Source organism: Epinephelus fuscoguttatus, linkage group LG6, assembly GCF_011397635.1.
Source record: "Epinephelus fuscoguttatus linkage group LG6, E.fuscoguttatus.final_Chr_v1".
NCBI classification, from domain to species: Eukaryota; Metazoa; Chordata; class Actinopteri; order Perciformes; family Serranidae; genus Epinephelus; species Epinephelus fuscoguttatus.
In genome coordinates this window covers 13,239,231-13,383,409 of record NC_064757.1, presented here as the reverse complement: position 1 = coordinate 13,383,409, position 144,179 = coordinate 13,239,231, and the positions used below count along the sequence as shown (strand labels likewise).

Here is a 144,179-nt window from a genome sequence, read left to right as displayed (position 1 = left end):
GCTTATGTAAAACTTAATGTACTGGCCTTGTGTTATGCACAAAGTAATTTGTTTAGCTTAGCATAATGCACAATTGTAGCCAATTCATATTAACTGTATAAGTATGTGAGCTTTATGACATATTGAATTGCAACTAAGGAGTGTAACACCTAATCAGTGGGTGTAACGCATTTTATGGTGCTTAATTGGTCGTATAACTTCATAGAATAGTGCGCTCAGTGAGCTAGCTAGCTTGCTGTTTTGCAAAAAAATAAAAAACAAAAAACTGATATACTTGATATTTTATAGCGTGCTAGGTCTGAGCCAACAATGGCAAGCCCAGTGCGGCTTCCTGTCCATTAGCCAAGCCAATCATCATAGTGGCCAAACAGTGGAATTACAACTCCCGTGTCTATCATGTGATGCCAGTAGGCCACAAAAGACTTTTTCCATAGACTTACATAGGGAAAGTGATATCTGTAAATTGTTTTTTTAAGCATCACAACCCCCACAAAAGGATTCATTTTACAATCAGGATTTAATGCATCAGGTCTGTTAACATGTGGAAAGTCAAGAAGAGACGCAAAATTAAAACATTTTATCCGTATTCACATTAGTGGAGTGCTAAACTGAAAGTAGCCAGCTCAGCCAGCAGAAGTCTCTAGTACGCTTGCTTTATGGGCTCAATGATGTGGAAGCAACACCAATCATCCAGATAATTTCATACTGCAAAAACAGAGCTTTTTTTGGCTTCATGTGCTACCGAGCAACTTTCATACAAATGAACTGGGTCCAACACTCTGTCCAGGTCTCTTAATACATCCATGGTCTCAACACAATGCAGAGTCAAGTGGTTGCTTAACAAGCAGTTACAATGTTGTGAGGCTAAACTCAACTACACTTGTGTCACTGTACGCAGAGCATCACAGATTAACCACATGGCAGGCTTTACAAATCTACTCTTGTCTCTGAATTATATACGTAAGAAAGTAATGGAATGGAAATAGGGTGAAGGGTGATGGGAAAATGGCAGGAAGCACAAGGCAACACAGCAGAAAAATATTTGCAAATAATGAGAAGCAGGAACCACTGGCAATCAAATAAAGTAAAGAGGCTAAATGTGTCAAGTGATTCCCCCCTCACCACTCAAATATTCAAAGCACTGCCCAAACTTGCAACTCTGTTTTGATCTGGAAAATTCGTATTGAGGGAGGACCAGGGGCCGCTGGACTTGTGGCCCTGTGCGTGCTTGTAGGCGGCTATGCTGGATCGGCTGGAGGTTCGGACCTATCAATGGGACAGTGTTGCCCCAGTTTCCCCAGGACCTCGATCCCTTTCCCAGCTGAATACATCCAAAAGGAGTACAAGAGGGGTTCCTACCTTGTATTGGCACTCTGAATGACAATCCAGTGCTCCAAAGTAGCAGGTGGGGAAGAAAACCCTTTCTTGGGTTTTGTGCCAAGCCTTGTCTGGGGATCTTTGTCATGAATTAATCTGACAATCTGCAGCAAGAGGGACCAAGCCAAGGAAGGGTGTTGTTGGAGGGGATGTGGAAGGCTTATGCAGCCAGGGAGTCAAAGAGTTGCTCATCTTCTTGGATTTGGTGAAACCTGGAGATCTGATCTCAGGTTAGCCAAAAGCAACCAGTGGTGGTGAAGTAAATGGAGGCATTGATACAAAAATGTAACTGCAGGTTTAGCCATAGCACTAGGGTTGCTATCAATGGGCCAAATACAACTGAAAAACTCTGTGATAGCAGGTGTTGGATCTATTCCTTAGACAAGACCCAATATGGAATAATAAAGGCTCAGGTCAAATCAGACTAACCAGCCAACCAGTTAAAAAAGAGCAGTAAAAGCTTAAACTTCTTAAAAGTGACTGATTACCAGCAAAGTATAGAAGTGAATCTATTTGCAGTTAAGAAAAAACAGGACATGCACTTACCTAACATGTAAAAGCAAAGCTAATAGAAAAGTGCATAACACTGTGAGAGTTTGGTCTCAAATGACTAATTGTATATTCATAATAGACTTTGAATCCTAAAGAGTAATGTGCCTCTCTATGTGTCAGTACATAAAGACACCACAATGCCAGGGGCAGGGCTTCCATTTCATACAGTATGAAGCTCAGTGGTACGGATGCATGGCTGTCACATTGCTAAAGCTACATGTGTTCTTCCCCGACTTTACCAAATCCTGTATGTCTCATGCTTCTGTGAGGCACTTTTAACAATTTATTTCTGTCACTTTGTTGTTAATGCAGGACTAATCTTTTGAAAGGCAATACATCCATCGGTCGTCGCCATTATTCATGCTTATTTCCAGTATGATGCTGGCCAAATTACAAAGGACAAATGATACAGCACAAGGACCTGATTATCCAAATGCAGTTACCAAGGCATCCATATAAGCACAACTTGTCATGCTCTGAGTGTTTCATCTGACTTGATTTATTATGCCTCATTTACATTCCAGCTTCTCTCACAGCTAATGGTCCATAAATCCTGTGTAGATAATGTCCATGGATTAAAGTGAAATAACAGGCAGTATAAATCAATCCCAGAACAGAGTGATCTGTTGTTTCAATAATGTGCACCATTAGTTTGAAAACCAGACCCCTGACATACAGGCATACACAGCACTTTATTCTTCTCTGGCAGTCTCCTTTTGTTCCTATAACTCTTTCCACAGGAGGTAGAGTGGTCGTCTACCAAATGGAAGGTCGGTGGTTCGATCCCTGGCTCTTGCAGTGAACACGTTTTGTGCCACTAGTGTGTGAGTGAATGTGAATGTTTATCTGATGCTAATGTGCCACCTTGTATGATAGCCTAAGGTATAAATGTGTTTGTGAATGGGTGAATGGTGTTTGTCTTGTAGAGTGCTTGGAGTGGTTGCTAAAACTAGGAAAACAGAACAGCTGTATCCGTGCAGTCCATTACCAAAGATGGTACACTGCTTAAACTTGTTGAATTTCTACGTAAGTGCTTTTTGGCATTCACACTTCGGTCTCCCATATGGAACAATCCCATGTCAGCTCTTTCCACACAAGACATAACCATTCTGTATAGACTTCTGTTTCCTGTTCAGTGTTCTCTCTTCTTACACAAACTCCCTAAGTGATGAATTTTAAACTTCATTTGCAGTTGACTGAATGTTTATCCCCCTGGCCTGACTGCCAAAGCCACTTTGGTGGATTTTGGAAATGCTACTGGGAGCTCAATGGAGAGATTGGCAGGGCAGATTTTACAGAAAAATGACTTGGGGTCTTTCGCAAACATGATGGTGAAATTGTGCAGAGAATTCATGGAGTTAAAGGGACTTTTTTGCTGTCGACCCTTCAGGAACTACTGTGTGGCAACCAGAGCTTACGTAGGGCCCTGGCAGACAAAGCCGACGGTCGGTTCTTGGTCATTGTCAGGCCGTCATTGATTGTCTGTCACCCTAGTTTTTCAGTGTGTCAGCCCTTGTCGAGACTAACAGTGCCTGCTGATATGGAGAGTTACTCTCTCATGCAGAGAACATACATGCTGGTTGGCCATCGGGTGTAGTCTTTGCGGTGCATTCAAGTGCAACTTTTTGGCAAAAACACAGATGAAGTGGAGCAACACAACAGTCTGTCTTTGTTTCCATTACTTCTTTGATGTCAGTTTGGTGTGTCTGGGTCTTTACTATGTGAATGAATGTTGAGCACAAGTTGTAGAAGCTTGAGGTTCATTTTCGTGTCACCACAGTAAACTGCACTCCGCTAGTTGCGGCAGTAGCTCAGTCCATAGGGACTTGGCTTGGGAACCGGAGGGTCGCCGGTTAAAGTCCCATTACAGACCAAGTATGGAGTGTGGACTGGTAGCTGAAGAGGTGCTAGTTTGTCTCCTGGACACTTCGAGCAAGTTACCAAATCCCTAACTGCTGGGAGTGCATGTCCACAGGCAGCCAGCTTGCTCTCATCTCTCCATTTTCTGCACGTGTATAAGTCCTGTTTGTGCGTGTATTTCAGGCCTGTGTGTATGTGACACTTGCTTTTCAATCAGTCAATGATTTATTTGTCACATGGAATTATACAAAGTACAACTCCAGTGAAATGTGATCCCATCAGCTCCTTTTACTTGTGTACTGTCATTTAGTCCTGTTATGCTTCTTCCTACATCGTTGACTGCTGCTTTATAATTTGTCCATGTTTGCGGGTGGTTCTGGTAATCCATGGTTTCTGGCTGTGGAATGATTCAACCATCCACACATCCCGACCTCAACAAGATGGCCGCATGGTCACTTTTCCTGAACATAACCAATGCCACATTGCAGCCGCCTCTGAATGCAGTGATCCACAGCGGGACCAGGACAGGACCTCTCATTTGCACATCACACCAGTTCTTATTCATCATGGGTCCTCTGTTCTGTCAGATTGGCATATAGAAGAAGACTCACCTTGCTGAATGGTGCTGTCCAGGAATTAGCCAAGTTTTCGGTGAATCAAATGGTATTACAGTTCCTCACAATCCAGTAGTGACTGATGCGTTATAAAGTTTATTCAGTTTATTCTCCAACATCTGTACAATGGCTAGCTGGATGCCAACTCAGCTGTGTCTATCTTCTTCATCTGTTCCTTGATGTTTACTGATGTTTACATTTGAAAACCTTGACCTGGCTACCCAGCAGCTAGGTAGCAGAAGTCAGCAAAAAGAGAGTTTACAGACTGGTGAGTTGCTTTCCTCTTCCCGATGAGTTACTTGCAGCCACACGCAAACACCATCTCAAAGCCAACCACAAAAAGCATCACGTGATTTATACATGATTTATTTAGCACAAATTTAGTGAAGCTGACAGAGAGATGGCTGCATTGTCCGCACCACGTGAGATTCTACATCAGATGCTTCGCTTGGGGGCCACTTTTGCAAAATGACAGGAGGCCAGGGGCCAGTTAATAAATGAACATTTATAACATTTATCAGCATACTGTATATGACAAATGAATTGCCTGTCTCCAACCTTTTGACAGTTGGTGTGTAATCATTGCTGCTTAAAGGTAAATCCAGTGCTGCACAAGTAAGGTGTAAGGGGTGTTTACAGGATTTGAGAACATTCTTTGAGGAGGTTTTTTTTTTTTTTAATAAACAAGCTCTACTTTGATGGTTTTTATGCACTCTGGCACCTTATTTACATTGAAAGTACGAAAATTAAATACCCAGGTAAATTAATTTATTTTCATTATGAATCAGAAAATGGAAGGCAGGCCACCCTGTACACTATCATAAGTTGAGTATTACTGACGTAAATAACAACAGAGTGAAAGTACATTTCCTTCTCCTAGTTCCCGGGCCCTCGAAAAGGACAACCCCCAGAGCATGGATGTATTTTTAGCGTGGAACTTGACACAGAGGTATATATAGCTCCATTAACAATAGATTTCATTGTTCACTTACTGTGTTAATGAATGTTAAGCACATGTTTTAGCAGGCTGAGGTCCGTGTTGTGCAGCTCATTGACGTCCAGTATTACAAATACTGATAGATCCTGGGTCTTTGCTGAGGGATATTCTGGGTGTCCCGGAACTATAGTGCTGGAAATAAAGCCAGACCCCACATTTTCCAGTAGGAATACAGGTTAAGTTCTTGGGTTCCTAACAAGGTTCCTTGGGTCTGAGAAAGGTTCCTGTGGTGGAAAAGAGTTTTATGTCTCTTTCCCTCACACACACAACATATTTAAACCTATTCAATCCAATATTGAAGGTGGGAGTGAAAAAACAACATGCAGGCTGCTTTATGAACACACTCAGCAGTCCCCGGCACAAGTACAGGTTTAATATTTTATGAGCAAGCCAAAGTTATGGACTCTAATAAATATGCACACATGTGCTACTTGTGCAGAGTTATTGGCACTGGCAGGCCACATTAATATGTCACATTAAAGTCGACCGCCTGTTGACAAGCCCTGTTTGACCCTGTCAATGTGCAAGCTCCACACACACTTGTATTATTACACACTCAGTGCCACCACTTGCCTTCCCTGATCTGTATTTTACAGAATTGTTATGCACTTGCATCCTCAAACTCGAAGCAGAATACATTATGTCTCCTGTGGTTCAAACTGCATAATGCAATGCAGATCTTGATATGTGTCAACCGCCAATGAGAGGAAGTAGCAGCACTGAGAGACAGAGAGAAAATAAGAGTAAGAAAGAAATTTAGAGAAAGAGGGAGAGAGACATGAAAGGCCAAGTGTTTTCCATACAAGAGGGCGAGCGGGGCTTTAGATCAGACAAGCTCTTCTGTAAACAGCTTCCTCAGATCCTGCCAGCAGGAGGTTCCCCTTCAGCATGCTGCTTTGTCTATCAAAGTAGTCCCATAGTATTGAGGGGGCACTGGAGCAGTGCTCCTTGCCACTTCCCTCCCTCCCTACTCATAAAGAAAGCCGGGTCGCTGCACCCCCCGGCACTGAATCACAAAATAAAGGTGATTATCTCCTCCCACCCCCACCAGCACTTCCACCTCTTCTTCCCTTTTCCTCCCTCCAGCTCCTTCAAGTGTTTCAAAGGTTCCTCTGTCAAAACTTCCTCTTTCACCTCATCTCCTCCTGCTTCTCCTCCCCTCCTCCTCTTCCCTCCTCTGCCACCCTTCAAACAGCTGTTTTGTTCTTAAGAAAACACTTTTTACTAAAGGGTATACTTTTACTAAATTTTGTCTTTTGTCCATGGCATACTTATCTAAGAAAGGAAAGAAAGGAGGCAGAGCACCAGTAAATAAAGTGTGCCATGAAGGCCAAAAGAGTCCGTATTGTTAATGAGAATACTGTTTCTCCACTGAACCTGAGTGGAAAGTAATTGTGGGGCTGATTTTCTTCTTCTTCTTCTCTCCACTCTTTTCAATGGGCTTCAGGAGCCAGCTTTACAAGCTCTTCCCTGCTCTCATCCTCCACTGATCAAAGCCCGCTCACACAGATATATTTCCCCTCACAGACAATGCCTCTTCTCAAGGTGCTGTCAGGTTCCCTTCTTTGCTTTAATTTCATCTCTTAAACTTTTTTTTAATCCCCGTACCCCCTGCCTCCCTTCCCTCTCCTTCTTTTGTGAGGGCTGTCAGCCGTGACAGTTTGTTGCCGGGAGGGACTTGTGGGAAGAGAAGGTAGGTGCACTTTTACAAAGAGCCGCCGCCTGGCTGCACCTCACTCACACTGTCACTCAAAACAGCCCGACTCACGCTTGCACACACACACTCAGGCAAGGTGACACGCCCGGCTTTCACACCGGCAACAGCGCGGCGCTCCCACATTTACACTCAAACCCACACAGTGAAACATGACAGACACCTTGACCTTGTGTTTGTTGTGTCACGTAAGGTATCAGCGCTGAAGAGAGGGGGCCAGAGGAGGGGTGGTTAGTTGGGCTGTGAAGCCAGTTGCACTGTCTGGGTGTCTCAGATCATAAGCCAGGAGGAAACTCGGAGCGACAGAGCCGTGATGGAGCGCTAGCAGAGCCGGCGCTGACAGGGCTTAGATGACAGACAGAGGCTGACAGACGCTGACATCTCGCTGTCGCCTCAGGGAGACACGCGGCCCTAAATGAAACCTGAGGAGTCCTCCCTGCAGCCATAACTACCAGCCAGCCCTCGCAAGCCTAATCCCTTAAAGTTCACACAAAGACGCATGGGTGACAGAAGGGCAGGAGCAAAAAGGAAGACAAGAGCAGTATCATTTAATTTTCTGAAAGAGAAAGATGATGAGGAGAGAGTTCGCCTTGAGGGAAAGGATTGAGTTTGTGAAACATTAATTACCCCCCCCACCCCCTCCCCACACATCCTCACTCCCTGCCTGTCTGTCTTCATTTTGCCGGTGCTGGGGCTGCTCAGAGCAGGTGAATAGCTTCATCTGTTCTTGTGAAGGCAGTTGTAGGCAAGCTGAGGAATTATTGTGATGTTTTGTCAAAAGTCAAAGTTCTTTTGTCTAGGCTTCAACCTATATAATATTACAAGAAGATGCCAATAGCCAATATTCCAGCATTTCACCCAGATAGGCTCTGAACCAGCTTTTGATATTAAATGTTGAATGTTGGATAACAACTGCCGTGAGATCTTCTTTTTAGGCCCTCCTCACACTTTTTAAGATTTAATAATCTCCACTCTCTGCAACCTTTCTGCTGATGTTTAGTCTGCTGCCCATGGTTTAGCTGTCACTTGTGATTGTGACCTTTCCTTTGATGGTCATGTAACAAATGTTGTGTAATCATGTTCACTAAAGCAGGAAATTTGCCTTTGCATAAGAAAAAAGCTTCACTTTATTTCAGTTTATCTAAAAGTTGTCAGTCACCACCAAAGCACAAAACCCCCCAGAAAAACAGTTTAGCACCTTCCTCATTTGTAAAGATACACCACTAATATACTGTGTGTATTACAGCCATCATCAGGTAAGGAGTGACATACACAACCCAGTTACTTGAATGTGTCATGTTTAAACTTTGTTCCAGTTGCCTCTGTCTTAGTTAGATTCTTTCAGTACAATTATCATTGACATGTTTTTTGTCTCTGCTGTCAGACAATTAAAGGAGCATCAAAGGGTGATTTAATTGTAGCTCATAAACCTGTTAACCAAGGTGAAGAGGAATTCCTCCACATCAAAACCGAGACATCAATCAAAACCCGTCTGACGACATAAACCAGTGTTTCCTTGACAGGGAGCCACTTAAAAGTTTAACCCTCGCATCCGTGTATGCCCATTACTGCTTTGTGTAATAAGCATACATCAGAAACAACAACAACAATGGCAGACTACCAGTTTGCTAATGTTTTGTCAGCATTGCTTTGACCAATGACTATTTTTTAATAGGGCTGCCCCTTTAAATTCTGAAACTCTAATCGTCAGTAGGAGACCCCTCAGTCGACTGAGATTGCTTCAAGTCACGCAGTCAGGGTGTTTTTTGTTTGTTTTGTTTTGTTTTTGCTAGTCATTGTGCTATGCAGTGTACTTCTGGGAGTGTTGTGTTGGTGATTTTGCCGCAGATTGAGGGCTCTTGACTTTCTCGCTCCACTTTGGTAGAGACAGCTGATGATGCAGCAGCACAGAGGAGGAGAAACTTTCCACCATAAGACACTGAGGTAACATTATCTCCTCTCTTCTGCTTGGAAGTGGTGAATTTACAGCTCACAGCAACTTAATGTGACACAGCGTCAGGCTTTTGTTTGATATCTAGTGTCGGGAAAAAATGTTCACATTTCTGAACTGTCATCAGCGCTGTTAGCTTGTTTACTACATGAATCCTGATGTCACACTGACCTGAAACTTTATATGGAGAAGAAAAAACAGAATTGTCGAATATTTGTATTAAACGTCTGCATCTGATTCGACTGACATAATTCTGAGTCGGCTCAAGCCCTACTTTTGGAACTTGCTTTTGCTGCACCACTTCATTGAAGAACAGAGACATCTGCTGCACCCAGTGTTTGTGCTCCACCTCAGCATCCATGGTTTAAAGTTGGCCAGAAATGATGGTTTTTGATCAGCCAAACCAGCAGGTGGTGGGTCACTTTCCAGAGTGGGATTGTCGTCGATGAGGAGTGGAAGGAAAACTTTTGCATGTCCAGAGCATCACTCCAATGTTTTAATTGAGTTCCTTCATCCTTAACATGTCTTTTAATAATCAAATTGACATTGTACCATCTGTAACTACAGTTTTAATGTTCATATCAGTCACAGACATGAAAAAATACACATATTTTTAACTCAACATGTCCTATTTCTGTTTCAAAATAAAAGCCCTCTAACAATGTTTCTGTGGACAGAATCCCTTCATTTGTGACTCAAGGTTTTTCATTGTGAAATATTTGCAGGACAGTGTTGTTGACAATGCAGTGGCCTGTACAGCTCCATGAATTAGTGGAGTACCAGTTTTTAATTGTTGAAATACAGAGCTCATAGCTGCAGACAGCTCTGCAGCAGCAACACTGTCTCTGTGAACACAGATGCGTTTGGAGTCATTTTTGCATTGTAGTGTGGACAGAGATATTTTGTCAAAGGAATGCCGTGTGGACAGAATCAATTTTTGAACTGGAGGTGAAAAGTATTCGCTTTCATAAATACCTGTGTACACGTAGATGGGGCCTATGACATCATACTGTCGCCAGAGCAGAAAAACCTGTTGGAGATGGAGTGTTTGGTACACCAGGAAACCAGAGGTTTTATGCTCACAGGGGAAACTTTTACATATGTTTACCTCATTATTTTAAACTTTGGCACGTTTATTATGGACATCCTTTAACATTATATATAAAACACGAAATACAGTAAAGCCCAGTGTGTCCCCTTTAAATTCTAAGCAGTCTCAGAGATTTTCATCTGGATTATTTATATCATGATGTATGGATAACTGTGCAAAAGCTACTTCATACATTTTTGGCCGTAGGATGATGAATGTTACAATTCAGGTCACTGTAAGGGTAATTTTAAAAGCTCACAAAGGCTTTCAGAAAATGATCTGAATGTGCATAGATGTAACACTCTCTGCACATTTGAAAATTTATTGCCATTAGTGTAGATTAATTTTCATTCCACATAAATTCTGTGTTTGTTGGGGGACTCCTCACCTCCTGGACCCCCTCTGTCACTCCTATTGAATAGGCAACCAACTGGGTGCTGTAAAATCACCTGGAGCACTCACTAACCTTCAGTGTTGAGTGTCATGGCTTAAGAGATGATTGCATTGGCTTTGATGAGCAAAGGTGCCTCATCTCACACCTCTCTTAAAAACTTCAAGAGACGACCACTCAGCTCCCAGGAATGAGGATATTAGCTTGTCAGCGGGGTGACAGGTTTAGCACAATAGGGGCGTTTGGCTGGAGTGGATATATTGAGCGGGTCAAAGGGTCGGGGGAAGCAGTCACATGCTATTAGGCTCATGCTGGTTAATTTTTTTGTGGGTTCAAAGCATTTAAGCATTCCTCACCAAACTCACTTAGTCTTGCCATCTGTAATGAAACTATTTGAGAACTTAAACGCCACGTTTTGTCTTCACATCCAGTTGGTTTTTTGCAGTTCCAGTTTGGTTATATCAGGACAAAACTTGTTCAAAAACCAAACTACGTCTCTACATGCTTACAGAGAGTCTGCATCACACTTGTTTTTTTTTTTTTTTCAACTTTTCCCGTAGGCATGTAACACAGGTTAAAGCTGAACTGCAAGTGCCTCAGATCATATGTGTGATGTTTGAGTCAAGGGAAGGCTTGCACACCCGAGCATCTGTTTTGCCACCTTCAAAGTTATCATTTGTGATCTCAGGCGTGACTGTTGAGCGAGTATCTATAAGATATAATGTATTCTCCACAGTTACAACTCTCTCTTCCTTCCCATACCTCTGTCTTTCTCCCAGTTCCTCCAGTGGCAAACAGCACATTACTTTGACTGACAGCTCCAATCACTCTACTGTGTTTGCCTGGCAAGTTCAAAATGTGAGTGACACTCAGCTCATTGGATGGTGGGGGTAGGGGGGTGTCAGGAAGGGAGGGGAAAGGGGCAAGAAATTAAACAGAAAACAAAATCCTCCCTGCACGACAACTCCCCCCTCCTTCTGCCATCTTCAATCCCCCCCGCCTCCACTCCTTCTCTTCTCCATCCTTTTCCATCATCTTTCCATTCCTGTCATTCCTTTTTTCCGCAAAATCCATTTTGATAGCAAATCACCACGGGCCCGCCAAATGACAGATAATCCTTCACAGTTTTATCACTAAACCCTCTTCTTCTTATTTTGTCTCGCAGCATGTACAGTACGTACAGCTGCCGTGTTTGCTGATACAATCTGCCAGCCAACGCACGCCGTGGCAGATCACACCGAAGAATGGAGGAAGCTCGCCTCCACAGCCACAGATAAATCATATTAATATTCCTTATTTTTTTATTTAACACAGAGGAAGCATTTACATGTGTTTAAAAACTGATAGTCACAGTCTTCCAGTTTTCCACATTTATTCCACTTCCCCCCTATCCTGACCTCTACTGAAATAAATAAATACACAAAAAGATCTATACAGGATATGTAGGATATGTTAAAATGATAAATGAATCAGTTTTAAGTTATGTTGTACATCTTCCAAATGTCTCATGCCAACGTCATCTTGACTTAAAGTAATGACAATTAGTTGTAAAGTATTGGGCACAAAACAAAACATCTGCAAATTGTCATAATGTTGTCGCCCATACAACGTCAAATTCTAACATTGTTAGACATTTAAAACATCATCAGCTCAGTTTTTATTCCAACCAAAATTCAACGTCCAGTGTAGCAGTCCAACGTCTTTGTGACGTCCAGTGCCAGCTGGGTGGTTTTAATTAGTAATTCAGTGATACAAAGGGGGTGTGTCAGGATGACTGACAGCTGTGTGTGTCGGTCAGTGTGCTCGGGATCAATGGCGCTACTTGCATTTCACTTGGGTCAATGGCACTGAGTCAGGCAGGTATATGGGCACAACCTTGACTCCACAGCTCCACCTCTGTTTACTACTGTGCAGACTCTGGTTCCGAACGACATCACTGGCGCAATATGGCAGTGCTCATATTTGTGATATTTTGGCTTCTTTTTTGTTCAGTGGGAGGAAGTGCAGATGTCATCCATCTTTATATAAAGTCTACGGTCAGGACCAAAAATCCGCCCCACTGAAGAGCACTGAAGAACTAAATGAAATTTGTCGGTAAATACAGTCATGGCTAAATAAGTACACAAATCCAAACAAACACATTTCTCAGCAAAAGTTTATTTTAATTTCAGGTTGACTTACAATTACTAATATGAAACTACATTTCAAATAAGTGATTTTCTTCCAACCCACTGGCAGTTTTCTTTCATCTTAAGAAAAGTAAGCTCAGCATTATGTCTAAATAAAAGATTTAATGCCTCCTTAAAAGATGGTGCTAATATGAGTCACAACAAAAACACAATAGAAGCTCCTTTGAAAAGGCATTGACAGCTATGTCAGCGTGTGAACTGCCCCTGTAATTTACCTGTTACAAGTCAATTGTCTCTATTAAAAACAGGGAAAATGTTTTATATCATATCTACATAATAACTGATCATAAGCAACTGTAATTTATTGTTGTCAGTCTCACAGCAAATGGCATGACAAGCCGGCCTGGCTGGATCATCAAAGAGAGCAACGCCTCAAAGCAGCACTGATGACAAATACAGGCGGTGAGAAAGTAAGGCGAGGAATTAACCAGATGATTTACTCCGGAAAGCTCTGCCTCCAATAATGGGTTGGCCTGAGGGATGACTGTGATCTAGCGGAGAGAAAGAAAGAACGAGAATAAAGACAGTAGAGAGCCTCGATTCCTCTTCATTGTTTAGAACATTTACCCTCCGATGTTAAAATCCTCATCTGATGAAGAGGTAAATCCTGCCAGTCTTTTATTCAGCGCTCAATATAAAGAAGGGTGAGCCTGAGAAATCATTCATACACCTGCATAGGGTGTAATGCCCCCATCTTTCTCCCTTAGGGTCAAACAGGCAGTAAATCTCTTTGCAAAATAACTTCCTTTCAGCGGCCTTATAGCAGATCCACTTCTATACTTCTTATACAGATGATGTCCTTGGAGACAGGAGGGATGTCTAGAAGCACAAAACAATAAAGGAAAAGAAAGAGAAGCAAAGTGGAGGTGCAGAGAGGATCGATGTAGAGAAATGAAAAGGCAGAGGAGGTGGAAGCAAAGTTGAGAACACGTTTGCTGGTACGGAGAACAAAGTGATCGGTTGTGTAATATGTAAAGTACATATATGAGAAATAAAGATTATTGGTTAATCATTTTTAGTTAATCATAACACTCTGACACACTGAATTCTCATCGTCATAGAGGTATTGCATAATGATCTTTTCCCCCAAGCACAGCTAGAGGGATATTTGTGTACACCTGTGTTTGATCTATGTGGCATTGTGAGTGTAAGTACAGTATGTGGACGCTTTCCAGAGTGTGTGTTGTGCCACATGTGCTAGTGTGTGCTGCCATGAGAAAAAAAAGAGCAGTGCGTTGTGTTGGATTTGCAGGGAAATGTGATTTATGTTGTGGAACTTTGATCTTCTAAATAGCTTTGGGATTTTACACAACAATAATTCATCTCAGTCTCAGCTTAAATAAATGATGTGCCTGTGAGCGTCCAGAATAGGATTTAATAGACTGATCAGTGTCGGACACAGAAACAGGGCTGTGGCTGCACTTTACATTTCCTCATGTCTTTGGAGATCTAACTCCAAAGATGTGAGATCATGCTTATGTCAAAACAGGGCCTATAAATGGAGGTTCTAGTTCTTCTGAGGGATGGGCTATATGTGCAATATGGCAGATGACCTTATCATTATCCTAAGACATTCCTTGTGCATTTTAGTCATTGGCAGTCATGACAACTTTGCAACTTGTTTTCTGGTTGGTACTTCTGTCTGTGGGCAGATTTTTGTCAACCCAACTGTGCAAGATGCAGTCATGAAATATTACAGGTGTGTGTTTGTTTGAAGATGGTATGATCTGAGTGAGGGTGCTGGAAGTAGGGGGGTAGGAAGCGAAGAAGGGGTTGCTGCCCCTGCACTTTACGCCCCATTCACTTTAGGTTGCTGGGAGCTGCATCGTGACTGGAGTGATCCAAGTGCAAGATAGTCTCTCTTACATGCAGGAAATTTGCTCTCCCTCCACCACACATACATACTCATTTTCCACCAAAATTAGCACATATATGAGGGTGTTTCAAACAAGGGAAATCCCGCTAAAAATAAGCAATAGACTGCTTTTCTATTATCAGTGGATCAGAGCTGTGTACATGAGTCTACAGTAGATGAGCATGCCTTTCTGTTTTTTTGTTTATTTTTACTGGTGTGTCGCATTCAACATCATAGAAGTGCCAGAAAACAGGGTTAGCAAACAGTAACAGCATGGAGCTCAGTGAAGATGTCACGGTGGTTACTTCTTTATGTCTTCTACTTTTAAAGTCTGTCTTCAAACACAGTGCCGACTAATTTTAATAGTGTTCAAGTGCTACTTTGATGGAGATGGACGGTATTTTGTGGTGGCACGTCACTGAATTGTGCTGGAAAAGGAATGAAAATTAGCGTGTCCACTCAGGTGTCATGCATCCATCACTGCCAATCCGACCTGGAACCAATAAATACCTGTGATACTGTAGAATCACTCCTGGGAATGAATACCAATTATAACCTTTCCCACTGAAGATAAAAGCCAAAAGGTAGTGGGTTTTTTATCTGGTGGGAAGGCGGCTACAGTCACCCCAAACTGCTCAACAACACCCACCACCAATTTACAATCATTCATTGTCAATCATTGTCCTGACTTCACATCAATACAAAATGGAGGACAATCCTGAAGCAAGCACAAAAGAATTAAATCGGGGGGAAAAATAACAGCAAGTCTATCATCTGGAGGTTGTTTGGTTTCGGGAGAGCAGATGTGGAACAGACTAATATCCTCAGCAAAATATGCCAAAGACTATTGCTGCTAAAGGTAGCAGTACGACAAATCCATTCCATCACTTCAAAGACCACCCAGAGCAGAGCAGAGTGCATAAAACTTCTTGGGGCCACTTCTTCCTCTACTGATGCCAAGAGCTTCCCCAGCTGTCCCTAATCCAAATATATTGACAGCTTTGTTTTTCAGGCTACATGACAAGAAAAGTTCTAAATGGAAAGAGATAACAGCAGCCGTGACTTATCACAAAGCAAAAGACATGGTCTCAATCAGCATACAGAGAAAGCAGTATTTAAAGGGGAACTTCACCCTTTTTCAAATTCAAACATTTTATTCATGTGGTCTGCGGCAGTCCAAAAATAGAGTGCTAAAACCCAAACTTGAGATGCCATGGAGTTTCTCCATATACAATTGGGAAAGATATTCCAGATGAAACTGAGAGCACCCAGGGAAATGTTTTGAGTATATACGTACATTTTCTTTTTCAGAACTGTGAACACTACAGTAGAATAAAGCTCATTTGGGAATAAAAAAGAAAACAAACATTTTGCGTGTGTTTGCCAGACGAATAAACAGAAAATCTACTGCAGTACTGGACAAGGTGCAGTCTGTCCACAAGGCTCTAAGCCCCTTCCAGAAATTTACAGATGTGTGCATCAGGTGATTTACTGTGTTTTTGTCAAATTAGTCTGGCATCTGTTCAGCTCCAGCTCTCTGGATTACCTGAACATAGCTCCTTTCACACCTGCACTGCAAACCTCAAATGATCTAGAGGTTACCAACAGGAGCTGTACTTGAAAACATAAATGTCCAAATCAGGTGGATCAGATATTCAACGGACTTAAACCCTGCCAGTTCCCTAAGTCCGTGCTAAGTTAGCATTACCACTGTAAGTAGCAAGATAATTTCATAGGACATGCTAATGTTTGCTGCTTACACCAGAGGAGACAAACCCAGCTTGCACCAAAGGTCAGTATGACGTCAGAAAGATACATCTCGCAGATGTTAAATTTTGGTTGGAACGAAAATTGGTTGATGATATTTTAAATGTCTAACGCTGTTATAATTTCATATTGTGTGGACATTTACATTTTGATGAATGTTTGGCTTTGGCTTCCATACCTCACGACTAAATGTCATTATTCTATGTCAAGATCATGTTGGCATGAGACATTTGGAAGACATTGGGTTCTGGTTACTTAACAACACGACTTAACCAACGAAATATTAAAGTCATCTGTCATTAGTATGCTATGTCTAATTGACCTGGGCATTAGACATTGTCCTGACATTGGTTGCCAGCTGGGAGCATGCAGTTTAATCCATTCCTTACATTTTGTGATTGTTTTTAGGTTTTGGAAAGGATGAAGAGAATACCAAATTCTTTGTATACAGTGATATTGCTCTTACAACAGCCCTCACATATATGCTTGATGGATTGAATTGAACAATCACTGATGAGGGAGAGGTTTAGTGAATGATCAGTTATGAAGCAAAGTGATGGGAAAATCAGAAAAATAAAAATACATCAAACATACCCATCTGGTCACTGAAGAGAAATGTTTCTTTTCTATTTGTTTACCCACTGTACTAAAAAGGTCAGAGGTCATTTTCAGCCACAGTGCTGCAGCCCTGGAGCTGGGGGGGACTGTGTGCCTTTGCTCAGGGGCACCTCAGCAGAGCGTATGTTTGTTGACTCCCAGGCCTTGATCTTGGGTCCTCCTGTTGAAGGGCAGATTCTCCCTACTCACAGCAGATAAACAGAAACAATACACCAATTCACAACCACAAAATGTGACACACAATGCAAGGCCTTGTCTCAATTGGACAGGGAAGAGTTTTTAAAAAAAAATGCCTTAAATGATTTCCAGAGAAGTGGGATTCCTGTTTGTGTGTGTGTGGCGTCTGTGTTTCTCATTATGTTTTGTGTAATAAGCAATGATGAAATTGCTGCTGCCTGCCTGTTCCCCAGGTGTGTGTATGTACATACACACACACACACACACACACACACACATTTTTACAGCTGTGTTATAGGATGAGGTCACCTAAAAATGAGCACACATTCTCATAGCGTACCTTATAAGGTCAAGACTGCTGATGAACATTAAAGTCACCTAAATTCAGTTCACTTAGAGGGAATGTTGAAGAGACATATGTGCAAAAACACTAAGGCAAACATGGTATCCTTTTCATAAACAAACATGCTTACATACACTGAATGTATACTGTAAAAGTAGACACATACATGCACAACATGGCGTCTGAAGTAACAGATTCTCCTCAGAAGAAGGTACACAGGTAGCTGAAGTTAGGATGGGTCTACATTTCACTCCCTCACAGCTTTGACTACTGTCTGAGCTCCATGAGATCTACCTCCTGTTTCATTTTAGGTTATCATGTACAATTAGGCTACATTACTTTCTACAAGCACAACTATAAATCTAATGTAAGGACAGGTTGATATACATACATGTATACACTTTAATTTCCTCCTGTCTGTCATTTTCTCCTTTACTGAAAAGACAGGCGGCCTGTCAGGAGAAGAATTCCTCCCTGCAGGCCCGCTGAAATGAATGACCTTGGCCAGGCCATGGATTTGGTTTTAATAGCAGCTCACACAAACACTGTAAATTTACAGCTGGGAACTGCTCACTGAAAAGAACCTCAAATTTGCCAAAGCCATAAGTCCAGTCAGCAGTCTCTCACTCTAAATGTGTCTCCATCCTCTTCTTTCACAATACTTGAATGGAAAAATGACTCTCTTTTTCTCGCTCACAGAAGTGTTCAACCTGCACATGACCATCCATGCAGACTGGTCTGGTAATTACTGAGGTTGTTCACACAAGACGAGTGTCTTTAACATGGCTGAATGTTGTCACTAAAAAACTGTTTTTAGCCATGCTAGTGGCTTCGTTCCAGTGAGGCATTGTCTACCACTTTGGTCCAGACTAAAATATCTCAACTGTTGGATGGTCAGCCATTAAATTATGTTCATTCAACATTTATGATCTCCAGAGGATGAATCATACTCACCACCAAGTTTTTCTTATCCCTGCATGAGGACTTGTAATAGCTTTGCTGATCCCTAGACCTTTAATCTAGCGCATCATCACATCAAAACTCCAAATTGTCCAATATTTACACTTGTGGCAAAATACTTGCAAAACAGTTTAAGCTGTAGTTTGTTTAGTGCTAATTAGCATATAATCGTATGCGAGCACAGTAAACTAAAGAGGTGATAATAGGAAACATTATGCTGAATGTCAGCATGTTAGCATGTTATTGTGAGAATTACATGCTACATGCTACATGAGTACAGCTTGACAGAGCCGCTTGCATGGCAGTGGTCTTCCGTGCATAACTTACCATACTGTTTTTTATCTTTATTTCGTCTCTTCATGAAAGGTTCAAACAAAAACTCATGTTGACATTTTTTATGGTTGAATGTTGAAAAATAGAAACAATACATTTTAGTCAAAGAACAAAAATTTAGCGCAGTACTTGCAGGTTCTATGATGGTAGAGTTAATGTAGTTATAGTAAATCTGGAATAATCCCTCTTTAACATCAACAGCTTAGTACCTCATGTCCACTTTTGTATCAAAAGTCAGCCTTCCAATAACCAGTCCAATAACTGAGAAGAACCAACGTGATCTCATTGACATACGTGAAATGACCACAACACCCTACTGTGATGGTGGCACGCTTTGTTTTAAATATATGAGGCAGTATGGTCTGGTTGAGGCACCAAAACTACTTTGTAAGGTTTAGGGAAAAAAATGTGTTTTTGGTTAAAATAACTATGTTTGTTACATACTTTTTGTATGGAAAAATCTCAGCACACCCAAAAACAGCAGGTGCGTAGGAGAGAGGCTGCAACCTCACAATATATAAAAATCAAAAAAAGCTGTCTCACTCTTTTATTTTCATTTTATTTAAGCAACGTTTTGGTTGGTGTAACCTTCATCAGGCCATGTTACATACTTTTTAAATTTACGTTAGTATATCATGTAACTTGACATACATAAAGGACATAAGTACAGAAAGTTAAAAGAAATCAAACAACTGTCTCCTGGGTGAAAGTCCAACACATTCTCACTCCAACCTCATCACATATCAACATCTGGTCATGGACTTTCCACATTCTCAGGTAAGATTGCAAGGTACCCTCGGTGCATTGGCTGTTGACGTTCTGGGACACTGTGTAAAGTTCTGCCTGTTATACGCAAAATGTCATTTTTTTTCCTTCAACAACAAAAGAGCATGGTTGGTTTAGGAAAAAAGAACAGGGTTTGGTTTTACAATCTCGCACGACGCAAACACCACACCCCCGGGTGAAAGTCTGTGTTTGCTGGTACCATCCACCACCCCTCCCACCTACCATACTCAAGACTTTTCAACCATCTGAACTTTCATTCTTGTCCCACCGTGTTTCCCCCTGAGGCTACCGGCTGCCATTAAATAGCCACCAGCTATGTATCATGCTGACGTTAAAAGATGTTTTTTTTCGTCAGTGTCTGACGCCAAAAGTCACTGGCCAATCGCCGGATTTTGACCACTTCGGAGTGAGACTGGGTTGGAAAGTCTGGTGTGCCACCTTCTTCCACCACCCCAACCCTGATGTGGACTTTCTCGCTATTTATGCCACCAGGATCCTCACATTAACCGCCGTTCATTGCACAATGTCGTTAAACCAGGGAATTCATGTGTCAACCACAGCAAATGATCCTAATTGACTTTCCATTAGCATTGTTTCCATGATGCCGGCACGTAATTTAGACAGTTCGTGGCCATTTTACAAATTTCTTGGAGACCAGAGTTTAGAAGACCACTTTGAATCTCCCCTGACTAGCTAACCAATGGGATAAAAAGAAATCCAACTGGAGAATAAATGTTTAACTCCATCATCATCTGAATAGCCTAAGTGAGAGATGAATGTTCTTCCTTTGTCCTTTTCCACAACTTATCACTGTTCTCCTACTTTATGACCACCCATGGTGAATATTTAAAAAACACCTAATCTCTCTCAAAAACACTCGTATTTTGTGATAAAAGACTCAAATCAGAGTTTTTCCAGATTGAAAACCTATGTGTGAACCGCAGAAACCACGACTTTATTCAGCAGGGCCAGGCAATGGTTTGGGCTCCATGTGTTAAAGGAGTTTCTCTGTCTTTCCTCGTTGCTGGCAGCTGGAGGTACTCAGCACTGACTCTTACATGGAGCTTTGAAATAGCAATCAATGCCTTTATACTGCAGGGAGGGCTCGTAAAAGTGTCGTTGGGAGGAATATATGATGTCGTATTTCACCCTCCCCTCCCTATTTTTAAACACTGAGTTATGGCTGCAGAAATGTGTACCCATTAAAGGTGATATGATGTATTTTCTGCCTTGTTCAGAAACCCATTCATCACCGTGGACCAAAAAGAAAACTGCACTTACTCTTTCACCCTTTCCTCTCCCATCTTCCCTCTGCTCCTCACCCCGACACCCCCCTACTCCGTTCTTGTACGCTGTCTTGAGTAATTTACGATACACCGGTAGTGCAACCTTCTGGCAGGAACTGCAAGAGCAGCTTGCTCTCTCTCCTGGCAACTAAATAACCTTTTTATAAAAGACCGAACTTGGCCAAGTCATCTGCTGCTGCACATTTAGGCAGGACAGAGTTGGACATGTGGATACAATCCTTCACACTCTTCTTTTTCTGGGTTAGAGTGCAGAGATATAGAAGCAAAGAAAGGACGTAATATTTTGAATTTAATTTAAAAAAATATATATATATGTTTATGAAATTCAAAATATTATGATCTTTCTTTGCTTTCTGTGAATCCAATTTGGAAAAAAAAAAAACACTTTTTCATATTTAAACTTCTCTTTCTTGGATTACATGACTGACTGATAGCATGTAGCCTGGTGGAGCAGAGGTCTGATTGAGTCCACAGAATTGATTGATTATTCCTGTTTCCCTACAGGTACAACTTTGAATTTTCATTTTGAACTTTGGTGTCTGAATTTTTCTTTCTTTCTTTCTTTCTTTCTTTTTTTTATTTGACATGACATTTTAGATGAGGCTAAAAATGACTATATATGACCATTTGACCAACTTTTGAATATTGTACATTCAAATTTTCTGTCTGAGTTGTGAACCATACAAATAACCAAACCTTTTTTTTCATTTGCAAAAACTTGCAAAATTCAGATCACATAAAATCACTTATTTGCCTCCATACTGAGAGTGCTGAAAAATGTAGGACGTTGCATTGAATATTAAATTACACAGAAGCTGCTGTATTCCTGTAGCGTCTGCTCATTATTCATTTGGGTGTGTTAGCAATACTTGCTGTATGATTGTGGTTCATAACTTTCATTGCATGCCATCTAACTCTTCCCACCTTCCCTGTAACTGGCACACCATCAAGTGCAGCTGAAATAAATCAACAGAAGCTGTAATTATTACCACTGTAACAGAACAGAGTTGTTCCTGGTGCTGTTGCTACTGCTGTGTGTTGTAGTCACCAGAAGTATAGTGTGTGTGTGTGTGTGTGTGTGTGTGTGTGTGTGTGTGGGTTTGTATGCATGTGTGCGTGCTGTTGTTGCAGTCTGCTCCCAGTGTCTGCCGACGGAGGATTAATCTCCCCAGCTGAGGCAGTAGCTAAGGTCAGCAAGGGAAATATTTCATAAGTGTCAGCTTGGCCTGTAGCCCTCAACACAGAGTTCGAAATGAGAATGCACGGTCGCATAACAAACGGCCGTGTGTGACTTTGCGAGGCTCACACGGAGCACATGGGGCGGGAGGCGTGATATATGGCAGTGCTTCACTTTCATGTATTCATCTGAGCTGGTGAATTATTGCCACGGACAAGCACGGTGCTTTGTCACCACAAGGACCCAGTTGAGACAAATATTTTGGCCACACGAGGTCTGTGTCTGGAATGCGTTTTCCATTACTGCCTGTTCTCAGACTCCTGTTTTTTTTATTTGAGGAGAATTCATAAAAGTAATCCCCAATTTCTGCTTCACCACGTTTATTTCAATTCAATAAAACAGTTCGTTTACAAAAAACACAGCATATGTTGTTTTCCATTAGGCCTGAAAATGGTCTTATAAAGTGACTTTGTCATTTCCCCAACATTTAATACTCTCAGTGTTGCAGGTTTTTCTGCTCCTGCGGTGACCCAGGGTTGGCAAGCACATGCAGAGAGATTAATGGCATGGGCGGGCCACTTCAATAACCGTTTGTTTGATGTGTCAAGCCTGAAAGGCGCTGATTTACTTACACATTGATAGGCTTTTAATTGAGCAATGCCATCCCTTGTCACATCAAAGCCGTGGCAGCTGACATGACTCGCCTCACTGCGGGCTGTGATGATTGACACGTACCGCTGAGCCCCGCCCGTCCCATCCCTCATCATCTTCCTCGGTTATGTTTGGCAGGAACTTTGTGGCTACTGCAACCTCCAGAAACTTCTGTTGTTTGTCAGATCATGAATGCCAGAGAGTCATTCGTTTAAATAGGCCAGTGGGGCCGCGTTTGAGAAGCTAGATTGAGAAACTCTCTTTCTTGAAACTCAACTCAATTTTCCTGATGAGAAAATGTGTTGTGGTATTGATTTTATGACAAAAGTGGTTTCAAAGACAGAAAGAAAGACGGAATGTGTATGTTCCCAGCAGCCTCCCTCTCAACAAAGGTTGGTGATGAAGACACAGAGGCGGTGACTCTGACCATGAGCGGAGGAAGCAGCATTGACTTTAACAAGCGTGAGGAATGTGCTGGGAAGATTTTCTTTGCATGGCCTGTTGTTGTTCCTTTTACCAGACCTGTCACGGCTCCAGCTTGTGAATACCTTGATTGTGCTTCTATCAAAATGACCCCCCTCCGTCATCAGGCCAATGGAGAAAAAACATCTTTTGATGTCATCTGAAATTTCACACAACAATGTAGGACGATCTGATTTGAGGCAGACGCTGTCTGGCGGCACAGGCCCCGTTCTCCCTCCACCTACTCCCCTTGTCTCCTCCTCCTCCTCCTCCTCTCTTCACGCTCTTGATAACTTCTCCGTGTGGAGGACAATAGCGGCTTTTGTTTCTGAGTGTGGAGAGAAGACTTGAGGTTGCACGGGTGTGGGCGGTGTGCAGCCTATGTGCCTGTCTGCGAATGTGTTTCAGGTGTAGCAAGTACGACAAGGCGGAACCCTGCGTGGTGTAGGTTTCGGAAATAAAAGTGCCAATCTGCGAACAGAGAGGGAAGCCTATTATCCCGCTGTGATTATAATGCAGACAGATAGACGACAGGTAGGCAGAGTGGATAAGAGCGTTAGCTTGCGAGACGTGATGAGCTGACAAGAGAGACAATCTCCCTCCTAAACTGGAGAGATAAGGTTGTCAGCCACAGCTCTGACTCTGACACACACGCACACACACATACACACACACACACAGATATAATACATAGACAGTCAGATAGATGATACTGTGTAAGAACTACCAAAACACACTGTTTTAAGATGGCATCTTGCACAGCATGGCCTGTCTGTTTGTGTTTGTGTGCACAGGATGCATTTTCTCGTGTGAGCGCGTGCACATTCAACTGTGAAAGGATTAGTATGTGTATGTCAAAGACAGAGGGAGAGGCAACCGCAGAAAGATAAACGAGGAAGTGTGAATACATTAAGTACACTGTGTAGATATTGTTTGTGGACCTTTCAGCTCAAGGAAATCCTTGTTTCAACATTCTGTCCTGGCTGGAATGTTGCCTGCGAGGCTCTTTTTAAGTGTTTGGGTCTAAATGCCATGTCTGCTACACCCCATGAAACTGTCTTAATCCACTTTTTTTTTCACCCTTGGTTTTATTACTGCTGGAGAAAACACTAGGGGTAGAGCAGAGCCCCAGCCTCAGGCCTCTATTCCCATTCCACACACCCCATAAGTCAGTCACAGATAATTAAATAGGAGTTATTTACACTCGTTTTCCCTCCTCTGCCTCTCTGGCGCTTTTATCATTTCTCTCTCCTTCTCTTTGTACAGTACTACACGCTGCCAGACCTTGTCAAAGTCTGGCTGACACCAGTGAGGGCCTGTAGAAGTATAATAACTTGAAAAGAAAAAAGAAACAAGACTCTTATGAGCTCACATCACTGTCAGCCCCTCATTAAACAATCACACAGAGCATCTACACAACGCTAATCCCCGTGTGTGCCACAAAACACCTCAGCACTTCCAAACACGGAGCAATTGACAAACGAGCAGATGAGGATTTGCTTGAGCCAGGTTTGAAGAATTCAGCTGCCTAATGTCAGCATTATATATTTACTCTGGAGTCAGGCAAACAGCAGCTTTTCAACACGGGGATGAATTAGGCCCCGCCACGGAGCTATGGCGTCCATTACAGGCCTCAGCGGCTCTATAAATCACAGGATCACAGGGACATGTGGGGTCCGCTCCTCCTCACTCCTCCTCAGCCCCTATCAGCCCCATCCTGAGGGTTTTGTTTGGCTGTTGTTCCAGCCAAACCCACTGCTTTGATACAGCCATGGAAAGGCATGGAAATGCCCCTAGGGCCAGCGGGACCTGGACATGCTGAGAAGCCTCTTTAACGGGAAAGCTGTCCTCTTAAAATATCCACAACAGGAAACAGCCATCAGTCATCAACACGCCAAAACAGCTGTTACCAGCCTACATCAAGGGGCACATGAAAGGAGTTGCTCCCTGTTGTTTGAGCCCTCCCTTGTTTCATTCTCTCGCTGCCTTTGTCTGGCTTTTCCCAATGCCCTCCTCTTTGGTCTCCTTTTAAACGCCCCCCTTCCTTATGCAACTCCACCCACACTGCAGCAAGTCACCCACTCACCCTTTTAACAAGTGTGTGACTGTGCGATAAACAAGAGCACTATCGGAAACCCTCACAACTTAACTAGCAGTCTGCGTTGTAAAGAAATGTTTGAAATCCCCTTTAAGCTCTCGGCGTAACCTTTAAATCTCACAGTGAGAAAGCAGTTGTTATGCGTCACCTGTTTATGTGTCTCGGCCCGAGGTGGTGACAGACAGTTTTAAACAAACAGGCGGATTCAAAAGAAGACTGTACCGCACTTAGCCCGGCGGCGTGCACGTCTGCACTCATGTATCCTTGGATCTCTGTAGGTCATTGAAGCGTGAGTGTCAGTGCGTGGGTGATGAGTGACGACTGAGCCTAATGATGACAGGTCAAACAGTGACGCTGTTGAGTGATGCTGAAGTGACTTCATGCCTTTCCTCTCAGCTGCAGATAAATGGCAGCAGCCATTACAGTCAGGCTGATGGCAGTATGTTTGATAAGACCAGCCTGTTGTGAAATGTCAAACAACTTTACCTATTAAACCTCAGGAGAAAGGCTTGTTCGGGTTTTTGTCGAGCTAATAATCAATGATCCATGACACTACTTTGGATAAACTGAACACAACAGCACTGTAATATCTTAGATTATGGATCGGATAGTTCATGTCAAGCCATCTGATTAGCTGAAGAGGCACTCCAGCCAGGATGGAAATCCCCATGATGTTCTCTATGGAAAATTAAATTAAGTTTCTGGGCTCACTAATGTGGCAACCGACTCCATTGTCTTTTTGTTTTCTATGTTTTAAGCCTTAGTACAAGCTGGAGAAAAAGTTTAAAGTAATGTTGATGCATCCGTAAAATTAACCACAGCTTGTTTCTGGAGTGTGTGACTGTCAACACAAAGAATGTAGACAGTGGTGGAATGTAACAAAGTGCATTTACTACAGCACTGTAGGTAAATACAAATTTAAGGTATTTTACTTCAGTATTTCCATTTCCTGCTATATGTTAAGAAAATTCTCCTATGTTTTCGTTTAAAATCCCTCTGGGATCAGCTCGATAATGCATCGTCACAAATCTGAAAACAGGGCTATTTTTCTGACACCACCAAGTTGATTTTTTTTTGAGATACGTAATACAATGGTGTAAACTAACCACCAGTACATAAAAGAGCTAAAATGAGCACAAACTACTACATCTACAGCAGAAAAATGCAACATACACATTAATGCAGCAGTAATATTAATCCAAGAACAGCACTATGAACTAAAGTTTTATAATACTTTTATACTTTCACCGAAGTTAGGTTTTGAATGCAGGGCTTTTACTTGTAGTGTAGTTTTTTTTTTACAGTGTAATGTTAGTACTTTTATGTAAGTGAAGATGACACTGACTGAAGATGTCATTCACCGTCACAGCAAGATACATGAAAATCAAATCATATCATTTAGCTTTAATCTGGAAAAACTGAATCAAGCCCAGCAGCAGTTGCAGTTTCGTTGGTTTAATCTAATAAAGTCATGAAATGTTCATATGGACAGTAGGTTATTATTCTGCACATATTTACAAGAACAGGGTGGACACAGAAAGTTCGTTCTCCATAGCTGACCCTTACTGGGGATATTTGTGTTTTGTCACACAGTGCATAATGTTAAAACTGTGATACAGTATTTATATTTGGCACGTTTAGTTTGCATGTGGCTTATGGAGGTCACTGACACAGATTTCCAGCCATGTTTTACAGCCTGGGTATGAGGGTGAGGCCAGAAGACAAACCGCGCCCCCTCCCATTGCCCCGCCCCTCCTCATGAATGCGGGCACTTGTGATTGGACGGCGGCTCGTTGCTTTGAAATCCCTCCCATCACGTCGTTAGTATGTGGAAGAAGTAAGGTACTGTGAGACTGCTGCAGAGGGACAGAGATACACACACCGGAGGACTGTCACACTAACCTCTGCGGGGATATTCCTTCCTCTTGCACTCCGTATTTTGACGAGCAGTGACTACTTCTGGTGTTTTGTTTTTTTTTCTCTTTTTCATCACTGGATAAAGGATTATTTAGGAAGAATTAGCGGGTGGTGTTGAAGAGCCCGATAGTGGATGACATTTGGGCAATTTGTTCCCTGTTAGAGACAGCTTGGGTCCGACACGGAGGACGCGCACTGCGTACATGCCCTTCCGGATTACCGCACTCTCTTCTGTTTAATTTATCATCATGAAATGTGCTGGTGAATGAATTTCAATCCTGCGTCCGCTCGTTACATGCCATCGTCCCTCCTCGAGCCCCGATCCAGATGAGAGATCCCCCCGGTGGACCTGAACCGCTTTTACGCAGACAGTCCACGGAGCGCAGTGCCGCCGACGCCAGCGGCGATCGACACCGAACAGGAGCGGAGAGACAGTCCGTTTTCATCTCCACTTCTTGTCCCTCTCCGACGGATCCTTTGCGGCAGGCTAAAAGGCTTCCTATCCGGATCGTAAAGATGTTGACGGCGCACAGCGGCCACTTGCTGCACCCGGAGTATCTCCAGCCCCTCACGTCCGCGCCAGTCAGCATTGAAGTAAGTAAATAAAAAGAAAATAGATTTTCTCCAAGATCTGTTGCTATTATCTGATGTTGTCTTTCTTTCTGGTATTATTCAGATAATATTAAAACCATGGCGGCGATTGCTGTGAATGTTATTTTAATAAATATGCCATCACATGCGCCATTTTACGCACAGCGATTTGTTGGCAAGTTCACAAGGAAACAGAGTTCAGAAATGTAAAATAACTAAATAGTACACTGTTTTAAATATACTATAACCCGTTCATTTTATTTATTTTATAATTAAATATTCCTTCAAATTCTTTATGGAAGCCCCTTTTCTTTCTTTCTTTCTTTTGGTCTTTCTTTTTCTTACTTTCTTTTTTTTTAAACTTTGTTTTTCTAGCAATATGTGACTTCCTTTTTTCACACCAGACATAAATACACAACCCCGGGCTGATATGGACTTTGCTGGATTTGTTTCTCTGTCCTCAGTGTGTTGTTTGTGTAGTGAAATATATTAGTAGAATATTAATTTAGAGATGGCTCAATGTGATTATTACTGTTATACCGTGGACATGTCTGATGATGTTAAAATTCAACAAATTTAAAAACAAACAGTTTGTTAACCTTCTCACTCTCTTTTTTCCTCTCAGCTGGATGCCAAGAAGAGTCCTTTGGCTCTGCTGGCCCAGACCTGCTCTCAAATTGGCAAACCTGACCCCCCCTCCTCTTCCAAGCTGGCTTCCCTCTCCTCAGGCAGTCTGGGAGACAAGGAATCATCTGGTCGATCTTCCAAGTCTGGAGAGCAGCACCAGTCCCTGGAAGACAAGTCCAGCTTCAAGCCTTACTCCAAATCATCAGGCGACTGTCGTAAGGATGTTCTGGTGACAAAGGGGCCTTCAGATAAAGCAGCTTTCAGGGTGCCAAATGGAAGCTCCAGCAGTGGCACTGCTTCATGTCCATCCTTCCCTCCCCATTCCCAGTCACCCAGCTCCAGCCCTCCTCCCCTGCACTCTCAGAGTCAGCCCCACAGACAAAGCCATTCCCCCTCCACACGGCCCCCGTCACACTCCCAGGCCCTGCATATAGACAACAAACCTGGGAGCTCAGAGCAGTCCAGCTCGGACAGTAATAACAACAGCGCTGGCAAGAAAGACTCAGATGCAGCTAAGTCAGGGATGGATGGGGCTCAGTTAGCCAACTCCAGCCACATTCGGGCCAGCGCCAACTCCAGCAATGCCAGCTCTGCCAGCAGCCCGCGGCCGGAGAGCAAGGCCGACCCACAGGCCTCCTCACAGCCTGGCTTGAGCTCTGGGCACATCGCCCCCGTCTCCCCTTTTAAACCAGGACATTCTGTCTTCCCCTTGCCTCCTGCTACCATGGGCTACCATGGCTCCATTGTGGGGGCCTATGCTGGCTATCCCTCCCAGTTTGTTCCCGGCTTGGATCCCACCAAGTCAAGTTTGGGGTTAGGACTTCCGGGGAAGCACCCCAGCTCCAGTCCGCTCACTGGAGCTTCACCTCCATCCCTGATGCAGGGCTTATGTCGGGACCCCTATTGTCTGACTTACCCCAGTGCACCCCACCTAGGAGGAAGTAACTGCTCCACCTGCGTCCATGATCCGTCCAGCCTCAAGTCTGGTTTCCCCCTGGTTTACCCCTCACACCACCTCCATTCCCTGCACCCCAGCTCCTTGTCTTCCAGCACCACCCCCTCCCTGTCCCATCCCCTCTACACCTACGGTTTTATGCTTCCCAATGAACCTCTGCCTCACGCCTGTAACTGGGTGTCTGTCGGAGGTCCCTGTGACAAGAGATTTGCCACGTCAGAGGAGCTGCTAGCCCACTTGCGAACCCACACAGCCCTGCCTGGGATGGTGGACAGTAAGCTGTTGTCGGCCTACCCGTCATCGGTTTCATCAACAGCCTCTTGCCACCTTCACCTGCCCCCACCCAGTAGCCCGGGTACCCTGCCCAGCTCCTTCTCCCTCAGAGGCTCTCCTGGCTTGGGCCTGGCTCGCTACCACCCCTACAGCAAATCCCACCTGCCCGGAGCACCAGGACTTCCTATGACATCCCTCCCCTCCTCCTCAGCCTATTACTCCCCCTTTGCCCTCTACAGTCAGAGACTGGGCTCGGCCTCAGCCCTTGGATACCAGTGATATCAGAAATAGTGTTGAAGCCCAAAGACTGCAGGCACCAGCTTGGACTCTCCAGAGCAGCCCTGAAGATGGATTGTTGAGACTGGGGTCATCACCAGTACAGGGCATCGTGCCTGATGGCCTGCCTGCCAGGAATACCACCTGTTAGCCTCAGGATTGTGACTGGCGCCCCAAAGGCAGAAGACCCTGTGATGGATTGTCTGCAGAACCAACAGACTGTAGTGATGAAAGACAGCAGGACACAGAGCTCGGAAATGATGGAATTGTGGGATTATTACAACAGTCTTGATTTTGGTTTTTGTTTTGTTTTTCTCTATATCTGTCTCCCAGAACTGAAAGTCTGTATTTATTTTTCACTCAAGCGCTTGGTATTCAACTCTGGGGGGGGGGGGGGGATTTTGCTGTCCAAATAAATTGTCCTGAAATATTCTAACTGAAAAAGAATGATTTAAGTATAGTACCATTATGCCTATCATACACTCTAAAAATAAAAACCTTGCACCACGATGAAGATGGACTGTGAAGCTTTATTCTGGGGAACTCTTTTAATCTCGTTTCCTCTCTGCTGTTGTTTTTTTTTTTTGTTTTGTTTTGGGTTTTTTTGCATCTTATTCAGACCCTGGGAAATTGCATGTCCATGAGAATTATCTTGAACAATGCCATTATTTTTATTTGTAAATATGCAAAGATGTAATATTTTTTCAAGCTTACTTGGGGTCAGCAGGTTGGGGTCACCGACGCAAATGGTACAGAGATAAGAAAAGATAAATAAAAACAATTGATGATGGCTGTGCTATCAAACCAACAGGAAAAGGTCTTATTTTGTTTAATAAATGAGACATGATTGCATTTCATCTTGTTTTTTTCCTTATTGTTTCTAAGTATAGTACCAAAAAGTGGCTATTTGTCAAAAGTGTCAGAGGATGGAGGAAATCTTGCCAGACTGCTGCACTGCACTTATCTAGGTCTATCTATCATTACGGATGTTACAGCCATGCTATATGTGTCCATGTGTAATTATTCATGGCTCATATCAGTTGACAGGGCTGTCCCAAGGAGGGCAGGCCAGGTCACATTAGCCCTGTTAGCTAGTCTCTGAGGACTTCCATCTCTCCTCCTCTCTCCATCATCCACATTGCTTTTGTTGTTGCGAGTGCAGCTTTTAATTGCTGATTCGTGTTTGTGAGGCCTGAAAACAGCCTCCTCAGCAGAGTGGATGGCTGTGTGTGGAGTGGCCGCTGGGTCACTGGGACTTCAATAATGACCTGAGGGAGGTGTCGACCCAGGATCTCCTCACGGTCTGACGGATTGGTCTGCAACACAAAGGCCAGAGCTGACAATGGGAGGCGGTTAATAGAGAAATATTCATCAAAGTCTTGGCATCTCCCCTGAGGAGAGCGGGCTCTCTTACAGGAACCACAAACATGGAGGCCTCTGTCCTGATGCGAAGAGCCATTTTCTTGCCGCTCTCTGCTGCGCTGTGGTTTAACTGAAGTCAGAGTTCTCAGCTCAGAGCTGTTAGATACTAATTGGAGGGGAAGGAGTCGGTCTATCTTAAAGCCGCACCACTGCCATTAGAGTGTTTTGGCCCTGATAATGTGTCTGTGTCTCCACTCTATTTGGCTGACAGGGTGTAGGTGGCACAGAGCAAAGAGGCTGCAGTCTCCGAGGCAGCTATTGACCCCCGACTCCCAGACTCCTCTACTCTCGCGGTTCATTAGCACTCCAGACAGGGGAAAGGCGAGCACAGGTGTCACTTGACAGGACCATTAACAAAATGGATGACCCTCCCAAACGACATCCAGCCCCTGCCACACCAGCAAGGTCACGGCGCCCCGATCACCGCTCTGGGAAGCTCTATGGGACACTACGCTTATTTTTCTTCTTTAGAAACTGGAGCCATGCACTGCTTTGGAACGGGACGGTCTTACTTTCTTGTTGCTGCTTATTTTGATGGAGTTTTTAGAGTAGTCTAGACAAAATAGGTCAAGGATATTGTGGCTTTAATGCTGCATCTGTACAGTATTTAGTGCGACATATTTCTTTGTAACTTGCAGAGTTATGCCACTAGAGATACACTGGATTGTGTTGCCCCCTAAAGTTATGTTAGTGAAGTACAGGTGAAATCTGTGTTAGAAGGGCAGGTACCTCGCTAAGACCCTTGGTGAAATATACTCTATATCTGCGGTGCTGGTATTCAGCTTTTTTGATGCATGAATGTGGATTTTTGGATGCTGTTCTGTAGATAGAGAATCTGTTATATTGGCTTGAATGTGAAGATGATTCACACTGGAGGTCATGCAGAGGGGAGAACTTTCAATCTTGTCGGGGAGGTGGAATTAATTCCACTGTTGCCAGTTTACACTCGTTCATCAAATGCCTCACTATTCTCCCTATCCCCGCGCTCATCAATCTCCTCCATCCATCTTACCCCCACACACACACTCTTGCAGCTGAGTCAACACCCACACACTCCATTTCTGTCGCCTCTGTGAGGCTGTGTGTGTGTGTGTGTAAGTATGTGTATTCAGCCTCAGTCCTTTGTCCACAGATGGTGACACATGTAAGGCTGAATTCTTAGTCTGTGAGTTAAATTATTTATTTATTTTTGTCCAGAAAAAAGCAGATGTTTCGTTAAAGCAATGTGTGAAACCTTCCAGTTTTAATATTTAATGGTCCAGTAACTGTCTTCAAAAAACAGCACCAAACCTCAGGGACATTTGTGGGGACTTAAACCTCAAAACTGACATAAATTTGCTAAGAAGAAGGAGTTAATATTGTTAAATCGTGAAAATACACTGCAAAAATAGCAGTTTCCAAAGTAATATTGGAATTATATATTTTTTTCACCCCATAATTATTTAACAAAAAGTTAAACATTTGAGGAAGTAACTGTATCTGCCTTCTTGTCTAAAGCTCTTATGGAATCTTATGTTCTTCTCAACTAACACACGACATGTCAGGTTGGCATTGGCAACAACATGCTGTTCTATCTGAACTCCTCTGCACTTATTTTCCTTTTTGTTCCAAACCTCAAGTACATCAAGCAGCTAGCAGTTACAGAAGATACAGGAAAAATATGATTCTCTTTTAAACTATTAAATCTATTAAACTGAGAGTTAGATGAGAGGATCAGTACCTCTTTCATGTAGGATTTGGTAGCAGATATGGAATATTATATAATAAATATGCTTTCTTAGTGTATAATCACCTGAAAATAAGAATAGTTGTGTTTATGAGCGGTTTATATCCAGATGGGGAGTGGGTCCTCTTCTATAGAGTCCGCCATGTTGCACCACCACGTTTCTATAGTAGCCCAGAGTGGTCACTGGTTCTCAATAGGGCCATTTGCGTTTTCATATCGGCCACCATAATTAGCATGATGTGCCAAACAGCAGCAGAAAAACACAGGTCTGTTTGTTTTGGAAACTGGCTAATGGCTAATTCAGTTTCCGTTAAAAACGTCTTGAACATCAGGTTCTTAAGTTGTGAGAGAAAAAAGAAAGCACACATTAGCATATACTGGGGTAGCGGCTCGCCTGCAGCATGACAATTGGTGTCTGAGAAACACTGATCCATAATGTAAAACTGACTTATTCAGTGCTTTTATGGTGTTAATCACCTGGTCCATTTGCTTTGGAGAGGAAGAGACCTCTGCGGATAATTTGACTCTCAGTAAAAACCTCCTGAACAATGAACACTGAAGAAATCCTAACCTTGAGTTCACGCTTGGCACATGGGAGAAGTTGGTTGCAATCTGCAATCCTCACCACTAAGTGGCACTAAATAGTGCACACTGCTACTTTAAAGATAAAGCTATACATAAACTGGGGAAAAAACAGGGAAACAGCAAGTGTGGCTCCATCCAGAGCTAACAAAATACATCCAGCACCTTTAAAAACTCACTAATTAACACATTATATCTCACTTGTTTACTCGTACAATAACGTACATATAAACGTAAATATAATATACATTAAAGGTATTCCCAAAATACTGGATTATTCCTTTTAGTAGTTGTAGACGTATTTATGGTGGTAGGTGTGTAGAAGTCAGTCAGAGTAATGGTGGTGGCAATAGTAACAACAGCAACAGTACGAGAATGATAGTAGTAATCAAAGAAGTAGTAGCAGTATCAGTAGAGATAGTGATGGTGATGGAGGGGACTAATATTTTCCCCTCTGTGCGTCAGTGCAGAGTGCCACTGTGAGGTCCTGAGCAGCCGGCTGACAGGCCTGGTGATTAATGACGACAGGGTGTGGAACTGCTCTTCAATTAGACGCCAGCTCTACCCCGGCTCACCATCCCTGCTGACAGCTAGGACAGAGAGAGAGAGAGAGAGAGAGAGAGAGACAGAGAGAGAGGTAGAAAGGAGGGTTTCTGTCTCTCTCCCTCTCGCTCTCTGTGTCTCCAGAACAAAACATTAACCTCAACTCCATGACTACCACCTCTGTGTTTAACATCAGGACACAATACAGAGCCTTCGGCATCCAACAGTGACCGCAGTGTTAAAGTAACCCAGATGGTGTGAACACATCCCTCATCAGGGCCTGTCACACAATCTCTGCTTTATTTCTCCACATAAACCCTGTGACTGACTAGGGTCTGCTTCAACTCCTCTTCTCATTCACGTCTGCAGTCATGCTGTAACGCTCGCTGTGAAAACAATAACAGCCGCATTACTGTAAGGACTTCCAGGTTTAGCATGTCGTGTGCTGGTTTGGAGCAGCTTCCTTCCACAATTCCAAGTACAATAATGTTCTCTTGATCAGATAATTATGTATAATAATAAATGATAATAATAAGATCTTAACCTTCCTTTCAGTAGTGCGCAAACTTGTTCCAGGATTTGGTTCTGCAAGCTTGCACACGTCACTTTAAAATGCTGGTTACTGCTTTCTGTCAGGGGTGGAATTAAATGAATGTGGACAATATGCTATGGTCTTCCAAGTCATCAGTCTCAACCCCATTGAACTTCTGTGGGAGATTTTGGACCATTGTGAGTTAGACAGCGCTCTCCACCACGATCATCAAAACACCAAATCTTCAATCTAACTAACAAACTAACTAACTAAAATAATGGTGAATTTAATAAAGCAAACTAGAAGGCACTAGATTTGATGAACAATTTTACAAACTCTAAACTAGTTCAGAAATAGCATGTAAAGAGGAGCCAAGTTGGATGTACCAGGCTTGACATTTTTCTACTAGTACCTGAATGCATCATAGTTGTAGCAGTATAAAAAGGCTTTGATCTTTAAACTTACCACATCAGTTATCTTTTTGTAAGCATTATTGTGCGATCATGAAAAGTTACAGTAATTTGAAGAGCAAAGGTGCTCAGTGTCTATGGGCTAACAGAGGCAAACACGCAGCCTGTTCTCATAGAAATTCATGAAATGACCACGACCTCTTAAAGGACAACTTCGGTATTTTTCAACCTGGGCTCTATTTCCCCACGTGTATGTGTGCGTATGATTCATGGGTACAACTCGTACTAAAATTGGTTCAGTATTGAGGGAGGCAGATGCAACTGGAGCCGCGAAACAAGCTAAAACGGTAACGGGGGCAAATGCGTCCTGTATAAGTCTACGCATTAAAAGTGCTTTTTTCACCACTGACAGGTTCCGATCGCCAGTGCTATGAGTGCTATGAGTGGAGTCAGCTGTCAGTCAGTGTTGGAGCAGAGAGGGGGAGGGCTGCCCCTCTGGGTACTGTAAGTGAGTATGTGTGTATGAAATGTGTGTTTTTGTCGCCACTGACTGGTTCAGATCGCCAGTGCTATCTCTGTAAATAGCATATTAACTTAGCCTTTCCTGGGCTGTGTGTGACGTCATCTTGCGAGAGCTTTGCTCTACTGTGTCTCTAGCTCTCTCTACTCGTGGGACAGCCGTTTTCTTGAGGAAGAGGTGTTTCGGGATTGGATGTCTTCTCTTCTTCGGCTGGCAGTAGTCATCTTGGGAGAAGTGAGCTCTGCAGACCCGATGGTCTGCAAGGCGCAGTGTCTGGACAGGAGTGTTAGCATCCATTTGTAGCACAACTAGCCACAACTTCAGCATCTCGCAGTCCGACAAAGGCAGCCTATGAAAACTGTACGGGGTGTTGCGCAACATCCTGTTCTTGCATTCGGGAAAAATGCCCGTTTATTTGAGCACTCCAAAAACTCCAGTAACACTCCAGGGGGTAGCACATAAAAGACTCCATCCTCTGAATCTGACTCTTCTGGCGTAACACACACACTTCATACACACATACTCACTTACAGTACCCAGCGGGGCAGCCCTCCCCCTCTCTGCTCCAACACTGACTGACAGCTGACTCCACTCATAGCACTCATAACACTGGCGATCTGAACCGGTCAGTGGCGAAAAAAAGCACTTTTAATGCGCAAACTTATACAGGACGCATTTGCCCCCGTTACCGTTTCAGCTCGTTTCGCGGCTCCCGGTTGCATCCACCTCCCTCAATACTGAACCAATTTTAGAACAAGTTGTACCCATGAATCATATGCACACATGCACATGGGGAAATAGGGCCCAGGTTGAAAAATACCGAAATTGTCCTTTAAAGCCACATTCCATGGTGGTAGAACATGATGTGTTAAAATAAGGGGCTGGCACCACAGAAACAATGCCAATGGAAACTCAGTTGTCATGGTGAATACATGAATACCCTGGTTCTACGGCATCACGCAATGGACAGGGGTTAATGTTAGGACCCCATGCAGTACCCCATACAGAATAAAAAGTGACAGAGTCACAAAACAACACACACAGGACTTTCACTCTGGAGACCGCTGTTCGTGTCCCACGTGAAACCAAAAGTCAACAGTGAGTTATTTAATTTTACATACCTATGTACAGTATGGAGTTTACATACTTAGGTGAGGTGATGTCACATAGCATGATGTACTTATGGGACAATACATGTCACAGGCCTACTAAACAAACCACAATCTTTTTCTAAGCCTACCCAGGTAGATTTAGCGCCTTTCAGTCGAAACTGCGTCTGTTGCACAATATTTACCATGTGTCTGAAACTGCAACCGCTGTGGCACATGCTTTTTACACATTACGTGTCACCACTAGGTAATGCAGTGTTAGGAACAGTGTTAGGCTCGTTACTTTAAAAATGTAAAATATTACTCATTAGCTGTTACTCTTTTCAAAAATAATAATGATACTTTACTTATTGATTCCTTACAATACTCGTTAGGTTGCTTTTCTGTTTTACCCCATAAAATCGGTAATTGAATTCAAATGTGTGCCTCTGTGTGAATGTCAGGGTAATACCCGGTAAGTGTAGCTCAGGCTAGATAGCCTTTTTTTTTTCACCTTACCTTTTCTGTCACCTGTGACTGGTACTTATCCAAGGCTCTGCCCGAAAGATGGAGAGTCACTCATGGAGCATCATTTCATCCACCACATATCCAGCCACAAGCTTCATTACTCCTTTGTAGTCTGCAGTTGTCCACAATTAAAACCCAGTTTTGGTTTTTAAGCCAGTGAAGGTCTACAGCCAGTTCACCTTGGTAGGTCATCTTTCCTTCCGACAAAATCAAAGTGCTAAAAGCTGCTAAGGTAAGCATTTCCAACTAGCTTGCTGCTTTATGACGTGCCTGCACAGCGTGACGATTATAAAAATAAGCCAACTGATTGTTATATTCCAAGTCAGTGGTAATGTGATAACAAAAGCAACGTTGTAACAAGTCGTTTGGTTTGGGGGTAGCTGTAATATTATTGCTGAAACATTTTATTATCAATTTTATTTATAAAGCCCAATATCACAAATCACAATTTGCCACAGAGGGCTTTACAGCATACAACATCCCTCTGTCCTTTGGACCCTCGCAGCGGATAAGGAAAAACTCCCCCCCAAAAAACTTTAACGGGGGAAAAAATGGTAGAAACCTCAGGAAGAGCAACTGAGGAGGGATCCCTCTTCCAGGACGGACAGACGTGCAATAGATGTCATACAGAACAGATCAGCATAATAAATAAATTAACAGTAATCTGCATGACACAATGAGACAGAAAGAGAGAGAGAGAGAGAGAGAGAGAGAGAGAGAGAGAGAGAGAGATGCAGGACAGACAGTAATGACAGTAGCTTACAACAACATTAATGAAAGTAATAATATTATAATTATAATTATAATTATAATTATTACGGCTATTGTGGTACAATATGTTGAAAGTATATATTAATATCTGATAGTATACATATGTGCCAAATAATCATATGTGTATAATAACAGTAGAAGTATGACTAATGATAACAGCAGCAGCAGGAGGCATCTGGCAGGACCGCGGCAGCAGCACAACCACACACGTCATACTATGCAGGCATCGCTGCGATATAAGTGAGACAGTGGAGCAAAAAGGTTCGGAGAAGAAGCCGAATTAGTGACATGCAGTAACAGGACACGAGTATTAGCAAAGGAGAGAGAGAGAGAGAGAGAGAGAGAAGGAGAGAAGGTGCTCAGTGTATTATAGGAGGTCCCCAGGCAGACTAGGCCTAAGTCAGCCTAACTAGGGGCTGGTACAAGGCAAGCCTGAGCCAGCCCTAACTATAAGCTTTATCAAAAAGGAAAGTCTTAAGTCTAGTCTTAAATGTGGAGACATTGTCTGCCTCCCGTACCACAACAGGAAGATGATTCCACAGGAAAAGAGCCTGACAGCTGAAGGCTCTGGCTCCTGATCTACTTTTCGGTAACTTTGGTAACCACGAGTTACCCTGCATTCTCAGAGCGCAGTGTTCTGGTGGAATAATAGGGCACTATGAGCTCTCTAAGATATGACAGAGCCTGACCATTTAGAGCTTTATAAGTTGACTGGAAGTAGGAGGTAACAGCAGGAGGTAAAACAAACTGTTGTCTTAAGCTAAGCTATCTATTTCTTGGCAGTAGCTTTGTATTGAAAGGATCAATATGAGTGGTATCAATCTTATCATCTCTCAGCAAGAAAGCCAGTGAGCACATTTCCCAAAATGTTTAACTGTTTTTTAAATCCTCCTTCAAACTCCATTTCTGTGGTTATTTTAGAAATTATTGGAGCCAACAATTACAACCCTGACTGCTCTGTCCTGTCTTGTTAAAGGCCCACACACACCAAACTAACTTCAGAGAACTAGCAGCAACGAAAGTAGACTGCATACCAGCAGGTGGCAGTAGTCTGTATTCATCATTATAAGGAAATCTGGAAGACTGTCATGATTCTAGTTAGCCAGTTAGCACATTACTAACACAATCCAATGCTGAAGGAATTGAGCATATTTTTAGTGCACTATAGAACAGTAACACAAACCATCAAAAACATTACTGCTAATGACCTCAGTGGCTAACGAAAAACAACCTTGAACTTCTAGCTCTGCCATCCCTGGCAACAATTCAACATGCTGGTTTGGCCACAAAAATACACACAAGGTGCTGCTAGTGTTTGGCCTCCTATTAATTGGACCTTGAGCTGGTTCATAACAATACTTATTGACAACTCATTGATTCTGATACTAAAATAGATTTACATATTTTGTTTTTATTTCGGGCTACAAATCAGTAAAAGTAACCTACACATTTCATACATGCTCATACGCAGCTAAACAAATCAAATACTGGTTTCAGTTATTATAGGTGGAAAAATATTTAAATTCTCACATTATAGTGCAGCTAAAAATGTCCATAAAATCTAAATGTTGGTATAATTCCTGCTTTAGGGTTGATTCATTTATTGATTAGTAACAAAGAGGAGCTGTCAGTTCGGCTGCAGTTTCAGATAGAGAAATAGTGCTTTTGATTTAATTTTCAGCCAGCCCTGACCTTGGCAAACCTTACTTGGCCTCGACATGGAAAGCTGCCCAGAGCTGCTGTGGTCTCTCCAAAGTTCCAGTGGTGTGAGCGAGCACCGTTAATAGACATACCACCCCTAACCACTGGTGGAGAAATGAATGTTTCAATTACAGTACGGTGCACTGCTAATAGCACTTGGACCACATGTCCAGCTGGATTCCATTTGTTGCTGCGCCGGGAGATCGCCGGTGAAGATGTCATGAGCGTTCAGCAATGAACGTGCCTTGGCGGGGAACGAGGAGCAGCTCTGACGGTCGTGATTCATGCTGTGATTGACAACTTGTTTTTTTTCTTCCACTTTGGGACTGCTTGTGGTCATAATGTACTCACTTTAAGCATCATGGGCCTTATGTCTGTTTTATGTCTCCTCTGGATGGGCATCCAGACTCAGAGGCTGCCATTATGATGATTATACTCATCTTATCCACTGCACTGTAGGCCAGGATACACAGTTTGTACCCACTCATATATCAGCTGCCTCACTTTTCTTACAGCATTATTGCAGCTGCAATATACTGAAAATAAATGCATTAGCATAGGCTGGATAATAAACAATTCAGAGAAACAGAAAAGATGAAAAAATCACAGATGCTACACTCCCTCTTTTAACACCATTTTTTTTTATAGGGGTGGCCAAATGGGGCCACTGAAAACCTCGGGGTGGCACAACAAAACCAAAAGAATCTAGGAAATAAGATATGCTGTTAAAGTAAATGGGTTAGCTGAAAACTATGTCAGTATGGAGGCTTAAGGAATCACATAATGATATACCCTGGTTTCTTACAATTAATATTGCTAATTTAACCTTTGCTAGGTCCCACTCCTTAAACGCAGACTGGCCAATCATAACGTAGCATCTGCCAGCACCGACAAGAGTCCAACAACTACACAGCTGTGCTTCACAGACTGTCATGCAATCTTTTCAGACTTTCTTCATCTTCAAGCTGTTTTTTTTATAATAATACTCATTATCTGGAAAGGTTTGAAGGAGATATATGTTTTCTTCAATTGAGCCAGCAGCCGCCACAGCAAGGACACCGCCCCTGCACGTGGGATGCCCGACCCACCCACTAAGCCAAAGGGTACACCACTGCTTTTGCTTTTTAATGATTAGAACACTGAATGAAGACCAACCCTGCTTTACAGGAACAGTGGAGGGAAAGGGGAAACTTTGCCAAAATTTAGCCAGCTCTGTGTCATGGTAGTGTGCGCAAATGAACGGTGTTTGGCTTCCCCCAGAGCTCCCTGTCTGTCCACCAGCGGATATCCGGGCACTGATGTCAGGGGCAGGGAGCTTGAAGGAATACATACTGGAAACAAATCCTCTTAAGTTTAGGGAGACTCATGGGTAGCCCTTAGAACCCATTTTTATTCAGATATTTTGAGGTGAGACATCAAGGGACCCCTTTGAAAATGGCCATGCTGGTTGTTCCCTCGCCAAACTTTAGCCTAAATTTGGAGCATTATTTAGTCTCCAACCCGACAAGCTACGCCGACAAACATACATGTTGGCCTCCACTTATTTTTACTGGGGCGGGTGGGGGTGCCCACTGCTTGACACACATGATACGTTGGTGGCAGAGTGACAGTTGAGTGTGACTTCAGCTGACAAACAGTCCTCAGTGTGTCTATGTGCCAACATCACTCAGCAGTGTGGTATTCAGACATAGCTGTCTCACAACTGTTCAAACAGATACATTATTCCACATGTCAACACGTTGTAGGAGCCCAGCCCATACACACACTTGCTGTATACCTTACACGTGTGCATACATTACACATTCACTCAATAATACATGGGAGCTGTGTTTCTCAGCCTGTGTAACGGTGCATTAAAGCTATAAATTATTGGGTATACTGGATGTGTACAACAACAGTGGCTATTTACACTTGGGCTGAGCAGTGACTTGAGATTTTTTTGAGGTAAACCACCCAAATACACTTAAATATCAGGCTGTTTAGGTATTGTTAATGTCAGAGTTATATTTATTTAATCTTTTTCCCCTTTTTGAAAAAAAAAAAATCAGCACTTCAACCATTTTACACTTTTCACAGCAGATATTTTTACCTGTCATAGTTGGAAACTTGCAAGTGCAGTTAATAAAATAAATAGTGACTCAGTTCCACTTAGTGTCAGTACCTCTCTTTCTGCTTCCCTTGTCTCCCTGAGGAGCTGCACCGACAGCTCCAGAGTCCGTGCACACTGCTGGTCCAGTGTGACACAGTGGCCTTATTTCTTCAGTGTAATAAGGTGTTCTGAGTTTCTGCCTTCCAGACCAATGGACAGATAGAATGGGAAATCATTTCACCCACGTTGTCAGTGCAGTATGATTTTGACTACTTCCTGCAACAGCCTTTTCACTGGACCTTGAGTTGGAGTTCAGCTCTCAGTTGCTTAAAGGTCCCATGTTGTGCTTATTTTCAGGTACATACTTGTATCTTAGGTTTCTGCTAAAACATGCTAACATGCTTTAATGTGTAAAAAACACATTATTTTTCTCATACTGTCTGCCTGAATATATCTGTATTCACCCTCTGTCTGAGACGCTCTGATTTAGCGCCTGTTTCTTTAAACCCCCATCCGGAAAAAGCCCAGTCTGCTCTGACTGGTCAGTGCTTCCAGGTCATCCAGATCTGTGCTCTAAGCATCTCTGCGCTGCCGTTCCAGCCAGGGGTCGACTGTAATAGCACTGTAGCTGCACATCTTTTCATAGTTGTGACATCACAACTTCAAGGAAGTCCTGACAGCTTATTTACAGAGGTTTCTTAATACAAACTGTGTGCATTTCTCTTTGGGGTTGAGCATTTTAATACTACTTACATAGCACCTACATCTGCTTTATAATAAAAGAGACATGGACATCTGACTTTTCAACAACATGGGACCTTTAAACTGAGCAGTAAAACACAACATGTTTTGTAATATCATCCTTTAAAATATATGTTTTTGGAAATGGCACTGCGGCTTTACAAATATAGGTGAGTCTGTTGATTGCAACATGTAGCTGGTGGTCACATTAGCTATACTCACAACACAGATTTGGTATCCCATTTTCACATGGCAGGGTTGGTTTATGTTTTTAATATCCTGACAGCCTTTACACATTAAGACGTTCATGGTTAATGTTTGCAGCTCTGCACGATCCATGAGTTCTCTGTGTTTAATTTAGCAGGACTGTGTCAGTCTGAGAGCGTGCACTCACATACACAAGTTTATATTAGCAGAGGCCTTGCGGTTTGTTGAGTGAGGGTGAAAAAAAAAAACTTTTTTTCCACAGGCAGCGTGATTATTTTTGCTTTTTCGGAGAAACATTTTAGACATTGAAAAACCCCTCCCTCACTTCCACAGTCCCTCCTCCACCTTCTCCTCCCCTAATAGTGAGTTAGTCTGCATGAATGTGACGGCGCTTGGGGCAAAAAAAAAAAAAAAAAAAAAGAGAGAGAGAAAATGGGGAGGGGATAGGAGGGAGAGCCAGGGAGAGGGCGGGAAGGGAAACTGAGCTGATTATCCAAATACAGTCATTAAAGGGGAAATGTGTTTTTCAAGCTGTCAAGATGATTAATGGGTGAGAGCAAATCCTCACAAATGCTCTTGTTTAGTCTAACTGGCAGACACGATCCTGCCCATTGATTTATGGCAGGCCTGCTGTGTGAGACCATAGTGAGGTTAGAGGGTGTGTGTTTGTGTGTGTACGCAAGTGTGCGCGTGAGTTTGGGTGTGCGTGCATTCACGCTAGATTGTGTGGACGCCTGCTTGTGCGAGTGCAAGTTGGTGTTCATGTTAAACTGTGGGCTTGTGTGCATGTATATACGCATATGTGTGGCGGCGTATTCATTCACATGACCAGAGGAGCTGAGGAGGGATCAGGCAACAGAGGAGAGCAGTGAGTAAATTCTCCCCATCGGCTTTCACCCCCCTGCTCTGACAAATCAGCGACACAAACCAGAGAAGGTTAGCTGAGCCCTTTTTTTATTTTATGGCTCCATGATTGGACATCAACAACAGGATCAATGTTACGTCCAGAATGAATCAAACAGCTGTCCAGAGGTACTTACACTTTCATCTGTCACTTGTCAATTTCCCTTCTCACGGATGAGATGGGAACAGAATAAGCAATATTTCTCTCATTGCTCAACTGTTAACTGATGTTTATCTGGCGTGTGTTGTAGATATCATCACCTAACAACACCTTTATGTAAGGCAAGGCAATAGTCAGTTACAATTAAATAAACAGCACGGTGTCGTGACATGTTGGTGAGCACGGTGTCTTAAAGGAATATTCTGCATTTTATTTGTATTTGCTTTCTCACAGGGAGGTAAATGAGAAGACTGACATCACTCACATTTTGTATCTGTGTGCTAAATATGTAGCTACAGTGGGCAGCCAGTTAGCTTAGTTTAGCATAAAGACTCAAAAATTGTCAGTTAGGGCAAGTGAAAATATTTCTGTTGAGGTTAGAGTAAATGTGTTTGCTTTTCATTAAAGGAACAGCGTGTAAAATTTAAGGAGATTTAGTGGCATCTAGTGGAGAGGATTGCAGACTGCAACCGCTGAAAAATTCTTGGGTTAGAATTCCCTCAGTGTTCATTGTTCAGAAGGTTTTTACCAGGAACTAAGGTCTCTTCCTTTCTGTAAAACAGAACGTATATTTAAAACCGATTAAAACACTGCAGTTTCACATTGCAAATCAATGTTTCTCCTATGCTGTTTGCCCAGAACCTGATAATGTGTGCTCACCTTTTTTATCTGATAACTTAATGTGTGCTCACCTTTCTGATCCAGACATTTCGGAGGTTTTACTATGAGCTCAATAATCCGCAGAGGTCTCCTCCTCTCCAAAACAAATGGACCCAGTGATTTAAACCAGTAAAAACTGGAGCTGTACCCACCTATCCGCCATTTAATACAATTTTTTTTTTTCATATAAAATTTTTAAGTTTGAACGGGGCTCAGGGGAATGTTCAGTGTGACAGCTGCATTCACGTAATATAGTAAACAAGCTAACGGCGCTAACGACAGATCGTAAATGTATGACAACTTTTTTACCGATACTATGTGTCAAACAATATCTAACTAAAAATACGACTGTGTTGTATTAAGTAGCTGTGAGCTGTAAATTCACCACTGTCAAGCAGAAGAGAGAAGATAATGTTATTTCAGAGCCTTACGTTGGAAAGTTTCTCCTCTGTGCCACTGCATCAGAACTGCAGCTGTCTGTGCCAAAGAGTAGAATGAAAGTCAAGAGCAAAATCTGGGGACTAGGACTTCCCTAAAAGCACATTGCACAGTACATTGACTAGCAAAAAAAAACAAAAAAACAAAAAGCGACTGCTCGACTTGAAGCAATTTCAGCCAACTGAGTCTCAGTCGTCTTCAACTTTCCTGGGACAGCTGGGAACTGCCCATTGGTTCGACATCCCATTGTTCCAACCATATTAAACTCATTGTTCCGAAGTCCGTTCTGAAATCATCATGATGCCCTGTGGTTAAGGTCTGGTTAGGTTTAGGCACAAAAACCACTTGGTTAGGGTCAGGAAAAGATCATGGTGAGGGTTAAAATGAAAAGGAAAGTGACAAACACATAAGCCGTGAGCCTGCTCCGCCTCAAGCCGGTCGCGGCGCACCATACGCCCGCCGTGAGCCGTTCAGCACCGCGGACAGTCGGACTAATGGGATGTCGAACCAATGGGCTGTCGAACCAATGACATGGACCCGGGACAGCTCACGTAAAAACATTAAATAAAGCAGTTTCAAATTGAAGTATCAATGTTTTAGTGATGCTCTTGTCGTAGGGGGGCTGTGAACTACAGTGTCTGACATGAAAACGCAAAAACACAAATGGATGTATCTAGAGTCAGTGTTTGGTTTGTCCATTCTGGGCTACTGTAGAAACATGGCGGTGCAACACAGCAATCTCCGTAGATGAGGACCTGCTCCCTATATAAAAATAAATGGCTCATTCAAAGGTAACGAAAAAACAAATAATTCTTATTTTCATGTGATTATACACTAAAGAAACACACAAAAAATACTGTGTTCCATTTCTGCAAACATACTCCCCTAAATCCTACACACTGGACCTTTAAAGAACAGGAATTTCCTGTTCAGTCTAAACTATAAGCTGAAAACTACGCCCATAAATCTGTGGTGTTGCTTTTGAAACTAACTACTGCCTTTTGCTCCTTTCAAGGTGGGAAAAGTTTTCCTACATGGGGCAAGTTACTCACAATTTAAAGAATCTAACATTTCTGCAGAGTTAGACCAGAAGATTGACACAACTGTCATATCTGTCCGGTATACGAAGCTACAGTTAGCTTAGCTTGACAGATTTTACTTGTACAGTACTTGCATTCATATAAAGTATATTGTCTGTGCTGGATACTCGTTTAAGTATTCAGCTCAACCCTACGCACTACTTCAAAGAAATATAACTATACTTTGATGGTTCCTGAAATAAACAGTTGTTACGTTTCACCAAATTATGATCTGTACAGGAATAGTGTAGTTGGTCTTTTAAATAAATTGTAACTGATAGTTGTGCACATTTACAAAATCCGTATGTTGGTTTTATTTTGTTTTTCCTTTTCTTATCTTCTTGCTATTAACTGCTACAACAATCCAAAATTCTCCACAGCCATAACTGAAGTTTTGACTTATTGCATCTGAATAAATTGGCCCTTCAAGGGATTTTAAAACAAACTCCATGAATTTATTGCAAATACTTATTGACCTTGCTCTGATGGAAAGTCCCAGTGCGCTCGTCCCCAGAAGGCGAATACGTCACTGTGGAGCGTTCTAGTCCAGCTCTCCAGGCTGGTCCAGATAGATGGCTAGCAGCTGTTGGCCCTACAACCTCTTCCCTCAGCACAACCATTAGGCCTATCTGTCTGCAATTTCCTCATTCTTCCTCAGCTCCCTCTGAAGTCCACTCTGATCGCTTTCCCACACCCCCACAGCTCAGCACAGCACCACACTGTACGTACACTGCAGCCTCGTTTGGCCTGAGTAGACTCGAGCACATTCACTGTACCAATTACCCTGTCCGCCCACATATGCACGCACACACAGACATGCATGTAGATAATCACACACACACACACACACACACACACACACACACACATCCTCTAATAAATTTCACCATGAAGCAAAGCAGGTGGACACCCATGAGGAAGATGTTAGAGGAAGATCTCTGCAACCAGGGGAAGATTAATGTCACGCCACAGAGAGAGGCCAGTTGTGTAACTTTGTGCCGGGACCTCCTCTGGGACTCGGCAGCAGCGTGAAGAGCAGAACATCCTAAACTCTCAAACAGTTATGGTTACAGATTATACTGAGAGGAGAGCATGAGAGGAGAGGTGAATGTGAGTGGGCATCCAAACCTTTAAAGTTAATCAGGACTTATTGGTGTCATGACCTTCATGTTTGGCTCTAACAGGATGCATCCAACATCCTCACTCTACTGTCTTTCTAAGGTTCTGTATGTGACATGCAGAGCACTAATATAGCAGCAAATAACTATTTGCTATATAAAGATATAATGGAGTAATGGCGTCCTGAGCAGAGAATGAAGTGACACTCCCTCTGTGTGCTGTAATCAGAGCTTATTTTTGTGGTAGATGGTCCAGTTGCACATACATGTTAGTATGTGTATCCCACGGGCTAGCTAATCGCCTCTACTCTTCACTATGCTCACAAAGCAGTTACAGCTGATAATGTCGTCACAACACATGGGGCTCTAGTTTCGCAGACCAGGTGAGGTGGAGGCGCAGCGCACCTGCGCTTCTCCAACTGGGTGTGGCCAGGCGGATTTTGCAAGTTTGGCACACTGTGCACCTGGCGCAGCTACTCCTTTGTCCAACCTCCGTCCCTCCTACCTGCGCAAGTCGGAAAGAGGGAGGAGAGAAGGCGTGGAGTGGGTTTTACACACATCACACCAATCAAATGAGCCCCTCTCCTCGCCCTTAGATGCGCTGCGTGAAGGCGTAATGAGAGTTTACTCAGTTCGCCATGGCAGAAGAGAGCAGCAGCGTCAGACAGCCAAACTTCTCCCAGGAGGAAACTGATGTTTTGGTCCGGTAGGTCCAAGCTCGCAGTGTCCGAATATACAGAACTGCGAGCAGACCTCCACGGGCTGATGATGCGAAGGTAGCCTGGGAGGAGGTCACCACAATTGTAAATCAATGTTGCGTTTCTCTCGTGTGCGCGCACTCTCTCTCTTTCTCTCTCACAGTCTCACTCTGTTTCTTTTCTTTTGACTTTTCTAAGATGACAGATGCTGAATATATACTGACTATCTGATGCTGTGGCTGTTTGTGATTGGCTGAGAGGGATATGAACTCATTAGTTTTCTGCTGTGTTAATCAAATCAGGTTGGGTTTCCATTACACGTGCCAAACGGTGCCAATCCCCTTTGATCTGACATCAGATGTGACAGGACAGTTGATACAGAGATACATTTATGTGCTGATTGCAGAAAGTTGCATTGAATAGTGTTTTTTTTGGGGTATTTATTGCATTGTTAATGTGCCTGATATTCTGGAAACCCGCCTGTGAGGTTTTGGTGACGTGTGCGCACTGTCTGCCGGTCAGCCAAACTTCGGCTTACACCGGCTGCGCTCCCCCTGTGCTGACAGCAGACCTGGTTTCAGTTGGCGAGCTTTTAGCGCACCTTTGGCGAAGCCTTTTGGCACGAAACTGTCACTGCGCCAAGCTGGATCTGTCGACACCCCCTCCCTGCTGCGCTGCCACACCCATCTCAGCGCACATCAGTCTGCCAAACTACCAAACTGAGTGCACCTCGGGTTGCACTGCTCGAAACTAGCTCTGCGCTGTGTTCGCCACCCTGTGCTGCGCCGGGAAACTAGAGCCCAGTGTGTCATCACAGAGGTGTAGCGCACACCCTACGGTTCTCTCCCAGGTTGACACTGTAAGCTCTGTCAGCATTGTTGCTGTCATCAGTGCTCCTTGTGCTGTTAGCACAATTCGCTGCTAGCCAGAATCAGACTCTTGGTGTGTTCCATTTGCTCTGGGAGTAGGAATTTTGAGTTCCCAGTCAGAAATCTCAACTGAATTTTAACTGGACTCAGAAAATAAGGGGAACCTCAGCAACACCGACCCCACTATCAAAGATGGTTGCTCCATACATCAACAACAGTGAAAGCTGTAGTGACATAGTGTTTGTTAGCACCTCTGTCTGAAAAATAAAAGAGTCATACACAGTTCTGTCCAACTTCTATTTGGAGACATGTTGCTACATTGATTTTACACACTGTAATGCCCTATTACAAACTGGTATTGCTAACATCTTGTTTTTCCAGCTTGTAGGGGAGACGCGTCAAGGTTGTAACATGCACGTTTTCTCTTGATTGGTCAATGCGATCATGATGTCATCACGTCAGCATGTGACAAGTACCTTAATACATGTTCCCAAGGCTATTCAAGAGAAGGCTGAGACACGGGGTGAAACATGGGGGTATTGCACATGCGCAGTAAAATCTGGTCTGCACTTCCTCAAAGGCTCAGTAGATGGCGTGAGACCACGGAATAAGGGGGATGTTTGTTTCATGTCACTGTGAAACAGGTGAAACAGGTGCCCGCAGTCGGTCCTGGGTTTCCATTTTGTTGGTTCTGGGATATGTGCATGCATGTCATTTTCACAGCTTATTATTGGACTGTCACTGGTGGCGTGCGTTGTGGGTGAGAATGACAGAGATGCAATTCCGACAACTTCAGGCAGCCGCCGTCCAAAAGTCCAAGCAGACCGCACCAAGCGCAATCCTTGATCGCCTGAGCGGATCCTGCGCTTTTTATCTAGCGACCCTGCTGTCACCCTCCAGCATTGCAGCTCAAGTTACACTGCGCATGTGCAGTCCCCCCATGTTTGACCCCGTGTCTCAGCCTTCTCTCGAATAGCCTTGCATGTTCCCAGGAAGTTTCAAGTCTTTTCATGCATGCTGCAGGGAGACATCCGTGGAGAAGCTGGTTTTCCACAAAGTAAGTAAAAATTCACTCCCACAGTATTTTTTGACTACAGATTTTTTATTTAATATTACAGAGCTAAAATCCGCTTGGGTGTCTGTATGTGTATGTTCGTCACAAGTTTGCATCATTTTAACACATTATGATTGTTAGGTCCGTTCTGTAAACAACGCCAAATGAACGGTGCGCCAAGCAGCCCAGTTGTAACACGTTACATTTGAGACGACGGCAGAAATTTGCAAGCGCAGCTCGAATAATTCTGCTCTTTGTTTGCTTTTTTGTTTGTTTTACAGAATGTCCCCACAAAGGACCAGAAAAAGGGGCTTGATATCAGCTGATGTGCTAAAGGCAGCATCAGATAAGGTGTTAAAAGGGGGCTGTCTGTGCGAAGAGTGGCCAAAGACTATAAAATGTGTATGGGGGGAAATGTTCTGATGTGTTGGTTTTGTTGTGTAAGTTGTAGGCTGATTTTTTACTTTGTTCTGTGCCTTGTAGCCTAGCAAATGTTTTAATGTGAACACATTTTTTTAATATTTAATCTTTTTAATCTTTAATCTGACGCTTTCCCCTTAACTGCTGTAACACTGGAATTTCTCAATTGTGGGATCAATAAAGGTGTATCTTATCTTATCTTATCTTATCTTATCTTTTAATATTTCTGGATGCTGTGTTTATGCACTTTGTTCTGTGTGGCATGTTCTTTACGCCACCAAGGTCAGTTTTACCTTTAAATTGGTAGCCTATTGTTGCAGTTTTACCTTTTAAAAAATGCACTAGATGCTGAACTGCACATATTATGATGTTCTTTGCACTGAGATGTAGGCCTAGTCCTACCTTGAAATGTAATAGGCTAACCTATTTGGTTCTGTCTGTAGGCAAATGTTATTGTAGCCTATTTTGGGTGCACCTTGAATGCACTTCTTTATGCAACTGACATTTTAAGTCGAGTTTTTGCAGTAAAACTTTAAAATACAAATAGACTTTTTCTATAGCATGGACTATAAAAAAATAAGTGATTTGGTGTGTTGCTACATATTTGACCCTGCAGGGGTCAGTGCAGGTATGAATGGGACTTTTCCAAAACTCATGTGCCATATTTGCCAACATTCTGTGTTCAGTCAGCTGTCATTCAGTTATATTCTAAATCAAATTAGTGTTGTATAACATTCTTACAACTCCATCAGTCAAAGTCGCTAACTTTGTAGGCATAATCAATGCATTTTCCTATCAAGGAATTCACACAAACGCTCCAACTGGTACATCCGGTAAGTTTTAGTAATATGCAATATTTTTGATACATTCTTATCACATTCTTGTTATGAAAGAAACGTTAAACAGTTGCCTGAATGAAATATAATTGATCTGACCTGAAAACGATGAGTTTAATGCTACTTTTTAGCAGTGTTACAATTGTAACTCCTGCTGTTACAATTAAGACTCAAACGCGCTTCAGTTGTAACATCGGACAGAGTCTGCTTTCAGTTTTATTACTCAAGACCTGTTTTATCAATTGAAAAACTTTCAGTGGTTTATGATAGCAGACATGTGTTGGTGCTTTGCCTGAAAATATTACATATGTAGGTAAAACGATCTCTGAATAATAGAGTGAAAAGTGAAAAACGTTACAATTGTGGCAGTTCTCCCCTACTGGAACACGGTTAACTCGGATGTGAGGTAATTCCCAGCTTTGATCTCCAACTTCCAAGGTAAATAGAATGAAGCATCTGAATTGTAGATATGCTCTGAATCTCATATGCAGCTTTAATCTTTAAATCTGCTATAATCAATATTTTTACAATAAACAAATCAAATGATGATGTGAAATGTAAAACAGGTCACAAACCTGCAGAGAATTACTACCCGAGTCTTGCTCCCAAATTAACTGTCTTGGTTCGCTTTCACCAGTCTCATGGATCAGAGCAAGAAGCTGTTTTCAGCAACAAAGATATAAAAACCCACTTCCTGCACAGCATCAACCAATAGACAGACAAAGTTAGTTACTATCTGGTGAACATAGTTTAGTGAAAGTGAATCCAGAACATTGATATTAAATTACTAATGACCAACATTTCTGCATGTAAACCTTGTCCAAGTTAGAACATTTAAGCTCAGAATCCAACCTGAGCTGACCCTGCGTCCGTTGGGTCCAGCTGAGTCCTGTTGTGTTTGGGTACAAGTATGTAGCTCTGGAATGGTGGAGGAGTGTGGGAGTTGGTAAGGAGAGTCCAACAAAATCTGAGACATGTAGTCCAGCTATGAGCTCATTCTTTGCGTATGTATATACACACACATAACACACTGTATCAAATCACTTAACCTGTTTATATATGTTCCATTGGGTTTATTCCAGCTGCAAGCTCAGCACCAAGCGTCATGGCGACATATGTGTGTGTGTGTGTTCATGTGTCACCAACCCATGATTAATGACCCGCCGCCCTGCTTTCTTCAACTTCCTTCCCCTCCAGGAAGGAGAAGAATCATCACGTGTCACCATAATGGACGCCGGCAGACGGTCGCAGTGGCTCCTGCTTGGCTTCATGGATACAAACAGACCATAACATCCTGCACATGCAAATACACTCATACATTTACATTTAAAGCTGCGCTGGAGGACTTTGCATGTCAGTAGACCCATAATGGGACATCAGTAAACTCTGTCCTGCTCTGACCCAAGGCAGAGGTCAGCTTTATGATGATTTAACTGACCTTTTTAAGTTCCAATTGGAAGTTTTAAAGTTGGCATCACACTTGTTAAAGTAAGTGCTTATATCGTCCACACCTGAAATAGAGGAATTTTATTTAGATAAGAAAGTGAAGTTGAAAGCTGGATGGAAACAATATTTACACATGCAGGAAAATCTCAGGACAGTTGTCAGAATATAATGTTGGCATTGTACATTTCCCCAAACGCCAAATATGTTAAATTTGTACATTTCATACATGTCGTAGCAACACTTCTTTAGTAACATAGTATGTGAGCTGACTTTGGGCCCGTCCCAATACCCCCCCTTAGCCCTACCCCTAGATTGGTGCGTTCCCGCGTGGGGTAGGAGTGTCCCAATTCCTTTTTGCGTGTAGGGGTAGGGGTCATAATGAGAGGTAGTGGGTATGAAACTAGCCTTTCGGAGCGAGGGATTTCAGATGCTGACTTGCCAGCGAGGGGTAGACGTCGCCATGGCTACCACCATGCAAGAGACAGGGAAAAAAGTTCATACATGTACGTATAATTTCGCAAATAAACATAGAACTTTTGTAAAAACATTTTCGAATAACTATGTATTTGTGTAGAGAATGGTATAACAATTTTTCATTGCTATTCACGATGTCTAGATTGGAGTTGACAGAAAGGTAGCCAGCTAGCTAACGTTACTGTCGCCAGGTTGCTTGTTAGCTAGCTAGCTAGCTCGCACTATCTAGCGTCTGTCATCTGTCATGTTCTGCAAAATTGTAGGATTTTTCACATTACGACAACACGCCAGCTATTATAACTATGCTGCCTCGTAATGTTAGCTGGTCCTGTTTAAAATAGTTACATATGCGTGAACGTAACCGACGCAGTGACGTAGTGAGTGGTGTCCCAATTCCTAGGGAAAGATTTCAACCCCCCTACCCCTCGTTGTTTCATTTCGAGGGCCAAGGGCTAAGGGGTAGTGAATAAGTGGGGGTACTGGGATTGAGCCTTTGTCATCAGTAGGTGGAGGGATGGTGGATGGTGTGTTATCAAGGTGAGACACCTGCCAAGCTACTTTTCTAGCCATGATTTTGCTACGAAAGGTTGGTTTTTTTACCTCAACATTGCTGCATTTTCTGATGAAATATTGCCACGAAAAGCATTTGTTTTTTTACTGAGACATTGCTGCATTTCCTACCAGGATTGTGCCATGAAAAGTGGCTCCCAGGAAAACCACACAGTCAGCAATTTTTCCCAGTGGCCACTTGTGGTATTGCAGCAAATTCATCCTTGGTGTCCCAAAAACATTTTCCCCATAGGCCACCATTGTAAAAGAGATGTCTTTAAAATTGTTGACAGGACACCTCGCACCGTAAACAAGGTCAACTATGACTCTTGGTATTCTGAAATTTTGAGCCATGGTGGTTTTATATTTGTAAAACTTTCCTCAAACCAAGAAAAGCAATTTAAAAATCTGTGACATCATCACAATGTAAAGTCTATTAGCCATACGGAAACTCACAGGCGGGGCAGGAGAAACACTACTGCACATATTCAGTGGACCACATACTGCATAAGTAAACCTCCAAGCTAGAAAACATTATTGGTGTATGCGCCAGGTGAGCAACTCCATTGGAATGAATAGTCGCCATCTTGGCATCTAGTATCTAGTTTTTAAATCTGTGGTTGCATTTCCTGTCAGGATCGTGCCACTAAAACAGGCATTTTAAGCCCAAACATGATCTTCTGCTAACCATAACCAATGTTTTTTACACTGCTTTTACAATGATGTTATACACTGACGATATCCCGCTTATAATTGATAAACAGAATACAATTCAATTCCTAGAATATTAGACATCACAGCAAAGGGTAATAACCGCTTGATCAGACATATATAAGAGTACGTCACTGCTATGGCCATGTATGCTTGAGAAATGTTAGAGAAGCCAAGAAGAAAGAGGAAGCACAAACTGCACATGCACACACAGACCCAGTGAACACATCTCATCCATCAAAGCATCGCAGACTTTTCCAAACCCGTCCTGTCAAATGCACTTTTGTACGGAACGCCAAAAGCAAGTGCCGCGAATGGCAAGTGTGTGTTGGTGTGAGCACATGTGTACTGGACTGCCTGCTGACATGCTGCAATGTGCTGTGAGTGTGTGTGTGAAAGAAAGAGAGAGGAAGGGAGTGTTACTGACAAAGAGAGAGAGAGAGAGGGAATGGGAGATAAAGGAAGAAAAAGAATGAGCAGTGGAGAAAAAAAGGAGAGAAGAGAAAGAAAAGGGAACAGCAGAGAGACAGAAAAGCAAGCAAGTCTTGCATGTGTGTTGGTTCCCAGCCCTGTCAGGGCCCTGTCAGCCTGTGATTTATGGCACCGAGACTGGGAGCAGTCTTCGCTGCCAGCTCAGTATTGTTACAACTGACAGCTAATGAGGCCGGACGGGCTTTCAAGCACAGCACTTAACAGAGGCCTCCATCTTCACGAGTCACGAGCTCTCCTCTTTCTTTTCTCCCCTCTCTTTCTTCCTCCCATTTATTTCTTCTTCCAGGGTGGCAGCAGTGTGGCGAGCTACCACAAGATTTCTGGGGGTGCGGAGGGAAAATAAGGCAGGCCGACAGAGATATATGGGCGACACTCTGTTACTGCCGCACTTCCACTCTCTTCCTCCTGCATGCTATTAAGCCAGAGGCTCAGCTCATATAAATGAGGAAGAGAGGGTGAAATACACAAAGGGAGATATCGAGCCTCTTCTCAAATCAAAATATTCCACAATTACCCTGTCATGTTGTCAGAGCCTGGAGTTACACGTCCTCTCAGTCTATCTGTGATTATGTGAGTGTGATCTGTGTCAAGGTACCTGAACTTTATAGCCTTGGCTGTGGTGTGCTTTACTTTCAACACCCCTGGCCTGGACTACTTGGACCCCGTTCTATAATCACTACCAGAGTCTCTGGCAGAGTTGCCCCCCCCCCTCCCCTCCACCTCCTCCCACGGCCCCTGGTTTCTTGTCAGTCGTGATTAATGGCACTAGGGCCCCAGCGCGGCTTACACTGCCAGTTCCAGCGATGTTCCCTTGATACTTAATGAACTCTGACAAACTTCTTTTCCCTTGCTCTGTTGTTCCCTTTCCCCTCCACCACCCCGCCCCTCCCTGTTTAAAATGCACGGCACAGAGCTGCCACTGCAGCACCTAGGGGTTAGCTCTGGTCCTTTGTAAATTTCTCAAGAGGCCAGCATCTAAAAATAAAGCGCCACAGCCATTTTAGTGTCAAGACCCTTAGTTGTTGTCACTTCCACTGGATTGTTGCTGACTGAAGATGAAATAAATGGACTTTTTGAGTTTTTCAGCCCTTTTTTAAGGCAGGATTGTAGCCTCATTTTCTTTAACAAATGTCTGACTTTCTGTTTCTTGCTTTAGCTAACAGACCAAACCTACCCAGTGCACGTTAATGAAATAAACATCTGCTGCCAGATAGCAGCGCAAGTCTCTAGAATTCTAATATGTTTAAGTCGTGGCAGACTGAGGTGTTGGGATAGTGCAGCAGCCTTTTCTATAGTTTTCTCATGAAAATGAGGCGGTGCATCTCAGCTGGTCTCTGTCGCCACCTGCTGTTCATGTCAGGGAAGTTTGCTCGTTATCATTCACATCTTCACTGAAACGTAGGAAAGACGTTAATGACAGGGTCAAGAACATGTTTGATACTTTTTAATGTAACTACAAACTAGATTACTCTCACAATTAGCTACATAAACTATGTATTAAAAAAACACCTGAGACCACAGTGTTTATTGTGTTGATCAGACTTTCCCAGCAGACAGAGAAACAGTAAGCAGGTACTTAATGAACCTTAATGAACCTGTCTAGTTTTGTATTTATAACACCTGAGGTTCTTGATAATTATATTGATAATTTAGCAGTAATATCATGATCATAATATTTACAGCTTATTTTCTGTTCTATCATTCTCCTGTCATTATCATTCTTATCAGTGTGTACGGCTTATTTTGGCAGAAATATTATCTTCATTCTCATTTCATCATTATTTAAATGTGTACAGCATACTGTAAAACTTAAATTACACAACACCACACCACTTTATCTTGTAAGAGCAATATTCACAACTTGGATTAATTTTTATGAGAAACCCTTATAATTCTTTTGATGTGCGGACCCTTACAGACTAGAGGAATATAAATAACTTACAGGGTAATCAAGGAATGGACACATAATTTGAGGTAGCCAGCAACTTTTAGGTATTCAAAAAATGTTCTAGAATGTGTTACTTACTCTACATTCCTCTGCTAACTGCCCCTCAGGAACAAATCAAGTGTTGAACCGAACTGAATTGGTTAAATTAAATTAAATTAAATTAAATTAAATTAAATGGTAAACACTATGGACGTTTTAATGGCACTATATAGTGGACAGAGGAGACAATAAGTTGTTCTGATTCAAGTTCAGCAATGAAAAAGCGTAGAAGAACTTCCATGTCAAACAGGGCCAGCAATACTGTAGAGAAATACAAGTGATATAAATGTCATGGAGGTTCATTAACAAGTGACTTCAGCTCAGTTTGTGTGGACACCTCAGGAGGATCATGAGGGTGATAGATAAGTTATGGTAATCTTGCAACAACAACGAACATTTGCAACAAAAAAAAAACCCCACCAATTTGCAGGTGGGCTGTGAACAACTTCAAGAAGTGTTGGAAAAAGGGCAGAACAGGAAGATATGACAGCCACATTTCAGTGTTGCTATTGGGTGAAACTAACGGCCTTTATTAGACAGAAGCAGCAGAGAAATGACGGGAAATGAGGAAGACAGTGATTCAACTAAGATCTCCAGCTGGACTCGAATCAGTGACATTGCTGTTCATGTAGTGCCTTAACCTCCAAGCGACAGAGCTGCCCCAAGAGTGTCCTCAACCCTGCTGAATAAAGTATGCTGTGTTCTTTTTGTGGGAAGAACAAAAATTGTGCATGTTGCTTCTATTATGACAGAAGACTATTGGATGACTTCACACTTGTAAAATTCCTGTGTACAGGGCCCCAGCTGGCCTCTGGCCCTAAGCAGCTGCTTTTTTATATGCGCAGGGACACATCTAATTTGGTCTACTTGTTTTTTAGCCAAGTCACTGTAAGAGTTTTTTCTGTTTCACTCATAGCTGGTACAGCACTCACAACAAACAGGCCCAACCCTGCCCTTACAAAGTGTTGTGTTTGTTTTGCAGTATCTATGAATGTCTTAAACCTTGCCCCTGACAAATACTCCCTGTATTATAAATAGATAAATGAATAAAAATGATAAGTAATAACAACATGGCCTAACTAAAATTCAACAGTTAAAAAGGACAACATAAGTGAAACAAACCAACCCACTCTGGAAACTGACTGAAACTAAACTCAATTGATTGGTTTCTTTCCCAATTCCTGAAACACTGGGCAGTGTAAACTGGCTAAGTCTTAACTGTCCATCTTGTTTTGTATGTACTGTGAATAGTTTGTTTAATTTAAATAAACAACTCAATCATATTTGCTGCTGTTTACCGCAGCAGCTGCTCGGCCCACAGTGACCAACAGGGGGCCACACTGCTTCGACCCACTGCAGTACTGTATGCGAACAACAGAAGATGTTAGTCCACCGTCCACGAGGGGGCGCTAATGAAACAAGTTGGACTCCAAACGGTCCAACTCCAGTGGAGAAGAAGAAGGTAGCAGGTGCCTGAGTTGCCTGCTTCTTATCTGTTGTGAGTGTCCTCTCGGGTGAAATTACAGGTAAGACCTGCCGAGCAACAAAAACACGTGTTACCGTCTGTTTAAATAGAGTCTACGGTATCCCCTGACTTGTTCAATATGTCAGTAAACCCTAAAAAGGAGATAAGGCGTGTTGATATCGTTTTGCTAACTTGTAACGTTAGCAACGGTTAATCAATGTTTGGTGCTGTCTGTTGCTCTGACGCCAGCACTGAGATGAACCTTCATTGTAATATCTGTATCATTAGGTAACGTTAACTTGCAGTATCGTAAAACCGGTCTCCTACTGGTAAAGGCTTCTCTTTTGCAGGCAGCAATAATGTAGTAACTTACATTATGTTATTACAGCTAGCCCCGAAGCCTCGATACCAAAGTCCGTTCAAATATGTGGACATTTTAAGTTGACTTCCTAATTAGTCAGACATACCTGTCATAATGTGATGACTTTATGACTGTATGCAGATCTTTAGATCCATACCTGCCATTCGGCATACGCGTGTAAGCCCGGACTTTGTGTGTATTTTGATAAAGTGTCATCTTTGAACACATAAAACTGCTTTAAGGTTGTAGTCGTTTTCCGTAAAGCAGGGCAAGTGTGTTCGCCACCTCTCGAAAACTTAAGAGTTATTCAGACAGGTTCAGTTTGGTTGATGATTTATATTCTTAAATTGCTAGAAGACCCTCACTTATCGTACTGTTTTAACACTTTGCCACGGTACTGTGAAGTTACCAGATTTCTGAGTGACCACTTCCTTCCGGTCTGTGCGTGCATACCTTTCTCAAACTGTCAGGGCATACATTTCCTGTTGCAAATAAATTGATTATAAGGAAAAATTTCACTTAAATGTATCTTTGTTTATTTGAATTTAGAGTAGCGTCACAAGAAATAATATGACTTGCATCAAAAGATCGTAAATGTGTGTGTAATTGGATCAGACATACAAAGGGAAGTTGTGTAAACACTTGTCAGAGTCCTCTGTTGACCCAGAAGTGTCACCAGATTGTGTCTCTGCAAATCCTTACAGACCAAAGCTAAGACAGCACCTCATCCAACTCTCTCAGCTTACAGGCGCTAATATAAACGTTATCATGACTGAATGCACATACTGTTGTTGTAGATGGTACTAACATAGTTATTTATGTATGAACAGAGGTTACAGTGCTTTTACACTAGAGCCTCAATCCTCTTAAAGTGTGACAAGGTCACTGAGTCCCAGCTGATGCCCAACTAAGCCTGAGCTGAGAGGAGATAAACCAGTGAGCAAGAGGCCAACCCCAATGTGTTACTACAGTACAACACAAGCGGCTGATTGGGTGCAGGTCATGACTGGGTGGATAGACAGAGTTTAGTAGGACTTGTAGTTGGGAGCATTTGATTGTAATTAAGGAAGGACATTGTGGAAACACCTTCTGTTCCCATCTGCTCATTTCCCATGCTGTCTCCCTTGTCTGCCTGCCAGGATGGCACAGTGGGGTGCCATATTTTCAATAATCGCCGCTCTTGGAGGAGCAGCGCTCTTGGCCTCCGTGCACAAGATTGATGAGGGACACACTGGAGTTTACTACAGGTGAGACAACGGCACACGTTGTGCTTTTTATTTTTTTTGTCCGAGACTTAACTGTTACTGCACTGTTGTTAAACAGCGACTATAAAAGAAGAGCGTCTGCTTCAAAGATGTTTGCCACATGCAACTTAGCTATTAAACATTTACTACAATAAATACCTTGGCATCACGATTGCCAGAAAGCCAGCTGTTGTTCTGGGCCTCCGTACCTTATTATGTGAGGAGTAGTTACTTGCACAGACATGCAGTTAATATCAGTTTTCATCACAGACAAGATATGATCAGATATTGCTCTTCATTGGAACTCTTTAAACAAAGGATTGAGCTGCCACCAAGACTGTGAACTCTTATGAGTCATGATAGTGTCATCCAAGGATAAATCTTTATTCATATATCTTGAATGCTAAAAACTGAGTGGCCGAGTATGTGGACAGTAAGGAAGGAATATTTGTATTTGCTGTCAGCAGTAGCATAAAATACAATGAGGTGACTAAAATACAACTGCTCCTCTCACAAATAAGTCCAGGAGATTGTTCTATTTTAAGGTTAACGACAAACTGTGTCTGTGTGTGTGTAACGCAGGGGAGGGGCTCTCCTGACCACCACTAGCAGCCCTGGTTTCCATCTTATGCTTCCATTTATAACCACGTACAAGTCTGTTCAGGTGAGTCAAGCAAAGTCGACTTTTATTTAGAGCCTAAAATCCCAACTCAGTAACATTCTGTACAGCATATGACATATGTACAGAAATACCCAGAGTAGATTTCCACTTTTTAAATGTGTGTGTGACCAAGTTTAAAATGAATATCAATGATAATATATTATAACTAAAGTAGGGGTGCACGATAACTATCGGTCCGATAATTATCGGGTCGATAACAGGAAATTATTACGTCATTCCGATAAGTCCGATATCATGACAAATAGCCCTGATAACATATATCATTTTGTCAGCACGGCAGTGCCCCGCTCCCACTATGAGACCTGAATGGCCTGCAGTGAATGCTGCGTTCAAGTGACGTCGGCATAATCAGAAAAACTCTTTCTGACTGGTAAAATTCAAGAATACACCCTCATGTCGGAAAACAACTCGTTAACTCGGTCATAATTTCACACAGACGCGCGCTCTCTCTCTCTCTCTCTCTCTCTCTCACTCACACACACAGACACGCACACTCACTCTCTCTCTCTCTCTCTCTCTCTCTCTCTCTCTCACACACACAGACGCGCACACTCTCTCCCTGTTTCTCACACACACACAGACGCGCACACTCTCTAGTGTTGCACGGTATACTGGTACCAACGGTAGACCGCGGCACTAAAACTCCACAGTACATATGATACCATAATGTTGGAGTACCGTAGTACTGCGGTAACTCACGGTACCACTACTGTGGGATAAGTTCAAAGTCCAGTCGCAAGAGGGTGAGTGTCCATGCGCCGTCCAATAACGGCAAATCCTGCCGGGTGTGGGTTGAACGGGGGTTACAGACACAGACAGGAATACGTATTCCTGTCAAATACGGCGGCCATAGTTCTCCGCAGCACAAAATAACGGCTTACCGGCGACGGATAAGTCCAACTCCAGGTCCAATAATGTCCTCTTTTTGGCGTCATGACTGCCCAGAAGTACCTCAACAGCCGAGCCGTGGCGGCACACAGGTATGTGGTGTGTCAGAGGAGAAACAAGCCGTTCACATTTCTCTCTTTGTGGCAGGTAACGGTCCACAAACCTCAGCGCGCTTTAGGGACTGTTCTTCACTTATGAAGGGACTTGTCAAGGGAGGAGGGTGGCTGGTTGATTTTTATTTTATTTATTTATTTTATTTTGTTCCCCCCTATGTTAATCACTTATTGATGCTGTTTTTGAAGTATGAATAAGTCAATAAGTAATTTATTCCATTGAAATATCATTGATGTATCATAGAAAAGTGATTTATCTTTTTATAAATGACAAAAGGCACATCTGCCTCATTTTCACTGTGGTATCGTGATACTACTCAGAGCCATGATACTTTCACTGGTATCGTACCGTGGGTCACAACTGAACCTCATTTACCTTAGTGAAAAGGTATTCATTTGAATGGAACCATAAGCCAAAATTCTTTAAACTTATTTTTTTGTTACTATGGAATGCACTTTTTCAGTTTGTTTACATAGACAAGTCTAACTTGTTCAGTGCAATCATTTTCTATATATATATTTATTTTTTTGAACTTCTGGAATGAACTTTTTCAGTTTGTAATCCCGATGCATGTATTTGCATCAGTTCAAGGGGCCTTTATTTTTATATCAGTAAGTAATGCACCTTATTTAAATTGATGTTCATTTGAGATATCAAATAGTTTTTTTGTTTGATATCTTTTCGAAAATGTTTGAGATGCTTGTCAATAGTTTTTCATTGGAAAAAATAAATAGCTCTTCATTTAAAGGGTCAGAACTGCTTTGATTTTGTTCGTAGTATTGATGTCATGATCTTAGGTATCCATATATATATTGTATATGTGTGTGTGTTATCAGTTATCAGTATCGGCCTTTAGGAGCTGAAAGTTATCGGTTATCGGTATCGGTTTAAAAGAAAAGTTATCGTGCATCCCTAAACTAAAGGTATACCATATAGGATTGTCAGGTATTGTTTATAAACCAGCTCGTCAGCAAAAGTTAAAGTTAAAGTCAACCCTAGATTTTCACTCTCTCGCTTTATTTGCATTTTCTCAGCGCTATGTCTCTTGGGTTCCTGCTGCTTACTGTCTGGCACCTGGTTGCTACCTTTTTACAAAGCCCTGACCTCACCCGAGCGCTGTGGGGGTACAAGCCCATAAATGTCCCAAACACAGTAAATAAGAAAAAATTAAGAAAATACAGTCAGAGGGCAACTTCTCTGCTGAACAGTATGCCGCTAAACACTTTTAGTGGGTCATAAGAGATGATTGAGAGGGATTACTGAGTCTGACATTCTGACAGTCTATACATTTTCTTTGAGGAAAATCCTGCAAAGTATATCTTTAAAATATTTATAATTCCTATCTCATTAATGTGAAGTGATGGACAGCCTACAGAATGAACTAAATCCTTACCACTAGAAGGGATGCTACATAAAGACATAGAATGGGACTCCCTCTCATGTGTCAGACATGCACTGTATGTAGATATAAAATTTGTATATAGTGTACATATACAACATGCATCGGATGCGTGTTTTATCTGTTTCATTTGTGGCTGATTGTAATATGCAGATGTTTTTACTCTTACTTGTTGTTATTTAATGTGGTTGTGTAAGTACAATTCTGAAAGGAAAAGAAAATTATAGGCATATATTTTTAGTCCTCTCTACTCAAAACCCTTCTGAAAAGTCTGATGTATTAATTTCATATTGGGTACATTACCAACAATACATTTTCACAGTTGCTAATTCAAAATTTATGCACAGATGCTTGTGCCCAGTATCATTTACACAGTGAGCATGTGATAGTTTTGGGCAGGACTGTTTGCGGGGCGATGGCAGCCCACCTGGTAGGGCGTGCGCCTCATGTAATCCGAGTCCTCAGCAGTGGGCTAGGTTCGAGTCTGACTTGCAGCCCTTTGTTGCGTGTTATCATGGATGTTGTTTCTTCCAACAGTTTCCAAAGAAAGGCCTATGAGAAGCCTTGATTAAAAATTGAGAGAATTCTGTTCATCTGACTTGGGAACCCGGTCTACATTGAACTGTGGGAAATAAGGAATAAGACACCAGTCTACCAATGGAGGTCATAGCTGATTGTTGATGCAGGATGATGGAAGTTTAAATATCTTGAAATGTGCGTAAACCCCTGTCTTTATAAATATCTCCTCGTCTATAAGTGCACCCCGTGAACTTTAAAGATGAACCCATGAACCAGCACGACAGCCCTGTAATACATTTGTAAAGGTTATAACGTTGAGCTTGTGCTGACACATTGTGTCATAGAGATGTTGATTCAGCTCTTTGTGGTGATGCAAAGCTTTTCCTGGTACTGACCAGGACTTTCTGTGACTGCACTCTTCCTGTATGTACAACTAAGATCCGTGTTTTTTCCATTTGACGTATAGAATCGTATGATTTCATTCTTTGTCGATGGATTTACTCCCAACTACTAACACTGTGTGTCTGGTATCTTTATAATGATGAACAAATAATTTAAAGATGAATCTTTTGGGTTTTTTTGCCTCCCAGACGACACTGCAGACAGACGAGGTAAAGAATGTACCATGCGGCACAAGGTGGGTTTGCTGTTTTCATTGGCTTAAGTAGTATCAGATGTGGTCTCGGACTTACTACGCTGAGCATTCTTCAGCACACATCTCAACTACTCCCATCATCCAGACTGAAAATATACGGATAAAAGTACCTGTCAGATCATTCATGTTATGTATTTGCTTTCTTTCAGTGGGGGGGTGATGATTTACTTTGACCGCATAGAAGTGGTGAACTACCTCGTTCCATCAGCAGGTAAGCTCAGTGTTCAACAGGCCAAAACCATCAAACAATGTATTTATGCTAAACTCCCTGATCATTTCTTTTTAATCTGAAGATAGCCCAGCACTGACAGACACATTAGGCCCTGATAAGACAAAGAGGTGCACTGTGCTGACTTTTTTTGGATCAGACAGAGTGCTTTTCAGAGTATGCTAGATAGCCACCAAATCACCCGTCCTTACCTTAACCGCTGTTTTGCCGTGGTGTAAACTCACAGATCTGTACCCTTAAATCTGCATTGCAAATGGACAGGCAGAAGGCACTTGCTCTGGCTCTAACTGAAAGTGAGAGGCAGTTCCCAAATTGCACGTTGGTCACACAAACAGAGATCTGCGTGGGTACATGAGACTCTCAGACAGAGGAGAAAACACAGGAGCCAGGAGCTTTGCCTGGATGATGATGGCCGGTTCAAGGTTTATTTTAGGATGATGAGTTGGCGACAGTTTGACAATCTGCTGTCAATTGTCAGGTCTAATTAGGGTTAGTAAAATGTTAGAAGGTAGTTGAGGTGACGGTTTGTTCAGATATGTCTTGCAGCTTGCCTAGGGCGATGCTGAAAGTGAGCTGAAATTAGCTTCACACAAACCATGTACACTTCTACTTGTTGCCATCACCACCACAGAAGGCCGAGCTCAGTTCATCTAATTGGAATGGGGAAAAACGGGCGATTTTGAAGCTCTGAGTTGAAGTTTTTTCAAGCCGAGGGTTTTCGGGCACACTTTCAAAAACATGAGACGCATAGAGTGGAAAAACACGAGGCGCTCAGCAGCGCAAAAGCAGCAATAAAAAAGCTTCACTCTCATTGAAAATCATTTAAAAAAGTCACCGCAGGTTGCTTAAATTCAGGTTTTAAGAAAACTTAAATGCACTCTGCATGAGGCCTTAGACATTCTTTTGTTGCAGCTGGCTTGAGCAGAGCCACATCCCCTGTATGTGTGTGTGTGTGTGTGTGTGTTTGCTTTTTATTTCTGAATTAATTGAGCACCAATTTCCCTCTCTGCAGTGTACGACATAGTGAGGAACTTCACAGCAGACTACGACAAAGCTTTGATATTTAACAAGGTTCACCATGAGCTCAACCAGTTCTGCAGTGTTCACTCATTGCAGGAGGTCTACATCGGCTTGTTTGGTAAGTGCTGCGGACCAGGGGTTTAATTTAATTACTCATTTGAAACACCTCCTCAGCTTTTTTAATGGTAAATCTCTATAAAGAGCATGTAGTCAGCCCACAGCTGAGAGCTCAAAACATCCTAAATGTTTATGGCTCGTCTCATTAGGTGGACAGTGCCATGTTACACACAACAACTGCTCTGGATACGGACTTAGTGTTAGTGGTCTCATTCACTTTGCTAAAGTGAGTCCTGCTGTTGGGGGAAGTTTACCCACAGGGCTCTTTGCCAGAAAGGATGTTTTTGGTTAAGGTTAGGAAAAAAAAGTTGTGGTTTTGATCAGATGAATAGAAAGCCCTCCTTTCAAACTTCTCCCATATGTGTGAGCCCACACTTGTGAATGTTACAACCTTTTCACCTAACCAAAGGCCAAAAAGTAAACACAACCATGGCTTATTGACGAGACAGTGTCATGCATCATCATTATGAGGTTTAAAAACGTGTGTGTTACAGTAATTCAAGTGAATCATGTTCAGATACTGAAAGTGTGTCGGTATTTCAGTTCTGGCCAGACAAGAACTTAATTTCGTTATTTAAACATCCAGTATGTAAGATGTGGGGAGGGGGAGATTTAGTGGCATTTAGCGGTGAGGATCGCAGATTGCAGTCAGCTGAAACTTCAGTGTTGATTTTTCAGGAGGTTTTTACTGGGAGCCAAATTATCTGCAGAGGTGTCTTCCTCTCCAAAACAAATGGACCAGGTGATTTAAACCAGTAAAAACACTGAATAAAGCAGTTTTATGTTAGGGATCAGTGTTTCTTTGACGCTGTTTGGCTTGTCAGAGATGGGCCACTAGCCCAGCACCTGCTGATTTGTGTGCTCACCCTTTATTTTGCTAACTTAAGATTCAGACATTCAGTGGGTTATCCGCAGAGGTCCCCTCCTCTCTAAACCAAATGGACCTGGTGATATAAACCAGTAAAAATACTGAATAAAGCAGTTTTACATGAAAAATATCTGTGTTTTTCCACCACTCTCGTCATGGAAAGGCTGCTAACTATATTGATAGACACTAAATTGCAAATGTTCCTGACTGCATCCAGTGTTTGGTTCCTTTGTTCTGGGCAACTGTAGAAACATGGTGGTGCAGATTCCATAGATGAGGACCCGCTCCTTATGTAGATATAAACTGCTCATTCTAAGGTAAAGAAACAGCTCTTATTTTCAGGTGATTCTACACTTAGAGAAAGCGTACTTTTTATACCATAAGCAGTTTCTGCCAATAATGCCCCCTAAATTCTTCACATTGGACCTTTTAGTTAGTTTTTTAGTCTCAGTCCGGAGTTATCTTGACCCTGAAGAAATGCTCCTGTTTTTATTTCCTTGCGTTTGAATAAAAGCAGACCACTTCCTGAAGAAGGTAATATTAATAATGATCCCAGTACTGATATGGTTTGTATTTCTAAGCAGTTATTTCCCGATACCAGTTTGTTAACTGATACTGACATTGTAAACTGCTTTGGCAGAGGTAACTTGACTGAGGAGTCTCCGTCATTATTAGTTTTGTTCTCTGCATTGTCTCTGTAGCCTACATTTGTTTTATCAGAAGTCCCCTCATGAAATGTATCTGTCCTCTGGGTGCTGCATTATCTGAAACATACCTTTCAGGTGTGGATTTTATGTATGACCCTGAGTCAGATCTGACATAATCTATTTGCAGAGACATTGAAATTAAACTAAACTGCTTCTACTGAGTTTTTAAAAAATTCTTCACAGCTCACCCACCTGCCTCATGTCTCTCGTACTTTATCCCCACAGACCAAATCGACGAAAACCTGAAGTTGACACTACAGGAGGATCTAACAAATATGGCACCTGGACTTATCATACAGGTATGGCAAGATCACCAGGAAGCAGCAGTAAAGACAAAGTTTGTCAAGTCAACAGCTGAGATGAAGACTACCTGACTGACAAAAGCAGAGATGTCAAAGTTAAGATCATGTGGTTGGTGTAGTTTAATTATGACTTAGGGAAGGACCTACCTTAAATCCCTCAGCCCTGTTATATAAGCTGTTGCTAGGTCATGTTGTTTGTATAGGACCATTTTGACAGAGAAGAGAGAGACTGGTTATGACATGAAACAAAGCTCCCTGGCCAGACTCAAACAAGGGACATTGCTTTTCATGATTGGTTAAACCCTGGGCCACTCAGGTTCCCTGGACTGTTTTTGACATTTGATGCATACTGTTATTCCTTTGCAAAACTGATTGATGGAACTCTGAAAGCAACAGGAGTATGGTCGTCTCTCTAGGTTTTGGGTACCGACAGAATTACTTTACTACTACTGAGTGCTGACTCAATGAATCAAGCAGGGCCAAATTTTGGTACCTGACCATGCATCTTGGTGAGAGAGTAGTTTTGAATATAGGGAGAGCCAGACTTCGTCACCCCTGCAACTTGTTTTAGTCACAGTGAGTCAGGGCGATGGTGCGACCAAAGCAGTTGCAGTTTGATTCTTCTCTACAAAACCTGATGCTGTAAACTATTAATATTTGTAATGGGAAATGCAAAACAGGCCATGCAACATGTCTTACCTGAGGAAGCACCTGGTCTGACACATTTTGTTTTGAGTCTAAAATGTACATATACATTGGACTTTCTAGTCTTCTGACCACTCAAATCGCTTTTACACTGCATGCCACATTCACACGTATCAGTTAAACATTCATATGCACTCACACACTGATGGCACAGCAGGAGCAAGTTGGGGCTCAGTATCTTGCCCAAGGATACTTTGACATCCAGACTGAAGGAGGCAAGGATAAAACCGCCAATCCTCCTAGACAACCTACTCTACCTCCTGAGCCACAGCCACCCATTATGTACAGTACAGACAGCCTGTTCAGATATACAGTAGTGAGTTAAAACTATTACACATTTTCTATTTATTTTCAATTATATTTTTATTGTATTAGTATTTATTTATGTTTATAAAAGAACACAGAACATGAAAGACGATGCGTATATGTATCTGTCAGGACCTCTGCCTTGCTCTGAGGCATAATAACGGCACTTAGGTGGGTGGCTGCTGGCTGGTTTTGCCACAGTTTATCACTCAGCTGCACATGGCTCCATACCATGATAATATTTCTTTCTAGAACACAAAAATTTCTTGTGAAAACACAAAACTCTCCTCTTGTTCTACCCATCCATTTTTTTTCCCTCCCCCACGTCCACTTAGGGGCTTCGTATATAGGCTAAACATGTATGTTCAGAATAAATTGTGAACAGTACTCATCCCTGGTTCTCTGGCCATTGTTTAGGTGTATTCTGGGAAATATTGTCACATACTTAGTTGTCATTATTCGTGATAAAATCCAGATATACTGGACTGACGGGGTATTGCTTGCATTTTGTGGTGTTTAACTTAACTGAGAAGATTATGTTTCCACCTTTGTCACCTTGTTTAAATGAGACTTTGAAAAAGGGCATCTGGACTCAGACTGGATTGTTGTACAGAACTGTAGTACTGAAGTTGTAAATGGTAATGTCAACCTAATGAAGTACTGTGTACAGAGTCCCCGATGACAGAAGTCTTTATATTGATGTTCACAGCCTATATAACCTGCCCCTCTGCTGGAAAGTTTATAATAACAGCAGCACAAGACATTGTTTTGTCCCAAGAGTTTGATAAAGGACAGCATTATGACAGACTGTAAAAGGAGACTGAGTGGTTTTCCCCCGTGTTGAGTCCATCCCCCTCCTCATCCACAAAGAAACAAACATTTCACTCCTGAGTGTTAAAGGCTCCACTGGGCTTTAATACTCTGGCCTAATGTTTCCTGTAAATCTCTAGAAACAGTTACAATAATATTCGCAGTTCTTTCCGGGAAACCAATAATCCTGCAGTTCAGAGGGCCTCTAAACAAAGGGTCTGTGTCTCAGGGCTCCTCTAAAACTGTCATTGTTGATAATCACTCTGGTGGTGAAAACCTCTTTTCAGAATCATGTTGCTGTTTAAACTCCTGCTGTCTTTACTTGCCTACTTCAGAGTTCACTGTGTCTTTCTCTGTCTTTGTTTGTCTGTCTCACTGGTCCACAGGCAGTCCGTGTCACAAAACCAGTTATCCCAGAGAGCATTCGCAGGAACTACGAGCTTATGTGAGTTTTCTTTTTTTCTGTGCCCACCAAGGAATGTTTCCTGACCCCTGAGGACTGTTATGTAATCATTTTCCCTCCCAAGTGGATGGACCTGATCCATCCAACTCCCCCTGCCAAGTCCTGTAACTCCGCTGTTTCATGTCAGTCTGTGAGCATCTTACTCAAGCGTCATGAATCAGCAGCATGTGCTTAGTCACAGCGGCTTTGATACAGAGGAAATTGAGGATTTACAGTAAAGTTGTCGTGAGGTTCATGGAGACACTGTGAGACATCAGGCACTATGGAAAGTTTACAAGTCAGATGAAATGTCAGATAAAGGACAGAATTTTGAAATTACTCAATGGTACTGTGTCTGACTTGTGGCGTCAAACCCACTAGAAAGCCCGTTCAATGCAACATGCATGTATCAACTGGTCTAATTTGTTTCGTACAGATGTGTTGACGTCATGGTTCAGTTGTCGTGGGTTTTACTCAGCATGGCGTCGTATAGTAGATAAGGGCCCTGATTCACAGAAGATTCTTTCAGCTCTTGTGCAAGTCAACAGCATAACTTCCCTCCAACTGTAGAAAAGCAAAGCATTAACAGGGTCTGTCTCGCACAAATACACACTGTGCCTTCCAAGGAAAAGTGGACCATTCACTAAGACCTGTCCCCCATAGTTAGTTGTTACAGCTCACACAACACGCATACTGTTTAAAAATGATAACAATGCAGATTTACCACCAAAATTCTTTGTAATTTCCTTGTGCTTTTTTTATTTTCATTTTATGAAAACAAGAAAATTGGGATAAAATGATTATTGTGCCGCATTCCATTTTTGTTGCCAACTTAGCAATTTTCTCGTTATATTTAGCGACTTTTGAGACCCTCTCGTCAATTTATTTTTAAATTCCACTGCAATGGCTGCTTACATCTCATTTAAAATGGCATCACTCAAATATGCCAATTAGCAGAACAAGACAAAAACAGACTGATAGGCACGTCAGCCTCCCCGCAGCATTCAGGCAGTCTCCCACTGCAGATTCAGACCATGCCAAAGAAATAAGTAATGTTATAGAGTGTTAATGGCTGTGGGTATGTAACCACATTCACATGCACTGTATGTCATAGTGAATACTGAATAAAAGCATGTGGTCCGCTACAGTGTGCCTTCATGTGTGCATTTTGGTTTGTTTAGGGCTTCCCACACATTCATTTATTTGTGGCAGCCCACCACAACATCAGGATTTGTCGCCACATTTTTCTTTTCTATTTTTGGAGCCGGCCTGTTCATTTTGATGATTTAGAGCAACAACAACACACATTACTACTCAAATGGAACACAAGTGAAATACTCTGTTTTTTACTGGCACTCACCTCATTGTGAAAAGTGAAGCCAAATGTGTAAACATAAGCTCGCTCTGTCCCATCTGAGCTCTGAAACTCTCCCTCTTCCTGTTGAGCAACTGTCAATGTTGGTGATCAACCAGCAAGAGTTATTGTCAAGTCATGAACTGAGACCAGAGGGAATTTAAAAATAACTTGCAGTCGCCCTGAGATTCCTCTGTCATCACTTCCTGTAGACATGCCACCAATTAGCTGTTTTCCAAAAATTATTACACAATTTTTTTGACTTTCTGTTACTTTGACAATTTCCCTGAAGTTACTCATACGTTCATTATCGTTTTTAATAGCTGTCAGTTAATGTTATTAAATGTTCATTTATTAAATGAATACAAGCTGGGAAAATGTGTGTGAAACAATCAATGTTTTCACACGCATGGATGTAAACAGAAAGAGAAACTTGACTGGTGTATGGAGGTATATAAGCAGGGGGTGGTAATTCCACTTTGCAGCAAAGGATGTTATTGTTGTAGACTGTGTCATCATTCCTGGTGATTATTCGTACCAGTTACTCACCAACTTAATTGCTGTGGTCAGAGGAGGCAGTGATATCACCTTAACCTTATCTGACTTCCACAGGCAGCAACATGAGCAGTCAGACAATCACAGAAGTTCCCACCAGTTCTTCATGTGAAGAATCTTATTTTTATATATTTGTCCTGCAAAACAACATTAGATTTTCTTTTTTCAGAGCTACATCTTGACTTAAATTTGATCTACTGCTGTTACTGTAGTTGCTGACAAATGCCACTTTAATAAGCAGAGGACAGAAAGGCTTTTGTTGAGCTTACTTTCTGTTTCCCTTTCTAATAAGTTGTTCAGGATTTGTATAAACTCAGTTTTGTTTTTACAGCATGGGAGAGAACGAGAGTATTTGTGTGGCTTATACAGCCGAAAGCCAGTAATATAAACAGGTCTCAGCAGATAAAAAATGATCATAGGAAAGATGGTACAGACTATGGAAACAAGCCCCGGGTTGTTAAAGAAACACAATTTTCTTTTAAACCAGCAGTAATGTTGTTTTAATTTGAAAAGATGACTTGAGAGATGAGCGAACTTCAGACCTAGATTGATGTTGTTAATTTAGATGTCTTTCAATGAGGCAAGGCATGAAGAGAAAGATGCAAAGCCAAGATTCAGTGCGAAGGCAGAGCATTTTGGTTCGAGTGTCCATAATGGCACAGGGTGCATGGGGAGTGTGGGACTCAAAGTTCTTTTGAAGTTTTGGGCCCAGTTCCCATGTCTGCTCTCAGAGTCAGAATTTCCCAAAAGTTAGCCAGAGCTGTCTCATGGACTTTTTGGGCACCTTGGTCCACACTTAAAGTAAATCTGCAAGTTTGCCTTTTTTTTTGTTGTAATGTTAAAAATTATGGCAGAAATCACATATAGCAGTAAATACCATGTCTGGTTCTTTATTATATGAAGTCCCGATCATTACCAAAGAAATGCTTCTGTCCAGGTCATACCTATAATGTCATTTCAATTCTGTGAGAGTGCAGCACTTGAAACATGCTGTGTTCATCTCATATGGAAATAACTATCATTACCAGTTTCTGACCATCCCATGAATACATGCACGTCAGCATCCAAGTCATAATTACAAATTATTCCTCAGATCTTCCTCAGGGTGTGATATGTCCATCTTTGTGCCTTAAAAAGCATAAAGTACCCCTCATGTCAGCTTGAGTCCAAGGTTATTAAACTCAAATTTAATCCTCATATTACCATCTGTCCAATCATACAGTGTCTTGAGCTGTTGACATGAATGCTAACAAGTCATAAACATGAGAATTTTTCCATCACTGCTCTTCCAACCTACATGACATGAAGGCAGCATGATTGCAAATCTCTGATTTGTGCAGGTGGTCCAGGAATTTTAATTAAAGACTGTCACAGTCACCCTAAAATGCCAATTAGATTTCTAAGTATGCATGGCAAATATACTGTATGTTAAAGGCTCTGAACGCCCACACAGGTCTTTTAGTTGTTGTGGTTAATTAAACCTCTGCATGTTGAAGTTGGGAGGAATTATTCTGGAAATGATGTCACCGTACTAAGAAGAGAGTTCCCACTGTCAAGTAATTAAAGTCGAATGATGCAGATTAAACAGCAGCAACCCAGCAGGAAAGTTTAAGTAAAGCAAACCCTCAGCTGTGTCTGGAAAAGTTACAGAACTCGTGGCTGATCAAAGACATTTACAAAGAGTGGCTTGTTAAAGATCCACATGACGTCCTTGAATTTCAAGGAGAAATGGCCTTATAAGTCCCTGAATTTGATGATTTAGAAGGTGTGGAGATCATGATTTCAATCAAGTCTGCTCTGTATATGCACAATCCTGAGAGGTATAATCAGTGAAAACAGGGGAAATGTCTCTTTCTGTCCGTCTGTCTGTGTGCGTGTGTGTATTTTAATGTTAAGTGTATGTTTATGTTTGCAGGGAGAGTGAGAAGACGAAGCTGCTGATCTCTCAACAGACACAGAAGGTTGTGGAGAAGGAGGCAGAAACGGAAAGGATCAAAGCTGTCATCGGTGAGGCAGACAAAAAGGAAACAGTCAGGGAGAAGTGCGTTATAACACACTGCAGGCTGACAATATGAATATACTTCTGTGTTTTATAGAGGCTGAGAAAGTGGCACAAGTGGCAGAGATCAAGTTTGGACAGAAAGTCATGGAGAAGGAAACAGAGAAAAAGATCTCTCAGATTGAAGGTTTGTATCTAAGTACTTACACCCTCTGCTGAAGCTAAAGTACCAGTACAACAATGTGAAAGTGCTACAATACAAGAGCAAGTTATCATTATTAGTTAACATCATTAGTTTCTTAATACTGATGGCAACTGGGAAAGAGTCAGGGGTTGTACAAAATAATGTGAACACTACATGAAAAGAGAATCAGTTAGTGCCCCAACCAGACCCCATACAGCTTTTTTGTATGTAGGCACAAACCAATTTAATCCTATCAAGCTTTTATGTCAAATCTTAATCTAGTAACTATTTTTGTCAGATAATTGTAGCGGAATAAAAGTGCAATATTTGCCTATCAGAATTTGGAAGTTAGTTCACATACCTCAAACCTGTACAGTACTTACATAAAGTACTTGACTAAATGTACTTGATCACATCCACCACTGTTTGTATCCTAGAAAGGCTCAGTCTTTGACTTCACATGTTATTACATGAATAATGGCTGCATGCTGTTTAGGTACACTAATTCAGAATCCATTACAAAATCCTTCTGTATACTTTCAAGGCCATTCACAACCTCGCCCCCCCCTACCTGTCTGATCTCCTCCACATCGCCACCCCCTCTCGCTCCCTCAGGTCGTCCTCCTCCCTCCACCTCTCTGTGCCCCCCCGCCCGGCTCAGCACCATGGGGAGCGGAGCTTTCAGTCGCTCTGCTCCCAAACTCTGGAACTCTCTCCCCCCGGACCTCAGAAACATGGACTCTCTACCCCATTTCAAATCACAACTCAAAACCCATCTGTTCCAAATTGCATATTCCCTTTAATTGCCCACATCCATTTTTACTTTGTGTCACTCTTGTCTGTTGTTTTTATTTATTTTAATTGTGATTTTAATTGTGTTTTTAATGCTCTGTAAGTGTCCTTGAGTGTTGAGAAAGGCGCTTTTAAATAAAGTGTATTATTATTATTATTATTATTATTATTATCATTATTATTATTCCCGTCTCTGTGATGGACATGTTGGCTCTGTGATGAGGTCACTGGGTTATGAAAGAAAAGCTAACATCACTGTATGTTTCCTGTTAGGGCAAGTTGAAATATGCAATTTGTTATAAGAAAAAAGCAAACATGCTCTGTGTTTGTGCTGAACACTAGCAGAGTGGAGATGAGAGGTAGTGCATCAGAAGTCAGTGCGATTAGAGGCTAAAACTGCTGTGGTGATTTTCTAGAGATCACACAGTGATTTTCAGCAGCTGTGCTGTGTACAATGAGAAATGCTTATTTTTTCCAAGCATGTTTATTTTGAGTATGGTTTACTGTTAGAGTTTGGGACAAGCTGTTTAGATGGAACTCATGCTCACAGATTGCATTATTTAGCTTGGACCTCTTTTACTAAACCGACCTGTTGCTGTGACTCCGTTTGTTTCTGACTCACAGACGCAGCTTTCCTGGCCCGGCAGAGAGCCAAGGCAGATGCAGAGTTCTATACATCACAGAAAGCTGCAGAGGCCAACAAGGTAAGGAGATGACACAAACACACATGCCACTTCAGCCTGGACAAACAGAGACTGGAAAGTCCAGACTACTCTTTTGTCATTTATTTATACTCTGTTGCCTCTCTTGCAGCTGAAGTTAACACCTGAGTACCTGCAGCTAATGAAGTTCAAGGCCATCGCAGCCAACAGCAAAATCTACTTTGGGAACGACATACCCCAGATGTTTGTGGACTCTGGCTCTGCAGGGAGCTCTATCAAAGCCTCTGCAGCCATGGACATTGTTGCTGAGCAGATCCTGGACCTGGATTAGCAGGTAGTGTAGTAGTGGGACCCAAAGGACCACCCTAGGGGTGGAGGACTGTCTGCTGGAGGACAGGAGCCTGGCCCACAGGCTGGCTGGCAGCTTCTCCCTCTGACCCAGAGAAGCTCCACTGACCGGGGCCTGTATTTCTCAAACGGTTCAGAATCACAGCTAGAAATCACAATGAAAGTTTGAAAGTAGCGCCCTATTCAGACGGGATTAGTATCACCAGGGGACCTCGTGATTTAGAAATGCCCCGCCCCGTCTGTGGTTTTTGCGGCACATTCTCATGGGATGTCTGTATTTTACTGGAATTTACATAATTCCCAGGAAATGTTACTCACAGTCATATGTAACTCCACTCTATACAACACATAAACACTACACAGCACTTCTAGCAGTGTCATAAAGTCTTAACCTCCTTTTTACCCATCTCATCATCTTCGAGATTTTGCTTTTCTGATAGATATGAGCTTGCTCTTTCTTTGAATGGGTCCATGCTATGTAGCTAAGCCTCATACACCCAAAATGCTGTCAAAACTTTCATTTCTAACTGCCAGTGCACCCTTTATAATTCTCAACCCATAGGAATACACAGGAAAAAGTTGCAATGTAAATAAAACTCCTTATTTCGACCCCAAATACCAGAGACGCCGATTCGCACAGGACTAATATCATGGCCTCTGTATTTGGTGAAATATGGAAAAGATTCACAGGGAATTAAAATCACAGACAACTTCCACATTTATTAAAAATTACCAGAGGTACCCAGGTAATACTTGTCCTGTGCAAATATGGCTTAGGGTGTAAAATTCTCCTACCTCAGAGCAGAGGACTGCTTGTACTCTGTCCTGATACAGAACAAGATTGTCTAGACTCAGTAAATTAGCTGGAAGAAAAACAAGATAAATGCTTTACTACTTTTGTGTTCATACTATTTGAAAGGATGATATTTGGGCAGTGGCAGCAAAATTATTGGTAATTCATCTTAATTAAAAGGACAGCTCATCCTCATAATCAAAAATAACATATTTTTCCTCTTATCTGTAGTGCTGTTTATCCATCTGATTGTTTTGGTGTGAGCTGCCGATTGTTGGAGATATCAACTAGCACCACTTAGCTAGCTAACATCACAGGCCTCTCATCCATGAGCTGATGCGTGCTTCCTTCTGTGCGGTGATTTGGTTGGGTGAACTGTTTCTTTCAGCTTTTCGGTGCGATGAACTCAATCACAGTTGTTCTTATTGCATTACTTGGCCGTTGACTAACCTCTGTCCCTCTGTTACTGTTGTTGCCCATCGATGCCTGTCAAACTTTTAGTTCTCACACGGCACAAATTCAGCATCGGCTAATTAAGCTAATGTTAGCTCTATAAGTTGGTGAAAACACAATCTTTAATTGACTTTATAATGTTTCCAGCCCACTTATTTTAAAATAAATAAATTAATGATGGCTATATGTTGTGCTAAAAGTCTGAGGCAGAAAGTCAGCTTCCTTAACAATTTATGATTCATGTGAAAGACACCAAAGTAAAGCTAGTTGTGACCAGACTTCTTTTTACTATAACTTGTAACATCACTGAGTAATGTACTAATGCAGGTTACTACTGCAGGTAATAAGCTAGTTGGACATGCTAACAATTCCAGCTTTGTTAGCACAGATAAAAACAAAGTTTAATCCCTTCCTTGTGTTCTTGGTTTTGAAAATGTGACACAAACAAAAAAGACCGTTGTATCCCAGGTTAAAAGTCAGTCAAAAGACCTTTTAATCGAGTACCTGACATGTTTTACATTCCCAAACGTTCAAAGCAGGAAAGCTCTGCTAAATCCCAGAGGACATGGAATGACTTGACAAGTTTAAGAGAGTTGTTAAAATGTTGCTATATCTCTGCTGAAAAGAAGGACCAAATTCGTGTGGCTCTGTGGATGAAAGGCCGTGATTTCTTTTTCTGAACCGCTCGAAAAATACAGGCCCTGACCAGATATGTCACTGTAGACAAAACACAGGGATGATGAATGTACTGTCTGGTAGCTGCTGCCTGTCAGATGTGATATCACCACTCCAATTGTTTTATGTTTTTGTAAAAGTTTCTTTCAAGCACAGGGGACCTGTTGAATATTAATTGAAGTTGTGCGACTGTTTGAAGTCGCACCACATTTTGCTGTATATGTAGCACTTTGTTTTTCTCACTGAATATTCAGTGGAGAAACTATATTGTTACAACTGTTCATTTTTTCGACTATTAATATCTATTTTGCTTTAGGTGTTTTGTTCAAACATTGCTCACTATGAAAAGTTTATGTTGCGTTATGACAAGAAAAACAGCTTTTGTACTCCAGTTTTCATACATGTGACATCAGCTTTTCTCAAAAGGTTATTTTCAGCTATTTTTGATGATTTAATATAACCATTCCATCTCATGTGTGAGAATTGTCTGTAGGAGTCAGTTTTACTGACCTTTTTTTAACAAACATCTTGGTTTGATCAGGACCAAAAAAATTAATTATGTTTAATGTATGACCTCTGTGTTAGATGACTAAAGAAAATCTTTGTCTGAATGTTGACATAATGTTGACTTTGTTCCCCAGGATTGGGCAATTTTTTTGAGTGGGATTGTTTCAACAGAAGAATATGTTGTTGCTCAGCATAGAATATGTGGGGATGAGTTAATGATCAAATGGCGACCACTTCATATTAAAAACTGAATCATGCATCATGAGGTCTGAGAATTTGGCAGAAGGAGCATGTTTCAGCAGTAATTCCAGGACATTGACGTGATTTTCTTTTGTATTTTTGAACAGACAGAGCCACGGTGAGAAAATATTTCCGTCACCTGAAGCTACATGGCGTATGTCCAAAAGTCAATGTAACCTGTCTCAACCTCCATTTCTAAATTCTTGTACAATCTGATTATATTGTGTGTCATCGGCACCAATCTGTTCTTGTTTTAAGTTGGTCCATTTAGCCATAAAAGTAACTTCCAGTTAAATTCGAATCCCTCTGATTGATGGAGACTTACATTGACTTGAAAGGCGAAGTTTTTTTTTTTGTTTGTTTGGTTTTTTTTTTTACTGATTTCAGTTGTGAATGTGCAATCACGGTGTTGTCACCTGACAATAAAGTACTGTGGCTTATTCTTTGAGAAGTCAATGGCTTTACCATGAGTTTTTATTTACATTGCAAGAGTAAATAAAAAAAATGAAAACCTTGAAATTATGGATGCATAACATGTTAGGGTGGAGCAGAGGGCACAGGTTTGGGTAATTTTTATTTTACAGGTCAGTGTGTTACACTCTCAGTAATCATGGATCAGTGCATTTACATGTATTTACTCATTGACAAGAATGTTGAGTTACATGGAAACAGACCGGTACATGGGTTAATGATTCAGTCACAGATTGAAATTGAATCCCTTTGTAATGATAAGGTCAACCAAACGTCTGGGAATTTCCTTACTGACAACCACCAACACCTTCATGAGCTGTTCCTCTGAACCAGCCAATAATTAAAACCAAATGGTTGTTTTTCAGGAAATGTTCAGGAAATGAAGAAATAAGAGACTCTGAGAAGAAATAAAGAACCAGTACAATGAAACATTGCCCTTTTGACCCTCCAATCAGTCCAAACAGGCACCCTACTCCTACGTCATTTTTCATGACTTGTAATACAAGATTCAAAACTTTTCCTCTTCAGTCTAAAGGCTTCATTCTCCCAAATGTTGTTCATGAATTTTGAAAAATCTGAGTTAGTGAGCGCTTTGCCAGTGTAATCGATAATCCTTCCACCTGTGTGGCATATCAAGATTCTGATTAAACAGAATGGTTATTACACAGGTGTGCCTTGAGATAGTCACAATAAAACAGCACTCTAAAATGTGCATACGTTACAAGTTTTTAAGGAAACGTGCCATTGACATGCCATTGTGCTGTTGCCCATGAATGGAATCTACATTTCATTACCATAAACCGTCTCCAAAGTTGTTTCCAAGAATTTGGCAGTACACGCAACCAGTTTAGTGAGCCAACCCAGGACCTCCACATCTGACTTCTTCACCTGTAAGATCGTCTGAGACCAGTCCCTTGGATATGCATCCCTGAGATGTTTCCTTTGTGCAGAAATTCTTTGGTTGTGCAAAACTGTTGCATCGGCTGTTTGTGTGGTTGGTCTCAGACGATCTTGCAGGTGAAGACACTGGATGTTGAGGTCCTGAGCTAGCATGGTTACACATGGTGAGCAGTTGTAAAGCGGGTTGGATGTACTGCCAGTTTTGTGGAAACGACATTAGAGAGAGCTTATGGAATTGAAATGAACATTCAGTTCATGAGCAACAGCTGTAGTGGACATTCCTGCTGTCAGCATGCCAATGGCATGCTCCCTCAAAACTTGTAACATACGTGGCATTGTGTTGTGTGATCAAACTGCACATTTTAGAGCAGCCTTTTATTGTGACCATCCAAAGGCACACCTATGTAGCAATGATGCTTGTTGAGTGGCAAAAGTCTTACATCTTTCATTCCAACTTGTGAAAAATGGGAGCAAAAACAAAAGTGTTGCATTAATATTTTTGTTGAGTGCAAAACTAAGATGTGCAATAACTTTTTTTGGCCACTTGGGGGCTGCTTGAAAGAAGTTATGGACTGATATATTATCATCTTCTAAGATGATATGAAAAACTTAGGAAACGATTTCTTATCTACACACCAAGCAGTTACTGAGTGACATTGGCATTCTTTTGGAGTTGTGTTTGTGTCCACCTGTTGAATTTAAGTCCAATAGTTGCTCTTCTTTTGGCTCTATTTTGTCTCGCCAATTTAAATATCCCAAATCAAATCATTTATCATAGCCAGGAACTATGAAATATGATTATTTATGGTGAACAGACATGCTTTTTCAGAGAGGCTCAAGAAAGAGTGATGATTGTTTTTGTTTTTTGTTTTTTGTTTTCTAAAAATGGCTGCCTGCTGTGACCTGTGGGCAAAAATAAAAACTATAGGCCTACTATCAGAGCAGTGAGAGGGAATCAAATACAGTAAAGTTGTGAGTTTGACAGCTAAACAATGAGCTTAAAATTCACTGTAAGGCTCCATAAAACTAATTTAAATAATGACTGAAGATAATGCCCTATGCAAATTTAAATATATGAATAATTCAGCCTAGGATCTAATTGATTTTGATGGCACAGTGATTCAGAAGTAATTCAGGCATTTGCAATGAGTCATTTGATTTCACTTCATCAGTGCAATGAATATTTTATCTCCTTAAATGTTTAAGTTTTATGTTTATTTTATTTAAGAAGGGACAGTGCATTAATTAACATGACCACTTAAGTCACGTAAATGTGCCAGATTTAGCCATACAGGCTAATTTTCATAAATCTTGGTTTTATGAAGTGCAAAAATGAAAAGAAAACTTTTGACATGCTGTATTTCTTTTCTTTTTTTTTCATTTCATTCATATTCTGACAGTGTGAGAACTGCTCCTGTTTTGCTTTTGGATTCTCTTTTCCTGGAAAATCCCTCAGTTCAGAGAAACATCTGCGCTATCTGCAGTCAGCAATGTAATCAGTCTCTGTGGGTCGGATCCTGATTAGACATCGCCATCACTGAATCAAGGTCTCCTGGTGCGACAGTCCTCTCCCAGAAAGACCCTGCATTTCCGACAGCCAACTTTAAGTAGGCGGCTTGAGTGCGTAAAAGTGAAAGCAGCCATCTCTCAGGGGGATTTACTTCACCTATCCAATTGCCACTTGCGTCTCACAAAAGAAAAGAAAGAGTGATTTAGCTCTGAAAAGTTATGAATCAGGGGCTCCTCCTCCTCCACCCACCACCATGTGGTGGAGACAAATTTCTGCAGAAGCACGACAGGAACAAGCGGGACTGCAGCCGAGGGAAACACCTAACTTACCTTTGTGTGGAAGAGAGATTATTTAGGATCGAGCCCTCTTAAGTGCAATCAAAGTGGAGACATTTCACTCATATGAGGATTTAGCTTTAAGGTGATAAAACATTTTCTTCAGAAGTAAAAGTGATGTCTTCGTAAGGGTGATAGTGACCGCTGGGAGGACGCTACATGCCCTAAAAGAAGATGTAGGAGATTGTGAGGTGAGAGCCGTGATGAATGTGCTCTCCACAGAGCATGTAGAGGGATGTGCGCCTATCCTCCAAGGGCTGTGGGAGTCTGTGAGACCAGAGCAGAAAGAGATCCTGCTCTCGCCTTACCTGCCTGCGTCCTACGCCTTCTTGACGCACGTCCTGCTCTGCGCACCTTTCCTGGCGCTGGACGCGCTGGGAAGCGTCTGTCAGCGCGTCCGCTCGTGGAGGATCACGGCAGGCTCGGGTCCGCCGCCGTCGCTCCGGCGATGGTTTGACTGTTTTTGGAGGGTGCTGTACAGATACCTGACCACCGTCCTCCCCGCCACCGCGCTGTTTCACTTACTGAGGAGCCCTGTGTTACCGGAGCTGGCTCCATCCTGCTGGCAGCTCTTTGTGGAAGTCTTCGCATGTCTACTGCTTTTTGACACACTCTTCTTTATATGGCACTTCGTCATGCACAGGTAAGCATTTTGCACCAATGTCATGTTACATGTTTACTATGCCTAATATTTCAATATAGCCTATTCCCGTTTATTCAACTGTTTATAATTGATGCTGCTCTTGGAGTTTGGATCTTTTTCCATATAGGCTAGCTATTTATCATTGCTCTGGGTGTCCCTGGAGAGTTTTAGCTTCGCCATAGAGTTTAAAGGCTTTACTGTCCTGCCAAGAATATAGAGAAGGTCATATGTGGTTCAAATTTAGTAAGTATATTTACTCAAGAACTGCACTTAAGTAGGCCCACAATTCAGTGGTATTTGCACTTTAATTTTCTACACAAAATGTACTTTTTCACCTTTGTCAGCCGCTGATATTCAATTCAATTCAATTCAATTCATACTTTATAAAAGACACATGTCAAGGAGAGGTCCATAGCACCACAAGAGCAAGACAAACAACATACACAATTTAAAAAAAAAGAGAGACAACAACATTACACAATAAAACACAACAGTGATGTACAGAAAGAAAAAAAAAGAGTCACACGCAAGTGTACAGGCATGATCGACAGTGAATTTAATGAGTTAGACACTCTACATATGAATCTATACATCAGATTCCGTATCACTGCAGCACAGGTAGGGACCCCAACACTAGCAAACATATGACTTGCCCTGCAGCTTCTTGGAGCCTTAAGCAGCAACCTCATACAGTCATTGTAACCCACAGTGAGTCTCTACATGCTGCTTTTCTTGTACAGACACCACAGGTGGGCAGTATGAAGAGATGTACAGAATGCTTTAAAGAGAGAAATCTTTATATCCACTGATCACATGCTGACAGCATGTTTGCTTAAGCATACATTTTTCGACATTGTCTATGAATATCCTTGTCATCAGAGAGATCATTTGCCATGTAGTGACCTAGATATTTCACCTCATCACACTCTGTGAGGGTAGAGTCTGACAGAAAAAAATCAGGAAAGATTGATCGTCTGTCTTCCCTACTACGGACAATCATCACATTGCTTTTCTTTGCATTATACTTAATGTCAAATTCAGTACCATACTGTGAACATATCCTCAGCAGGTGCTGGAGACCAGCACTATATGGACAAAAGGTAACAAGATCATCAGCATACATTAAGTGATTGATGAGACTATCTCCCACCATGCATCCTGTGCCACAACTATGTAACTGGACAGAAAGGTCCTCCATATAGATGTTAAACAGGACTGGTGAACACCATTGCTCGTTGATAGTTCTTTCACATACTAACATTTTATAAACCTATTAAAAGCCAACACAAATACATTTCATTTTCAAACAGTAGGCGAAACCACACAGTAGGCTACACAAAATGTCAGTTTCACCATCTAAACATTAAAATACAGATTTTAGCTGATAACACTCACGTTCCTTCACTTAAATTAAGTTTTGAATACAGACCTTTGGTAGTATGGAGTTGTTTTACTGTGATGTTGCTACTTTTAAATAACTAAAGAATCTTCCACCACTACTTTTCCATAATCTAAATAATTTGTTTCCATTTCCATATAAAGCTTATTGAGAACAGATGAGTTAATGTGATGAATTGTGTGGTCCAAAAATATGTATGTCTGTCCCAGCTGGCAAAAGAAAATGTTAGCATTGTACGTTTCTGCAAACCATGGATACATAACATTTGTACATTTGTATCATGTCAGTGTTTCTAAAGTTATTTATTATATGAGCTGACTTGTGGTGGATGGTGTGTCACCTAGGGGAGACACCTGTTAAGCTGCAGGCCATGTTCGAAACCAACAAACAACGAAACAGGATGTGTTCAAGCGAATCATTGATATGTTTTATACTGCTATGATGTCATTGTTGCGTTTTGTGCAGAGATAGTTGGACAAAGAGCAATTGTTTTTACAGAGATCACTGTGTTTTCTGCCAACTTTGTGCCACCATAAGCAGGTATTTTAAGCCTAAACATGATCTTTTTCTACCCATAACCAAATAGTTTTCCGTGGCTTAACCTAATCACAAGTTTACCACACTGTTGTTGAAATGTAAAGTTTCAATATATCAGCTACACAATAACATACACATTTAGTATATCAGTGGTTTGCAGGAGTGAACAGTGCAAACATTTATATTGGCGATTGGGTTTATCTGTTCCTCTTGGTTTGGCACAGTTTTGATTGGCACAGTTTTGATTGGTGATTAGAATGGCAAACAACATGCTACATATCCAAGTAATACTGTCATGCTTCTAACTTACTGCTGATTAGTCAAGAGCCAGTCATTAGATGTTTCAAAGTCGTACTCAAGGGATTCAGTTTTGAAGTTTGGGGACTTAAGAGTGACAGATGAAAAAAAAGAATGATCAGCATCGAAGCAGCAAAGCCCAACCTATCCTGACATTTAGTCCAGCTACAAAAAACACTAAATCCTACATTTCCCACAATGCAACTAATGTGGCTCTTTCTTTAGCTTTTTTTGTGCATGGGAAATAATCACAGCCTTCAAATTCAACCACCCAATTGGTAACAGATGTTTGACAGCTGCCTTTCATTAAGACACAGCATTATTAGCAATAGTTGCAGCACTGGTGGTAGTGGTAGTAGCTGTGCTGTTGTAATACCAGTAGAGGTAGTAGAAGTAACTTTATATTGAGTAGACAACCACAGACAGACTGACACGCCATTCTGGGAATATTGTAGTAATTATCTATGACAGTAAGATTATAAGCAAACACAGCTGTTTGTCTGCTCCTCATCAGGGTTCCCTGGCTCTACCGCAACACCCACCAGCTGCACCACCAGCACCATGTACCCTTCGCACTGGCAGCTCAGGACAGCAGCTCACTGGAGCTGTTATCTCTGCTGCTGCTGGCTCTGAGCAGCGCCTGGGTGGTGGGCTGCCATCCTCTGAGCGAAGCCTTCTTCCACCTCATCAACAGCTGGCTGGCGGTAGAGGACCACTGTGGATATGACCTGCCCTGGGCTCTACACAGACTGCTGCCCTGTCTGGGAGGAGCTCCCTGCCACCAAGCCCACCACTCTCTCCACAATGTCAACTACGCCCCCTACTTCACCCACTGGGACCTCCTCTTTGGCACATACCGCGCATCAGCACAGTATTTACGTCCAGAGTGACAAAACTGTTGCACAAAGCAAACTGAGGATTTATTAAATTCCAGCAAAGCTGTCAAGTGAAGGATATTTTCTGCACATTTTGTTTGGTCCTGATCAGCCTTTCATTCTTCATGAGGGATAACTGATCCCTCAGTTTACAGCAAACCATCCACTGTCATTTCAGTCAGACATCCTATAGTGTCAAGACAAAATGAGACTTGTGACCAAAATATGCCTTTTGTGATAAAAATGATTGAAATCTGTAAAATTCTGTAAACAAGACAACACACGTTATGTTTCTTTGTCAATTATCTGTGAATTCACTGATGAACAAACATTGTGTTCACATGCCGCCATAAAGATGTGAAAGCCAACAATGGCCTTTGTAACGCTCATATCTACAGCTGCTCTGCATCAAGTGAATGCAGCACAAGATGAGGAGAGAGCAGGGATGACATAATAAATCAAGACAATGAAACAATGGACGAACGCCTGGACCAATGTGCACTTGATTTGCCTTCATGGCATGGGAGTGATTCTAAATGGATTCATATGCTTTCATTTTGTAGGCGTGAAGCAGATAATACATGACCGACTTATTTTGGTGAGTGCAGAGGAAACACTACAAATCTGAGCAGATGTCTGCAGATATTCACACATTCTAAGCTACTCTACAAACTGGTTAAAGGGAGAGAGATGTTTGATGCCACCTTCGGTACACTTAAATGGACGCTAAAACCAACAACTAGTTAGCTTAGCACAAAGAGTGGAAATGGGAAAACAGCTAACCTGGAAGTGATGACGCCTAGCCAAGACCTAGTTCATCAGATGAAGCATAAAACAACAAATTTGCGCACAGAAAATATAAAAAGATATAGATACATAATGTGTTAATAGTTGAGCTTAAGGCCCTGGCAGGTGGATCTTTAGCCCCACTTACAGCAAGCAGCAATACCTCCAGGCCTGAAAATGGAGCCAATGTGGAAGTGCCAAAAACTGCAGTTTCTAGAATGGCCACTTGAGGCTGGCCCCAAAGACCCCCATGTTAAACTCCCCAACTTTACAGCAAAAAATAAACATGTTTACGGGCTGGTCCAAAAAAATAACAAGACAAACAAAACAAAATACTCAAAGCAGCTGTTCCCTTGAACATACATAACTTTGGGCTTTAATAAAATATAAATAGCTAAGTGGTATAAAAATTCACCCCCCTACAGTTGTCATAAATGGTGAAATTAGCTATAGCGACTGAAACCATTTTTGTACCAGGCTGTAAACATGTTTATTTCTGCTGCAAAGTTGGGCAATTTCACATGGGAGTCTATGGGGATTGACTCGCTCTTGAAGCCAGCCTCAAGTGGCCATTCAAAGAACTGCAGTTTTTGGCACTTCAGCATTGTCTTCATTTATCAGCCCTGGAGTTGCCACTTGTGCAAATCCTAAATATTTCAGTGTAACTGTCTACAATGTAAGAGTATTGTAAATATTTAAGATGAACATTCCTCTTTGAGCCAAATGTGTTGTACAATTTGTGCCGTGTATACTTGGTGAGTATATTGTAAAAAGTTTGTTGTATTCACTGTTGTATTTGGGCATTTAAACATGAGAAAACATATGAAAGCAACAAGACATGGCTTTGTTGTTTTGTTGTTGGCCTCAGGTTCAGGTTTCTGCTTTGCTGCTGTGGTTGGTGATTTGTGTTCCCTGGGCCTCTCAGCTGTCTACTCTCTCTGTTAACCGGTTCCATGTGGATTTGCCTGAGCAATCAAAACCACATGTTTTTAGTGATGAGAAGCCTTTTAGTCACTTTTTACAGTTGTAACTGTTGTAATTTGTTTCACAAGAGAGGCATGGTTGTCAATAGGGCCTTCCTTTAAAATCCAACAATAACAACATGCTCAGGTTTTATTTCCCACAGAATTCAGCTGAGTCATGCCAGATGATTTGTAGTTACCTTATCTTTGGCACTTGCATGAAAAAAAAGGATAACAGAGAGCTCCAGATTGCTCAAGCTTCCTATACTTCATCACAGTGAAATAGGGGGGCTAGCATGAATGGGAGCCAAATGCAATTCTTGTGGATAGATAACGAGTTAAGGTATCATTACTTTACTTTAGCAGCTATTTGTCTTTTTCAGCATGATTTTAACACGTAATAATACAATATCAGATTTTTCTCACGCAGCAGCCTTCTCAGTCACGACCTGTTTTATATATTTTTTGAAGGTCTCTAGAAAGTGAAAGTCATAAACTTCTAATGAAGAATGACAGTTGTGCTGTTCTTTTTGTACTGACTTGCAATGAACACATTCTTCCAAGAAAGCAGTCCATAGTCATCCTACAGTATGAACTACACCGAACATCTGTTTTTCATTTCTGAATCATCCAATGGGCCTTTGAAAGTTTCGCAAGATCAGACTCAAATGCAAATTGTTTAAAGGTGCTTGAGCATTTGGAGGAACTTTTGCATACAGTTATTAAGCAATGTTTTTGTGCAGAGTTTGCTATTCGTGGGAAATGAAGAGACTGGAGGAAAGAATGAGAGAAGAGTACTGGGTGGTGGTGCCAAGAGATGGAATGATAAACATGTGACCCAAAACGGAAACAATTACAGACCCCACGTCAGAGTCAGGGCGAGTCATGCAGCTTTAGATGACACACACCTAAACACACAGCTAAACACACGTCCTGCAGCCGACGTCATGATGTCAGGCACTGAGGCATTCCAGGATTTTCATGCACTTTCAGCCGTCTGTACAGTGGGAAGCGCTGAGTTTGTTTACTTGTAGTTAGGTGTGCTCCTCCTAGATAATCACGTAGGCCAAATCCCTTACAAACTCCAGCATAACAACAAGAAGAGAGATTAGAATTTTTTTAACAGATGGAGCCATGTCAAAACAAGACAGAGAAAAAGCACAGAACACTCTGCAGCAGTTCTTATCATCTGAGCAAAAACTAAAGACTTCCCATTTCATCATATTCCCTGAAAGTTTGCCATTCAGTGACAAAGGCCAGATTCATATTTCTTCCACCATTCTGTAAATATCCAATTAGTGAGCTTTACATAGCTGAGACCTCCTGTTGTCACAGTAACTGGCTGAGGTTCTTGCTCTCTGGTCTGTAACCATTTTTAGACGACCTCCTCTCTCGTCTTTCATGAGAGGTTAGGAGAGTGACTTGTTTGCTTTCTCAAACAGCTCAGTGCACTTGTCATTAATGGGCTGTTGCCAAAGACTTTTTATGAGGAATTTTTTAATGTGTTTGTCTTTGTCTGTAAAGCACATGCTGTAGCATATTAGAATTTTAGAGTAAGGTGATCCACAACAATAAATAACCATTCTGTTAAAACAGAACCCCAGGAGAAGCGGAATCATTACATAATCATCATTTTATAACAGTGTTTGATGGTGTTAGAAGTGCATTACTTTTATTTACTCCATACATACTTCCCACCTGAATTTTGCTAAGTTGTTACTAAACTAGTGAGTGTAATAACAACATTAAAGGGACAGTTCGGCCCAAAATCAAAAAAATACACATTTTCCCCTTTACATGTAGTGCTATATATCAATCTAGATTGTTCCAGTGTAACTTGTGGAGTGTTGGAAATATTTGCCTAAGAATGTCTGCCCTCTCCTGAATAGAATGGCTCTAGATGGCCCTCTGCTCAACAGCAGTGTCTGTCTACAGAAATCATAACTCAGTTACTCAAGATAATCCACAGACCTTTTTGTGAGCAGCTTCATGTAGGAACCATATTCTTTCTACAAACTACACTCGTCATCCAGTTCCATTATATTTAGAGGGCAGACATCTCTACGACTGATATCTCCAACACATGCAACTCACACCAAAACAATCTAAACTGATAGAAAGCACCACTTGTAAGAAGAAGACTGTCCTTGTAACATTGGTCATGTTGCAAAGCCTTTCAAAAGAAACCTTTTTTTCCTTGTTATCCATATTATCTCTGATTTTTGTTACACGTATGTATTTTACTCTTTGATTTTTGTCCTTGACCTCAATTCAGCTGTTGTAGCATTGGACATTACTCAAACAGAGCAAAGACAACTTACCTTTAAGGGTGACACACATTCTCAACAACAAAGAAATAATAGAAATTTCTACACATTTCAGAGCATGAAGCTGATCTGTAGCTTTCATTCATCTCCACTGTGCTTTGGCACAGTACTCTTTGGCTCCTGTTTGACATTCACAGAAAAAAACAGAACAGAGAGAGAGAGATACTGTAGCCCAGAACTTTGTTTATTGTTCACACTTTTTCTTCACGAACAGGTTTTTCATCACAGCTGTCTGCATCTGCAAGCTGTCAATGTGGGCAGCAGGCCATCTATTTTGTTCATTAGCAGACCTTCCACTCAGTTTCCCATGGTTCTTTGTTTGTGTGTCAAGTATGAACTATGAACTGTGAGCTGATACTGTTGGACTAAATGATCTGAATGTCAGCAATGCATTGTATCATTGGTCTAGCAGCATCTTCCTAAGATAACAGAAAGGAAAGCTGACAGACCAAGGATGCTTTGATTGATAATTGTAATGTGTAAAAATAAATCATGTACAGTTAACTGTGAAAACACCATCAGTGTGGCATTTTAGCTCAGAATATTTACGCTCATCTTGATATGAGGTAATCCTGAAGACATTTTGATGGTGAGAAAATGTTCTGAAACACTAAGCATCAACAATTAACTGAATACTTCACCCACAAAATAACCATTTGTATATATGTTAATAAACCCTCGTTAGGTTGAATTCATGAGGAGGACTTTGTTTATCTCACATGCTTTCACAGCGAAAGAAGAATCCAAAACAATTGAGACATTTGTTTGACAAAACTCAATCAAAACATCTGTTTAGAGACTTTCACACAACTTGAGCAGTGTAATCCACGTCTCAGCTATATGCTCTGTACTTCCCAAACACATGCATATTTGCTAAAACCTTTCCAATTAAAATACTTTCGCATAAATAGTCTCAGGCATGGACGATGCACAAGCAGAAATGCATGTGCGCACAATTCTTCATTCACTGTTAAAACAAAGTTCATTCATTCATCTTCTAACCGCTTCATCCTCACGAGGGTCACGGGGGGGCTGGAGCCTATCCCAGCTGACATCGGGCGAGAGGCAGGGTACACCCTGGACAGGTCGCCAGACTATCGCAGGGCTGACACATAGAGACAGACAACCATTCACACTCACATTCACACCTACGGACAATTTAGAGTTATCAATTAACCTAGTCCCCAATCTGCATGTCTTTGGACTGTGGGAGGAAGCCGGAGTGCCCGGAGAGAACCCATGCTGACACGGGGAGAACATGCAAACTCCGCACAGAAGGGCTCCCACGCCCGGGATCGAACCGGCAACCCTCTTGCTGTGAGGCAAGAGTGCTAACCACCACACCACCATGCTGCCCTAAAACAAAGTTTTCTTCACAAATTCAGGGTAACACTTGTCATGTAATTTATGTACAAATGGTTATTGTGTGGCTGAAGGATTCCTTTAATTTATAGATAAGAAGACTTTCCATTTAGAATTTGTTAAATAATTGTTCTTTATTGTTTTAGAAATCATTGCCATTTCTCTTCCCAACATAGTTAGTTTTGTGCTGCAAATGCATTGTCATGGATACACAACCAGCTTTACACCAAGTAACTTACACATGTACATATATAGTTATCTACTCTGTTGTAGAAATCAATAAATTAAAACAATAAATAGTCTCTTATTTGACACAAGCAGCAGAGGTATCAAAGGGCTTTTAAACAAAGAAACTGTATTTCTGTGACTGTATTTCCTTTGGGTATCCATAAAGACAATGTGACAAGGTGCCCCCTTTTCCACTCTCAAGTTTGGCCGTCAGGTAATGACTGTCCAAAAAGGCCATTCTTACCATAAAAGTGATGGATGACTCAACTGAGTTGGAGATATATTAGGGGCACATGCTACTAGGTCAGTGAGTTGAGCCAGTTAAGATTGTTTATTGCCCAGGAATGTGGACAACCCCTGCCCCCTGTGTCCTGTCCCACTCCCCCATCCCACCACCTCAAATGTTGCCCAAAACAGCGTCCAGTTCTCCAAGCCTGAGTGGTGGCATACATGTTTCTCAACCCCCCACACCTTGCTATCGCTGTAGCTTGGGGGAGTGGAAAAGAGGCATGTGAAGTAGGAAACAAGGTTGGGATTGATAACCCTGCCGCTAGGACCCCAGCACAGCGCCTACATATCAGGAGGCTGCAGGAGGCAAGAGGTCGGCCTGGAGAGTTCATGTCTTGTCAGGTTGCCTCATTGGAGGGGGGGTGGTCATTTCACAGCGTCAGAACACATGAAGTGCTGATTAGTGTTCGCATTGAGAGGGGGAGGCCAGAGATAAGTGGAGAGGAAGACAGATGTCAGAGGGAAGGAGAGGGAGGGGGACAACTGGCCCACTGGTTCCCACCAGGCCGCACACGCCGTAGGATGTTTTGGGGTCTGTCCTTTTGGAAAATTTGGCGTCAATACTGGTAACATGTTGACTGTAGATCTGCAGCATTTCCACTGTCTGAATGATGGCAACTGATTTTGATGCCTTTAAATGGAGAACTTATTTCTGTTTTGTGGTTTAAAACATATATTAGTCCACAGTCATTGATTTGAAGAACACATAGTTTCATGAATAGTTAATGTGCACTTCCAGTCTCACTGAATTACCCTTACAGAGATTCCAACAATTGTCCCTTTGTTGAAGACAGCTTTGGCTAACCTCCTTTGTTAGCTTATTTGCAGTTCTTTGTCTTTTCTCTTGTTGTAAGACTTTACGAAGAGTTAAACTCTCTGAAAGCATGGACTATCTGCAGCCACACTCAGCCACCACCATGCCTTCAAACTTGTACTTGTAGGTGACCACGCCTGTATCATCCAAGTACAGCAGAGAGATGGGGTCCAGCTTGGTGGGCACGCAACAAGCTCGTGCCGCCTTCTGAGGACTGTTGATGTTGATCAATGTCTGGACAATGGCATGCTTAGTGGGTGTGACATGCTTCGTCAGCGGGAAGGAACAAATGCCAGTGCACTCAAAGGCATCGTAACCAGTGGGTGCCAGGATCCAACTGTCCCATCCGATGTCCTTGAACTCTACGTACAGAGATTGTTTCTTGCAGTGGTTTCCCTTGGCATTGCGCCGAATGCGGGATGCTGTGTCGTAGATCAGATTGGAGCGCATTTGGATGAGGTCCTCTTCATCTGGCTCTGCTTCTTCATCTCTCTCATCCCTGTCCCTCCCCGGCTCCCCCCACAGCCCATTCAGGCCCGTCCCCAAGTCATTCTGGAGAACCATGTTAGAGGTTTCATGGTCAATCATCTCGTTCAGCTCGCGTTTGTCATCACGGTGATCACTACTTTGGTCATCAGAAAAAACAATGAGCAGAGGTTTGTGTTTTTCTTCTGGACTGGTGTCAATCTTCATGTCCCCTTCAGGTGGATTCCTGTCTTTGTTGTCCTTCATCATACTTTGAACATTATCTTCATCAGCTATGCTGGCAATGTGTACCTCCAACTGGTGCGTGGTGCCACGGTCAGATCTGCGCCAGCGTTGAACAGCAGCAGTGAGGTCAAAGGCCTCCCAGCCATTATCTGTGCCGTAGACCTGGCGTGAAGCCAACTCCACTAGCTCTAACCGCTCTTCTCCCCCTCTGAATCCATCACCTCTCATGGTATTCTCATTAGTCACATTGTCATCTCCAAACTGCAACTCCAGTTCGTAGACAGTGACCTTGCGGTCGACACCAGCATAGAGGTGGCGGTCAGTCTGGACAAGGGTGTAGAGGCGAAGCTCGGCTGCTGTGACACGTTCATGATGGGGAACTGACACATTGAAGAGGAGTGGGTGACGCCTTACCCCTCCAACGCCCACAACACTGGGAGATGAATCTGGGGAAGAGAAATAATTGCAGTCTTTTAATGAGGTTTTCCCTTGAGTTTTGCAATGTATCCTAAATCTATTCTGACCTAACTCTACTGAGGATTTCATCACCAGTTTAATCCTTCATTGGGAAATATTGAAGTTATATCTTAATTTTATTGCATGTAAGCAACATTTTGATATGAGCATTGCCCCAAACAGAGGAGTAGCAAAAAACAGGGCCATGACTAAAGCTTGGATTTAAACAACTAAATTTTGGTTCATACATGCTTGAAGCTACAGTCCACTAAAAAGTATACATATACAAGAAGACCTTTGTTCCCACTTTCACCATTTACAATTCTTTGCCTTCCAGACCAGAGTGTGATGAGAAAAACAAACTAATAGTTAAATGAAAAAGTAGTTTTTTCATCAATCTATGTGATCAACAGGAGCATCATCACTTGGGGCAGGGGATCTTTACCTTCATTTTTGAAGCTGCGGATGATGTTGGCAGTGGGCATGGCAGTGTGGTCATTAGCAAAACGGTTGTAAAGCTCCATCATGTACTCAGGCGGCTCCTCTCGTGCACTCCCAGGGGCCAGGTGAGGACCCAAGCCAGACAGGTTGAAAGTCCGCAGAAACTGTTCCTTTAGGCTCTCCAGCAGGCTCTGCATGTTCATGTTGTTGTTGTCCTGCTCAAGCAGTGATGGATCCACCACCCCCCCATGCCCGTCTCCCAGCCCAGGAGCAGGGCGATACCTCTGATGGGTATTGGAGATTGGGCTGCTCTGTCCACAGAGTGGCCAGTGGAGTAGCAGGATGGAAAACAGCAAGAGCAAAGTCTTGGAGTTGCAGATGGTTCCCAGTTGAGAGACCCAAATGCTCGCCATGGGAAAAGCAATCTGCAGATTTCTGTTGTATGCCCTCTGGGATTGTCTATAGATGAGCTGATGTAAGAGTAAGAGAAAATATTTATGATCTGTAAATGCCTTAATCCAAAGGTTAATTGAAATTGTGGTCCGTAGGCAAAAAAAACGTTCTGGATCCCTTGCAGCAGACAGTAGCGTTGTTGACCCTTGTACTGACCACTGTGAGCTTCTGTGCACGCTTGTGTGTTCCTGCAGCTCTCTTCCAGATCTTACAGCATTTATTCGCAAGTATACCTTCTGATGTCCTGTGTCACAAGGCTGCAGTTCCGGTGACAGGGTGGTCGAGTCTAGGCTTTGTTCGTCAGAGTCATCTCTGTCGCACCCTCTCCTCTGTCAGTCTCTCTCTGTGTTCTGCTCTCTTCTTTCCAGCCCTTTCTTCTGTCCCTTATCTATGATATGGTGGGCTCTGCATTGCTCAGTGCTTATGGTCTCTTTGCTGGTGTGTGTGTGTGTGTGTGTGTGTGTGTGTGTGTGTGTGTGTGTGTGTGTGTGTATGTGTGTGTGCGTGCGTGCCTGCCTTCAACTTTGTGTGATGCACATGAGCGTGTGTTATCTCACAACTTCCTTAATGAGGATTTTGTAAACACTGTCCTGTAGCCTCTTCCTTGTGGAAGTGCTATTTTGTTTGGGTGGGTGCTCCAGGGTTGATATTCTTCATTTGTTTATTTGCTTTGTAAATGGTGGAGTTCTGCAAGCTGCCATCTAGGCTCCATTGACCATTTCTTTTTTGACAAAATACACCAAGGCTCTGTTGATATCACTGAATGTAACAGGATATATCCATTAGACAACACTTGTCCAAATGAAATTGAAAAGCAATGAAGTGTGAGGCCTTAATGATCAAGGATGAAAGATACCGAGCTGACAGTGGGTCTGGTTGATGTTTCAAGGAGTACAAAATAATCATTTCATTCACCAAAGTGACCCCCCACCCCCCAACCACAACCACCACCCCAACCACCACCACCACCTCACTGTGCTTGATAAAAATGTTCTGTGTACTTCCTTTTCTAGTGAATTGACGTAGTGTCTGAAATAGGTTATCTGGGCCCAAGAGCCCAGCAAGGTACAACTCAAGAATAGATGTTTTCAAGAGGGTACACAGAGCTTTACAGAGACACATATACACTGTACATGGTGAAGCAGACCAGCGCTGCTACTAAGAGGCTGGTCAGATATTACAGTAACAGAGGTGGAACCATGTCATTGTTTTTCAAGTCCCAAGTTAAGACTGACAAGTCTTGAGTTAAGTCCCAAGCCCAGAATGAAGAATCTTAAGATAAGTCCCAAGTCCTAAACTTTGAGTTTCAAATCTGAAACAAATCATAAAGTGCTCCTTAACAAATATAATGTTCTTTTAACAAAAATGCAATAATATTCAATTTACAAAAGTCATGAATGTTATGTTTTTGAATTTGTATTTATTTGTTTAAAAACTTTGTTGGGAGTTGTTGCATCTTTATAGTTTTTGACCTGCACGTTTTGCATTCTGCAAATTTGTTTTTTTGGTTAGTTTTTGTATGCAAACAAAATTATCTTTGGTTAAAAGAAAAATCCAACTGGCACTAACTAATGTTGATGATGTCAGTTCGTGGTTCTCGCCTGCAACTTGACTGAATGCTGTGGAACTGGTTCACACAAAGTGGATCTGAAAAATTATCTGCCAACTTGCTGGGAATGAATAGTGTTACTGTAAGTTGATTCAGGAAGTGAACTTATTTGTGGCACACTTTTTAAATAACATACTTTTTAATCTTTGGGCTTCGGGGAAGGTATCAAGTATTTTCAAGTCAAAAGGCTCAAGTCCAAGTGAAATCATGAGTCACCGTTGTGTGTAAGTCAAGTTGCAAGTCTTTTTTGATTTTGTCATGTCAAGTCTATAGTCATGAAATTTGCAACTCGAGTCTAACTTCAGTCCAAGTCACGTGACTTGAGTCCACACCTCTGGGGACTATAATGACTCACACTGGCTCCTCAACAGATTTGAATAGGTCATCCATTCGTCACCTGAACCCTCATCCCACTACACAACCATCTGTCATTCCTGAGCTTCTTTGTGTGACCTGCAGATACACTCCTGATTTTTGCGCGTCACAGAGATGGGAAAGAATGAGCTTTTCCTGCCTCTGTCACTCATCTGCCAGGCTGACAGTTGACAGACATGCTGTTATCTGTGATCCTGTTAAACTGCTGCCACAACAGACTGTCACATCTTCCTAATGGCTGTAAGAAGGCTTGATAATGGCAATATCCTTTTGCACACACAAAGACACACACACACACATTCACACAGTAACCCCAGCATCCATATGGTCTCTATCATGGACCCAAGGGTGAAACCAATGTGGATTTCCAAAGGCTAGGGTTACTATTTTCGGATTGAACCTTCCAACTGACAATATTTTGTGTGGATATCAAATATCCAAATTTGACAATTTCCATATGTTTCCCACTCAGTGTTGTGCTTTTTAGGATGGAAAATGTATGGAAAACTAATGCACTCACAGAGAATAACACCATCACCACAAAATAAATTGCAAGATCAATTCAGGTTAAATGCTTTTTTAGGAAGCTACCAATCAATCTTACAAAAGTGTATGTATCTAAAGCAGTATTGAATGATTGCAGTGAAACAACATGGACATATTCCCACTGTTAAATGTCATTATGAAGAATGTGGTGGTAAATGATTCACTATACACACAGAGACACAGAGTGATGTTAGCATTCATTTGGAGTCATGTTTCTCTCTGATTGAATTATAGTGATATCTGATCTTTTTGGAATGCTAGCAACATGGCTGTCTGGATGACAGTGCTGTTTAGTCTGTTGGGTCAGACTACAATATATGAACAGCGACTACAAGGACTGACATTAAAGACATTCACAGTCAGTTTCCACCAAAGTGGACCTGGTACTCACTACTTCACAATACCGATGTTGTATTGAAGTCTGTTTCCTCATGGATATGTGTTTCCCCCTACCTAAACCTTACCCAAACCCTTGAACCCTATCCCTAACCACCAAGAGGGGCATTATGCATTAACAGGAAGGGCATGAAATTTAACAGGGGAACACATTTCAATACAACATTGGCACTTCTACATTTTGCTCTTTGGTGTACCTTGATTTTTTCTCTTCTCTCCTCTCTCCATATCATTATCTTCGGGTGATTCATAAAGGCCCTAAACAAACTGGATTGCCCAGGGGGCACTGGGGGGACTACATAGGCTACTCAGGGGCACTACGTGAAGCTCATTTGTTCTTGCTCTCGCCTGCCTGCTTTTATCAGTCTAAGTATTGTTACATAACAGTTGTGTTGGCCTAGCTCCTAAAGGGCAAAACAAAAAGAGGACAAGCACAGTCAGAAGATGGCACAATATAATTACGACTGAATTCCTACATTACTAAATGCAGGCCTGGAGCAACGAGCTAACGTTAGTGCCACCAGCAGCAAAGAGCATTGGTAAAACCACAAACGGCTAGTGATGAGCAGAACAATTCATATATATTTCCACCTCAAACGCTGATTTCGATTTCATCATGCCCAATACTTTAGTTTCTTACCAAATACCTGCAAAACTGCTCATGTTCAGCCCTAACTGCACTTTGTGATTGGTGCAAATTAGCAAATGTTGGCATGCTAACACAGTAAAACTAAGATGGTAAACATTCTACACACATAAACATTTTACCATGGTCAGTAGCAAGCTGATGTTAACATTTAGCTCAAATCACTGCTGTGCCTTAGCATTGCCTCGCAGAGCCACGTGGCTGTAGAATTGTTAATAAAGACCTGATGTAATAGTTTGACCCTGCCCGCAGGTTCTACCACCATGTACAATGTCCACTGCTTTCAGGCCTGTATCTCTTTTTCATGTCCCTGACAGGGCGTGGCCTTTATATTTGCTTTTTTCTTCCCATGTACATAAGCAATCTATTGGTATCTTAAAGGCAGTCACCACTGTTTTCAGCAATGATGCACAAATACTTAAGGTAATTGATGTGTTGCTGTTGTAAATATGTTGGTGTAAGATTATTTTATGCATCAACAAAAACTCTTAAATGTGCACTGTTTTATTAATTTACCATTTAAATGGAACATCAGATAATGGACTACTCACTCCATGTATGACACACAGTATTTGTACTGCCCACCATTAACAATACTGAGTCCAGATAATCTTTAAACAAAGGGTTCATTCTGTGCTGATGTTGTCCGGCCTTGCAATTCTTTGGACACACCAGATCAAGGCAGTTTAAATACGGTGACATGACTTCTGCAGCAGGAAGGAACAATCTGTTTAAGTCTTTAATGTCAATAGTGATATGAAAGCCTATTTAGATCTCTTCTTGACACACTTTCTCACAGGCACAAATAAATGAGCCAATAATTAATATTGAGGACCAAACAGAGTTCAGATGGAAACAAGCCAGTGTCATCCCACTGGGGGACAATAGTATATTCCATTACCAGTTCACGCTGAAATAACTCTGTTGAGGTTAACGGACTCATAAATCCATATACTAGTGAGTCTGAGAATTACTGTTAGGTGGGAGTTTGTGGCGCTTTGGTGAGGAACTGCTGAATGTCTCTCTGCAGCTCCTCGTTGCGTTTCTGGGCCTCATCGCGGCTGCGCTCAGCATTTCTCAGGCAGATCTCAAGAGCAGCCACACGGCGGCGTTCTGCCTCCAGAGCAGACTGGAGCTCTGCCACTGTGGCCTTCAGCTCCTTGTTCTCCTGCTGCAGACTGCAAGAGACAGTGAGAGACAAAGATGGTTCAGACAAAGGGTCAGAAAGGCAACTAACTGTCACTGAAACATCAAATCAATCCAGTCCAAAAAGATGTCTGTCGATGTCTAATATTGAGTCCTAAAATTTGATTTACTTTATAAAAGCAATATTCTGCCAGTAGAGACAGATTACTACGCCTGTTTTCCATGCAAATAAACTTGTTTCAAGAGCTTCCTGGAAGTATTGTCATTTTCTTGATCTTAGTCCAGTGACCTACTTTACTCTGTCAAATTATTGCTCTCATCTCTAAAATATTCCCATAACAAGAAATACTCCACCTGGAACAAATGTAAAAATTAGTCTCAATATAAAATGAAACCAGCTGTCAAAACACATATGTTTTGCAGGTGCCACATGCCCTCAGGAAAAAAAATCTTTGACATTATTTTCTTGGTGTTTTGATCCAATCGTAGCGCTTGACTTGACACACTGAATGCTCCTCCTTGGGTTGCAAGAGTTTGATAAATATCCTTGCAATTGCATAAAGAATTCCTTAAAATAGTCATTTTTACATTGCATAACTATTTCATCTATGATATGACCTTAAAACTTATATCACAAAGTGTGTACCACATCATGGGCGGTGACAGTGTGTCTGGTATGTAGCCAGTCAGCTGTGATTCTTCAGCTGAACTCACCTGTCTACAAGCGGTTGATTGTCTGTCTTCTGCTCAGACCTGCTGTTGACCTGCTGGAGTGAACTGCTCACTGTCAGGTTCCCTGCACTCTTTTGACGAGCCAGCGCCTGGGCAGTCCAGGAGTCGCTGTCAGGTTTTTGGGAGCCACTAGTAGTAGAACCTGTGTTGTCACTTCCTCTTCGGGCTGTTAACCTATCCTCTCCCTCCTTGTTACTCATCTGAGACCCCCCAAACAATGAGCCTGAACTCCGGAGGTCTAGGATCTTAAAAATGTCTTCTGATAATGTCCCACTCTTCTCCTCCACACTCTCCTGGATGTGACTCCACCGGCTGAGGGCGTCTGCCTTGGCTGCCATTCCGGTGAGGGGGCAGTTGAAGGTGGGTAGGGTCTGGGTGCGTTTGCGGGGACTTCCAAGCCAGTCGTCTGTGGAAGGTGTGGAAGGTGAGCAAGGTTCCCGAGGGATGCTTTGGGGGCTGCTGTTTCCTCTCCTTGGACCTGGACTGTCGTTGTCCTCCTCCTCTTCTGGAGACTCAGACAGAGATGCATCACCCATCTGACACAAACACGAAACTAAAGATTAATTACAAATACTACATACAAGCCTTTTATGTGCGAATGTTATTTTAGAGTCAGATGGAATAAATGGAGGCGGCAATAAACTTCAGTTGAGTAACAACCATTAAAGCAGTAAATCTGGTCAAAGAGATGTCAGTGACATATGTTTTAAGTCATTTACAGTGGTTGTGATTTTGAAAGCTTGTCATTCCAGCTAACCACACTGTAAATTTATAGAGAACTGCAGCCAAAGGACCACTGTCAAATGTCCCTATGCATAGTTTTTAATGTAGTGTGTCCAAATGAAATACAGTTTATGATGCTGAGAAATTGTTTACTGAAAGTAAATCATGTATAACCGATGGGATTTAGAGCATGGATTTCATTTGGTGTAATGAAGCTATAAAGCCATTATCCATCCATGCATTTGAGACCACATTAAATGTTGGTGAGCTAGTGCTCAGAAAAAAATTCAATTCATTTATCAGTGAGAGGAAAGCTGTGTTTTCAGAGATGCAGAGACTGAAGCAAATTAAGTGCGAAAGCACCAAAACATTAGGATTTAATGATGGGATATTCAGCATTTCGTGCGGCTCTCAATCACTCAGGTCCTATTAGTATCGGTGTGGATGTCAGCAGGCACTAATACAGTAGACCAGAGGTGTCAAAACATTTTGGAATGGGAGCCAGATTAGATAATGACACACCTGGGGCCCAGCTGCTTCTCAGCTTTTTTTAACAAAAAATTGAGACAGTGAGACAAACGCTACTGTTTTATCTTTCAGTGCATATAACATTCCACCACTCCTGAAAGTGGCCACCTCCACTTTTGAATTCTTTGCTGTGGTCATGTCTGCTACCTAGCAGGAAATGTCAGCTTCTTGGTAACCACTTGTTTGCTTGTCTGTTTATGAAAACACATTCGTCTTGCCTGTGTACTTGGTGCATGCCATTGAACTGTATGATAGTCCCGCCATTGTGAGGTGAACGAAAAAGATGCAAAGTGAACTTGCTTAATTAATCAACATAGTGTGGTGGGCCAAATATAGTATTTTTTGAAAGACAAGATGCGGTTCATGCGGCGCTACGATTGGCCCCTGGGCCAGACTTTGGTCATGCCTGGTGTTTTTGTAAATAGCTTATCTGTATAAAACATCTGCTTGTTGTTTAATCTTGGAAGGTCAGAATATACGCCTGTATCTGTTTTTTCACCTGGCATCCTTCAAGCATCAAAAGTTTGACATTTCGGAAAGAGACTTATTTGCTTTCTTTCTGCAAGTTGGATGAAACTGAAGATCAATAACGACATTCTCATATTCATCCATTGAAGATAATACTAAAGCCAGCTAGCTTAGCAGAGAGACTGGAATTGGGGAGCACACCTATCTCTCCCCAGAGGTAACAAAATCTGCCAAAACTTAAAGGCCCAGGCACACCTAACCGACTTCAGAGAACTAGCAGCGACGAAGACCCCTACTGTGTCACCTCAAGTTGCCTGTGTCTCAATAAAAAGGTTGCACATGAGCACGCCACAAGGACTACGGCTGACAGCTGACCAACACATGCGCTCTTGTGCCTGCGAGAGAGGAAATAACTCTCCACACCAACAGATGGCAGTCATCCGTAATCAGTTTTCTAAAAGGGAAACTGGATGACCACCTTGATGCTAGTTATCCAGTTAGCACATTACCAACACAATCCAAAGCAAAGAAAAAAGCATTTACCATGTGCCAGTGAGCAATAACACAAACCATCATGGAGAATTTGGGCTAAAAAGATCAGTGCCAGAAGAAAAATAATCTGACATTATGTAACAAGTTTGTTTCGATCTCACGCCCTCTTGACTTTAGTTGTTTGTTTACTTTCCTCACTTTAGCTGAATCAGCCAAAAAAAAAAAAAAAATAGGGGCCAGTGAGCAGCAACGATGCGGGACACACCGCCCCAACTACAGCAGAAGATGCTCACTGACTGCCCAACACTAACTGATGCCCGACTGGACTGTTGGCTTGGTGTGTCAGGGCCTTAATAGCGGTGGCTACTTTTGAGTCTCCCTAGCTGGCAATCTATGGCTTCCAAATCCAAAAAAAAAGAAAAGTTAGAATTTAATGGTGCATGCATAGACAGATTTCTTTGCTTTTTCCACCAATGCTGCAAAGTTAAAGGACCAAATAATCATAAATAGCCCGCTGCAGATTAGCCACCTTGTGGTAAAACACATTAATGTATGCTCATTTACCCATTAGTAATGCTGACAGGCAAATTTAGATTTAATAGTCTGTTACCTTCATTATACGGTTCAAATATATTTGGTGGCTCCTGACAGATTTTTTGTTTTCCAGAAATGACTCTTTTGAGAGTACAGATGGCAGACCCCTGGTTTAATCTGCACAAAACTTACCTATAATAACGACAGTGAGTTTTCTTGTCACTCTTGGCGACTTTATCACCAAATGTAATAACTGTTTCTGACTGTTGGGGGTGTTTTATTCATAGATTTGTCAACAAATTGCCACAACTGACTGAATTAGCACTGTTTGCCAAATAGCCAACTTTGACACTGGACACACAGCAACTTCTTCCCACTAACACAAATTGTTTGGATATTCTAGTATGTCTTCTGTTTAAGGCCTCTGCCTTGTCCTGTATGATATGTGCTGTTGTTATGCCTGTGTCACAGTAGAGCATGCTCTAAAACCAATAAAATATTGCAAAGGCTTAATGTGAGGTCAGCTACCTCTGCAGACTCCCAGCCCACAAAGCTTCTGGGAGTGTTCTTCTGGCTTTCAGCCTTGTTTAAGGGAGGGGGGGGCAACACGTCTTTAGACAGAGGAAACAGAGTCTCATGCTGTCTGATCATCACTGTCATCAGTTTCTGGATCTGAGGCGTTGCTGAGAAGAAAAACAAACACATGACATGATTATGATCAACACCCCTTCTCTTTGGCTTCTTATGCAAATTCTTGATTCAACTTCTTCAATTTCTTTTTTCAAAATTCACTTGAGCCGAGTCACTTTTTTATTGTGCTTTTTTGTTCTTATTTTTGTTATGTACAGTTCAGAGATGTAGACTAGACATACTATCTCAGTAGTAGTTTAAGAGACAGTAGGTAAAGTTCAGAGTTGATGAATTAACGCATGGTTACTGCTACTTCATCATTACAAGAGTATCTAAATGAGACATGCCTTCCTAACTTGTGAGCTGTTTTTTGTAAAAGGCTGTTTAGTGCAGTAAATACAGTGTCTAAAAAAGAGAAGGATGTAGTCATGGTGCAGTATTACCACATATAATTGCTTAACAAAATTAGCAGTCACACATGATTTGGATTCATGTGTTTCCCAGATGTTGAGCAATACGGTTTTCACAGCTAATACAAATTTAGCACAGCTCTGCACACATGTTGGTTCAGGCCACATGAGCAGCATGCGCTTACCCTTCATCACAGTGATGGGATCTTCTATTTGAGGTTTAAGCAGGTTGATCCCCATCACTGTAGCCAAGTTCTCCACATTCATCTTATTCACCTTGGAGTGCAGCTGCACCTCAAACAAAAACCTGCAGAGAACAGATACAGGGCAGTGTGAGTTAGGACAGGAAGCTGATCTCAGAGCAGCATTATGGCTGATGTTTTTAACCAGAGGAACTTGAGATCTGGTAGATGTAAGTAAGGTGTCTTGCTCAAGCACATGTTAGTAAATAAGCATCTTTGCAAATATGGGATGTCCTCTCTGAACCACAAAGACACTGTGGTTTTTCTCTGGAATGTCCCATAATGCTTTGCACTCCTGCCTCTACTCACCGACAGACATAACTGAGAAGATTGTAGTTGTTTCTGGGAAGAAGAGCAATTTGTTTCTCCAGTTTTTCCAAACCCTAAGAGGACACATGAGCAAGAGATTAAGGACCTGTCCTGCATGTACACACTCACACATATTATAGCCTTTTTTTAAGATGAGGGTACCTCTGAACTGCTGGGGTCCAGCAGGTTGGTGCAGTCCAGGAAGTCTTGGTACTGAGTCCAGGGCACCACAGGCTCAGGAAGCTCACGCAGGTAGAGCTTGAGCAGCGACGCCACTGTGTGGACATCTGTGTCACTGCGGGTAATGACAAACATCTAATGAACATCCACCTACAGTTTAACAGACGTTCAAATCAAACACAGTAGGCAGTGTTAGACCAGTGTATCTGGCATTTATTTTATAGAAATTGGAACCTGCCCTCCACATCATAGACATGCCGTTTGATGTTTATAGTAACCTTTGACCTGGCTTAAATCTAATACAATGTGTTTACTGGATTGATTCTACTCATGCATGCATCCATAAGTTGCTGTTATAGTTTTAACAGTGCATGTATTTCTTTTAATTAATTATAGGCTTTAAGTGCTAACTCAAATCATTTTTTTCCCATCTTGATTAGACTCATAAAAAGTATTTACACAGTAGATTGTAACATAAACAAGGTCTGAAATTTGATATAAAGCATCTCCCAGTAGTCCTTGCTGGCTACTCCTGGACTCTGCTCACATTAGATTACAGACAAACAGGTTAGGTTTAATGGATGCTTTAATCAACAGTGCTCTGTCAGATGAGCTCGCTATGTTGAGTAATACAGGCTTCCTCCTGTGTGCCTGCCAGAACAGGATGTGGTATCGCCTTCAGCTCTGAGCAGACAGAAATCTATCAGACACTCTACATCTCTCTCATCTCTCCTTGCTTTCTTAGAAAAAAAAAAAGCTGATGCTGAATGATTGAGGTTAGGATTTTTTCTCCTTATATAGCAGTGACCTTCTTCGGCTCATACATTTACCAACACGGTCTAAAGAGGGCTTAGAATGATTTCAAAACATGGTTTTTACACTTTTAAGTGTTTTTTAGATGTGTGATTCTGCTACTTTACAACCATTTTATACTCAGTATACAAACAGAATAACCCTATTGCATATACAGTATATGCCACATATATGTGCACAATAGCACTACTACTCATACTAGAACCTACTTGTGTGGAATCAGATCAAAATGTTTTGAAATCATTTTAAGTTAGGAGCTTCCAATAAACAACAATAATAATAATGTAACATAGAGGTCTGAAATCATGACTAATTAGTATTGAATGGTTCATATGGCTCTAATCTGTACGAGGGAGCCGTGAGTGTGTTACCTGGGGAAAGAGGGCCTCTCTCCTGCATCAAAGGCGTCTCTGAACTGTTTCACAGCATTGTCCTGACCCGGGAGACGGAAGATGCCTTCCTCATCTAGGCCATGTTCTTTGATGAACTCTTTCCAAACACTGCAGACAGGCAGAGAGGTGAGACATGACATCTTGGACCGGGGTCATTTCTATGTTGCCAAGGTCTATACAGCACTTAATGTGAACCTGAGAAAGATGTTCCCCACCTCTGTATTTGCTTGATATTCATGCTAGGGGACTATCATGACTTTGAGAGTCATGAAATTGCACTGGACTCAGCCTTAATAGTACGTGCTTGGTGACCCCCCCCCCCCCCCCGTGGTTACTCTTTTTCCTCCCAAACATATTTAAGCCCTACATTTAAAATAATGAATTAGGAAACCAATGTGTTGCCCAATTAAAAGTGAGGAAAAAGGAAAAAAATATATTAAAAATTTTAGGGTTAGAAAATCAATAGTCGTTAACTTAAAGAGGTCCAGAGTCAGATCAATTTATTTATGAAATACAACTTGAAACGGGTGACCTGACCTGACCACAATGGAGGGTTAATGTGTGTCAACAAATATTGAACTTGGGAACATAGATACACTCCCCTTTGATCATCAGAAAACATTTTACATATCTAAATGAGGACTATTACTGTCCCTTTTTAAGTTGTCTTTATAGTAACTATAGGATGGTGCCTGTGTTTTCAGCACTTCAGCACTTGTTCTCTTGTTAAAAGCTACTTCCACAGCCAATATAGTCAGCTTACAGTGTCTTAGCATAAAGACTGAAAACAGCTCTGTCTAAAGGTAACAAGAAACGTCCACCAGCACCTCTTAATCTCACTTATTAAATTGTTATATCTTGTTTGTTTAATTTGTAAAAAAAAAAAAAACTGTGGTCATGTACCGGACTACTTTTTGGCAGTGAGCACTGACTTCCTGGCTTCCATCTTTGTTTGTCCCGAGTTAAGCTGAGCAGCTGCTGGCTTTAGACAGGCTGTGAAGTAGATTTTTTTTTTTAAAAGTTTGGACAGAGGACAGAGCCAAGCCAGTAGGTCCCCATTTCCAGCCTTTATGCTAAGCTAACAATCATCAGAGTTGAATCAATCTTCTCATCTATCATTCAGCAAGAAACTGAATTGTGTAGGCCTGTCTGTTCCTTTAATTTCTAGAATAGTCTTGTCAAATAGTTTATGACATATCCTCAGTTTCTATAACAATAAAAGGTTTTACTGAACCTCCACTTGTTGGTACTCCAATGACCCTGCGCAGAGTGCGGACCCACTCCTCCATGTCGCTCTGGGAGTTTGCCATGAACACATAGGGACATCGCTCTCTGTCTCCAGTTGCACCTGTGAAATGATGGGCATTGTTGGAAAAAGGCATTAAAGTACAGCAAAACCTTTAGTCAGACAGATCCTGTCTATTCTCAAAGTCACTCTCCGACCTGTTGTAACTACGCGACTATGGCGAGGTAGAAAAGTCGATCCTGATGCTGTTTGTAGCAGTGCAGAGAACTGCTTGGAAAAGTGGCAAATTAAAATGGATTTCTTTGTGACATCAATACGCCAACATGCTGGCAAGGTGCTGGGGGACTTGCTGTAAGACTAACAAGACTTGACAAATCTAAGTCTACAGTTTGATGTCATATCTGTAGAGGAATGCACTAAGAAAAAAAGTGGCTGATCAGGGCAAGTTTTTGCCTTAGATCACTAGAAAGGGCTTCAAAATAGTTGAACACTATGTTGGTCTCAGTGATCTTTAATCAAAATGTAACTCAGTGTTGAGAAATCAACCAAAAAGGATGAAAACTGCAGCTCAGTCAAGAGTTTGCAGTGTATACACCACAGAATACACCCCTCCTTTACCCCAAACAAAGATGGTGGCAATCCTTTGACGTCACTTCTTCTTTGGTAATTCAGAGTTTTCCACTGAAGACTAAGATCGCTATCAGTTTGTGGTAGTTTCTGACTTTCCACTACACAGGTTAGTGCTGACTCATGAACTGATACCAGAAAAAGACATATAACCTGATTTTGAAAAAGCAATTAGTAAAAGTTATAATTTATAAACACTGGCATTGAGGAAATGACAGAGAAAGTTTTTTTGTGTAAATAATGAAGAGCAAAAAGATGACACAAGGCAATGAAGGCTGGCCCCACCATAGACACTGATACTGATGTATCACTGCTACTCACAAAACTGTCTTTACAGACCACACAATGGCTGGAGTCTGTTTTGTTCCCTTTTAAGGGTCGATTACATGCTTACGTGGTATGATCTCGAAGAGGTACTTCCCGGGGTCGTCTGAGTTCGGGGGGAGTTCATTAACTTTACTGAACCGCAGCTGGATGACTCCCTGGAAACCAAAAAACAGGAGAACAGAAAAAAAGCGTATTAGTGTTGTGTTCAAACAAGAAGTCAAGAACAAATCACTGATATTTACACTGTTGATTATACTCACTCTTAGACCACAATATGTTACCATATGCTAACACTAGATGGGAACTACACTCAATTTCAAAATTCATACATGTTATTCCGATGGTCTCAGTCCAAAAATATTAGAAAACATGAACAACTCTCTCCCAAATCCAAAAACTTGAGCTGCTCCACAGACATCCATCCATCCATCCATTTTCGTCCACTTATGCATGGCTGGGTCGCAGGGCAGCAGGCTGAGCCAAGCGCTCCAGACGTCCCTCTCCCCGGCAACACTTTCCAGCTCATCCCGGGGGACCCTGAGGCGTTCCCAGGACAGATGAGATATGTAATCCCTCTAGCGTGTTCTGGGTCTGCCCCGGGGCCTCCTATCAGTGGGATGTGCCTGAAACACGTCCAAAACACTCCCTAAACTGACCCCTTTCGATGCGAAGGAACAGCGCCTCAACTCCGAGCTCCCTCTGGATGTCCAGGCTCCTTACACTATCTCAAAGGCTGGGCCCAGCCTCCCCACGGAGGAAACTCATTTCGGCCACTTGTATCCACAATCTCATTCTTTCAGTCACTACCTAGATCTCATGTCCATAGGTGAGGGTTGGGACGTAGATGGACCAGTAAATTGAAAGCTCCACAGACAGTGGATTGGAAAGTTATCGATGAACGTATATATAAGAATGTTACAGGGTATGTCCTGGGTATAGACCAAAACCACAATGTTTATTTACAGCAACTCTTGGAAAGAAAATCCTCGTGTCGCATCCTTGACATCAAATGGTACTGAGCAGATGCTGCCTTTTTTAGTTAGTCCAAGAGGTCCATCGAAAAAATCAAGATCAGTTTTAGTGTATGTTAAATTTAGAGTGTTTTCACCACTGTATCCTGCTGTTATACAGCCTTTTCCGATGGGAAACTGAAGCTGTTATCTCAAAGCCACCAAACTCCATTGACAAAAACAATAATTTTACTCAGCAGAACACTGAGTTGCTGGTCTACTGCTGTCTTGATCAGTTGCTGTGTAAGGTAAAGTGAATATATTCAAATATAGGGCACATTTACACTGGTATTGGCTTTCTTAGTTGGCTGAAATACGTTTTGCTGCAGCCCAGTCCACAGCTGCACATTGCTTTATTCATGCTCCTTGCTCCCATTCATCGTCTACGGAGCAGCTCCGGACTTTATACCCTATGACATCACAAGTTTGAGATTTACCTCTCTGGTTTTTGACAGAGAGTAGCTCCTGTTCACAAATACTTTTTGAACTTTCCGAGGCCATGGAAATAACATTGGAATTCGTCATTCAGATGGTGTTCGCTTTTAACTGTTCACTTGTTAGAGAAGTTGTCAGAGTCCAAATGGTATACATCTTGTTAATGTAGGCCCAGGGTCTTTTGCAGATGTACAACACACTGAAAAATGCAAACTGCTGATATATCATCATGACATTTAGGGTCTACTCATGTTGTGTGAGTCCACTGCTTACAATACAGCATATACAGTATATTTCATTGTCCACTGTGAGCAGCCCACTTCCTCTATCTCCACCCACAATCTCACTGTTTTAAAACCAAAGGCCAAAAGTGCAGATGACTCATCAGGCATTTGCACACCAAGTCTGTATTTTGTTAAAAAATCGTTGCACATTTAAAAATAAACACAACCTCATATTGGGTCAGTCACCTTTAAACACTGACTCTGAAACCTTTGTCTGGAGCGGGTTTGATTTTCTGCAGGTGTTTTTTTGTTTTTTGTTTTGTTTTTTTGCATCCGCCAAAGCGTTCAGAGAGTTGTTTGGCCATGAAGAAAATGTGGTGTAACCTGTGGGACACATACATCCCCCACAAGAGAGAGTAGCAGGGCACACAGTAGCATTTAGTAGCTCAGAAAGCTTACTCTCCACAGGTCAGACAGTGATATTGAGGTGGATGATGATGACAGTGTGTGGGATGTAATAGAGGATGAGGACTGCACACAGACAGAGAGGACAGTGTGGAGACAGAGTGGGAGTTCAGCTCAGCTCCTTCAGGTAGACGCAGGACAAAATACAAGACATGGGCAGAGAGTGGTGACAGCCAGGGAGGAACCTCCAGGAGAGAGAAGCAAGAGAGCAAATGTGTCTTTCATTTTGTCTCGTATCATGAATTTTTGCAACAAATAGAAACAAAAAAATGCATCAGACGCAGTGTGCACAGTTTCTGTGTGTAATGACTCTTATCAGATGATGGATTTTAAAAAAAAAATATGGACTTAGTGTGCATTAAAGCCTTCTAATGTATTTTATCATGTTGTCTGTTTTTAACTCTTAGCATAGCATATCTACACTGCCTTCTGTAGCACTTTGAGATTTGTTTTCATGTAAAGTGCGTTACAAATAAAATGTATCATTATTATTATTATGAAAATGTTTGTTTTTTTTCATGTTTTAATGAATGCTCTCCATTCCTGTTTCACTCTCACTTATTTCTAAACAGGAAGTGAATCGGAGGTAGACATGTAAGAAGAGAGGTGACCACAAACCCAAACCAAACTTATTTTTTCATCTTTGTTTGTGATATTTTACACATTAATATAGTCTACGAATTTGACAACGCTCCCTGCAGAGATGGATTGGCACTGTAAGAGGTTTTGTGCAGCCACCCCTGAAATTCCAGTTAGTAATGAGACCATGGGAGTGTGCCTAATTGTCTCTACATGTTTGTCTGCACTTTGTATGACAGGTGTCCCTCATGGACAGATGCACAGCATGATAACAAGGACATGAGCGTAGAAAACAGACCAAAAGTGCAGCAAAACATACTTTCAATGGCAGCAGGCCTCTCTTGTGAGGTTTCAAGTACCATATGGCTTGTTTACAGGAAGTGTGCAAAGTTAGCCACACGGCCAGACTGTTTGTGGTGTGTTGATAAAGCTGATAAACTGACTATACAAGACATTTCATACAACACTAGATTAGATTAGAAAATGATGCCAGTTTGCTTTTACTTCTTTTTTGTTAATTAACATTACTCAATATAAAAGCAGTAGATCATGTAGAGACATAGAAATGATTTCAATGACAGTCCAGTCCTTGCATATTGCTTTGGAAATAATGGGCTCACATGTTTTATGCCAACAAAAGACAAAAAGAAGACAAATGATTAAATCAGAATTAATATAATATTAATAGTACAAGCTTAGATCAGCTAAATTCTCAGTGTCTCACCTGGACAGTTGTCTCCTTGTCATCTTTGTGGTAGGTCAGAGTGCTTCCTCTCAGCACAAAATAACGCTGCTGCCAGTTCTTCACTAAAGACCTCTGCTGTTTCTTGAGCCAGCCGGCCTTCAGCGGCCTCTCCATGGACCTGGGGGAGCGCGGTGAGCCCGGGCCAGAGCCTCCTTCTCCAGGTATCACACTCCTGGATCGCGCTGCCAAATACCACAAGAAAGCTGTTGGTGAAAGTGTCAGCAACACCCCCACCTCGCTGTGTCACAGCCGGAGCTGTGAAACACTACCAAAACACCAGCACTTGACTAGAGCTGAGCACTTCCTCTTTCTGATATAAATATGCATCAGCCTATCAAGATCAAGCTCACTGTAGCCTATGTTTGTTCCCCACCTATACAGAGTCAGGTTGAAAGGAAACTGCTGGTCCGAGCTGACCAGTTTCCTGTGGAAAGTGCATGAATGCAGTTGTGATTGTTCTACTTAAATAAGTCAGTGGTCTGCAAGAGACCAGCCATCAAACAGTAAGACAGAAAGATCAGAGATTAAGTTCTGTATAGACTTAACTTGAACTGAAAGTGACACAGAAATCCTGTTGTCAGTTTTTTAAGAATGTCACCCTTGACTGATATTTGTCACCCTTGAGTTGTGTGACTCTGAAAGGTCATGATGTGATGGTTTGATGGAGTAATGGCAGAACAGAGGCAGAGGTCTACGTGGCCCAGAGAGGACAGAGTCAGATGGAGACGGCCCGAGTAACACGCAAAACTGTGGGCTGCCGAGATAACTGGATTGAGATTGTGCCCACACGCTCAGTTGTTGTTAAATTCACTGTGTCTTGTTATGCAAGATGATAGAGGAGAAGAGAAGACACAGGGCCACACTGGAGTAAACAGGAAGATGTCACATCAACGCCGGAGGGCCAGCGACACTTTGAAGGTCTCCACCTAGAGGTTTGAAAGTCCTTTGGTCTCATTTTAATAGCGTCGCCCTCCCTTGATCAGTGGCAAGTTAACGTGCTGTTGAGGAACCCTGAGCCCACACACAGAGGCAGATGTCACACCACACCCTCAGCTGACAAACACTCAGCTCCTTTAAGCAGGCCTCAATTTGTGATGGGCCTGCAGTCCCAAAGCACCACAAAGATGTGTTCAATGTCCAAAGTGCAAGACTTTTACATCTCGATGGGTAGAGGGGAGAATTATATTCAGGGTTTCTCACTGACTGCGTGGAGGCTTTTTATATAAAACTACATCTAAACACATTTCTCATCAGGTTTCATGGTTAAATATTGTGTGTACAGGCCTGAATTTCTATGATCATGCATGATAACTGATTGATAATAAGGTCAAGATCCATATGTATGTCCTAATGGGTCCTGATCTGGCAGCATTTAGGCACAACAGAATTAATATAAAAAATTTAATGTACAAATAGTTTGGGGAAATACACTTATCTGCTTTCTTGCAGACAGTTAGATGAAAAGGCTGACTTCATTCTTGTTACTGTACAATGAATGTGAAGCTTGAGCCAGCAGCTGCTTAGCATAAAGAATGAATGCAGGGGAAATATCAAGCCTGGCTCTGCAACAAAACCCTGTCGACCAGTTTCCCAGTCTTTCTGTTCAGCTGCTGGATGTAGCTTCATGTTAAGTGAGTACAGACAGCAGGAGTGTAAATATAAATAGTGCAGGCAGTAGGGTTGCACCGGGGCCCTTGCAGAGAGTGGGTCTTCAACAATGTGTTGGCTGGAGAATGGGCCCATGCAGACACTGGTATAGTTGTAGTTGATAAGGTGGGTGTTCTATCAATAGATGGATAGTGACAGCGGGGGAAGTGGGTACTCACTCCTACTTATTCCAGGGTTTTTTTTTTTGGGTTGACAGGTGGTTAGACTGCAAATGGCCCTGAAAAGAGGTGGGTATGCCTGCACATACACTCCACTACACCACTACTTGCGAGTGATTCAGCCCACAGGGAAATTTTTCTGCTCCCAACAGCGATTTCTTTGTCTCAGCAGAAATAAATCAGATTCTTATTCGGAGCTGACTAAATTCTGATCTATTTCTACTGAACCCCCCTTAGCAGAAAAGAGCAATAGAATAAATCAGCAGGAGTTCTTTTGCTGTGCTCGTAGGCTTCTCAGAGGTTTCTTATCACCAAGACAAATTTCTGAAATTTGCAGGCTCATTTATAAGCCAGTCAAGTTTTCTTTTTGATCTTTCTGCGATCCCAAGAGCTGATTATTTCTGACAAATACAGATTGCTGCAGCGAGAGAGGAAAAGGAGCATTGTAAGATCTTAAATTAGGATCGGGCTGAGACAAGAGGAAGGCTATTCTCAGGAGCTGAATTTCAGAAGTACAAGAAAATGGTCAGAATCTCATATTGGCGTTATGTTGAGTTCAACAGGCTGGAGAAAGAAGAGATCTTGTTATAAATGTTCCTTTTGTTTGAGAGATAGCAACCACAGAAATACGCCTGTGTTCAAAGAAGTCACATTAACATTAAATTAGAGATGGTGACAATTGCAATATATGCCTTTCAAAGGGCAGACCCATCTGTGTCATCACCTGATGTACAGATATGAATGGTATCAGTCTTCTCATCTGACTCTTTACAAGAAAGCAAATAAGCATATTTTCCAAAATGTCAAACTATCCTTTTAAGCCTGAGTGACACAGCAGATGAATTGAGTTTACTGCATCAGGAAGTGTCAGTGTCAGTCTAAATTGATATCTCTTCCTTCACAATGATAGTCTGTGGTTGTCCTTTCAAATCTTTATGAAGGTCCAGATGCACTATGACACACATGTTCTATACATACACTCACTCACTGTGCCATACACTTAGGCACAGTTGCATACAGACCGCTGCAAAGTCAGAGCTCTGCAGAAACTGAGCTCTTGCATCAGTTTCCTGCTGAAAACCTGCGTCACTCCAGTTCCAGGTTATAAAATCTGTCACAGTCCACAAAACATCTCAAGGTGAAAGATTATGAATTATGAATTATGCCTCCATACTAAACTAAAAGCACGATAGTTATAGTGGCTGATATTCACGTTGCATGAAGCAGATAAAATAAATGTGCTACACGCTGCAACTTCCCCCCACAGTGGAACAAACAACACCACTGATGATGAACAGGATTAGAAGTGTAGCAAAAATGACACACGTTAGCAGGACTGTACTGCACAGAGTTTACCCAGACACTGCTTATGTGCAAGCCTCTTTTATTTGTATGTTGCAACTGTTGTGCCATCTGAGCCAGGGAGGAAACAAGGCATGTTACTGCACTGATTCCACCCTGTGCAAACAGTGGCAAGCACGGCATCAGCATGTCTAGACCACTGTACGGTCACTGCACATAGATTTGCATCCACAGTTGGTCAATGACTTATGCAATGTTGCTACTTTTAGTTGTCTTAAGAAAAAGTTTTAAATGTCAAGGTAAGTTATTAACTTCGTTCTATATTATATGACATTGATTTTTGTTAAGAAAACACTCTGGTTTCCATCACCACGTAGCAAGCAACCACCAACATGCTGCAAAACCCACACTGATAAAACAAAGTGCAGAATCAGTCACTTCTTATTATGATTTATTTTTTCTATAATAAAACACTTTTATTTCTACCTAACCATTATGATGGTACTTCAATGATGCTGTATATACCATTAATTCATATGAAAAAAAAATCCTCAAGATAATCAAATTTTTACTCTATTCTACTATCATCTCTGGTTTGATGGAAAGTGAGTAATAGTTAAAGCAACAGTTAAATGTTCAAATTGTAAAGTGCCCAAAAATGTGAAGTATGAAAGCACTGCTGACATCCACACTGCTGACAGTGAACGCAGCACCACCAACGGCTTACCTATGCGAGCTGTCTCAGCCTTGAAGGTGCTGAAGTCCCAGTTGCGAGGTAGTTTCAGAGACATTGTCCTTAAATCATACCACAGGTCAGCGTATCATTTCACACATACCAGAGCACACACACGCACACACACACACAAACACACACGCACACACACAAATTGATTCACGCTCAAACACACACACACAAACTGGAGATATCGTAGATCACACTTCCTACTTCCTGTGCGTTAATCTTTCTTCTTCTTTTTTCATCCCCTCTAAACGCGTCCCCTCACGTTGCCTTTACTTCCATGTTCATACTTGTTCTGATCTGTGTAAATGACTTCCAGGTTGATTCACTGAAAGGTGCAGGGCTCCAGGGCTTCATGTAACGCTGGAGGGGACTTTCAAATGAGTAATGTTCACTCGTGTCACCCAAAAAACAAAAAAAAACCCATGGGTGTATTCTGAAGGAAATGGTTTTCACCTTCTGGTTTGACTCTTTCAGTGAGCGTGTCGCTTCACAGCTCAACCTGCAGCAGAAAATCAATATGTGCAAACGTGTAACTTAAGATCAAAGCCTGACGTGTCATCTGCTGACCCTTGAATATAGTGCTTACAGTGTCTGTGGGTGTAAAGAAATCAACTGGACATCTATTTTAAAATGGGGAAGAACACCAAGAGGGAAGAAACCAGTCACACACAACACACAATCTTTTTTTATATATATATATATACCTTTAATTTTGAACCACAGCGAAGCACATTTCAGCATCAAAGAGCACAACTTTTCTCTGGACAAATGTACAACTTAACACAAACCATTGCACAGTTCAAGAATAATATACTGAAATCATACAGCTTTTATAAAGAGAATCTATAACCACAAAATAAAATGTCCACAAAGGGGAGCCTACAGTGTGTGGGACAGTCACAACTCCCATACATTCCTTATAGAGGGTCCTGGCTGGGCAGGAGTCACATAGCAACGTGACACTGCGTTGATTCGAAATGGCACAGAGGTGTTTCCTGTGTGCCATGAAACAAACCAAAAAACAATCTTTTTTTAATAGTGATATGTTTCTCCCTTATATTCTCCTTGTGGCAAATCTGAACTTTAGGGGTGCTGGAATGTATCAAACAGCAGAAACAAAGGGTCAAACCTTTCTGCTCAGATGCAGCATCAGTGTTACCGGCCGACCACAGGAGCTCCAGCTCTCTCTAGTGGCCGACTGTGACACCACACAGAGAAATGGCAGTACAGAGCTGCAGGGCTAAAACATGAACCACCAGAGGGGTGGTGAAGAAATATAAGATATTAGTCCTCACCTTAATTTCTGAAAAACATACCCTCAAAGGGAGAGGACGCAACATGGCGCTACGAGTATCTGCTTTGCCTCAACTTGACACACAACAGCTACCAGGGGGAGAGAGCCTAGAAAACAACTGCACTGAAGTCACAGCAAGAAAAGACAGAGAGAAAATACTTTTCTGCTATCTCGATACTCTCTCCTATATAACAATACTCAACATGTTTCTAAACATCTTCTTAAAATGTACAATATAGTAACCTTGAAGGTTTTCTTACAGTAAATAAAATAAATACTTTAAGAAGTTAAGCATTAGACAGGCTGGTTATCACACAAACCAAACACGTGAAAATGACATCAATAAAAATATGAATGAAGTGACATTCAAATATGAGAAAAAAGTAAAGTTATGCCTGGTTTATACAGTGGCTCCTTCCATCTGAAAACTCGTATAAACTGATTGCCATAATGAAGCATAAGCAAATATTTGGGTTACAAAAATTTTAAGTTCTTTGCTTAAAAATATATAGAAATATTTGAGGACAGAATCTGATTGGATGAAATTTAAAGTGGTAAATTATTTTTAAAACAACCCTGATTAAGTGAAGCAGCTATTGACTGTACACAGATAATAGCGACAGTTTGTAAGCCGTTTTTTAGATTACCATATGGAGACACCTGGATACTGACCTTCACATCCCTGCTACACTGACTGCTGTGTAATTGTTCATATTGCTGTTTTGTCCGATAACAATGAGTACAGAGATAGTTCTGCCTGCGTTACATTAACATCTTCAGTGCTTCACTAAACCTCCAGAGTTCATTTGGCTCTCACTGACAAGGACACATCAGCTCTTTCCTCTGATTGATGCAAACAAAAAAGATGAATGCGCAAACATGGTGGACAGTCTGAGGTGATTGGTTGATGAGTACGGTAGAACCTTCTCTTTTTCTGGACAGAGCTGGACCCACACACACTGAATACATTTTGTTGCTGCACCTCTATAGCGCAACCATTTCCCCAAAACAACCCAGAAAATGATTAAATTAGCGTCATCACTTTTAACAATCAAATCAATTTGGAATCTTTGGAAATTTGAAGTACAAGCCAGATTTACTTTCCTGAACAATATTAACAACAACTCTTACACATCTTCCTACAGTCTTTAAATGCAAGTAAGTTTGTTTTCCACCAGTTGTCAGTCTTGAGTTAAACGGCTCAGTCCAACCCAGTCACCATTAGAAAGTGTTGGCATTGTTCATTTCTGCAAACTACAGATAACGTAACATTTGTACATTTCATACATATATTAACATTTCTAATGTAATGTAGTATATAAGCAGACTTTTGTCATCGGGAAGTGAAGGGGATGATGGATGGCATGACATTTAGACGCCTCAAGCTGCAGACCACTGTTCAAGACCAACAAACAAAACTGCTTTTAGTGCATCATTGCCGAGTTTCCAGCAGCTTTTAAGCCACCAAATGTGGGATTTTTTAGCTACTTCTAACTGTGGATTGTGCCCCAAAAAGCAACTGTTATTTAAAGAGACATCCCTGCTTCCCCTACCAGGATTGGGCAAACAAAAGTGGCCAAAACATGATCTTTTCCTAATCATAACCAATTGGTTTTTGTGCTACACCTAAGCACACGTTTACCATAGCATTACTGAAATGTAAAGAAACATAAAATTTCAACTTATGCTCCGCGTAATGTGAAAATGTAACAAATCCATGGTTTGTAGAAACATACAATGCCAACATTTATCTGAATTAAAGATAAAACAAAAATACAAATCCCAATGCAAAAATGGATTTAACCCTATAAAAAATGTGTTGGCAGTTTTAAAGGAGCACTCCAGCCATTTAGTGTCGGAGTGAAGTCCCCAACCTCTGTTCCATAAAGCTGGGGGACTTACAGGAAACAGATTAAAATAAGAACTGTTAAAATTTATGCCTCACACAAAGAAATATCCTGACTTCTAATCTCAGTATGGGTTTATCACTTGGTTCTACATTTCCCATAATGCAATACCATCACACTGACTGTTAAATGTCCAAATTATCAAGTGCAATCCAAGATAGCCTTGATGACATCACTATGACATTATCAGGGTTATTTTCTATTTTCTTAAATTTAGCAAAGGTCCATCCATCATCAGAGAATGCATTATATGACTGTTGTCACAGGCCGAGTAGCACTTCTCCTGACATGTGTTCAAATAACTACAGACAGCATTCATTCAAAATAAGAAACAAAAATGAACTCAACACTTGAGAATCTTTAGTTTTTATATTTTACCACCTAATCAAACAAACATTTGCCAGTGGTATAAATATCACTGTGTATACAGCAGTTAACTGTATTGGCAGACAACCTGAACATCACATGTGTAAGATCACAACTGCTGTCACACAGGGGTCAAGTCAACCAGTGATAGTCATATATTCTGGCTCTCTGCTCTGAAGCTGTGAACGTGGCAAGGTTGCAACACACACAAGCAGATGGCGAGGTAAAAATCGTTGCTGTGTCCTACTTGTACTGTCCAACCCAACAATGTCACAGACAGAAGCCATAATGCAACGATCTTACCACCTTACTGCACGTTTAAAACCTGTAACAGCTCCATGACGGAGATATAAGGTATGAACACAGAACGACTCACTTAAGCCAAACAATAAAACGTGATTGTGTTCTACCTCTGAGAGCCTTTCGGCTTTTGCCATTAGATATCAACCATGTGAGGGGCAATTGTGGTTATTAAGCTGAAATGTGTGCTGGTGTCCATTGCACTTGACTCATTATAAAATACTACTTTGTATGGTGTGTCGCTAACTGCTCCTCACAGCACAAAACCAACAAACAGTTCGCTCACAGACTGGATTCTGTATTTGAAAGAGACGCTGATCCTGTCAAACACTTCAGGGTAACTACTATTACCGCCTGATATTACATGACACTGTGATGTCAATGATTTGGCTGAGCGAGAGAGGCTTTGAACAGATGAATGGCAGCAAAAACAGGACACACACAGAGAAATGCACATGGCAGATGGCAAAAGTGAATTCAGTCTGAATAAAACAGACACAACATTAAGATATAATAGAACATACCAAATATAAAAACCATCTATGTATAAATAGAAACAATCACAACAAAGAAAATTAAAACTTAAATTTGGGGAGAGGGTGCAGCTGGGGTAACAATACAGTGAGTAACAGGGTTGAGAGCAGTGCATTAAAACTAAACAAAAATGTACAATAAAATATTAACACACATTAATAGGTATATCGAGGATAATCTGTATACAGGTAAAAATGTACAGCTGACCAACATTTTGTTCAACAGTGTGAATAGATACGAGTTGGCTATAATGGAAATGTGGAACAGTACAGTAATTCACTAACTCAACCTGAAAACACTGGTGTTCAGAAACATGATTCACAGACTGTAAGAACACAAAGACACTCGACTCTCGTACCCAAAGGAAATGGAATGACCCAAGGCTGGAGTTTTTTGTAGTTTTCTTTGTTTTGTTTTTCGCTCACGCAAAGCACTGCGAGTCTCCCAGAGCTCCGGAACTGCGCAGGGCCCTCGGGTACTGCCTTCCTCTCTGGTCTCCTTCTAAGGGCGAGCCGGTGTGAGTGCCGGTGGCTCTAGGCAGCCGCCTCCTCCAGCGCTGGCAGCAGGCCCTTCTCTGTCAGGTGTGCCTTCAGGGAGTTAAAGATGTGGAGCTGCTGATCGGCACGGAGGGCCAGGAGCTGCTGGATCACCTTGCTGGGGTTGGGGCCCCTGAGAGGAGGAAGATATCAGAATCTATTTTATTGGCCAAGTATGTACATACAGACAAGAAATCTGACCGCATCAGTGTGTTTACATGGATATAAATAATCCGTTTATGATCAAGGTTTTGGAGTATCCTGTGTATGTGTTTGAGCATGTAAACACCATATACCAGAAACCAAGATAAGACCTTATCTTCTTTATGAGAAACCCAAATCTGCTAGCTGGAGTTCTCTGAAAGAAACCAGGATATTGTCACATGTATGCACCTTAACCCTGTTACTAACTGCCGATAACTATCTGCACAGACGCAGCTTCAGCCATGTGACAAAACAGAAACACAAACCATGGTGGCAGCGGCAGTGTCTCATTTCTGGGGCAATAAAGAAACAAAGTTTTGTCTTTGGGTGATGAAAGATGCTGCATATTATATATAACTGACCAGCTGGTGTCACGACAACAACCCACTCTGGAACAATTGCAAAGCTAAGAGGATGATAGTGGACTTTGAAAGGAAGCAGCAAAGAAATTACGGGTCCTCGGTGGACAGTGGCGTCGACGTCACTGAGGGCCTGACCTGGGCGCTGCACACTGACTCAGTAATGAGAAAAGCAAGGCAGACCATTTTTTTCTGAGACACCTGAGGAAATTCTGGGTATCCCCTCATACACTGAGTAAATTCTACTCCTGCACCATCGAGAGCATCCTGACAGGTAATATCACCGCCTGGTACGCATACAGCATCAAACAGGACCCCAAGGCCCTGCAAAGTGTGGTTTGTTCAGCTGAACACACTATAGGCGCTGCTCTACCCTACATACAGGATGTTTACACCAGGTCCCAAACACCGAGAGAACTGCCTTTCCACCCTGCTGAGGTCAGGAAGACCTCAATTTCATGTGACAAATAAATTGATTGAACAAACTGATTGATTGTATCTTCACCACTGCTCCCCTTTCCTATACACTGGCTGAGACAATGACAGGCTGACACTGGTCAAACTGGAAGACAGGGTGGTAAGTGTAGCTTTGCTGTTTTCAGGGATAATATTAGCTCAGTACATAACATTTTTGTGTGTGAGCGTGTGTGTGTGCGCACGTGTGTGTGTGCGTGTGGAGAGGGAGACGCAGGATACGCCCAGAGCAGACAGCTGTTGGAGATCGCAGCAGAGGAGACAACAGTAAAGTTGGGTTGATTTACAGTTTTGCCAGTCCGGTCCGATGTGTGAACTTAAACCGGTTTGATTTTATGCAAACTGGCTGAACCGACATTTGTCATTATGACACAAATAAAAAAGTGGTCCACATCAGCAACCTGTTCTGACGGCATCACGGTGCTAAATCCAGCTTGTACTGCATTAGCAATAAGCAAAATGACAGCCTGATGAACATAAAATTATGTTCTATAGACGGACTAATGGAGATCACTGTATGACGGACTGTAAGCCGAGCACCAGCAACATGGAGATCACATTTCAGCAGAGGTGGGAGGAAGCAGAACTGCACACGCCGTGTCTGTTTACCAAGAAGTTCATGTGTTTTGGGGCGATTAGAGTACACATGGCAAAGTTTCTCGAGAAAACTAAAACTGCACCAATTTGGCAACATTTTGGATTTAGAGCTGATGACAGAGGTGTCCTAACAGGCTGCAGGAGACATGGTGCACCGCTGAGCTGAACTTCTGCTGGACAACCTGTGTCTATTTATAGCCTACCTGTCGCTCACTTTGAAAGTTCTGCAATGGACCAGGAATGGCAGATTCATGAAGCTGAACTGAGGAAATATCTTTGTGATGCCAAGTTATTTCACTTCTAAAAAGCAACATAGTTGTCAGCTGGCTTGAGCACTTATGTTACACACTGCAATGTGATAATATTTGGATGTTGATTTGCTGTTAGGACAAGGTATCATTGTGCTCCACTCACGAGCAGCTGCTGAGTCATGTGCATAAAATTCGGTACACGATAAACTGGTTTGAAAAATTTGACACCAGCCCAACCTTAGAAATGAGTATTTAAGGTGTCAAGTGGTACTGACAGTGGTACATGTAAAGTGTAGTGTTTAATATTTCCTGTCGCCCTGTTTTGTAACCACCACAGGCACCTGCACAAATGCACTGCAGCAATCAGTAACCAGGTCACTAGTTTGTTCATGTACGTATATGGGAAATATGAATAAACTGATTTCTCTGTGCTCAAGTAAGCACCATGTCCCGAATATGATCATGACCACAATGAGCCTTATTGAGCCTGAAATTTATGTCCATGTAAACAGACTCTGTTTGACGCTGATTGTCGGATAAAAGCTGGAGAAAGGTAAAACAAACATTTAACCACTAATCAAACACAGATCCTTTATCCAAAGTGAACTGGAACAGTGTTCTCTATTATTATTCAAGTATCAACCTTTCATATAGACGTGTGTTTACCTGATGAAGCTGGCAATGTATACATTAACAAATGTGGCCATGAGGTACTGGCAGTCGAATCTGTCCATAATGCCACCGTGACCTGGGATAGTGTTGGCAAAATCCTGAAAGGACAAAGGACAGTACATGAGCTTAGACTGCTCCTCTAAATGTAATGCAAACAAGCAATGTCAACAGACACAGTACACAATACACAGTATAGTGAAATCTTAAAAACTATCTACTGTTAACTTGATAGACATGAGAACGTCAACATTAAGTAAACTATGCAAATATGAAAAAGAAACTAAATAGTCAGCTGACTGACAGTGCAGTACAGATGTCTGTCATCTCTACCTTGATCTTGAAGGCTCTTTTGAAGCCGCTGGCAAAGAAGCCACCGAATGGTCCCACGATGGAGGCAAAGGAGGAGAGAGCAATGCTGTGGATCTGGAACGGATAGAGGCGCACAGTAGTCTGTGGAGACAAGAAGGAAGAGTCAGACCAAAACGGAGAGCAGCAGTTATCAACATTAAACCAGAACTTGAATGTGGGACAGCCTAATAAAGGGTTACTTCACATCTTTTACATAGTTGTCATACTATGAATATCTTGGATCCCCCTTATGATTTGGCATATTGGCACAACATATTCACATTAGTGTGAGTGTGAATCGTGGAGCTATGATGCTCAGAGACAGAGTAAAGCCAAAAAGATGGCAGAAAGAGCATGAGGAGGGGGAGAGCAACTGAGTCTTACACATCCAGTGACAGACTCCAGGATGCTGGGCAGGGCGTAGTCCTGGAGCTGGAAAAGATCCGATGGCTCACAGTCCACCTGGAAACTATTGGAGTCGTTGTTGAATTCCACCGGGCACACAAAGTAGCGGTAGCCGGCCATTACATAGGAGAGCTGGGAGGAGAACAAGCTTTTTTACTCTGCAGTCACATCACTGGCCTGCTAGCTCTTAGTTAAGTCAACACTGACAGATTAGAGCCAGGTTTATACTTCTGTATTGAATCTACTGGGCGGATGCTTACCCTACACCTGTCGTGCACCGCCACAGAAATGTAAATACACATTGCTGCGACACAGAACTGTTTTGTCTAGGAACCTTGTGTGTTGTAATGGAGGCACATTTTGTACTCTTGTTTACGGCATAGGCTACTTGCATAGGCTCTGTGTAGCGCTTGAGTACAGCTATAAATCAGCTTTAGAGAGGAAGTAAAGCTGCTGCAAAAAGTAGAATAGTGTAAGTTAGTTTACGTTTATTATGATTCATAGATTACATGAATGCTTGATTCACATGGGGCACAACTAAATGAAACAGCCATCGTTCATATTTAAATTATTGTGTCTGACATATTGAGGTTAATGAATATACCTTAATAACTCAGGAGATTGAGAAATGTACAGGAGCTCTTAATGACAACACATGGGTATATTGCAACCTGTTGGTTTTTGTTTATTGCTTATTTTAATGTGTGCAACTGTGGCCAAATGGGAAGTGACAACATGCAAGACTTACTTCAAGATATGTGGTTACATATCTAGCTAACTTTTAAATTAGGAAGTCAAAGCCTGATGTTAAGTAGTGCCGCTTTGCACAATTTCTTTGTAAACATCCTAATGCAGTAGATTAGTCAATACATTTTTAAATATATATATTTTTTAACTTGTAAAATGTAGAATTCTCTATTAAGGCATACAATAAAAATCCCATCTTACCATGATGCCAAACACAATGGTGGAGAACAATCCACCGATGAATCCCTCCCATGTTTTCTTAGGTGACAGCTGCAGAGGACACAGTGGAGGTGAGGATACCAGGTTAATATATCAACATGTGCCACACAATACTTATGTTATGTGCCAAGTCATCACAACTGATCCTGGAGAGGAGAATTCTCTTTAAATATTGGGTAGGAATGTACAGGACACCTAAGTTTGATTGGTGAAAAGCAGTCTAGATATAACCAACCTTGATGAGAGGGGTGCGGCCAAAGAAGAAACCAAACATGTAGGCCATTATGTCATTACAGATCACACAGGAAATTGGCACGATGAACCTGTTTAGATAGAAGAGTTTATATGACTCATAAATGAAACCAAGTGAATTTGCATGGGAAGATGCATGTTGAGGCCGTTTTAAAAAGTAATGCTTCCTACTTGCTAATGCTCTGCTCTTGCTCAAGGCATACAGATTAATGAAAAATAAAATAACTGGCTTTCAACATGACAGGGTTTTACTTCTGCAGTAAACATCAGAGAGGAGAAGCCGCTACACATATAAAAAGGAGATCAAAGACTACTCACCAGATCATTCCTTCAAAGAGGTTGTGAATGATGAGGTGAGACTGAGTCACCACAATCAGCAGGGTCACATGAGTCCAGCCAAACTGTGGGGACAACATAGCAAGATTATTCATGACTGTGATTGTTGTACTAAATATTTCTTGACAAGGTGGACATTTAGTAACAACATTTTCTTCACAAATTCAATGTAACACAAGGTGAGTAATGGATATACAAATGGTCAATTAAAGCAGTGGTTCCCAGCTGGTCCGGCCACAGGGTGCAGATTTGTCCTTAGTCATAAGTTCAAGGTCCACACAGTTTAAAATATTCAGCATCATACTTGTGTTTGGCCATGTCATTAAGCTAGTTTGCTGTCTCTGTTAAGTAGCTCTCTTATGTTCACTCACTCTACAGCAGGACACAGCACTTCAAAAGTAAAAACTCTGTGCTGGAAATTCACTGTACTTCAAAATAAAGTGTGATTTTTACAAATTTAAAACATTCATCTCTTGGGGTCCATTCAGGATGGACCCGCGACCCACTTTTGGACCGTGACCCACAAGTTGGGTAACACTGATTTAGGGGATGAAGTATTCCTTTAAAAAACTAGCTGCTTTCTCACTTACAGACAGCAAAAGATGTTGGACATACTCAACTGACATTTGGGAATGTTTGTTTATGTGCAGCTGTAGAACTGCCTGTTCTCTGCAAACCCTCCCAGGATAAACGTTTTAATACAGTCCACAGACACAAGAGCAAAGGTTAAATAGCTTTTTTTCTGTCTGGATTTGCTTCATGGCCAAGACATGGGGTTGTTTTGTAGGGAAGGCTCAGAGGACCATATTCATAGAATGGATGTTGTGTTACATGATTGGAGGCCATTTGAGTTACCAAGCAACAATTTCACTGGTTGGTTTTCTGGTGAAAACAACAAACTGAATACAGTTGGAATGACAGTGTACTGGACATTTCTATTAGAACAATCTCTGGCCCACTTCTCTATACACCTCAGGGTCCGTATTTTAGCTAGCTTCATCAATAACCCAGTAGCCTTGAGGCCGGAGGCCAAGAGGAGGCAGAGTGCCACTCACCATGTAGAACTGAAGGCGGTAGTGCTTCTTCACCAAACTGAGCACAAACATGCAGAATCCTGCAACAACATGACAAACACTGTGTGAAACACTTAATATGAACATAACCAGGGCTGTAGTGCCTAAAAAAAGAGGGAGAATAATTAAGTCAGAAACCCGGTCATCTTTGGTCAAACTCAGCTAAATTTAGCTCGACCTATTTCAGACAAAGCTCGGCGTTAATGTGCAGTGAGTAGGTGAGGATTGCTGGAGCCATTTTTATACACAGACCGAGGTGAGGAGAGGATGTTGCAGAGTTGAGAGTGTGTGAGAGAAAGAGTGCTTCTAATGGGAGGAAAGAAGCACACATACTGTAGACCCTAGGAAGCTGGTGGACTTAAAGGTTTTACACTGACATTTCCTCCCTTCCACATTAGACGCAACATCTACAGCATCTAAAGACAACACTGCAGATTCAAGCATTTTCTGGCGCCATTATCTTCAAAGCCTCGCTCCTCTAAGACGTGAGAAAGCCAGGCCCTTCAGTTTCACCTTGAGTCTAGTAGGCAAGACGCAGAAACAGTCTGGGCGCTTCCTTCCTCACCACATCCTGTTTGGCATCAGCCAGTAGCTACAGCAGAATAGAAAAACCGACCGACAACCTGCAGTACAGGAAGTGGGATGTCTCCAGTTTGCACGATGCCTGAAATAACTATCTTTGTAAGTTTCTAACCTAATAATGTACACCGAGCAATGCCACAAAGTTCTCTTTTTTTTTTTTTAAATTCTAAATGCTGATATACAACACTGAATGAAAAGATTTTGATTTTGACACATAGTTAAATTTTAGATAAGCCAAAATAAACAATTAGTGTCATTTTCTGGGACAAATCTGAGAGTTCCTGAAGCTGTCTTGTCTTTTGTAATGAATGTCATTAGAAGATGTCAGTCTGAACAGTAGCTTCACTCATAAATATATAACCTTAGCTGTGTGGAGCAGCACCTCTTCTCTTTTTCTCCTGAGTTTAAAGGTTTCATTTGACACTCACTAGGTCACCCTGTGGCATCTTTGGATTGGACTTTATAGAAGAAAGAAGTCACTAGAAAACCTGAGTGGCTGTTTTGTAATATCCCAAGTGACTTTTTTTCTGCCTAGTCAGCACAATTAATGTACTTCAAAAGAATAAGTTGTGTGGCATGACATGAGCCAATACTGAATGACCTGAGTGAGTAAATGTCCGTATGGCCCACTGGCATGTTGATGTGGCACACTGACAAAATGACAACATAACAGTGAAATGAAAGGAAGTTATTCCAGTTAAAGAACTATTCCACTGCTTTTCATAAAACTGTGCTGTCTATGCAGTAAAAAAACCTAAATACTTTTGAAATGTGTGCTATATGACCAGAGAAATCAGAAAAAGAGTTGTGGCATGTGCTTTTGCTCAGGAAGTAGAAAACCTACAACTACCAGAATGCACTGTGCCACACTGGATCAATAAATGCTCCCACTGGTTGGTGACGTAATGCGAGCTTGGCTATTTTTCCACAGGTAAATATATATGGTGGCCCACTGGTAAGCGAAAAACAGGCAACACAGTCACAGAATCTTGGTGCATATTTGATCAGCAGAGCCTAGTTTTTTAGACTGATTTAAGTTTGGTCCGAGTTTGACAGAGAGGAGTGGGTCTCTCGCTCGATCCACTGCTACACTCTTTGTGTCAGTGGTGGTGGGCATATGAAAGTGCAGAAGTACAATCTGTAGATCAAGCAACAACCCTAGAGTCAGTGAAAATCAGCTGAATGATACATTTCACAAGTGACTGAGTATTGGCCAAGTGTCCCTTTAAGTTAATCCCCTCCACACATGACATGAGGGCAGACATTATTAAAGACTTTATTTTCAGGTGAGTGTTTGTACCTGTGAGGTAGAGGGCAAAGGAGATAAAGCGGTGGTATTTGCTGAGAATGCGAAGCGGCTCCTCTCTTTGCACCAGTGTGAAGAAGTAGTCTGTCACCGTCTCGCCATAGAAGAAGTAGTTCACACACAGCAGGAAGTACCTGTGAATCCAAATGTACAGGACTTGGGGCTTTAAAAGTATGACATCAGCTAATGAAACTCTGTGTTCAGTATGCCTGCAGAAAAACCAGTGAGGCCAAGTGAATTCACTTGGAATAAAACATGTTTCACAGTTTTGAGTTTTCATCAGGTTTTTTTCAGGTGCAGGCATAGTGAAAGGACTCTGCTATCTATCACACTACAGGGTACAGCACGATTGCTTTAATCAAACAGCACTAATGATTCAAAATATTTTGCCATTTTTGCTGATTGGATTAATGATCTACAGGCTACTCCAGATGTAAGCAGGTCAGAAAACAAACCTCAGGCAGTCTGCAACAAAATAAAACATGAGACAACACAATAAGAAAGAAGCATGCAAGGATATTTGCTGCGTTCATGACTCCTCTATAAAATGTGCAATATTGTGTGTGATTGTGTTTGTGCGCCCCCACCAGCTCAACGTCCTGAACCAGGGCAGGTGGTAGGAGTGGTACACACTGTAGCCGATGGTGATGATTTCTTGGAAGCACTTGATCTGAACACAGAGGACCTGCACAGAGAAACACTGTGTCACCAGGGACAACACTACTCTGTGTGTGTGTGTGTGTGTGTGTGTGTGTGTGTGTGTGTGTGTGTGTGTGTGTGTGTGTGTGCGAGAGAGAGAGAGTACGTCCTATGTCCTGGTGTCCTAGTGACACAAAATGGCTGACAGGCCTATTTTCAGGGAATCCCCAGATAACTGGAGCAGCAATCCTGCATTCTATTAAAGAGCCTGGATCTCATTAATCTGTGAGATTACGTTTCTCATTTGTGTGCTAAAGTTCAATTGAATGTGCTGCATAGAGACATTAAGGTATGGAAACTAATGCATTGTATAACTCATTGAGAAAATGAACTGTGTACCCTAACCAAACATGTAAATATATGAGACAATGGCTCATTATATTTGTCACATTTTAAACCATGACTTGTGTTTATTGTTACACCTCTATGCTACCACTTTTTGGAAGTAACTTCCCCCTTGGTGTTTCATTTGACTGAAGCAACACATTTTTTGTAAGGTCTGATCTATCTGATTTATTTATTAGATCCCCATTAGCTGCTGGAACTTAACAGCAGCTACTCTTCCTGGGGTCTCACCAAGTTCATCAACCAAAAATGCAGCGAACATAAGATACATTTACATTCATACTCACAAACAAACATGACACAAGACACTTGCTCAAACCTAATCCAATAATACTGTAGCTCTACATGCTGACAATTCATTTTAAATTCATTTTCAAGGATCACTTGACATTACCTTTTCTGAGTTACCATAATAATAAAAAGGAAGCAAATAGCTCAGTTTTACACCTTCCAACCAGACATATAAAGTCCAACATATAAACAGTAAAAATATTCTGTCATACCTGCTGGGTAAATAAAAATAGTTTAAGTTTTTTCTTAAAACTCATAACATTACTTTCTGAGAGCAGAAAAAATGGTAATTCATTCCATGCCACTATTGCTCTGTAATGCATTGTTTTCTGTTTTAAATTAGTTCTACATAGGGGTAACAAAAACCGACCCTCAGACGACTGTCGAGTAAAATGATAGTGTGTGTCTGAAAAAATGCTAAAGTCCTGTACAATATTTCTGGTGTTTTTGTTGTTATTATGTTTTTGATAAGACATATTAGTGAATATTGCACCCTGCATTTTACACGTAACCAAGCTAAACGATCATTCATTGTACTTACATTTGTTTGGTATGGGCATTGAAGGACTAAACGAGCCGCTTTATTTTGGGCTACCTGTAACCTATTCAAATTACTTCCTGATGTACTGGACCAAATTACAGAACAATAGTCTAAGTGTGACAACACCAGTGCCTGCACCACTTGCTTCAATAAACAATTAGACATAAATTTTCTGCAGTGTTTAATCACCGCCATACCTCTACCCATTCTTTGCACTATTTGATCTACTTGGTTGTTCTAGGACATTAGACTATCTACAGTAATTCCTAATAGTTTTACCTTGGTTACTTGTTCTATCTCTGTATCACCCATGGATATGTGAAGCTTAGGTGCTTCTCTTAATGAATGTTTCGAACCTAAAACTATACATTTGGTTTTCCCCCTATTTAAGACCAGTTTATTTCTTATCATCCATTTTTCTGTTAACTCTAATTCCTTATTTAAAATCTTAGTCAATTCATCAGTTGTATATGCTGATGTGTAAATTGTCGAGTCATCAGCATACATCGCAACAGTGGCATGATTCAAAATCAGAGGAACATCATTAATAAATATTGAAAACAAAAGCAGCCCTAAAGAACTTCCTTGTGGCACCCCACAACTCACAGCTCTCAGCTTAGAATAACTACCATTATAGTATACAGTACATTTCCTATCAGTCAAATAACTTGTAACCCACGCGACAGCAGATGGCTCAAAACCATAACAGCGCAGCTTATTCAATAACACATGGTGATCAAGAACATCAAATGCTGCGCTCAGATCTAGTAATACAGAACCAACAATTTTTTTTATCATCAATTTCCTTCATCCAGTCATCTGTCATCTGAGTGAGTGCTGTAGCCGTGGAGTGTCCTTTTTTGTATGCATGTTGATATACTGTATTCAACTCATTTTTACAAAAATAACTTTGAATTTGATCATATATTATTTGCCCCATTATTTTACTGAGGGCAGGTAATATACTAATTGGTCTACTATTCTTGCCCGAAAATGATTCTCCACTATTTTTTGGTAATGGTAAAATCTCGGCTACTTTCCATTCAGAAGGACAAACACATGTTTTTAAATTCAAATTAATGATATAAGCAACAGGCAGAGCAATCAGATCAGCTACAGGTTTCAATAACTTCATATCAAGGTTGTCAACACCTGAAGGATTTACTTTACTTGCTTGGAGTAATTTCAATATTTTCTCAGCATCGATGCTTTTCAAAAGTAAACTTTTGAAATTTGTTATGCATTATTTTATCTTTAATCAGTTTATTAGAAAATCCATCATCTTCATCATTAGATTGTAAACCGTCGCGCATGTTCTGAATTTTATTACTAAAATAACTACTGAAATAATTAGCAGTATCACTTGGCTTAGTAAAAAACTGTCCATCTACTACTAAGAAATGTGGTGTTGGGGCATCGGTGGCTTAGTGGTAGAGCAGGCGCCCCATGTACAAGGCTGTTGCCGCAGCGGCCCGGGTTCGAATCCAGCCTGTGGCCCTTTGCTGCATGTCACTCCCTCTCTCTCTCTCCCCCTTTCATGCTTGTCTGTAAATAAAGGCTAAAAATGCCCAAAAAATATCTTTAAAAAAAAAAAAAAAAAGAAATGTGGTGTTGATCTTCCTTTTCTGCCCATTAATTCGTTAAGTGTACTCCAGGTTTTTTTACTATCTAATTTTGCACAGACAATTTTATTTTGATAATACATTCGCTTCTTTGTCTTATTCAATTTTGTTACACGATTTCTTAATCTACGATAAATATCCCACTGTAGTGCATCCCCTGATCTGATTGCTTCAGCCTTGGCTCGATTTCTTTCTGCCATATTATCTCTAAGTTCATTATCCAACCATGGAGCTTTAACATTTCTCACTGTGAGCTTCCTTATTGGTGCATGTCTATCAATAATTGACATTAGCAATTCATTAAACACATTGAAGGCCCTATTAGAATTTTGCTCCTGAAAGACTGTAGACCAATCAACTCTACTTACATCACTGTAATACAAACTATCATCAAAATATCGATACATCCTCCTTAAAATAATTTTTTGACCTGCTTTCGGTAACGCCAGAAGTGTCAGCTCTTTTGAACATCATCAGTTCGTACTCACAATCATCATAAGCACCATGGGGCCAAGGTAGATGATGAAGAAGAAGAAAGAGATCATGGCTAGCGTGAGGATGCCTCGTACCCACCAGTTCTTCCATCTTAAGGACATACACACACACACAGACATAGATAAATCAATTTTGCAGTTAAAAGTCCTTTTAAAAACAGAACAAAGTAGGTTAAGTAAAAAAAAAAAAAAAATGGTAACAGCAGACGACTAGAGAATAAAAAGGTGGTCATATGGGCCAGCTGTCTTGTGTGAGAAATGGGCACAGACATGGTGATGTAAGGTGGCAGGTGTGCAAGATTATCAGTTATATGTGTGGTGACTGTTAAAAGAGGACCTAGTATGCTTGACATTATGATGTCACAATGAAGGTGACTTTTGACTTTTTGGATGTAATATGTCATCACTTCATCATTTTATCCTATTAGACATTTATGTGAAATGTAGTCATAATTGGCAATGTGTGGCAAATTTGAGGACTTAACATGTGATATTTACTTCTATTCAATCAGTGTTTTATTTCCACCTTTAATGTAACACCTAATGTTATTAGTCAGTAATGATAAAATAAGGACTTGTGTCATTCAGACATGGCTGTTCCTCAGACAAGTTAATGAGGTGATCCCCACTTTACTCTGTCCAAAACTGCCATTTTGCTAGCAGCTAGCTAGTTAGCTAGCTAGCTTGCTAACTCCACCATTGCTACACTGGTTACAGGCAATAAGGAATACAGTAAAACAGGATTGTCAGCATCTGTGATTCTGTCAACCTGCCAGCACCTGTTCATTTAGAAAGAACAACAGCTAATGGGAACACTAACACTTACATCATCACTCACTCACTCACTCACTCACTCATGGACAGACTTTGGTGTTTATAAGACTGGCCTCGCCCTTGCAGTCTCACCAAACATCATCAATATAAGCTTCTGAACACAACCGGACATGTTACAGCAGGAGAGATGCAGGAGAAATTAGCAGAGATAAATTAACAACATCAGCAACAAAGTTTATATGTTTTCCTGATGTTAGCATGTAGCTTTATTTAGCAGTGTATGCAACATAAAGTAAACACTTGCAGTCGCGTGTCTGGAGCAGATGACCATATAAACACACTATGATGTCATACTGTAGCCAGAGTATAAAAAACTGTTGGAAACAGAGTGCTCAGAAAACCTAAAAGTTTTACTCACAGATTACTTCTTCATATGTTTACCTCATTATTTGAAACTTTAGTCACATTTAAATTAAACATTCTTCATTGTAACATGACATATAAAACACAAAATACAGGAAAGCATAATAGGTCCCCTTTAATTATCCATAATATATAGTGTTAAAACAGTAGTGTAGCTGTGTGGCATGCAGGGACATCCCCAGTTTGATATTAATAGTGTTTCTGCCTGGAATAAAGGTTCAAGAGTTCAGTGATTCATATCTGCTGTTCAAAGGAATCTCAGTGTGAGGAGGGACTCCTTTGAATGAATCACACCTCCACATATGTAGCAATGCTGCAGAGTCCAGAAAAAAACTGGGCCTGTAGCTCTATACAGGAACACTGTAGTGACTCACAGAATACAGATCAGTTCCTGACTTCCAGAACTATTTTTATATTCAATGCTGATCATCATCTATTCAGGGAAAGTTTACTGAGCATGCTTGAAGCCCTGTTTTTACGCTCATATTGTCAGATACCGTAAGGACTTTTTATCACTGTAGACAGAAGTCAGCAACATAGTTTTTCTCTTTGACCATGATCATACCTTGAGGAGAGTCCAGACAGGGCCTTGTTTAGAACCACAGGGGTGTCATCAGGAGGAACTGGCACCTCTGGGACCCCTGAATCCACCTTGGACTCGCCGTCTGACGCCCCATCTTTTTCCACCTTCAGCTCACTGTCTGAACCCTGACAAACAGAAAGAGGAGAACTAAGAACCTGACATTTAGCAACGATATGGTGCTGTAGCGATAGGACAACAGGTGCAAACACAGAATCACAAGAAACTTTTAAGAGTCACTCAAGTATAATCCTTGTTTAGATATTCGTACAGTGTATTTTATCAGTGGTACCTCAAATGTTTCATCCCTTTGCAACTATCTAAGGATATACCAGATGACTGTATTTACAGTGACCCAGCAACACATTGCCAGTGGAGCTAAATAAATGTAAATGGAGCTATTTATCTATGTCACAGTGTAAATAGTCAAGCTAAAAATAAATACTCTTTACATGGTGACTGCCATAGGAATGGCCTCAAACTAACTCACATGATATGGTATCTAGGTTAGATGGCTCTTGGAATTTTTTTTAGCCTTTTAGAGCATAAACACACAACACATAGCACATCATGTCTCTCAGCCCCCCACTGAATAAATGTCAGCTGCTGTGTTCTGAGATATACCCTCAAAACACATTTTTCATTGTTTTACTTAATTTCATTTGGAAGATGCTGTCATCTGACTTTCTGAGCTGGATACAGTCATTTATCATGACATCACTGAGTCAAACAGTGTCACTAGCAAGGTAGGGATGAATAAATGCAGGAAGAAGCAGCCATCTAGGCATACATTGTTTCTAAACTTTAAATGCGAAGTCAGTTGGAGCACATCACCTTACCATTACTACACTGTAGCCCCATTTTGATCCAAGGTGCCCAATTTTCCGCCTCGTAGGGTAGTCATATTGGCAGAACCCTTTCAGTTTACACAGACCGAGGCGGCCTTCCACAACGGGAGGGGCTGTTGAAGACTTGTGAGAGGAGCTGTTGAGGACGCTGCGCGTGCGAGCCACTGGCAGTGGATAAACAGGAAACAGCTGATAGCAGGAATTAGCGAGCAACTAGTAGCAAGAGGGAAACGCAAAGCTGACAGACACTGTAAAAATGAGCAGGGGAGACAAGGAATTGCGCAGCCTGCTTGCCCTCGCAAACGAAGAGGCCATTAACTGCACAATTCCTATCTAAAAAGGGCTAATGTCAGCAATAATCTTACACTACAGGTATTTTATCAAAGTACTTTTTCAGTGTTTCCTTGGTCTACAATCAGGTTGTAGTCATCAGCTTTTCATATATCAAGGCTGCGGGGGATGTGCACTGGCCAAATCTGAGCCGCCGACCAAAGGTCTGACTTTGGAGCTGCTGCCTGCTCTCCACCCGGAGAAGTACTCCACAGTCGTGGGGAATGAGGTGAAGGGACCGTGGCTAGCTAGTCAATTCTTGTTTTATTTGTAGTCTGATAGAGAGAGCATGAGAGGCAAGGCAGGACTGGAATTACTATTTGAATTAAAACTCTCCTGCCAATAGAAATAATACACACATTTATAGTAAATTAAACAACTTTTCCTTGCAAATTGGCTTCAAAAGAAAGCAAATTGTAAATAATTTAAAAGCTCTTTAAAGCCACAAAGGTGTTTTTCTGCTCTGTCAGATCACAGTTCTGCTCAGGTTGAAGTTGGGTGAAGCTATGCTGGGTTTTTTGAGGTCACCAAACTCCATTTAACTCAAAGAGTGATAAAGGTTTAAGTTGTCCCTCTGTAACAGGCACAAATAATAAACTAGAGTAAGTGAGATATCAACTGATCATTTACTTAGCTCTACCCCCATTTGCTACTGTTGCTATGCCTGTCAACATTTCAATTCTAACAGGGTATCCTGTGTAGTTTACAATTACAGTGGCAGATTTACCACTCGATATTCATACTATGCTTTAGAGAGTAAGTCTTAAATTTCAAACAAAAGTCAATAAAAGCAGGTTTCTCTTATTTCTATCAACCGAACATCAGATGTATTGACTGAAATGGGAAGTGTCCCCCAGCAGATTTTATTGGCTGCAGCCAGCTAGCTAATAAGCACTAGCTCTAAGTTGAAAACTCTTTAACTTTACTTAAAGGATGAGGACTGAATTAGGGAAATAGCATGCAATCACAGGTAGCAAGTTTGGCTGGGGCTGCTGGAGTTTGAATTTACTCCTAACAAGGGCAGGGCGGAAAAACAATAATGATAATTATCTCGATATACTTTTCCTCAACAGAAATTTAATAAATGTTCAATAAATCTTCGATCCACTTAAACCACCCATATGCCTGTAGAAGGGGCCGGTAATGCACCTTTTCATCAGCAGCGAATGATCCCACGCTACTTCACCACATCATAAATGTCAGTCTTTTGTAGTTTTGATTGAGAAACAGCAAGAATGACATACTGTGGGTGTAAAATTTGTTAACAAAATACTTACCGCAACTGAAATCTTTCTTTTGTCTATTGATGTTGGTTACATGGTCAGCTTACAAAATGTTTTACACCGTCTGTACAAAGACATGCTGACCAGATTTGTTATTTCTTTGTCTAATCATTGTTTTAATTGATGACATTATAATTGGAGTATAATTGTTTTGAATCTACTTCAGATGTGTTAAAATCAACTGCTGTTTGGCAAATTATTGTCATGTTCTCACAATCAATCATAGCTTCAATCACATCTAACCACATGGTTTCTTCAGCGTTCACTCCGAAGCAATAACCAGCCTTTAAACTTGAAAGAAATTATGATTTGACATTCATCATGATAACAAGTATTGACACTGATTGATATAGTAATTTTTATTGTGATAACATTTTAGCTATATCACCCAGCCCTACTTCAAACCAAATGAGGAGCAGGACAGAGTGACTAACCATTAGTCTAAACTCTGAGGTACTAGCATCTTAGCTTCCTCACAATTGATCTGTCAGTCCTGAACATGCATTCTTTCCTTTACTAATAATAGGACATAATATTGTAGTAGACAAAAACACTGTTTTGTCCACCCCGTACACTTTCTGCTTTTATGTTTTTGGTTTGGGGAAGAAAGACAATATCCAATATCTTACAAGCAGAGTTTCTCTCTAACTACATGCACACTGCTTCAACCTATGGAAAAATTCAGAGCTTGACAGACTTGACCTCGATTTGCTAAGCTATGATTGGATAATCACTGCTCGGGAGAGAGGTTTAGCAAACAGTCAATTAAGCTCAGTCTATATGTCAGACAGGAAAAATGTAATTTGCCAAAATAATTGAAAACACCTGTGTGTGTGTGTGGTGGTGGTGGTGGTTTGGGGGGGGCATAGATGTCTAACGCCTTTAAAACCCTGCTGGTCAATATTAGTCCAGTCCTTTCAACACCACTTATCACTTAATTCACAATACATATATATTCTGTGTTCTATGTAAACTGTAGTGTACTCAAACAAATACTGATATGATACTGAACAAAGAGCAGCAGCTTCATCATATCAGAGTGGACATACAGTATTTAGCAAACAGCAGCAGATCTGCCAGTGCAAGGCTATGCGTGGGCGGCTAACACTGCGCCAATTCATCTCCATCCATATTGTTGATTTCTCAGAACCATCTGTTCACTGATGGAGGCCTTATCAAAACACACTGATCTCTGCCTCTCCATGGCAACAACAATCAGAGAATGGCTGTCATCAGACAGTGGCAGTCACCCGCAGCAGCTCGTATGAAAACAGAGAGGTTTCTTCAGGTCAGTCTATCCTTTCACTTTTCACCCCCCACAGACATCTCTGCTGCTGTGACCAAATTAGGCTCGAAGTTCTCACCTCACACACAGCAGATGGTCGGCTTGCTGTTTTAGGACGGCCACTCATATTAGACACTACTACAGCTGGATATTTCCTTAATAATAATATACCTCTGTTGCTTTTTACCTTAACAGTCCTTTCGGCACATTCAACTTTAAAATGCTGACAACAAACATACATTATTGCAGTTACATTCCTGCCATCATTTACTTTCTTAGAACCTTATTTCCCTTTCTTAAATGGACTAAACGGACTGTGACAATGTACAATCAACCACCTCACAACTATGTCGAATACTAAATTACATTGTCAATGCAACTGATTTGTCAATCACAGTCACATCTTTCTGCAAATATAAGATAAGATAAGATAAGATAAGATAAGATAAGATTAACTTTATTGATCCCACACTGGGGAAATTTACAATATAGGGCTTTTAAGACTTTTTAATGCCATTCAGAATAAAACTTAAGACAAAGTTTACAATAACCAAAACTTAAGAAACTGATATGAACCAATAGTGATTACTTACGGTTAGGAACAACTGTGCCTCAATATTAACATATGTAACATAAAACATGAGTTTCTGGAGAAACACCTGGCATTATTTGGTGGGGGATTTTTTTTTTGGCAATTTTGTGTTTTCACCCTGCATGTGGTGATTCCCATTGTGCAGAGTTTGAAAAACTACATAAAGCACACAGAACCTCGTATGCACTGCCTTATAGCTGCTTCAGCCATGCTGCAAAATCTTGGTTAAATGGACAATTTTAATTAAATTTGTGCTTCCCTCATTACGCCCAGGGTACAGTGACAAACACAAAATATGAGAATTGATGGTTCTATTATCCTGATTTGCCTGATGTTGATTTGGGAGACATTTGGTAATTTATTTAGATTATTTCAAGACTTTATACTGCAGAGAAAAAAAAGATTAATTAAATCATAATTTTCGTGTCGCAGCATTTTTAAGACCTTTGAAAGATGGATTTAAGACATTTGAATACAAATAAAGGCCTTAGTTTTATATTAAAGAATTCAATGCCTTTTAAGACTCTTAAAGGATCCACAAGAACCCTGTGGATATTCTTCATTAATAGGAGAACCAGTCAAATCCACAAGGAAAAAAAAATCTGCACCCACAGATCCTTACACTTTATATTCGTGTAAGGCACAATGAATGAAACTGTGAGCTAGTTGGACAAATATATTAAGTTCCGATTATACGGCAACATATTTTCTCATCTTCTGGTTGTATACCGAAAAAGAACTTGTTTTAAAAAGATCCTTTCCAAGTTAAAACAAGATACTTTTCACAATATAAAGACATATACCAGATTATTCAGTTTTAAATAGCCTACTTGTTATAACAACAAATCAGATCACTCAAAATCAATGTATTAATAAAAAAGAAGTTGCATGGAAAATATGTCGTCCTCATGTAAGAAAGATATCACTTAACGTAGAAATGTTTCTTAAATAATGGAAAACATTTTTTTTTCATGGCAATAATACACTAACCCTGCCAAACTGACTCCGTTAGCTCTTTAGAGAGCATTAATGTTGAGGCTGAGGATCACATTTGAACAGCTGCAACAGTCAGCATGTGTCCACCTTTGTTATAGTGTCCCTGAACAAAACACTGGCTCCTTCTCTGGATCAACTCACCTACAAGAAACTAAAACTGTACATTTTTCCAAGATTTACAAAATTTCTGTGACATTCCTTCAAACTATATGAAACACTCTTAAAAACAGTGTGCACTGTCAATAGTTCAAACCACCGACTTAACACTTACAGACCCATTCTCCGCCTGCTGGTTTCTATGGAGACAATATCCGTCAGTCAGGATGCTTGAGTTAAAAATAGGCGCTCTCTTCACATAAACACTCCTCCCTTTGCACGCTTTCTGGTAAACCAGCATCAACACTGAGTGTCTCCGTTTTGTTTATCTCCGATTCAATAGATAAGCAAGATCTCCAAGCTGTCGAAGGATGAGCACATTTATCTTTCAAGGTCATCTTTACTGGGATATTAGAGCTTCTAGATATTGCAACAGAGGAGTGTGGCTCCTCCAGAAATAAAGCAAAGAGGAAAAGAGTTGGTTTGTGATTCACCTTCCCAGCTGTGTCATGCCATCAACTCATGAGGCACAAACATTTTAGAGCAACTGTTTTAAAATGTCTTGACTGGCTAAATACCACACATGTGTTCACAGGGCCATTTACAATGAGACTTCCAGAAATCGCCTGAAAGAACCCACAATGTCTAAAATTAGAAATATACACAACCAGATGATGCACCAGGCAGATATCCAAAAATGGTATTGCAGCGGAATTTCGAGGCAGCTTTAAAGTGTATCTCATCTGATAACAGTGTGACTCATTCATATGTTCATGAGCTGAATTTCACCCTACTCCTGACTATGCAAAACAACAAGTACCTAGCTTAAACTACTGCCATCCTCATTTCATAAACCAATGTCATTTTCTCTAGTGTTGTCCTTTTAAAGCTGATCCAGATAAAAAGGTCATTGCAGGGCCAGAATAGATTTTACCTTTTTTTCCCCCAACTTTTTTTCTCCATCATTTACTTGTTGATCACTATGATGCTGAAAAAAGGATCCACCTGAACAGCTTTATGTCCTGTTACCTCACCTTAAGTACATGACAATTAACAATTTGCCTAAATTTCCATACCCCCATTGGACACTTGTGGCACACAAACACAATGATTTCCACATTTGCACTTGCATTTTGCCTGTCCTACTCCACACTAAATGAATCCTAGTTTTACTCAAGCACGTTCCTCAATATTTAGAACATTAGCATTTGGCCCCCAAAGTAAAAAAGATGCAAAAAAACCCAGACTTCCTCCATGTCATATGTGCCACCATGTTCAAACAGACTCTACACCTTTGTTGATGGGAGAAACATTAGAGGGATAAACTCAAACTGACAGTCAACGCCTTCCTAAATTGGAATAATATGACCTAAGTAGCACTATACCCATGTGTGGGAGGTAATTAACTGATTGTATAACCTGACTAACACTCCACATAAGAACCACAAAGGCAGCTTCTTAAAGTACTCAGTGCTGGGCTGCTCTACAAAGCCCAGAAGACATACAATAATAAATAACATATTGAAGGAAAAGTCAAAGCACTTTGTGAGCTGATTGGGCTTCACTAGTGAATTACCATTTCCCTTGTATGCGTATTGTGGTCAGTTGCTGTGATGTAGCTAATGCATCGGCCACTCTCCATCTGCTTTTAGCTGTTTTTCAATTATCTGTAATCACGTCTTCTCGTCTTAGAGAGATCCCTACATCCATCACCACGCCCCTTTGTTCGACATCCGTGTTGACAGCGCAGACAATGCGGTTATTTTCCCTTCACTTTGGATACACACGACAGTAATTACAATATACTGATGGACAGCATTAGGCCTGAAGCAGCTGTAATTATTGTTGTAGCATTCAGACCAGCTAAGCTAATGTTGTGACGCTGTACTGCCGAGTCCTGACTGTGAAGCTGTCGAGCAGTAAAGATGCTACATCGTTAGCTAACAGCTAACGTTGATGGAAAAACAAATAGTTATGAGTGAAGACAGTCTTCCCCGGTTATTAGAGGAGGTGACATGGTGTTTCTCGCTTGAGGGTTTCTTTAACGCCTCTGCAGACGTGATATAACACCGTTTATGTGGGTAGCTGCAAAACGTCTTACCAGACACCCGTCAAATAGTTTACAAATTAATATTGCTTTGCTTAGCATAAAGCAAAAACATCTTTTCAGACATAAGCTTAGTTTTTTTCCGATGCAAGGACAGCCTGTCTGTAAATCGGCATATACCTGACAAAGACAGCTGAGTTCATTTCGATATAATTTAACTCATGCATTTAGTTTGCCTGTTGTTTTCACGACGAACGCACACACAGGAAGACCGTACGCAGCATCAGCCAATCAAGTCCAAAATTTGAGTAGTTTGGCGGATTATTTGTACAGAGGATTCAGCGGCTTTTAGGAGCTTTTGAGTAGCTTTTACTATCCTGCTACGTGAGCGACTATGCCCACAGGAAAGCCGACGTCAAATGTATCGCTTATGACATAATTTTTCCTCTAGCTGCATGAACCACCGGATGATACATTAGGACTTACAAATCGCTAGCTGGCTAACTAGCGTCTGCTTCGCTTCCAAACGATTTGACTGAGCTCTGGTTAACGTTACCTTGTCCTCTGACGGCTGCTGCTGTAACGTCGGGTCCGTGTCTTTGGTCCCACGGTGCCTTAGCTCTGTCATTTTAGCAGATTGTAGCCTGACGACTACAGCGAAGGTCCTGTGTCTCCTGTGACACTCACTCGTTATTTGGGCTGTCAGGTCTCCTGCTAAGCTTGTAGCTAGATTCTGCTTAGTCCTCTTCTTCTTCTTTGAGTTTAATAGCAGTTGGCAAACCAGCTTTCATGCGCATTACCGCCACTTACTGGACTAGGTGTGGCGCAGTAAATTGGCAGGAAACTAAACTAAAATATATTATTCCTGTTAATCATAAATAGAAGCTTACATACGATCATTGATGTCTTTTCAAGTAGATTCTCTGATGTAATACTGTGCTTTTCTTCAGTAAGTCCTGTTTCTAACTTTCTTCTTTCTTCTAGCTGTTGCAATCTATCAGTAGCCTACATGTCTCACCATCCCCAGTTTGTTACAGTGTGTACATAGTCCAGTAGGATGCTTCCATATTATATGGAAAGTGTCATTTAATCCTGTATGCCCAATCCTCAAATGCGTAATGACCATCCCTTCCCTTGGGCTCCCACTCTGTAATCTACCAACACCTGCATGTTTCTGTAAAGGTGTATTCCGGTGTCACTTAAGTCCCAATATTCCTGCCAGGTTTTGTGCATACAGTCCTTTATGATAGTTTTAACCTCTGCTTTACTTAATGGTACTTGCATGTCAGTGAACTGTCATTTTAGTGATTGTTTAGCCAATATGTCTACTTTCTCCTTTCCTTCCACCCTTACATGTGCATATCCAGTTCCCTGCAATGTAGTCTGAGTAGCACATGATAAATTTCATAATATCCTGTCTGCATGATGACTTTCCAGTCATGATGCTCGAAAGTGCTGACAAGCTATCAAAGGCGATTACAACACTGGGTAGGTTATTTTCTTCCACACATTGTAATGCTAATAATATTTCAGTTAATTCAGCTGTATACACTGACAGGTGGTACTTTTTAGGCTCTCTTTCAATTTCTGTTGCAGACTTGTATCTATGGTTGGCATAATGAATCTTCACAGAGGTATAGCTAATAATGGAACAGTGCCTTATTTATATATCCCATTTGAGTCCTAACATTCCCTACCCAACCCAAAGCTGGACTCATTATGTTGCCAACAGTCCTGTAGAACAACTTTTGTTGGCCGTGATCTACTCTGCCCTCGCAGATTAACTCAATATGCCAACATAAGTTTGACCCTCCTAATTCATGGAGGCATTTCCCCCATTTCACCTTGCAACTCAGATACTGGTGATGTTTAAAATGCTCTACTACAAAGTCAGAAAGTTTAAGCCTCTGCGCTATCAAGCTTTTTGAGGTTGGTTTCTGCTGCAGACATATAAACTACACATTCATAATCTAGGACTGCTCTCATAAGAGCAGTAAATGTTTAATACAGATGTCTTGCTTGCTCCCTGGTCTCTTCCTGACAGACACTGCAGTATATTACTGAGCTTTTTGCATTTGTTTTTCACTTTTTCAAAATGTTGATACCAGGTAAGTTTTTCGTCCAACAAAACTCCAAGAAATGTAACTCATGTTAAGCAATCTTAATACAACTTCAAGTGTACTTTCTTCCACTTTCACATATCATGCTGTAGCAGATAGTGTCTTTTCCTGGTGAGGGTTACCATGTATTAGAGATGGCTTTCCTTAATTCGAATAAATTAAATGGCAAATCTAAGTCTTCTCCTGATGTAGCCCTTCTTTCTGTAATTCTTGGATTTTGTGCAACTGTATTATCTTTATACTGCTTAGCGTTTGCTGATACATTTATTTTCTGAGCTGTGGATCTTCACAAATGTCTTTGCTAAAAGTTCTGCCTTTTCTACATTACTAACTGCACTTGTATTTCTGTCCATAGTATTTCAAAATTGTTCTTTATGCCATTCATATTCCTAAAAGGTTGACCTTTAAAGCAAGGAAGAAAATAATTATACAAAATGCCTCTCAAAAACAGAAAGCTGAAATCATGAGCAGCAAATTGCTCACTCTCACTCTTATTTGGTGTGATGACCAGTAGCTTTTGGTGGCTAGTGTTAATAAACTTTGCTAGAAATTGCATTTGTGACAGATGTTCAATAAGTTTGCTGACTTAATTGCTCTTTTACTCTGAAATGAGGTAAAGTAAAGGACCTGAGGCCTCATGACAGAAACTTCCTTAGTCTGAAATCCTATTCATCTCAGTTTAGGATGACATTAAGGATTTTTGGTATTATATTTAGGATATTTTTCTGGAATGACACCCCTGTTTTAGATTTTTTTTTTAAATGCGAGACTACTACAACTTTTAGTAAACAGTTGCTACTGTGGCCCAGGTGACAACTTGCTAATGCTATGACACAGAGTAACAGTAGCACAAGTAAAGAGTTTGTCCAGTGCTCATTAGGGTTCTATTAGGTAGTATCTACCTAAACTTTGCTAACATTAGCTGACATGCATAAAATAGCTTATATAAAAAAAGCTTATATTGGCTCAAGATCAAGATCGAGATTAACTTCCACAAAAGAAAACTGGAAAATTTGTCTTGGGCTCCACACACATACTGCAGCCAGAGAAATACATCATACTCCTTTGTACCCAAGAATAATCACTGACATGAACTCCAGAACTTAGAGGATTGTTTGCCAGTCCTGAACCTTAACAACTTGGTGTGTGGTCGTGAACAGCAATCCAACTGGCAAGTAGCTGGAAAGAAAACCATGAAATGAAAAATTATTACGTACTTATACTGACTTATTAAACAGAGGGAGTTGTCTGAAAATCATTAATATGTTACTTCAATAGAAACCAGCTATCATTTCAGATAATGGGAGAAATCTAAGTGACTATGACTGTATAGAGAAGGCAAGTCATATATTTTGTGGTATTTTGTTTCACTTTACCACAGTATCCACTTGACTGCATATTTTGTGACCACATTCAAGGCACGAAAGAAATCTAAAATTATTTTCCCCTTTTCTCCAAACCTCTGGAGGATCAGGCCCAAAATCAAAGACCAGACAATCA

The 144,179-nt window shown here is 41.5% G+C and overlaps 6 protein-coding genes across 6 annotated transcripts; 3 read left to right on the top strand and 3 right to left on the bottom strand.

Moving 5' to 3' along the window:
* The first annotated feature begins 27,100 nt into the window (after window positions 1-27,100).
* Window positions 27,101-30,744, top strand: znf703 (zinc finger protein 703). The gene is made up of 2 exons (XM_049579466.1): window positions 27,101-27,780; window positions 28,403-30,744. The coding sequence occupies exons 1-2, from the start codon at window positions 27,514-27,516 to the stop codon at window positions 29,909-29,911; spliced, it is 1,776 nt and encodes a 591-aa protein (XP_049435423.1). The 5' UTR covers window positions 27,101-27,513; the 3' UTR covers window positions 29,912-30,744.
* A 27,370-nt stretch (window positions 30,745-58,114) lies between these two features.
* On the top strand, window positions 58,115-78,512 carry erlin2 (ER lipid raft associated 2). The gene is made up of 12 exons (XM_049579022.1): window positions 58,115-58,188; window positions 59,628-59,735; window positions 60,315-60,396; window positions 63,925-63,971; window positions 64,139-64,200; window positions 65,231-65,356; window positions 67,156-67,229; window positions 69,440-69,498; window positions 73,320-73,411; window positions 73,501-73,590; window positions 75,004-75,083; window positions 75,193-78,512. Exons 2-12 carry the CDS (start codon window positions 59,629-59,631, stop codon window positions 75,370-75,372), a joined length of 999 nt encoding a protein of 332 aa, XP_049434979.1. The 5' UTR covers window positions 58,115-58,188; window position 59,628; the 3' UTR covers window positions 75,373-78,512.
* Window positions 78,513-81,078: 2,566 nt separating this feature from the next.
* ch25hl3 (cholesterol 25-hydroxylase like 3) lies at window positions 81,079-88,379 on the top strand. The gene is made up of 2 exons (XM_049579260.1): window positions 81,079-81,916; window positions 84,664-88,379. The coding sequence occupies exons 1-2, from the start codon at window positions 81,477-81,479 to the stop codon at window positions 85,037-85,039; spliced, it is 816 nt and encodes a 271-aa protein (XP_049435217.1). The 5' UTR covers window positions 81,079-81,476; the 3' UTR covers window positions 85,040-88,379.
* Window positions 88,380-91,783: 3,404 nt separating this feature from the next.
* Window positions 91,784-94,327, bottom strand: bmp10 (bone morphogenetic protein 10). The gene is made up of 2 exons (XM_049579259.1): window positions 93,404-94,327; window positions 91,784-92,948 (listed from the first exon to the last, which is right to left on the bottom strand). The coding sequence occupies exons 1-2, from the start codon at window positions 93,810-93,812 to the stop codon at window positions 91,867-91,869; spliced, it is 1,491 nt and encodes a 496-aa protein (XP_049435216.1). The 5' UTR covers window positions 93,813-94,327; the 3' UTR covers window positions 91,784-91,866.
* Window positions 94,328-96,442: 2,115 nt separating this feature from the next.
* Window positions 96,443-114,927, bottom strand: arhgap25 (Rho GTPase activating protein 25). Its single transcript, XM_049579193.1, has 12 exons — window positions 114,537-114,927; window positions 110,661-110,863; window positions 107,291-107,378; window positions 106,258-106,371; window positions 105,956-106,016; window positions 105,003-105,131; window positions 103,801-103,933; window positions 103,639-103,712; window positions 103,273-103,394; window positions 102,576-102,730; window positions 99,285-99,838; window positions 96,443-98,602 (listed from the first exon to the last, which is right to left on the bottom strand). The coding sequence occupies exons 1-12, from the start codon at window positions 114,598-114,600 to the stop codon at window positions 98,401-98,403; spliced, it is 1,899 nt and encodes a 632-aa protein (XP_049435150.1). The 5' UTR covers window positions 114,601-114,927; the 3' UTR covers window positions 96,443-98,400.
* Window positions 114,928-115,261: 334 nt separating this feature from the next.
* On the bottom strand, window positions 115,262-141,312 carry cds2 (CDP-diacylglycerol synthase (phosphatidate cytidylyltransferase) 2). The gene is made up of 13 exons (XM_049578904.1): window positions 141,116-141,312; window positions 133,068-133,210; window positions 131,300-131,396; window positions 127,901-127,998; window positions 127,308-127,447; window positions 125,408-125,466; window positions 124,335-124,417; window positions 124,000-124,087; window positions 123,747-123,815; window positions 122,778-122,930; window positions 122,376-122,495; window positions 122,040-122,143; window positions 115,262-119,621 (listed from the first exon to the last, which is right to left on the bottom strand). Exons 1-13 carry the CDS (start codon window positions 141,185-141,187, stop codon window positions 119,486-119,488), a joined length of 1,362 nt encoding a protein of 453 aa, XP_049434861.1. The 5' UTR covers window positions 141,188-141,312; the 3' UTR covers window positions 115,262-119,485.
* Window positions 141,313-144,179: the final 2,867 nt, after the last annotated feature.

What these genes read in the sequence shown, in the direction of transcription:
- arhgap25 (XM_049579193.1), bottom strand. Translation starts at nt 114,600, where the DNA reads ATGTCTCTGAAACTACCTCGCAACTGGGACTTCAGCACCTTCAAGGCT. An exon ending in ACAAAGATGGAAGCCAGGAA is followed by an intron (nt 105,132 to 105,955) that starts GTCAGTGCTCAC and finishes GCCTGTCTGCAG; the next exon opens with TGTTTGGAAAGAGTTCATCA. An exon ending in CTTCTCAGTTATGTCTGTCG is followed by an intron (nt 103,395 to 103,638) that starts GTGAGTAGAGGC and finishes TGTTCTCTGCAG; the next exon opens with GTTTTTGTTTGAGGTGCAGC.
- znf703 (XM_049579466.1), top strand. Translation starts at nt 27,514, where the DNA reads ATGAGAGATCCCCCCGGTGGACCTGAACCGCTTTTACGCAGACAGTCC. An exon ending in CCGCGCCAGTCAGCATTGAA is followed by an intron (nt 27,781 to 28,402) that starts GTAAGTAAATAA and finishes TTTTCCTCTCAG; the next exon opens with CTGGATGCCAAGAAGAGTCC.
- cds2 (XM_049578904.1), bottom strand. Translation starts at nt 141,187, where the DNA reads ATGACAGAGCTAAGGCACCGTGGGACCAAAGACACGGACCCGACGTTA. An exon ending in AGCAGCCGTCAGAGGACAAG is followed by an intron (nt 133,211 to 141,115) that starts GTAACGTTAACC and finishes TCTGTTTGTCAG; the next exon opens with GGTTCAGACAGTGAGCTGAA. An exon ending in GCCGCACCCCTCTCATCAAG is followed by an intron (nt 123,816 to 123,999) that starts GTTGGTTATATC and finishes TGTCCTCTGCAG; the next exon opens with CTGTCACCTAAGAAAACATG.
- erlin2 (XM_049579022.1), top strand. Translation starts at nt 59,629, where the DNA reads ATGGCACAGTGGGGTGCCATATTTTCAATAATCGCCGCTCTTGGAGGA. An exon ending in GGTCTACATCGGCTTGTTTG is followed by an intron (nt 65,357 to 67,155) that starts GTAAGTGCTGCG and finishes TTATCCCCACAG; the next exon opens with ACCAAATCGACGAAAACCTG. An exon ending in CGCAGGAACTACGAGCTTAT is followed by an intron (nt 69,499 to 73,319) that starts GTGAGTTTTCTT and finishes TTATGTTTGCAG; the next exon opens with GGAGAGTGAGAAGACGAAGC.
- bmp10 (XM_049579259.1), bottom strand. Translation starts at nt 93,812, where the DNA reads ATGGCGAGCATTTGGGTCTCTCAACTGGGAACCATCTGCAACTCCAAG. An exon ending in CCGCAGCTTCAAAAATGAAG is followed by an intron (nt 92,949 to 93,403) that starts GTAAAGATCCCC and finishes TCTCTTCCCCAG; the next exon opens with ATTCATCTCCCAGTGTTGTG.
- ch25hl3 (XM_049579260.1), top strand. Translation starts at nt 81,477, where the DNA reads ATGAATGTGCTCTCCACAGAGCATGTAGAGGGATGTGCGCCTATCCTC. An exon ending in TGGCACTTCGTCATGCACAG is followed by an intron (nt 81,917 to 84,663) that starts GTAAGCATTTTG and finishes GCTCCTCATCAG; the next exon opens with GGTTCCCTGGCTCTACCGCA.